Here is a 129871-nt window from a genome sequence, read left to right as displayed (position 1 = left end):
CAGTAGAAATAAAAGATAAAGAATCATAATTAGGATATTTACTGTAAAAAAGAGATTATTGAGAGGCAAAAAATCACTGATTTCTTATTGTATAGCAAATTACAATTTTTTAAATTGCAAATAATATACATTCATTGAAGGAAAGCAGAAATATAGAAAAGCAAAAAGAATAAAACCACCCCAAATCGTACCACACAAAAATATTATTTAACATTTTGATGAGTTTCATCCTTCCATATGAAATACACTATTGTATAAGCTGCTTTTAAAAGAAATTCAGGCTAGGTGCAGTGGCTCATGCTTGTAATTCCAGCACTTTGGGAAGTCAAGGTGAGCAGATCATTTGACGTCAGAAGTTTGAGACCAGCATGGCCAACAGGGTGAAACCCCGTCTCTACTAAAAATGAGAAAATTAGCCGGGTGTAGTGGTACACACTTGTAATCCCAGCTACTCAGGAAGCTGAGGCAGGAAGGAATCCCTTGAACCTGAGAGGCAGAAGCTGCAGTGAACTGAGATTGCGCCACTGCACTCTAGCCAGGGTGACAGAGATCTTGTCAGAAAGAAAGAAAGTAAGGGAGGTGGGGAAGAAAGAATGAAAGAAGGAAGGAAGGAAGGATAACAATATATCATGAATATATTTTCAGTTGATAATATATTTCTGCGTTATTTTAATGGCTATGTCTATTACTATGGAGACCATCCATGTAGTATATTTTTACAAATTTAAATCTTTAGATAATTTTGATGAGAAATTAATGAGTCAAAGGGGAATCACATCTTCATACTATATATATATATGGGTTTTTTTTGTTTTTTTTTTTTTTTTGAGACAGAGTTTCACTCTTATTGCCCAGGCTGGAGTGCAATGGTGTGATCTTGGCTCACTGCAACCTCTGCCTCCTGGGTTCAAGTGATTCTCCTGCCTCAGCCTCCCAAGTAGTTGGGATTACAGGCACATGCCACCATGCCCGGCTATTTTTGTATTTTTAGTATTGATGGGGTTTCTCCATGTTGGTCAGGCTGGTCTCAAATTCCCGACCTCAGGTGATCCGCTTGCCTTGGCTTCCCAAAGTGCTGGGTTTACAGGCATGAACTACCGCGCCCAGCTTTGTGTGTGTTTTAGTGAAGATAGGGTTTCACCATGTTGGCCTGGATGGTCTCAAAGTCCTAACCTCAGGTGATCTGCCTGCTTCAGCCTCCCAAAGTGCTGGGATTACAGGTGTGAGCCACCATGCCTGGCTGGACTGTGCATCTTAAAACAGTTACTGAGTTAACGAATAGACCAAGTTTAGAGGTCGTGCCCCTGTGCACAATAACATCTCCAAGCTGGCACCTTGGTTGAGCCTTCAAAAGTCCCTTCTATCATGCTATAAGTCATGAAGCTTCTGGTCAGTTCAGTGAGTAATAGGATCACTGTCAGGAGCTCAGCTGAGCTGGGAGAGTGAGCTGTCAGAGTAGCTGATTAAAGCAGTAAGCCAAAAATGAACGAGTGAAGACTTTAATCACTTACTGCGAGTGTAAAAAATGAGTTTAAAGCTGGAGAAAGCGCTGACTCCTGCTTCATTTCGCCCATGAATCGATGCAGTGGATGAGGGTCGGGGGATCAGCACAGACATGGGGGGGCTCTTGGGCAAAAGGCTTCAGCAGTTTTATGTAACCTGGAGTGGGGAGAGTTTGGGGTACAAAAGTCCTAGGTGCTCAGATTGGGGAAAAAGTATCTTCAAATTCTTCCTCCTCCCCCAGTAAGGAGACCTCAGTGGAGGAGGCCAAGGAGGACCTCTCCTTTAGGTCTCAGATGGTGACCCAGAGACAAAGGCACCAGGCTAGGAATGGAAATGCATGAAGAGCGTGGCTGGCCAGGGGAGCCTGAGTTCTTGACTACAACTTCCTTTAGAAACCAGAATTCACTGACTGTACACCACCAATAGTGTGGAGAGGGCAGCTTTCCCTGTGAGGCCTGACAGGTAAAGTATTTGTAATTGCTTATGGTCAGGCCTGAAAAATCACAGATAGGTGTTTAACCAAGGGGCAGATTCTCATCTCACATAGATCCCATGGCATTGTGCAGATTGCTTTGTTGTAAGGTGGGACTCTGAGTCTGAGTTGTAGGGGTTTCCATATTGGTGCATCCAACTTTCTAAACGCTGGAACACTGCTAGTAGATGAGACCTTGAAGGCAGAAAATGAAAACCCATAGAGCATGTGCTAAGTCCAGCAAAGGTGACTTGCTGCTGCAGTTTGGAAGTCCAATGTTATCAACTTGCTAAGAAGTGGGTGCTTGTTTTCCTCCAGGGATGGTGCCACACTGAGGACTTGGCATTGAGTTCTGTTGGTGGCAGATAGGACATTTGGCAGTGAGAGAAATTAGATCAGTCTCAGTAAATGGGAACTCACGTTGGGCCCATAGCCTCCATCCCTGCCACCTGCTACTTTCATGAGACTGTTGCACTAGACTTGCAGTACGTGATGACAGAGGCAGGGTGACATTGAATGGTCAAGTCATTCTGTCCACCAGAATTCCATGGTGGATATTCTCTGGTGAGTGTTCCCATATGATACTAAGATCTTTACTTTTTGTTCCTACTTCTGTAGTTCCACCCATATGATTTTTGGGCAAGCTTCCTTGCCCCTGAATTTCCAATCTTTCTCTTTCCAGGCCCCTGACTAGCCTAGTCATTCACTAATGTCCACAAATGTACGTGTGTTCGTCTTTCCTTGGGCCACTTCCCTTTCCATACAAAATACCTAACCAGAGGCACTGCCCACTGGAAGGATTTTAAGTCTTTCTAGGCCACCCTTAAATGGCTGTAGTATAATAGTAGCAGCTACTTACCAAGTCAGCCCAACCATGAGACAAACATGGACCTTTTCATCCTCTGCCAGCTGGACTCAAGGGAGCTTCCTTTGTCCCCTCTTCCTCCAACTCCAAACATGACCATAAGTTTGAGCTGAGAAAGAGAACAGACCCGACAGTGGTGATGACAGGGAATTCCGGGAGTCCTGATTATTATCCAGCTTACTTGGGTCCTTCCTACTCGTGCCTAATCCCAAGTGTGCCAACTACGATCTTTCTTGTGTGTGAGACAGAGTCTCACTCTGTCACCCAGGCTGGAGTGCAGTGGTATGATCTCTGCTCACTGTAACACCTCCTCCCAGGTTCAAGTGGTTCTCATGCCTCAGCTTCTGGAGTAGCTGGGACTACAGGTATGTGCCACCACGCCTGGCTAATTTTTTTGTATTTGTACTAGAAACAGGGTTTTGTCATGTTGGCCAGACTTGTCTCGAACTCCTGACTTCAAGTGATCTATCTACCTCGGCCTCCCAAATTGCTGGGAATACAGGCATGAGCTACTGTGCCTGGCCACCAACTACTATCTTATGATGCTTTTAGCCCTTGTAACTGGGTGAGTCTGGAAGAACTCAGCACACAATGGGAAGATCTGGCTGCACAGTCACTTGATGTCCTATAATTAAGTGCTCTATCTCTATCAGGGCCCTGTAGCCAGCCAGGGTCTCTTTTCTGAATGGTGTATAGTTCTCTGCTGCAGATGGCATAGTCTTGCTCCAGAACCTAGGAGGTCTCTGTTGTGATTCTCCTACTGGGGCCCCCTATAAACTCCACATGGCATCATTTCCTACCGTAGACACCTTTAGTAGCATAGGGTCTGCTGCTTGAACCACAGCCTGGAACTGCTTTAGAGCACTCTCCTGTGCTAGGCACAGCTCAAAACTGACAGCACTCCATGTAGATGGGTCAGAGCAGTGTTCTTTGAAGGTTTTGTTCGATAGTTATTTAGTTATTAGTTCCATGTATTCTGGACCTGGGAGTGCAAAGTAACCAATACATTATTATTATTATTATTGTAACACTTTTTGAATGTCTTACAAAAAGTGAGGCACTGTAAAATGTTATTTATTCAATAAATCTCTTTTCAATCATGATATAGCTTGGATATTTGTCCCCTCCAAATCTCACGTTGAGATGTAATTCCTATTGTAGGAGATGGGGACTAGTGGAAGGTGGATGATGGGGGCAGGTCCCTCAAGAATAACTTAGCACCATCGCCTTGGTGATAAGCAGGTTCTCACTCTGAGTTCATGTGAAGTCTGGTTAAGTGTACGGCACCTCTGCCCTCTCTCTTCCTCCCATGCAACATGCCTGCTTCCCCTTTGCCTTCCACTATGACCATCAGTTTCTTGAGGCCCTCACCAGAAGCAAATGCTGGCACCATGCTCCCTTACAGCCTGTATTAGAACCATGAACCAATTAATTCTCTTTTCTTTATAAATTACCCAGTCTCAGGTATTCCTTTATAGCAACGCAAAAATAGCCTGATACAATTCACAACACCAAACCAGCACAGTGCATTCTACAGCTATTGCTGTAGAAATGGTAGACTTTTTTTTTTTTTTCCTGAGATGCAGTTTCACTCTTGTTGCCCAGGCTGGAGTGCAATGAAATGATCTTGGCTCACCACAACCTTTGCCTCCCAGGTTCAAGCAATTCTCCTGCCTCAGCCTCCTGAGTAGCTGGGATTATGGTCATGTGCCACCATACCCGACTAATTTTGTATTTTAGTAGAGACAGAGTTTCTCTATGTTGTCAGCCTGGTCCTGAACTCCCAACCTCAGGTGATTGGCCTGCCTCAGTCTCCCAAAGTGCTGGGATTACAGGCATGAGCCACTGCTCCTGGGCAGAAAAGGTAGACTTTTAAAGACAAAGGCAAGGAATTCCAATAAGCAAATGTTCCTTTAGGATGTTCTTTTTTGGTAGGTTTCTTCAGAAACATCCAAGAAATGTTTTACATTCCTATCACCTTAAAATTAAAAAAAAAAATTTTTTTTTTAAATCCCAGAATCTTTAGCATTTCAAATGATAAATCTATATAGGCATTTTCAAAATCCATTTTGTATATGTGTTTAGCCCTACCATATTTGCTTGCCTTGTTGATTATTCTGGTGACAATAATAAGAACACAAAGGAATTTCAGAATTAGCATTTTAATGCTTCTCATAAGTAAAAAAAATCAATTGAGTCTCATTCTGAAGGAAATGTTAAATGTGCTATGTGGAGACTGGCTGATAACCAGTCAGCAGCACTAAAGCTGAGTGTGGATATCAGCTGTTTCTCTGCAAAGTGGAAATGTTAGCTCTCCCAAATTGAACCCAGTGACAGTCCAGATGCAGGAGTCTATTATGAAATAAAGCAGGTTCTAAATTACTCTAAGAAAGAAGACAACAGCTAATCTTATTTAATTCCAGAAACTTGTCTCTGATCAGCAATATCTTTTTCTTTCTTTTTTTTTTTTTTTAGAGAGAAGCTCTTATTCTGTTGCCCCAGCTGGAGTCAGCTTACTGCAGCCTCGAACTCCTGGGCTCAAGCAATCCTCCTGCCTCGGCCTCCTGAGTAGCTGAGATTACAGGCACATGCCACCATGCCCAGCTAATTTTTTTATTTTTGGTAGAGACAGGGTATTGCTATGTTGCCCAGGCTGGCCTTGAGCTCCTGACCTCAAGCGATCCTTCTGCTTCAGCCTCTCAAAGTGTTGGGGTTATAGGCATGAGCCACTGCGCCTGGCTAGCAATTTTTTTTTTTTCAAGACAGAGTCTCACCCTGTCGCTAGGCTGGAGTGCAGTGGTGTGATCTCAGCTCACTGCACCCTCCACTTACTGGGTTCAAGTGATTCTCCTGCCTCAGCCTCCCAAGTGGCTGTGACTACAGGAGCCCGCCACCACATCCAACTAATTTTTGTTTTTTTAGTAGAAAGGGGGTTTCACCATGTTGGCCAGGATGCTCTTGATCTCTTGACCTCATGATCTGCCCGCCTCGGCCTCCCAAAGTGCTCCCAAAGGCATGAGCCACTGCGCCTGGCCAGCAATTTTTAAATATGAATTGCTGCATAATCCTCTCTTCTGTGTTAGAACAGATTTATAAGAACATGCATTCTAAGATATATCTAACTAAATAAGTTAAAAAGTAGAAGAGTTAATTTGGAAATTTCTATAATAGATTTGACTAAATTAGAAAAATGAATAACTATTTTCAAGCCCAAATAATCCATCAAAATATGTAATCTACTTGTTTTTACAAGCAGATGGGAAAAAGGAAATTGGTTTAAAATGTTACTGCTTTCAGACCTCTGAATGCATATACTATTTGGATATGTACATATAGCTTTTTTGAACAGTATAATACATTATCTAGGTCAGGGTCCTGGTCAGAAAGATATGGCACACTCAAACAAAATGTGCTTGAAGAGTTATGTAAAGAAGGCAGAAAGATTTGGGAGGCTTTAAAGGAAACCAGAAAGGATTGGTGAAGTACCCTAGAGCCAGCAACCCCAGGAAGCTACTACCACCGCTAGGTCTGAATGAGCAGAGAGGGAGCAGTGAGTGGGGCCTAAGAAGCAGCTATACTTGTAGAGAGGAGGTTGTGGCTTTCAGGAGAGGAAAACAGCTATGGCCAGAATATGGTCCAGCAAAGAAGGGAAATAAACATCCTGATCTTTCTCTTCTCCCTCCATCTGTTTTGTTGGTGTTTTCCAATGACCAAACGCAGTTAGAACCCACTGGGGAAGGTGCTTGGGTGATGCAGTCCATAGAGGTTGGCCTCACAGGACACACAGCAGAGTGGAAAAGGGCAGCAAGTGGAGAACGGAAGGGGCAAACAGAGAATGCCCAGCTCATGGGAAGAGCTTTCAATTACAATGAACACATATATAGGTAGTCTTTGCTTTGGGTAGTTCTGATATGTATTTTATTTTCAGTTATCACTGTTCAGTTAAATTACATCAGTCCCCCAGTGTGGTTCAAAATTTCAGTTACCATGGTATATTAATTGTGAATAATTGCATAAAATACACTTCACTGTCACCTCTTCAGGTCACAAATTACTTTGTAAATAACAGATGCGTGTCAAAGTCACTGATCAGCTCTGCCACTTCTTTCAAAATCTATTGGTGATCAATGTACATATTATTCAGTTCATGCACAGACAGCCAAGTGTGTAGTTGTGTTGCCTCCATGTCTCCCCCTGAGGATTCCACGTGCTATTTTACAAAAATAGATATTCAAAAGAGGGCACAGTGCAGCAAAGGAACAAAATATGTTAACTCCGGAAGTGAAATTTACATCAACCATAAATGAAGTTGCAGAAGAAATAGCTGAGCCTGGGAGTGTTGACACTGCTACCTTTTGAGAAACTCCAGGTATATAGCCTTAAGAACTTACTGAAGACAAACTTATTGACATAAATGAGGAAAGCGGTTGTGATGGAAAGGATGAAGATTTCCTAGATGAAGTGACAATAGCAAAAAAACTTCACATTAAAATATTTTGAAGAGATTTCATGGTTTTGAAAGCACAACAGAAAATGTTGGAAGCTGATTTGAATTTAGGATGGAGTAGGACAATTCACCAAAGCCTGGAAGAAATGTTCACCCCAAGCTGGGTACAGTGGTGCATGCCTGTAGTTGCAGCTATTCGGGAGGCTGAGGCAGAAGACTGAGGCAGAATATTCAACAAGGCAAGCAAACATGGTGTGACTAAACTCGTGGTTTGAACTGCAGGTTGAGCCCTGGAGTTAAAGACCAGACTGAGCAACATAGGGAGACCCTGTCTCTTAAACAAACAAACAAATGAACAAGCAGTCATTCTATAGTGAAAGTTACACCACAGGAAGAAGCAAAGCATTGTTCAAACTACTCTTCATAATTTTTTTTTTTTTTACAAAGGCATAAACCACTTTAATTTATAGTACACTAAATAAATATTAGTTTCTCTATTTTTTCATTTCTCTATCTTGTTATAACCAGCAGTAAGGGAATTTTTAACATCTGACAAAGATTTTTAAAGATCTAGGACAATTGTATTTTACCCTTTGAATATTAACGCTGCTTTGCATGGCATTTTTATGGTCCCACATAAATGTGTAAAGTGAGGACTTCCTGTAATGGGCTTTTCAATGGCTCATTAACATTCCACAGTATGGATATAGCATCATTTAATCCTCTACTAGTTGACATTTAGGTTGTTTGCATTACTTTCTCTGGTATAAACAATGCTGCAATAGATATCCTTAAACACATCTTTTTGTACACCTGTATTCTTAGGATACTTTTTTAAATTAAGAGATGGGGTCTTGCTCTGTCACTGAGGCACTGAGGCTGGAATGAAGTGGTGCACTCATAGCTCACTGCAGCCCTGGGCTAAGTCCAGTCACCTGCCAGCCTCGGCAGTTACCATCCCCGCAGAGCAACCCAGCACCACTCATCTGAGGAAGCGGCTCTGTGCTACACAGCCCCAGGCTGAGGGCCCACCAGCTGCCAACCTGGGAAGGAGTGAGTGCCTACAACTTCAGCTGAGCCCTACGTGGTGACATCTTCCAGTGAGGCAAGGGCATCAGCACCTCATGCCCCTGTTTACAGGCCCCTCACCTGAGCCACTGCACCTTCTCTTGGATGAAGTGCTCGCCCAGTGGTGGGTCAGCTCCAGGAACAGGCTGTGCTGATGATGCAGGTAGTCCAAATACAGGCGGGGGTGTCTCCTTGGGAGTGGCCTTCTCCATCTGGATGCCCTCGGGCTGCTCATTGAAGGAGGTGGTGGAGCTAATCTTGGGCCTCACCTTCGGGGCTGCCTGCAGGGCCCTGTCATAGTCCTTGCCATTGACCCTGTTCCACCTACTGTGGTCCTTCTAGGGCCGGATGCTGGTGTCCGTGCAGCCAGGCCCCAAGCTGGAGTGAACATGAGGTTGTTGGCATCACAAAAATTCTCCACAGCTTTCCAGTTCTGATGGGAGGAACCCAAGGATAAACTATTGGAGATAAAGTAGGTGCACATAGCCGGGCGCGGTGGCTCAAGCCTGTAATCCCAGCACTTTGGGAGGCCGAAGCGGGTGGATCACGAGATCGAGATCCTGGTCAACATGGTGAAACCCCGTCTCTACTAAAAATACAAAAAATTAGCTGGGCATGGTGGTGTGTGCCTGTAATCCCAGCTACTCAGGAGGCTGAGGCAGGAGAATTGCCTGAACCCAGGAGGTGGAGGTTGTGGTAAGCCGAGATTGCCATTGCACTCCAGCCTGCGTAACAAGAACGAAACTCCGTCTCAAAAAAAAAAAGAAAAAAAAAAAAGGAGGTGCACATATCGTCAAACCCCACCACCAGGATGTCGTGGGTGTGGCCCTCCTCCACCAGCAGCACTCTGAATACCCCAAATTAGGGCCAGGCCTCAAGGGATGTCAGATATGAGTCATAGATTTAAAAGAGTTGGTGGGGAAGCTTTTGCCCATGCTGTTCTTACAGGGATAAAATGCACCATGGAAGCCATACATGTTAATGATGTACTTGATACCGTCACATACAGTGATGTCATCCCAGCCTTGTGGGGTTGGATGTGGATGTGGGGTTGAATGAGGATCCAGCCACCTGGATGTTGCACTGATAGGTGGTGTCCAGAATGGTGGGCACCAGGTCATCTGAGCGTTCCCGGTGACCATCAGCCATGCTAGGTGGATACAAGGAAGGGACCAGGATGTTGGGGTCCCAGGAACTGTAGGGGTGTAGAAGCTGGAGTAGAAGCTGGAGCCCAACTCATCTGGGGGACTGGGGTGGCTGCAGGGGTAGCTGGCCAAGATCTTGGGGTCCCAGTGAATGTAGTGGGCCTTCGCCGAGGGCTCTGGTATCATGAGTGGTAAGCGTGCAGGTCCGAGTGGATGCGCAGGCTCTGCCCAGAGTCCCCTTCAGGTGTTGCTCCAAGGGCGCAAGCTCCAGACCTGGGCCCAGAGCCAGGAGTGACCACTCTCGCCCACCTTCCACGGCGCCAAAACCATGTTGTTTTTTATAGTAAGATGGTCATGTTTTTCCCTGGTCGAATAACCTGCAACATAGTGAATGGACAGGTGAGTATTTGGAAGATCCTGTGCAGCTTTAGGAGCAGAAGACTCATTCCTGTAAGTGGTGGGAGAGAGAAGCAGGCCTGGGGAAGGGAAGGTTGAAGGTTTGCCTGGGTCTGATGAGCTAAATGGACAACGTTTTATGGCTGAGCCAGGGGAAGAAATGGCAGATACAGCCCATCTAGAGACAGAACATCAGGGGTTCTGCTGTACTGATGAGGTAATGTAAGATACTGTGAAAAAAATATACAATCTTGGGAACCCAAACTCACTAAGCCAAAGGAAAAGTTAAGCTTGGGAACTGAGTCACATAAACAAAAAACCTTCTTTTTGTTTCCAGATGGCAGTAACTTCACATGCTTACTTTATCTTATGCAAAACATAGATTTACTGAGCTGAGACAAATGCACAACTGACTCTCCCCCTACTCCTTTATTTTCACATGTAAAATGCAGATTCACTGAGCCCTAAGCAAAGCCTCACCAGAATGTATCCACTCGCCTCACTGCCTACCCTCCCTCCCTCCTTTTTTTCCTCTCCTGCCCCCCGCTTGCCTTTTCCCCTTTAAACATTGAAGTTCCCCAAGTCTTCTTTTAAAAAGCACAGGTCACAGATCCAAGTGTAACTGGTGTTTTGTTTCCCAGGCACATCCTCAACCTTGGCAAAATAAACCTCTAATCAGCTGAGATCTGCCTCAGTCACTTTTTGGGTTACAATGCGGTAAACAAAGGACTACTTTGACTGGTGAGTTAGCCAATCATTTGTGCAGATGTTGACATTTGGCAGAAAGTAAAAAAAAGAAAAGTTTGTATTCATCTGAGTCTATCTGACTTTTGAAAACAGATGCAGCAGATAGCAAATACAACTCAAAATTTAGAGAAAGCTTCAAGTGCCAGCCAACTGAACTGAAACAGAAATTAGGAGAATGTTGTATTTTCTACCTGACACTGCCTTTGGTGTCTAAGTCTATCACCATAGCCCAGAAGCAGAAAACTACCACCAAAAAAACCCAGGCTATTTTAATGGCCTAACATTTCCAGATCCTAACATATAGAATGGAGAAAAAAAGAAAAAAAATTAAATATTTCCAGAGATCACAGAGGCCTATGTTAAAAAATCTATTATTGGCCGGGTGCGGTGGTTCACGCCTGTAATCCCAGCACTTTGGGAGGCCGAGGCGGGTGGATCACGAGGTCAAGAGATCGAGACCATCCTGGTCAACATGGTGAAACCCTGTCTCTACTAAAATTACAAAAATTAGCTGGGCATGGTGGTGCACGCCTGTAGTCCCAGCTACTAGGGAGGCTGAGGCAGGAGAATTGCTTGAACCCAGGAGGCGGAGGTTGCAGTGAGCCGAGATCGCGCCATTGCACTCCAGCCTGGGTAACGAGCGAAACTCCGTCTCCAAAAAAACAAAAATCTATTCTTATTCACTTAAAAATATCAGTTAGGACCAGGTACGATGGTTTTTGCCTGTAATCCCAGCACTTTGGGAGGCCGAGGCGGGCAGATTACTTGAGGTCAGGAGTTTGAGACCAGCCTGGCCAACATGGTAGAACCTCATCTCTGCTAAAAATACAAAACAAAAACTAAAACAAAAACAGGCAAAGGACATGAACAGATGCTTCTCAAAATAAGACATATATACAACCAACAAGCATATGAAAAAATGCTCAATATCACTAATCATTAGAGAAATGCAAAAAAAGAACCCACAATGTGGTACCATCTCACACCAGTAAGGATGGCTATTATTAAGAAGCCAAAAAATGGCCAGGCACAGTGGCTCATGCCTGTAATCTTAGTACTTTGGGAGGCAGAGGTGGGCAGATGACAAGATCAGGAGATCGACAACATCCTGGCTAACAAGGTAAAACCTTGTCTCTACTAAAAATACAACAATTAGCCAGGTGTGATGGCATGTGCTTGTAATCCCAGCTACTCAGGAGGCTGAGGCAGGAGAATTGCTTGAACCCGGGAGGCAGAGGTGGCAGTGAGCTGAGATGGCACCATTGTACTCCAGCTTGGTGACAGAGCAAGACTCCATCTCAAAAAAAAAAAAAAAAAAAGAAAAAGAAAAAGAAAAAGAAACTAAAAAATAACAGTGCTGGTAAGGTTGTGGAGAAAGGAAATGTTTATGCACTGCTGGCAGGAATGTAAATTAGTTCAGCTACTATGGAAAGCAATTTGGAGATTTCTCAAAAAACTTAAAACAGAACTACCATTCAACCTAACAATCCTATTACTGGATATATACCAAAGGAATATAATGGTTCTACCAGAAAGACATATGCATGTATGTTCATCACAGCACTATTCACAACAGTAAAGACATGGAATCAACCTAAATGGCCATCAACAGTGGACTGGATAAAGAAAATGTGGTACATATACCATGGAATACTATGCAACAATAAAAAAGAATGAAATAATGTTTTTTCCAACATGATGGAGCTGGAGGTCATTATGTTAAGCAAATTAATGCAGAAACAGAAAACCAAATCCTGCATGTTCTTACTTAAAAGTGGGTGCTAAACATTTAGAACACATGGACACAAAGAAGGGGCAACAGACACCAGGGCCTACTTGAGGGTCAGGGATGAGGCCTGAAAAACTACAAACACCTACTCCAGAAAAAGAGAGAGAGAAAAAAACCAAAAACCAAAAACTGCCTATGTATATTACCTGGGTGATGAAATAATTTGTACTCCAAAACCCCCTCAAAATGTACTTTACCCATGTAACAAACTGGTACGTGTACCCCTGAACCTAAAATAAAAGTTGGAAACAGAAAACCAAAAACAAAATTCATGTTGAAACTTAATCCCCATTGTGTTGGTATTAAGACATGGGGTCTTTGGGGAAGTAATTAAATCATGAGGGCTGTGCTCTCATGAATGGATTATCAACCTCATCAAAGAGTTGGAGAGTAGTTTAGACTCTTTTGATCCTCTGTTCCTTTTGCCATGTGAGGATACAAGCATTTGTCTCCTGCAGAGGATGCAGCAACAAGGCACCATCTTTGAGATGGGGTCTCTCACCAGACACTGAATTGGCATTTTGATCTTGGACTTCTCAGCCTCCAGAACTATGAGAAATAAATTCCTGTTCTTTATAAGTTGCCCAATCTACGGGATTTTGTTATAGTTGTACAAAGACAGTACACTTACATAATCCAGAAAATTTACTCTCAGTTATCTATCCAAAAGAAATACAAACATGTCTATATAAAGACTTGCAAATGAATGCTCACAGCAGCATTATTCATTATAGACTAAAAACTGGAAGCTACCGAGATATCCATTCACTGGTGAATAGATAAGCAAATTATGGAGTATCTATTCTATGGCATACTACTCAAGAAGAAACACACTATTAATGTATGCAACATGGATGAATCTCAAAAAATTATGCTTAATGAAAGAAGTTAAATACAAAAGACTACATAGTGTATTGTTCTGTTTATATAAAATTCCAGAAAAGGCAAAAACAAACCTTGGGTTGTTAGCAATGGGGACTGACTATAAAGACACACTATGAAACTTTCTGGGGCAGTGGAAATGTTCTATAGCTTGAGTATGGTGAAGGTTACCTGACTATGAAATCACCAAAATTCATAAAACTGTATACTTAAAGTGAATTTTGTTGTATACATCTGAACAAAATGAAAAAATTTAAATAAAATTATAAAATTAAATTCAGTAGTACAAACACAAATTTAAAAATTTTTTTATTTTTAGAGACAGGGTTTCGCTGTGTCACCTAGGCTAGAGTGCAGCGATACAATCATCAGTCACTGTACCTTGAATGCCTGGGCACTAGTCATCCTCCTGTCTCAGCTTTCCATGTAGTTAGGTCTACAAGCATGTGCCACCACACTGGCTGATTTTTATTTTTATTTTTTTTATTTTTTATTTTTTTTGAGACGGAGTTTCGCTCTTGTTACCCAGGCTGGAGTGCAATGGCGCGATCTCGGCTCACCGCAACCTCCACCTCCTGGGTTCAGGCGATTCTCCTACCTCAGCCTCCTGAGTAGCTGGGATTACAGGCACGCGCCACCATGCCCAGCTAATTTTTAGTATTTTTAGTAGAGACGGGGTTTCACCATGTTGACCAGGATGGTCTCGATCTCTTGACCTCGTGATCCACCCGCCTCGGCCTCCCAAAGTGCTGGGATTATAGGCTTGAGCCACTGCGCCCGGCCTGATTTTTATTTTTTATTGTCTAGATGAGGTCTTGCTATGTTGACCATGCCCAGCTGCATAAACAAAATAATACTAGTGATCAAACAGTATTTATTCCAGAAAAACAGTATCAGGGATTTCTATTTCTACAGTCCACTATATCCAAACAACAATGAAAAAAATCGCAGCAAATACTGAAAAGTATTTGACAAATTCAAAATTTATTCATAACAGAAACTGAACAAATGAAATCTTCATTAACCTGATAAAAGATATTAAAAACCTACAGTCCGGGCGAAGAGGCTCATGCCTATAATCCCAGCACTTTGGGAGGCTGAGGCAGGCGGATTTCTTGAGCCCAGGAATTTGAGACCAGACTGGGTAACATACATCTTTTTTGTCTCTACAAAAATATACAACTGTAATCCCAGCACTTTGCGAGGCCAAGGCGGGTGGACCACGAGGTCAAGAGATCGAGACCATCCTGGTCAACATGGTGAAACCCCGTCTCTACGGGCATGGTGGTGCATGCCTGTAATCCCAGCTACTCAGGAGGCTGAGGCAGGAGAATTGCCTGAACCCAGGAGGCGGAGGTTGCAGTGAGCGGAGATCGCGCCATTGCATTCCAGCCTGGGTAACATGAGTGAAACTCCGTCTCAAAAAAAAAAAAAAAAAAAAGAAAGAAAGAAAGAAAGAAAAAAAAAATATATATAAAATTAGCTGGGTGTGGTGGCATACACCTGTAGTCGCAGTTGCTTGGGAGGCTGAGGTGGGAGGATTGCTTGAACCTGGGTGGTTGAGACTGCAGTGAGCTGAGACTGCACCACTGTACTCCAGCCTGGGGAAGACAGCAAGGCCCTGTCTCAAAAACAAAAAAACAAAACAAAAACAAAAACCACCTACAGAAATTATCACACTTAATCTCAAGACTTTAGTATTCAAATAAAAACAATACAAGCCTGCCTCCATCACTGCTGTTATTCAACATTCTACTGAAGAAACAACCTAACTAATGCAATCAGCAAACACCAAGAATGAGATAGAAAAAGACTAAACTCTTATTTGCCTCACATTATTCTACACTCTTTAATTCCCACAATAGTGTCATGATGTAGGATTATGCAAATGAGGAAACTTGAGGATAAGCAACTTACCCAAGGTTATGGTATTAACAAGTAACGTAAGCAGCAAAACTGGAATCTGAACCTGGGCAGTGTGGCTAACAGAATCCATACTTTTTACTGTTATGCTATCCTTTCTCACACCTCTCCACCTACCTTGAAAACACAGGAGACTCAATACAAACTATTAGAAACTAGTAAGAGATCAAGAATACTGCTGCAGAAAAAAATGCAATATATAAAAATTGGTAACTGATAGTGCTATCTTCATAACAATTTAAAAATGTTACAGAAAAGGAGATGCCATTCCTGCTAGCAAGCAAAAGGGGCTCACTGCCCAATGCCCTAAGCCAATATTATGCACTGGGTTTTTGAGAAAAGCTTATTACAAGTGACTTAAAAGGAGACAGGAGTCCAGCTCAAATTGCTCTCTCTGTGCTGGTGGTTAAGGCAGTAATTTTATCCTTTAGGGGATGGATTCTGGGATTACTAGGTGATTGGTGTAAGAGGTCTGGAAAGTTCTTCGGCACGTGTAGTTATCTCTTTATGCCTCTTTATGGGTCATCCCATGTGCAAATCTGAAGATAGTATAAAATATGTGGTGGAATTTTAGGGTGTGACATCAACAAGCTTGCTGTGTATACTCTAGTTAGCCACATTGGTTTTAACTGATTGTAGACAGTTTTGTTATCTGTGGGAAGTAGAAAAGTTCCTTTTTAAAGTTTTCTTTCTTGTTAAAGAATAAGTGTGCTAATAATTTTGTTGAGCCCTATCCTATGAAGCTGTTAAGACATGCCATGCTTACAGGCACGTAGTACATTCTATGTCCTTGAACTTTAACCAAGATATCTGTGCTGGACGTGCTCACAGGCATTTCCCACCTCTCCATTGCTTTTACCTGTTTAGAAAAGTTTTAAGTTGTTAGCCAATCGGGTTTTAGTTTAGATTGTAAGGTCTGGCTCAGCCAAAGGAGATCAGTCACAGCAGTAACAACCCCAAATGCATAAGGAATACATTTGTGGGTATTCCTTATGTTCTTTGTACTCATTGCACAATGGCTTACTGGGAGTACCCTTCCTGCAGCCCAGGAAGTAAAAAATTGTGTTGCTGAAAGATCCTTTGTCTCAGTGATAATTTTTCTTTCCAGCACCGAGCATCTATTTCCAACTTTTCTTATCTGTCATCCTCCACACGCAAGAATTTTTGTACTCAATTTCTTTTTTAACTCCTTGGGGCATGGTTTCATTCCCAATAGAAAAAAACACTGTAAGGTGTTCTAACACAAACTAAAAAATTAAAAGCAGTTTTGATAAGCTAATGTTAAATAAAATTACAGTAAACAAAATGTCTATATTGTGATTGAATTTATGGAGAAACATTTATTTCTGGGTTGAAACTGAAAAAAATACACAAGAAGTACTATAGGCTGGGTGTGGTGGCTCATGCCTGTAATCCCAAGACTCTGGGGTGGTGGAGGCGGTGGGGTGGGTAGAGGCAGGTGGATCACTGGAGCCCAGGAGTTCCAGACCAGCCTGGGCAACATGATGACTACACGTCTCTACTAAACATACAAAAGGTTAGCTGGGTGTGGTGGTGCATGCCTGTAGTCCCAGCTACTTAGGAGGCTGAGGTAGACTGCTTGAGCCCAGGAGGTGGAGGATACAGTGAGTTGAGATCCTGCCCCTGCATTCCTGCCTGGGCAACAGTGTGAGTTCTTTTAAATTTTGTTACACTGAATGTTTCATTTTCAAGAGTATTCATTAAATCCTGTCCACAGAAAATACTAAGGTACCTCACCAATTTCTCCCCTCTCACCACATGAAGAGCAGATCCTTGGCAAGGCTGTTCTGACTCAGCTACAGTATCTTCAGATCTGCAAAGGACAAGGATGTAGAGCCAAATGGAAAGATATATGGCTCCAGCATTAACAGTACTGAATTCTTTGATAATTTTGAGAATAAAATGCTGATGGGAGTAAACAGTAACATCACATGAAAAGGAAAAAACTTTTAAAGATATAAAGTAATACCAATGTATTTTACTACAATTAAACAATAATACCAATAAATGTAGAGATACACCATGTTCATCCATCAAAAGACTAAGGAGAGGGAAATTCCAAGTCTTTTCAAATTATTCTATAAATTTAAGATAATTCCAATGAAAATCTTAAGACTTACATATCAAATAAATCTGCAAAACAATATTAGACACAGAAACATATTTAGCAAAAATATAAAAACATAAAAAAGATATTGAATTCACATAATAGTTACCTGTAACAGAATATCTATGAAGCCTTAACTATGTCCACAATTTCTTTTCCTTTTCGTAAAATTTTTCTCTTTAAAAAATAAAATAAGGGATGGGCACAATGCCTCACATCTGTAATCCCAGCACTTTGGGAGGCCGAGGCGGGTGGATCACGAGGTCAAGAGATCGAGACCATCCTGGTCAACATGGTGAAACCCCATCTCTACTAAAAATACAAAAAAATCAGCTGGGCATGGTGGTGTGTGCCTGTAATCCCAGCTACTCAGGAGGCTGAGGCAGGGGAATTGCCTGAACCCAGGAGGCAGAAGTTGCAGTGAGCCGAGATCGCGCCATTGCACACTCCAGCTTGGTAACAAGAGCAAAACTCCGTCCCCCACCCAAAAAAAAAAAAAAAAAAAAACAAGGTCAGGCCCAGCAGCTCACACCTGTAATCCCAATACTTTGGGATGCAAAGGCAGATGAACTGCTTGAGGCCGGAAGTTCAAGACCAGACTGGACAACATGGAGAAATCTTTTTTTTTTTGAGAAGTCTTCCTCTGTTGCCCAGGCTGGAGTGCAATGGTGTGATCTCGGCTCACTGCAACCTCCACCTCCTGGGTTTAAGCGATTCTTGAGTCTCAACCCCCCGAGTAGCTGGGATTATAGGGGCATGCCACCATACCCAGCTAATTTTTGTGTTTTTTAGTAGAGATGGGGTTTCACCATGTTGGCCAGGATGGTCTCGAACTCCTGACCTTATGATCCACCCAACTTGGCCTCCCAAAGTGCTGTTATAGGTGTGAGCCATCGCACCTGTCTGAGAAACCTTGTTTCTACCAAAAATACAAAAATTAGCCAGTCTCATAACCAGATCTCAAAATAAATATAAATTAGAAAAATATTTGAAGCAAATACGACAGTGTTAAGATTTGATAAGACTGGAAAATAAGTACAAGAATATTTTATCATGTTGTGGTCTTTTTTTTTTTGAGATGGACCCTCACTCTGTCACCAGGGTGGAGTGCAGTGGCGCGATCTTGGCTCACTGCAACCTCTACCCACCGGGTTCAAGCGATTCTCCTTCCTTAGCCTCTGAGTACCTGGGACTACAGGCGCTCGCCACCACACCCAGCTATTTTTTTTTTTTTTTTGTATTTTTAGTAGAGATGGGGTTTCACCATGTTGGCCTAGGATGGTCTTGATCTACTGACCTGGTGATCTGTCCACCTTGGCCTCCCAAAGTGCTGGGATTACAGGCATGAGCCACTGTGCCTGGCCTTTATCACGTTCTAATTTGGTCAGCATCTTTGAAATATTTCACAATAAAAAAGATTGTATCATTCTAAGACTTTACAAACCATTTATTTTGAAACAAGCCCTAATTATATGAAATTGAGAAGAACAGCTCTAGGGCCAATATTATTACACTATTTCAGGGCCTCGCAATTACACCCTAATGGATTTTATTCTTGTTGTGGATTAAATTATTAAATATTTTTGGGGTGCCTACTATATTTAAGGTATTCTGGTAGAATATGAAAGAAAAATATAAGAACTGAATCGTTACTTTCAAAGACTGCATAATCTAGATGGTAAAGTAAACACTCCCATTAACTTTCAAAAACAATGAACAGATGTTTGTGGTCCCAGGGTAACTTCCCACCTTTCTGACCCTCCTATTTTTCTGCATATTATTTATTCTCTTCCTGTACAAAAATATCTGTGTTATATTTTGTTCCTGCCTAATATTTGTGGTTAATGTAAAATTAACATTAGCATCAACATTTGTAATAATTTAGAAAAAAAGTGTTTGTAATCATAATTCTTACACAGAAATTTCTTTTTGATGGATAAATTGGGACTGTATTTTAGTGATGTTCACTAAATATCAGTACCAGTTCCAGTTAAAAATGAAACAAAATTCTGCAATATATTTTAACCCATGTGAAATGAACTCTGTTAACTTATCCAAGCTGTCAGCTTTAAGAGCTCTATCCCTATGCCCACCAAAACCTCTGTCTTGAAATGAATACATGTTAAGAACATACTGGTCTTCATTTATTTATATAAACCAGTTATATATTTTTTCTTTCCCCAATTTATAAATGCCTAGCAGTTATAAAATCAGATGGCCACAAAGTTACACAAAAACAAACTATAATTAGCTTTAAAATTTTATTGAAATTCAATTTTAGAATTTAACAATTTAATACAATTATTACACTGAATACTTTCTAACCAGCATTTTCGCCTGCTTTACATAATTTCTAGGCTTAACTTTTAAGAACTGCTATTTTCTCGCTAATTTTCCATGATATGCCAATTACACATTCATTAAAATTTCAGATACTATCTGAATTATTCTTATCTCAATGTCAGAATTTAAAAATAAGTTCAAATACTGAAAATCTAAGACATTAACACTAGGGTCCTTGTAATATAAAGAAAAAAAATCGTACAATCTTAACTGTTTAAAACTCTTGTTAACATTTACTGCAGTAACAGAATATGAATTTTTAACATAACCATATGAATTTCTCAAGTATTTCCTACTGATGCATGTCTGAAGTTATAAAAATCTCTCTTTTAAAGGAATTTATACTGAATTACTCCAAAAATAACAGTGATACTTTCGGGTCTTGCAAATTCGTTCTAGTGCATATTTTAAGTACCTAAAGTACAGCCTGTGCAATAGCAGGTTACTGGAAAGAGTTAAGTGTGGCTTTCTTTCTTTTTTTGAGGCAGGGTCACGCTCTGTCATCCACACTGGAGTTCACTGGCAAAGTGTGGCTTTAAGGAGTGAGTCGTTTGGGATCACGAGGGAACATGGAGGTCTGACGAACATTATGCAATCCCAGAAACAGCATAGTAACTCGTTCCAACCCTGGGAAGACAAAAATAATCATTAATTTATTTTTTAAAATCTCTCAGGGTCTTACTAAGAACTACTAACATAAATATAATTGTTAAAGTAAATATTTTTCCCTCTTAGGAAAGAGAATGACTCCTATTATTTTGGGTTTATTGAAAATTGTTTTGAGCATTGATTCAGAAATAAAGATGCTGCTATAAATGAAAAGGACTAAGTAATATATCCTTAAGTGGTATGGAGTCTAAAAGGTGAACCACAAAAATCTATACAAATGAACAAAATCTATGATTTAAACAATAAGAAAAAACAGAAGACTTTATAAGCCTGAACGTTTCAAATGATACCAGACTCTTGATTATATAGTCTAGGCAATGAGGATGAGAGCCATAAACTTGCTTAAGCAAGTACTAGAAAATTTACTGTAATTCTATAGACATTTAACATGGTGGCCCCTACCATAAAAAGCTCTGGAGTACATTATTAAACTAAGTGTTTTGACTGTAAAAAAGAAACTGATTTTGGCATGTGGCTTAAATACTGTATTACTGAAAAAAATTAAGACCAAGTACCACCTAAGAAGCAGAGCAGAACTAGCAAATGACACTTGTATGCATATTATCTATTTCACTAAAGTTTTACAAGACTAACATATCACACAAAGAAAGGCCAAATATATAGTAATTACTTATAATTTTGAATTTTTAAAGGACTATTGTAAATACAGATAAGAGAACTTTTTATTTGGAGACAAAGTCTCCCTCTGTTGCCCAGGCTGGAGTAGAGTGATGTGATCTCTGCTCAATGCAACCTCCACCTTCTGGGGTCAACAGAGTGCCCGCTGCCATGCCTGGCTAATTTTTGTTATTTTTAGTAGAGATGCAGTTTCACCATGTTGGCCAGGCCGGTCTTGATCTCCTGACCTTAAGAGATCCACCTGCCTTGGCCTCCCATGGGATTACAGGAGTGAGCCACTGAGCCCAGCTGATAATATTTTTATTGCTATTATTTACCAATAGCAGATGGAAATCTGAGCCTTGTATTATGGTGATATAAGAATAATCTTAAAAAACTCCACCATATCCTAAATTTCTCTCAAAATATAATTATCAAAAAACAACTGATTTTGTTAACCACTCAAGTTTCCCTCTTCATAATTAAGGTTAAAATTTTACAATATCAGTCACAGAAATCTGTAAAATATTTATGCAAAATAAACATTACTGATTAAGAGGAAACAGTCCTAAATTTTTCATTAAAACTAAAACTATATATTCTGGCTGGGTGCAGTGGCTCACATCTGTGGTCCGGGGACTTTCAGAGGCTGAAGCAGGAGGACTGCTTGAGCTCACTCTCTTGTCCAGGCTGGAGCACAGTGGAGAGATTTCAGCTCACTGAAACCTCTGCTTCCTGGGCTCAAGCAATTCTCCTGCCTCAGCCTCCTGAGTAGCTGGAATTACAGGCATGCACCACTACACCCGGCTAATTTTTATATTTTTAGAAGAGATGACATTTTGCCATGTTGGACAGGCCGGTCTCGAACTCCTGACTTCAGGTGATCTGACCACCTCGGCCTCTATTTCTTTTTAAAAGAAAAAGAAAAAAAAAAAAACCCAAACACTACTATATATTCAATGTAGTAGTACAGTTTGTAGTAACAAAAGGCTGGTAACAACCTACAAGTCCATCAATAGAAAGGTGGTTAACAAGATTATGGTTCCTCCTTTTAATGGATTCTATGTAGAGATGTAAAAAGAATAAAAAAGCTCTTTAGGTATTGATAAGAAACAAGCTAAAAGATACACTGAAGTATTTCTTCTCTATCTGGGCTCATATTTTAAAAAAGATACATTAAGTAAAAAATGCAATGTACTAAATGGTTTATATATAATAGCATGCTATAATTTATAATGTGTGTCTATGTGTCTTTTCATATATGCAAAGATATCTTTGCAAAGGTAACTGAAAACTAGAAACAATGGTTTCTTGTAGGGAGGCAAATATATATACTATTCTCCTTTTCCCGTTCCAATTTAAAAAACAGTGTTAAAATACATATAACATACAATTTACCATCTGAACCATTTTTAAGTATACAGTTTACTAGTACCAAATACATTCACAGTGTTGTGCAACCATCACTATCATTCATCTCTATAACTCTTTAAAAAAAAAAATCATGTTTATATTCCTTTGGATATATACCCAGTAATGGGATTGCTTGTTCAAATGGTATTTCTGGTTCTAAATCTTTGAGGAATCGCCATACTGTCTTTCACAACGGTTGACATTTACATTACTACCAAGAGTGTAAAAGCATTCCTATTTCTCTGCAACCCTGTCAGCATCTGTTGTTTTTCCACTTTTTAAGAATTGCCATTCTGACTGGTGTGAGATGGTATCTCATTGATTTGCATTTCTCTAATGATCAGTGACATTGAGCTTTTCTTCCTATGTTTGTTGGCTGCATAAATAAATGTTTTCTTTTGAGAAGTGTCTGTTCATGTCCTTTGCCCACTTTTTAATGGAACTGTTTGTTTTGCTTTTTTTTTTTTTTTTTTTTTGAGATGGAGTTTCGCTCTTGTTACCCAGGCTGGAGTGCAATGGCGCGATCTCGGCTCACCGCAACCTCCGCCTCCTGGGTTCAGGCAATTCTCCTACCTCAGCCTCCTGAGTATCTCGGATTACAGGCATGTGCCACCATGCCCAGCTAATTTTTTGTATTTTTAGTAGAGACGGGGTTTCACTATGTTGACCAGGATGGTCTCGATCTCTCGACCTCGTGATCCACCCACCTCGGCCTCCCAAAGTGCTGGGATTACAGGCTTGAGCCACCGTGCCCAGCCCTGTTTTGCTTTTTTCTTGTACATTTGTTTAAGTTCTTTGTGGATTCTGAATATTAATGATACATGCACGTGTATGTTCACTACAGCACTATTCACAATAGCAAAGACATGGAATCAACCCAAATGCCCACCAGTGATAGACTGGATAAAGAAAATGTAGTACATATATACCATGAAAATATTATGCAGTCATAAAAAGGAACAAGATCATGTCCTTTGTAGGGACATGGATGAAGCTGGAAGCCATTATTCTCAGCAAACTAATATGGGAACAGAAAACCAAACACTGTATATTCTCACTTGTAAGTGGGAGCTGAACAATGAGAAACATGGAGGGAAAGAACACACACTGGGGCCTGTCAGGGAGGGTGGGGTAGGGGAGAGCATTAGGGAAAAGAACAATGCATGCAGGAGTTAATACCTAGGTGATGGGTTGACAGATGCAGCAAGCCACCATGGCCCACATATATCTATGTAACAAACCTGCATATCCTGCACATGTATCCTGGAACTTAAAATTAAAAACAACAACAACAAAACCCATATACAATGACCTTAACTGGTGCTATTTATTTTTAAAGTTGTGCCCAGCTTTGAGTTATAATTGACAAAAATTGTACGTATTTACAGTGTACTATGTGACACTCTGATACACTGTGAAATGATTAAATCACGTTAATTAACATATCTATCATCTTGCATACCTATTTTTTATTTTTTATGGAAAGAACATTTAAAATCTACTTTTAGCAATTTTCAAGCATACATTACCTGTAGTCACCATGTTGTACAACTGAATCTGCAGAACTTATTCATTCTAACTGAATCTTTGTATCCATTGACCAACTTCTCCCCATTCCAACAACCATTCTACTCTTTGTCTATGGTTTCAACTTTTTTTTTTTTTTTTTTTTTTTTGAGACGGAGTTTCGCTCTTGTTACCCAGGCTGGAGTGCAATGGCTCGATCTCGGCTCACCGCAACCTCCGCCTCCTGGGTTCAGGCAATTCTCCTGCCTCGGCCTCCTGAGTAGCTGGGATGACAGGCACGCGCCACCATGCCCAGCTAATTTTTTGTATTTTTAGTAGAGACGGGGTTTCACCATGTTGACCAGGATGGTCTCGATCTCTCGACCTCGTGATCCACCCGCCTCGGCCTCCCAAAGTGCTGGGATTACAGGCTTGAGCCACCGCGCCCGGCGGTTTCAACTTTTAAAAGGTACCATATATATATGAGATCACGTAGTATTTGTCTTTCTGTGCCTTATTTGCTAATCTGTTCAGCATCATGTTCTCTAGATTTATCCGCATTGCTACAAATGACAGGATTTCCTTCTTTTTTAGGGCAGAGTATTGTTTCACTGTATAGATAAAACAGGTTCCATATTCCTAATATGAACATCCAAAATGCTGCAAAATCTGAGACTTTCTGAGTGCCAACATGATACTCAAAAACACAAATGAAAAGACTAAAAATGCTCATTGAAGCATTTCAGATTTCTAGATTTGCGATGTTCAACCAGTAAGCACAATGCAAATATAAAATCTGAAACAATCCAAAATCAGACATGCTTCTGGTCCCAAGCATTTTGGATAAGGACTATTCAATCTATACTACATTTTATTTATCCATTCATCCACTGATGGACACTAAGGTCATTTCTATATCTTGGCTATTGTAAATAACATTGCATTGAAGATGAGAGTGCACAAATCTCTTCAATATACTGATTTCATTTACCTTGGTATATAAAACCAGAAATGGGATTGCTGTATCATATGGCAATTCTATTTGTAATGTTTAGAACAATGTCCATACTGTTTTTCATAATGGCTGTACCAATTTTACATTCCCATCAACTGTTTACAAACAAGGATTCCCTTTTCTCCACATCCTCACCAACAATTATACATTATCATTTTGCTAATAGCCACAGGTGTGAAGTGGTTATCTCACTGAGGTTTTAATTTATATTCCCCTAATGTTTACTGATGGTGAGCATTTTTTCATATACCTATTGGCCATTTGTACGTGGGTTTTACATTTAGGCCTTTGATCCGTTTTGAGTTAATTTTTGTATATGATGTTAGGTAAGGGTCTAATTTCAATCTTTTGCAAATGTACATCAGTTTTCTCTTTACCATCTGTTGAAAAGACTGTCCTCCTACCAATTTCAATTTGAAAATTTTGTAAGTACATATTGTATTTTCCAAAAAACTCCCAAACAGCAAACAAAAACTTCAATAAAACTATACATTCAAAATTCTTTTTAAGAGTGTTTGGTATGGACATCCAAAGATGAGTTAAATATTTACTCATTTTAAATTGCAGAGCAGGCTGGGCTTGGTGGCTCATGCCTATAATCCCAGTACTTTGGGAGGCCAAGGTAGGCAGATCATCTGAGGTTGGGAGTTTGAGACCAGCCTGACCAACATGGAGAAACACCGTCTCTACTAAAAATACAAAATTAGTGGGGCATGATGGCACATGCCTGTAATCCCAGCTACTCAGGAGGCTGAGGCAGGAGGATCACTTGAACCCGGGATGCAGAGGTTGTGAGATCGCACCACTGCATGCCAGCCTGGGCAACAAGAGCGAAACTCCATTTCAAAAAAATATTGCAGAGCAGTCCCTTATACTGTAGAAGTGTTCTTTTTTTTTTTTTTTTTTTTTTTTGAGACGGAGTTTCGCTCTTGTTACCCAGGCTGGAGGGCAATGGCGCGATCTCGGCTCACCGCAACCTCCGCCTCCTGGGTTCAGGCAATTCTCCTGCCTCAGCCTCCTGAGTAGCTGGGATTACAGGCACGCGCCAACATGCCCAGCTAATGTTTTGTATTTTTAGTAGAGACGGGGTTTCACCATGTTGACCAGGATGGTCTCGATCTCTTGACCTCGTGATCCACCCGCCTCGGCCTCCCAAAGTGCTGGGATTACAGGCTTGAGCCACTGCGCCCGACCTAGAAGTGTTCTTAAAGCCAATGAAGTGCTGCATCTCAGTAAAAACACTTAGTAGCTATTTGAGCTATTTTAAGGTAGAGCTTTAATTTGGGTTAATGTGAATGAACTCACAGTAAAAGAGAGAAAACAGGATACCCCACTTACAAGACATTTGGCTTCTAAACTCTAAGAGAAAAAAATGGCTATAACTTTATGACAATAATATTTTAAAACACACAAGTTAGCTGTCCATTTTGTTTCTTGGAAATCAAATTTTCACTTGAGTTATAATTCACTTAAAAAAATTATTGTAATTGAAATTTGCATTATACGTAGAACTTATGAGCTTATTTGTAAGCAATAACAGAATATTACCAATGCCTCCGCCAGCATGAGGAGGAGCTCCAAAGCGGAAGGAATCAATGTAAGCCTTAATTTTCTCCAAATCTACAAAAAGACACAAAACAAAACAAAATATAATTTATCTTATTTATTTAAAAAAATCACAAAAGAAATTACTGTTCAATGTAGATTTTTAAAAGACCGAGAAGTCTTTTAAATGTTTACAATGTATTATTTTCAGACTATACACTCTCCTAAATTATTTTAAGTGTTTACCAATTCCATGATGTAAAGCTCTCTCTGTTAGCAGCTGAGGATCATGTATTCTTTGAGCTCCTGACAATATTTCTTCTCCTCTCATGAACATATCGTAAGAGTTGGACTGTTTCTGCAAGAGAAAAAAACACCACTCTTCAAGTGACTACTATCCTATTTCTACTATACATATACAGAAAAAAATCTCTGCTGCATGAAGAACAAGTTCATTTTTTCCTACAATTAACAATGCAACCTTGTTTTCTAAAGTAGAATTAAACTATTGAGGGCTGAATAATAACTTTTTCTTTGTTTATATCAGTGTTTGTGCTCTCCTCCCACACCCCCAATAACAAATCAGAGCACCACATCTAATTTTTAAGAAGCAGTGCTGATCCTTATTTTACTTTATCATCTGAGATGTTTTTAAGCATGATATGATTTTGGGGTGACTTTTGGAACTTCAAGTTATCAACAGGTGTGAGTCTTTAAATTATTATTTTTACTTTAATCCTGTCTTTCAATAAGCCAGTGGTTCTCAAAGTGTGATTCTGCAACCAGTAGCTTCAGTATTACCAGAAATTTGTTAGTTGGTCTGGAGTGAGGCCTGTAAATTATCAGGCTCCCACTCCAAAGCAACTAATGAGAAATTCTAGGTGGACCCTAGCAATCTGTTTTTTAAAAAGTCCTGCAGGAGATTCTGATGCACTGTAAGGTTTAGAAACCACTGCAACGGAAAAACAATAGATGACCATAAGACATTATTTAGATTAACTCCCAGGATACAATGTGAATTCCCAGTTTAAGGTCAATGATACGATGTTTTGCTGAAGTATGCAAATCTAGTAGTACTATTTATCATTTACATAGCTGTAGGATACAGTAAATTCCTCTTCAGAGCTTTAGCTTGTTAACTTCCTTGTTCTTTGTTCTCAAACTCAACTTCCTTGTTCTCCATCCCTCCTTGTCCCTAGTTACTATAAACAACTTTCCCGCCAGTTCTAATAAAAGACTCACATCTGTTCCCTCGGTTACCTGTACCCATTCCTCCCTCTGGAACCTCATGTCTCACCACTGTAACTCACATCCCCCTTCCCTTCCTTATTTGGGGAAATATTCACAAATAGCCAATCAGGTCAGTTTAGATTGTGCAGTCTGACCCCAGCTCATGGGTGAGTGACAGAGAGGTAGGAGCTGCGTTAGAGATAAAAACCTGTTTCCTCCTTTGTCCAGGGTGCTTTTGTGATCATGATTTACTCAGGTAGTACCCTTCTGCAGAAGTAAATTGCCTTGCTGTGAAAACTTTTGCCTGAGTGCTAGTTTCACTTTGCGGTACCAAGCACGTTTCCAACATAGCCTTTCTTCTTCATAAATCTTCAGACAAATGACCAAGGAAAATGATTTTAACATAGGTTTTTAAAACTAATTTGCCAGAATATTCCTATTATTCCCATTATATAATCTGACATAGTGACAATAAAATTTCCCTTCTCCAAAATACGTTATTTAAAACCAAATTACTTACAGGATTTCTTGGGTCAGGCATGGTATAGAAAGGTCTTACAGCCAATGGATATTTATCAAGAATATAAAAATCTGTATCATACTATAAAAAGAATAAATGCAATTAAAACACATTTTTAAAAAGTAAGATGGCTAACATTTTGGTAATTACCTTTTTTATGCAAAAATTTTTGTTCTTCAAATTTACTCTATTATATTGTATACACAATGAATATCTTGCTTTTTTTTCCAAGTAACATTTTTATCCTATAGCATTTTGCCATGGTATCATAAATTCTTCCGATATCTAATTTTTAGGCACTGCTCCATCATAGTTTTATTTCATTTTATTTTTTTAAAGAGACAGGGTCTTGCTCTGTTGCTAAGGCTGGAGGGCAGTGGTGCAATTATGGCTTAAGCAGGAGCCTGGCTAATCTTTAAAATTTTTTGTAGATATGGAAGCTTGCTATGTTTGCCCAGGCTGGTCTTGAACTCCTGGCCTCAAGTGATCTCCTACCTCGGCCTTCCAAAGTGCTAGAATTACAGGCATGAGGGACTGTGCCAGGCCTATGATTTAAATATTCATTATGATGCATTTTATAATTAAAATAATTGTCTGAAATCCTTTTGGTTTTTACAGAAACTATATTATGTCTATGAATTATTTTGGGAAAATTTGATGTATTTTACAATATTAATCACGGAAAACCTAGATTATTTTCCCAACAATTTAGATTTTGGTAGTTTTCTTCAAATGAATGCTACAACTGAAAGAAATAAATGACATTAACATGAATTACAACACTTGTTTGTAAAGAATGCTTACTATGTGATCTAGATTAAAAAGACATAAATTACATTTCAACAGTTTTTGACTTTCAATATTTTTGCTAAAACTTGAGATGAGGATGTTAACAGTTGACAAACTGGAATTAGCTCCGCTGAAACAGCATTTTCAAGGTCTAAACTTAAAATGGTTTCAGAAATACCAGTTTATTCTAGTCAGTTTAACAGTTTCAAGTGCAACCAGCAGGAGGAGCTCAAGGACTTTTTCCTTCACATTATACCATTATCTTAAAATTTTTAAAAAGATCATACTAAGTTTAGCTTTTATCCTTTTTGGAGTCTTGATGAGATTGGAAAGTAGCTATTACATATGAGGCAGAGAGGACGCTCATTCATCTTAAAGTATCATGAGACAACAGGGTACACAGGAAAGATCATTTCTTTTTTTTTTTTTTTGAGATGGAGTTTCATTCTTGTTACCCAGGCTGGAGTGCAATGGCGCAATCTCGGCTCACTGTGACCTCCGCCTCCTGAGTTTAGGCAATTCTCCTGCCTCAGCCTCCTGAGTAACTGGGATTACAGGCACGCGCCACCATGCCCAGCTGATTTTTTATATTTTTAGTAGAGACAGGGTTTCACCATGTTGACCAGGATGGTCTCGATCTGTTGACCTCGTGATCTACCCGCCTCGGCCTCCCAAAGTGCTGGGATTACAGGCGTGAGCCACCGTGCCTGGCCCAGGAAAGATCATTTCTAAATAATCTCAAATAATTTGGAGGTAATTTCTAACTAATTTGACATAGGCATCACTTTTAGAGACACTTCAGAACAACTTTGTAGAAATATGAAATACTGAGTTAATCAAATCATCTGGGAGAAAGGCAGACTGTCTGAATATTTTTTTCTAAGAAAATTTTTTTTTAACATTGTCCCTCTTAGTTTTTATTTATTCCAGAATCATACTCTTCTAGGTAGCTCAATCCCCTCTGCAATTGTTCTTTAGTTTCAAGAGACATTTCAGAATTAGAGAAAGAAATCCGGCATAAACAAGAGTCCTACCTTTTCCTTTACCAAATGACCCAACAGCTTTTCATTTGGTGTACTGAAAAAGAAAAGTGAAATCAGTGTTTGAAGATCAAACGGCAACTTATAAACGTTAATAAGGAACTTCTTCTATTTGAGTTTCTCAAGTGATTACAAAATTTGTCCAAAACATGCAGTTGTCTATTCTGCTCTTTTCTTAAAAGGCAAGTACTACTGAGAATCACTTATGAGTATATCTTGGTACAGTGACTTAGTGCTTAGTAGATTTTTCTCAAATATTTAATTAAAGCCATAAACAGAATTTAGCAATTCATTGATTCAGAAATATCACAGATGAAATAATTTCCTATAATTACACATAATAAAAGTTTGCTATACCAATATGGGCTAGTCTTGACATGAAATGGTCTTCCATTTTTGGCACTCTTTATCAATGGTTTATGAAATAAAAATTAGTATTATCCAAGGTTTTAAAATAGTGTTTATACAAACGTTACATTTTTATAGTGAAGAGGTAGCTACTTTAGCTTCTATCTTACGTACGAACAGTTACTAAAATACTTGAAAAAATACTACTCAAGCTTATAGGATTTTTATTGTGCCTTAAAATGTCATCTAGCAATGCAGGCAATGTTTAAAGCATTTTTGTTGTTGTTGTTGTTAAACAAAAATAAATGGTTTGGGGTATTTTTTTGAAAAACCCTAAAAAGTGACAATAGTCCTTTTCCTCCTAAATACATATGTATTGTAATGGTTTAAAGGAATCATTCAAGGAAGGCTTGAATAAAATATAAGTAGATAGAAATGTTCAAACTTTACATGTTTTATTTATTTATTTTTTACAGAGAGGGTTTCACTCTGTCACCCAGGCTGGAGTATAGCGGCATGATCATGGGTTACTAGAGCCTTGATACTCCTGGGCATAAGTGATCCAACAGCCTCAGTCTCCAGACTAGTTGGAACTACAGGTGTGTGCCACCATGTTCAGCTAAATTTTAATTTTTTTTTGTAGAGACAGAATCTCTGTGTTGTCCAGGCTGGTCCTGAAATCCTGGCCTCAAATGATCCTCCTGCTTCAGCCTCTCAAAGTAATGGGATTACAGGAGTAAGCCACCACACCCAGCCTCAATCTTTATTAAACTACATAATTTGTTTCAAAATCTAAGTTGTATGATCTGAATTCAGGTAATACTATATATAATATAGTACATATGATACTATATAAGCAATATTGACATTTATAACTTTTGGAGATGTTAACAGTTTATACCCCGATCCCAGGTGGGGATAGATTTAGACTGCTGTCTACCCTCTCTAATACCATTAATCTGGAAAGAGAAGTAACATATTAGAAGATAAAATCACAGGCAAAATTCACAGGCAAAATTCCCTATACTCTTTAAAGAGTTACAAACATGAGGGGAAAAGAATGAAAAATGGTGTTTTAAACAAAATTGTGAAAACTCAGGCAAACTATAGTAAACATCTTTATTTCAGATCACACATTATATAAAACAGCATCATACTGTATACTAAGTTAATAAAATTTAAGCGTATCAGGGAAAAAATCATTTATTAATACTTCCATTCTCTCTTACCTTAAACCAAATTACTAAGGTTTTAAAAATCACAAAGACAACTTAGAGGATGAGTCAACAGGTGCGGCAAACCACCATGGCACATGTATGCCTATGTAACAAACTTGTATGTTCTGCACATGTATCCTGGAACTTAAAGTTAAAAAAAAAAATCACAAAGACAAACCTCAGATCGTCTTCATCCCCCATTTCGACTCCAGCTTCCCTAAGCATAGCCAATGCTTCACAATATTCTAGTCTTAGAGTTGGCTCCAAAAATTTGAATGGCTCACATGGGAACTGCTTATTCACCGTTTGAATTTCAGTCTGAAACCTATTTGCAGAATGATTTGGAGTTAATAAAATGTATGAGATAAATGTTTCTCCCACAAGAGGTCACTGTGGCAATATATAAAATCAATTTTTGAATCTGTATATATACAAGGAAAAGCATTAACAAATTATTAAAGAATGAAATTTAAATACTTAAAATATTTAACAACATTTTTCAATCTCATGTTTTTGTAACCACAGTAACATCAAAGGATTAAAAATTTTCTTTATAACTTATATCAGTTAATATGGTTAGAAACATAAAATGCCCATTTAATGAAACATTACAAAAATCTGACTTTTTAATCCTTTAACAATTCTTGTTATCATGGAAGAAGACCAAATTAAGGAATATTTCTTATCTTCCCCCATCTGTATTACACTGCATGTTCAGGACAGTGCCAATTTCTTTCACATTTTGATAATCTCTATAGTACATGCCTACCCTATATATATATAATATTATATATATATATATTATATAATATTTTATATATATATAAAATTATATATATATAATATATATATAATATATATATATATAGAAGGTACAAAACAATGTTTACTGCACTGAGTTGAATTTCTGCTATGGAAGATGATATTTTATTGAGATTTAAAAAGTCTATTTTTGGCCAGATGCAGTGGCTCATGTTTGTAATCCCAGGACTTTGGGAGGCGGAGTGGGGTGGATCACCTGAGGTCAGGAGTTTGAGACTATCCTGGCCAGCATGGCGAAACCCCGTCTCTACTAAAACTACAAAAATTGTTTGGGCATAGTCGGGACGCTGAGGCAGGAGAGTCGCTTGAATGGGAGGCGGAGGTTGCAGCGAGCTGAGATCACGCCACTGCACTTCAGCTTGGGCAACAGAGTGAGGCTCTGTCTCAAAAAAAAAAAAAGAATATATATATATATATATATATATATATATTTTTTTTTTTTTGCTGGAGTATTTATGGATTCAATGATGGCTGGGATTTGCTTCAAAATAATAGGGAATGAGGGAAATGAGTAAAACAAAATTGGCCACAGTCGACAATAATTGAGATTGGTTGAGTTCATGGGGGATCATTAGGCTACTGTACATCCTTTTGTACGTGTTTGAAATTTTTCCATCATTAACAGACTTGAAAAAAGTATGTTTATATTCTATATACAGAAAAAAGGATGTTTGTATTTTATATATAGAATTCTTTAACTAGAATTTACATTCTATTTTTTTAAATTTCTAAGACAGGGTCCCGCTCTGTTGCTCAGGCTGGAGTGCAGTGGTACAATCTTGGCTCACCACAACCTCGGCCTTCTGGCCTCCCACCTCAAGCCTCCCAAGTAGCTGGGACTAAACGCATGTGCCACTACGCCTGGCTAATTTCTTTATTACTTTTTGTAGAGATGGGGTTTCACCATGTTGCCCAGGCAGTTCTCAAACTTCTGGGCTCAAGCAATGTGCCCACCTTGACCTTCCAAAGTGTGAGGATTACAGATGTGCATCACACCCAGCCTAGAATTTATATTCTTGAAATTAAAACACTATCATTTCTTGGCTGGTCTTACAGGCTTCCAGGGGAATAATAAAGCTTAGCCATTGATTTATTCAAATCTTGATGTAAGAAGACCCTATAACTGATTTTTAAATGGCCTTTCTTTGTTTATATATCAACTCCCATTCATCATATGTTTATCAATGGTAGACATAACTAAAAATATGACTATCAATACTTTAAAATACATTTATACATGTACTTTATACACATATATATTTGGATATATATAATACATGTATGTACAATATAATACATACGCATTTGTATATGTATTTTTCTGAGAGGTAAATACTAATGATAAACATGAGAGGAACATGACACAAGCCAGATAACCTAATAAACAAGTGACACCAAAACTTAAAATTTTTAAATGACCTAAAGAACATACAAAGAAGGTTTTTATTTTCAAATTGCCACCTTAACTCTACTGAGAAAGTTCAGCAGTAATGGCATCTGAGTCTAATATATAAGTAGAGATTTGATTAATCCCAAGGACCAAAATTCATGCTTGGTCTGTTGTTATAAAAATCAAAGTGGAAATGTGAAACTCTATTATTTAATAGAGAAGGTATCAGTATTTTAAAAAAATGAATTTCTGCAACTTTCTTGAATTATGAATGTGAACAGAAAATGAGAAAAGCTTTGTGTGTTCCTTCATTGCAGTTCTATAGTATATTTTGTCTTATAAGGAAAATATTATCAGTTTTTCCATGAACCATTGAAAATTGATTAAAATAAACTATATCAAAATGTTTTAGGTAACAAAGATTTTTTAAAAAGGCTGCCTGCAATTAACTAGCCATCAAAGGTACAAAGCTGCAGAGAATGCCTGGAAATATTGGTACTCATGCTACAGTATTGTTTTTTTTTTTTTTTTGAGATGGAGTTTCACTCTTGTTACTCAGGCTGGAGTGCAATGGCGCGATCTCGGCTCACCGCAACATCCGCCTCCTGGGTTCAGGCAATTCTCCTGCCTCAGCCTCCTGAGTAGCTCGGATTACAGGCACATGCCGCCACGCCCAGCTAATTTTTTGTATTTTTAGTAGAAACGGGGTTTCACCATGTTGACCAGGATGGTCTCGATCTCTTGACCTCGTGATCCACCCGCCTCGGCCTCCCAAAGTGCTGGGATTACAGGCTTGAGCCACCGCGCCCGGCCGCTACAGTATTGTTAAATAAGTTTAGTGATTAATTTCCACATTCTTTTTTTTATATTTTTTGAGATGGAATCTTGCTCTGTTGTCCAGGTTGGAGTGCAGTGGTGTGATCTCTGCTCACTGCAACCTCTGCCTCTTGGGTTCAAGCAATTCCCCTGCCTCAGCCTCCTTCTGGTACTACAGGTGCATGCTGCCACATCCGGCTAATTTTTGTATTTTTAATAGAGACGGGGTTTTGCTATGTTGGCCAGGTTGGTCTTGAACTTCTGACCTCAAGTGATCCACCTGCCTTGGCCTCCCAAAGTGCTGGGATTATAGGTATGAGCCACCACACCCAGCCAATTTCTGCATTCTTAAACATACTCATTAACCTTGCAATGCAGTAAATAAAATTCACATTTTTGAACTCTTTTAAAATACCAATGAAACATCAAACACATCAACAAGGAATAGTAAAATTGCAGTCTTCAAATAAAATGTTAAATATGATCCTTTTTCAGTTATTAAAATGCTAGCTTAGTCTATTGTAGCTTACCTAATACTTGAAATATAGTCACAAATATAGAAAGAGAAAAAATAGACTTTCTTTTTTTTTTTTTTTTTTTTTTTTTTGAGACGGAGTTTCGCTCTTGTTACCCAGGCTGGAGTGCAATGGTGCGATCTCGGCTCACCACAACCTCCGCCTCCTGGGTTCAAGCAATTCTCCTGCCTCAGCCTCCTGAGTAGCTGGGACTACAGGCGTGCACCACCATGCCCAGCTAATTTTTTTTGTATTTTTAGTAGAGACAGGGTTTCACCATGTTGATCAGGATGGTCTCGATTTCTTTTTTTTCTTTCTTTCTTTTTTTTTTTAGATGGAGTTTTGCTCTTGTTACCCAGGCTGGAGTACAATGGCACGATCTCAGCTCACTGCAACCTCTGCCTCCTGGGTTCAGGCAATTCTCCTACCTCAGCCTCCTGAGTATCTCGGATTACAGGCATGTGCCACCATGCCCAGCTACTTTATTGTATTTTTAGTAGAGACGGGGTTTCACCATGTTGACTAGGATGGTCTCAATCTCTTGACCTCGTGATCCACCCGCCTCGGCCTCCCAAAGTGCTGGGATTATAGGCGTAAGCCACTGTGCCCGGCCAAAATAGACTTTCTTAATCAGCGTAACTTGCTTCTATTTTGTTTTCCTATTTTCTCCATGTTAAACATCATCATAAGTAAACAACTTTCAATGACCTTTAAAGGGAAGAGCTATTTGCCAGTTTAGAGGGTGTAGCTGAAGTGGACATTCTACATAATTCAATTTTCTGAACATCTAGAACACATCTAATAGTTCTGTAAACGTTAATTCATCAGATCCAAACAGGTTTAAACATCTTTTCAGTCTACTGGTTTTTTTTTTTTTTGAGATGGAGTTTCGCTCTTGTTACCCAGGCTGGAGTGCAATGGCACGATCTTGGCTCACCGCAACCTCCACCTCCTGGGTTCAGGCAAGTCTCCTGCCTCAGCCTCCCAAGTAGCTGGGATTACAGGCACGCGCCACCATGCACAGCTAATTTTTGTATTTTTAGTAGAGACGGGGTTTCACCATGTTGACCAGGATGGTCTCGACCTCTTGACCTTGTGATCTGCCCGCCTCGGCCTCCCAAAGTGCTGGGATTACAGGCTTGAGCCACGGCGCCTGGCCTGGTTTTTAATCTTTACTGAGCACTCAATGTAAATATAAATGGATTCAAGAGTTAACCATATTTGACACAGGCTTAATTTACATATTGACAGATTCAGTTGACTGAAGGAACTTTTTTATCTCTATGGTGGGTAATAATACTATTTCCACTTAATGGCTAAGGAAACTAAGGCACAGGGTTAAATAACCTGCACAAGATCCACACAGAAAAGCAGCGGTGCTGGGATTTGAACTCAGGCTATCAGGATGTTGCTGAATCCAACCTCTTAAGCATTACCCTCATACTTATTTCCCAAATAATAAACTGTTAAAAGTAACACTTTCTCTACTTCTTGAGACATTTGGGATGTCAGTGTAAAGGAAAAAACAACACAAAAAAATACAGTTGGAATGTTCACAATGTTCTAAATTTACCAGGAAAATAGAAGTTAGCTGCGGCCCCAAATGATTTGGATCCAGAAGCAGTATTTTGAGTGTGGATTTTTCCAACCAATTAAATGGATCATCTAACTGGCAAATCTTTATATATATGTCCATAGAAACTTAGTTTACATGTTTAAATTGAAGAATTTTTTTAAAAGAGCCCAAACTGATTTGAAATCAAGTCTGTCTAGGTATATAAAATACTTTTTACCTTTCTTGAAGCCCTTTAAATATTTGTACCATGGTGTCAGCAATTTCTTCCATAACTTCATGGTAATGGTAATTAAAAGCCATTTCAATGTCCAAACCAACAAACTCAGTTAGATGTCTATGGGTATTAGAGTCTTCTGCTCTGAATACTGTGAAGTTAATAAAAGAAATAAACAGCAAATACTGTTTTCAATTTTGGATAAATTGGGATTTAAATACAAAATTTTATTTAGGATTCCAGTGGTATTATTTTCATATTACAGGGCTGGAAGGATCTCTGATAAACCATCTGTTTGCACATTCTCTTGGACAGCAAGTTCATTACAAACTCCTACAGTTCATGCAATAAAAGCCACACCAAATGTAAATTAACAAGAGAGGTTCATGAGAACCCTGGGAGAATGCAAGATCCTGTATCTTCTCAGTATTTAAAAATATATTCAATTATGACCAAGATAGTGAGTTCTTCTCAATTTTATTAAAACTTGACTCAAATTAAGTCAAACTCTACAAATAAAGTAACATACAATATTTCATTTGACTACAGTAGTCATTTATAGGAATATTAGTGATGTGAAAGATGAGTTGAGCTAGAGTCAGGAAGGCTGGACAGCATGAAAAGGCACTGAGGATTTTAAGAGACATTAGCTCAGTCCAGCTCTTAATATCTTCAGTGTCTTTTCCTCCCGTTCAATCTTCCTGACTGTAGCTCAAACCATCTTTCACATCACTAATAATATTCTTATAACACATCCTTGCTCAGAAACTTACAATGGTTCCCAAATGACTACTGTAGCAAGACATAAAATGACAAAAAAACCCCTAAGACCATTATGCTTTCATAATTTAATCCTAACCTATATTTCTCACTTCTTAAAACTAACTTGTCTTATTTTTGTTTTCTTGTGTAGTCCCTGCTCTTTACTTACTCTTCTTCCTGCCTAGAATGCCATCTCTGTTGTCTATATATATTACTCTGTCTTTGAAGCACATTTCAGTTTGAATTGTCTTTTATGGTGACTCTAACAAACTGTTTTCTCTCTTTTTACACTTTACTACTTATACTATATGTTAACATCAACTTGCTGAGTGTACAGACAATCTGACTATTTGTTGTGAAAATTATTTGATTATTTCCTATGACTGTGATATGTATGCATGTCTTACTCAGTCTTGGGAGCAGGCACAATGTTGATTTCTTTGTCACTCACAGCATGGGCTGCAAATGAACAGCATCAATACCCAAACTACAGAATTTCAGGCCTCCCCCAAGATTTACTGATCAGAATATGCATTTTTTTTTTTTTTTTGAGATGTAATCTCGCTCTGTCACCCAGGCTGGAGTGCAGTGGTGCAATCTCAGCTCATGGCAATCTCTACCTCCTGGGTTCGTGCAATTCTCCTGCCTCAGCCTCCTGAGTAGCTGGGACGACAGGCACATGCCACCATGCCTGGCTAATTTTTTATATTTTAGTTAGAGATGGGGTTTCACCGTTTGCCCAGGCTGGTCTCAAACTCCTGAGCTCAGGCGATCCGCCTGCCTCGGCCTCCCAAGGTGCTGGGATTACAGGCGTGAGCCACCGAGCCCAGTCTCAGAATTTGCATTTTAACAAGATCTCCAGGTAATCTGCGTGCATATTAACATTTGAGAAGTGCTGGCTGATTCTTCTTTTATGTACGTGGTACCTAGCACAAGGTTATATATGTAGGAGGTGTTCAACAACTTGTTAATAAATTCAGAAAATTAAGACCCTTAATGATCCTGCCAGTTTCTCTATTAGCAAGTATTTAATTTTTATTAAGCTATCAAAAACATATATAAAATAACTTGGTAAGTTTTAAAGAATAAAGTAATTAAAGAATAAAGTAAAGCTGCCTTTTCACTTCTAATTAGCTTAAAAAAGAAGCTGCCACATGATCATGTGCCTGTGCTTGACTTTTAGCCAACATTTCTTAAAAACCATATTATTATAAATTTATTACAAATTAATATAATTTATTAAATATTAGATATTTGTTAGTTTCTAATGGACATCAGCATATTACCGATAGAACAGTACAAACAAAATAGTTTAACAGAATGGCTCTGGAATAAAATTGGTAGCAAATTAGACAGAGGTACAAGAGTAAGAAGTTATAAATGACAACATATATTACTTTGACCACTGCAACTACCTGTTCTTTAGTGTTGATGGGGAGCTGAAAAGAGTCCAAATGGGAGCTAATTTTTTTCTAACTGCACTCAGGTTTATTAAAATATATACTTAGGTATATTTCAGATGATGTATATTTTCAAAAAATGTATTTTCAGGACTTCTTCAAGGAGAACTACAAACCACTACTCAAGAAAATAAGAGAAGACACAGATGGAAAAACATTCCATGCTCATGGTTAGGAAGAATTAATATTGTAAAAATGGCCATACTACCCAAAGTAATTTGTATATTTAATGCTATCCTCTTCCAACTACCAATGACCTTCTTCATAGAACTGGAAAAAACCACTTTAAACTTCATATGGAACCAAAAAAGACCCCGCATAGCCAAGACAATCCTAAGCAAAAAGAACAAATCTGGTGGCATCACGCTGCCAGACTTCAAGCTATACAATAAGGCAACAGTAATGTACTGGTATCAAAACATAGACATAGACCAATGGAACTGAACAGAGGCCTCTGGAGCAACACCACACATCTACAATCATTTGATCTTTGACAAACCTGACAAAAACAAGCAATGGGGAAAGGATCCCCTGTTTAATAAATGGTGTTGGGAAAATTGGCTAGCAGCATGCAGAAAGCAGAAACTGGACCCCTTCCTGATACCTTATGCTAAAATTAACTCCAGATGGATTAAGGATTAAAATTAACTCTACATGGATTTAAACATAAGACGTAATGCCATAAAAACCCTAGAAGAAAACCTAGGCAAAACCATTCAAGACATAGGCAAACGCACAGGCTCCATGACTAAAACACCAAAAGCAATGGCAACAAAAGCCAAAATAGACAAATGGGATCTAATTAAACTCCAGAGCTTCTGCCCAGCAAAAGAAACAATCATTAGAGCGAACCAGCAACCAACAGAATGGGAAAATATCTTTGCAATCTATCCATCTGACAAGGACTAATATCCAGAATCTACAAAGAACTGAAACAGAGGTACAAGAAAAAAACAAACAAATTCATCTAAAAGTGGGCAAAGGATATGAACAGACACTTTTCAAAAGAAGACATATAGAAGCCAACAAACATATGAAAAAATGCTCATCATCATTGGTCATCAGAGAAATGCAAATCAAAACCACATTAAGATACCATCTCATGCCAGTTAGAATGGCGATCGTTAAAAAATCTGGAGACAAATGATGTTGGAGAGGATGTGGAGAAGTGGGATCACTTTTACACTGTTGGTGGGGCTGTAAATTAGTTCAACTATTGTGGAAGACAGTCTGCTGATTCCTCAAGGATCTAGAAATAGAAATTCCATTTGACCCAGCAATCCCATTCCTGGGTATATACCCAAAAGACTATAAATCGTTCTATTATAAAGACACATGCACACTCATGTTCATCGCTGCACTGTTTACAATAGCAAAGACCTGGAACCAACACAAATGCCCATCAATGATAGATTGGACAAAGAAAATGTGGCACATATACACCATGGAATACTACGCAGACATAAAAAATGATGAGTTTGTGTCCTTTGTAGGGACATGGATAAACCTGGAAACCACCATTCTCAGCAAACTGACACAAGAACAGAAAACCAAACACTCCATCTTCTCACTCATAGGCAGGTGCTGAACAACAAGAACACTTGGATACAAAGAGGGATGCATCACACACTGGGGTCCATTGCTGGGGTGCTATGGGAGAGGTAGTGGGAGGGAGAGTGGGGGAGGAATAATGTGGGGAGAAATGTCAGGTATAGGTGATAGGGGTATGGTGGTAACAAACCACCTTGCCATGAATGTAATTATGCAACAATTTTGCATGATCTGCACGTGTACCTCAGAATCTAAAGTACAATAAATAAAAAATTTTTAAAAATGACATATTCTCAAGATAAAAATTTTCTTCAGCATTCCTCTATAAGAATACATAATGCTTGTAATTGTATTCACATGAATGATGCTCAATTGTTTAAAGTACTACTGACTATACTTTTTTTTTTTTTTGGGGAAAATGTCTACCAAATATATTGTCTTTTCTACCTCAAAGTGTAGCATTTGTATAGTCAGCAGATAAAATAATTTAGGGTTTCAAAGTGTCTGTACATTATATAAGTAAAATGTGTTTCTAAAATTGTAACTACTGTACAATTTATCCACTTGGATAAAACATAACTGTCAAAATCTTACCTGGTCCAATACAGAAAACCTTCTCAAAATCAGCACAGATGCACATTTGCTTATACAGTTGTGGGGACTGAGCCAGGTATGCATTATTTTTAAAATATGACACAGTAAAAACATTGGCTCCTCCTTCACTGGCAGCTGAAATGTAAACATTTATATTATAATCAATAGTAAGCTTATCAATACAAACTTCTAGTTAAAAAGTTTACGCTCAGGTAGTTCACTTTAAGAAAAACTGGAAAATGAAGAACTGTGGCTAAATCATAGTCTATATATGTCTTCTTACATGTGATTCTAAATAGTTTATATTTAAACCAGATTTACTTCTTTGGCTATGCTTTTATTTCGCTTCTTTGGATATATATGCTTCTTTTCTGCATCAATTTCAAAACCATTAATGCCACTCTGGAGTTGTAAAATTTAAAAAAAAATGAAAAAAGATATTTTTCATCATTTTTCCTTTTTTAAAAAACTTTCCCAGGGAGCTGGAATAATCATTTTTGTAATTATCAAGAATGCAGTGTTCAATTCTGAATTTGAACCAAAATGCCATTTGTAACACACTTTCTGGTGTTAAACAAATCTAAAAAGGGTAAAATGATTAAAGATTCTCATACAAGGTAAGAATTAAGGAGATTTTTCCATCATTAATATTTACTGATTTTACAATGCAGCTTGTACAAAACAAAACTGCATACTAATTTCAAAAGAAACTTATATCATGAAAGTGGTTCCTGGTGTAACTTCTGTAACAAGAATCTCACTTTGTGTGTTAGTGCCTCACTTTACAATCATTATAAGAAAATGTACTTATTAAGGCTGGTGATACATGATTGCTGCTATATAAGATGGTCTTCAAAACAGTAGTCTCATGGCAATAAACCTGAAGGGATGCCTGGAATTCTCAAGTTAAAAATTTTATTAATATAAAACAATTCTTGGAAAGCAAATTTATTTTTAAAAATAAAGAGAAATATTTCGAAGCATACCTGAAATAATTTTAGGAGTTTGGATTTCCACAAAACCTTTGTTAATTAAAGTTTCTCGGAAGAGATGGCAGATGCCAGACTGGAGACGGAAGACTGCCTGACTAGTTGATGTCTAGAAGATAGTAATAAAATCTAATCAAATCAACATAATTAATTACTAAACACTAACTCTGTGGGCTAGGCACTGTGAAAACCTAACAATTCTTGCCTTCAACATTTTAAAATTCAAATAATTGGGGAGAAGACAAAAGGACACAAATAAATATAATACAAGGCAAAAAAGCATGCTGGACTATAATGACTACATATGATCATATAATGCTATTTCACCAGAAATGCTCAGTGAGCAGATGTTTTAATTTGTAGGAATTCCATAAAAGAAAAATATTTCTTAACAATTAGTAAAACAACTTATTTGTGAATGGTCTTACTGCTTTTTTAAAGGCAACCCATAAAGTGAGACGTACCAATGTTTGTGCAGCATATTAATGTTCTAAATAAGATGTTATTTGACAATAAATGAATAAAAAACATGTATTTAGTACTCTAACTGTCCAGCACAGTCACCTATTCTTTCTACTTTTTCTCTTTCCCTCCTTTCTTTCTCATTTCCTCCTGTTTTACTTTTAGCCTCAATTAGTTGTGATGGTGACCAGAAAGCTCTAGAGGTAATTATCTCTACTTTAGACTAACTTTTGTCCACTTCTCTGGTCAAAAGAAGTGATTTCTTATCTTTAGGTCTTGCTTATTACATTTTTTAAAAATAGCTATCCTATGGCTACGTAGGTGTTTAGTAAAGTATGTCAACTCAGACAACTAAGTTAGCTGTGAATAGTTGAGTTAGGTGAAGAAATTGTCTTCTTAGTCTTATTAAAAGAATTTCAATTACTTCTTCCATCTCAAAGGGCTCACCCCTTCTGCATTTACACAGCAGTATCCTGAGAAAACACTGTTAATGATGAAATGATTACATTTCTTTCACTTTAAAGAATGATATTTAAATAACCTTTAATTTCTGCAGATCAGATAAAAATATTCGTGTAAACTGGTCATATTCAATTAACATTATTTTGTAGTTCACATTTAAAGTTACATCAATAGTTTCTCATAAAACAATGAAAACCACTTAAAAGATCTTTATAATTTATTATTTACTTATTCATTTTCAAGATGTCTACATTTAAACTATAGAAAAAAACTTGTGGCTTTTTTCACATTATGTGGTTTAATGAAACATTTGGTTCATCCAATCAAAACAAATTGAATAATCTTATGCTTTCAAAAAACCTAGTGACCTATTTAACAAAAAGCTGTTTCACTGTTACTGACAAATGTAGACAGATGTATTTCAGTTCAGAATATGTTCTGTAAGAGGGTCACTGAATACATTTTATTGCCACTTACCTCTTAGCTAACTCAACTAAACTGCAACCTCACTGCAACCTCTGCTTCCTGGGTTCAAGTGATTCTCCTGTCTCAACCTCCTGAGTAGCTGGGATTACAGGTGCCCACCACCATGCCCAGCTAATTTATTTCTAGTAGAGACCAGGTTTCACCATTTTGGCCAGGCTGGTCTCGAACCCCTGATCCCAGGTGATCTGCCCGTCATGACCTCCCAAAGTGCTGGGATTACAGGTGTGAGCCACAATGCCTGGCCTAAACTCACTTCAACTAACCAAAATTTTACTAAACGGAAATTACACTTACGAACCGGTTGTCAAAAATTATATAATATGAATAAAAACTTCACCAATTACGTTTTTAAAAAACCGTACAGTGCCCAGATTCTTTCCTTCCTGATTGTATAAACAAGTGTGTTAATGTGTAACATTTATGGAGAAAATGGATCTGTCATATATAAGAAATATAATTTTTTTCTCATTAGTTTCTTCAAGGTACTTACTAACTGCTAGGAGGACAGGGACCTACTTGATTAGACACTGAACAGTTAATCACATGACAATTCCAAAACATCCTAATTTCCACCTAGCATTTACATACTGGAGAAAATTCTCTAGCAGATTCTAGCTTTTAAATGGTTTGAGAACCGCCAGTCACAGAGGTGAATGGGAAAATAATTAAAGAAAAAAGAATTACTAAATATAAGATGTTCTTTAAAAGTAAATAGCAAGGAAGAAAAACAAATATTTCAAAATAAATCCGCAACTATTTTGATTATGTTTCTTACTAGCAAGAATCCCTATCACTGCAAAGAGAATCATACTGTGCTAGTGAATTCAGACTAGCTATCTCTGCTGGTTAGAATAAGATAAAGAGTTAGTATTAGCATCCTGTAAACTTTCTAACTTTGCCCAGAGGAAAATACTGTTCTCAGGCCCAGGTTGGTCAGTTAATTTAGCAGAGGAAGAGTACTAAGCAGACTGCATCAGAGTCTGAGAAACTTTTGCACTTAATGCTGGGTCATCTTTCTACATTTATTCCTCCTTCAGAAAGTATTATTGTTACATGAGAGAACAATACAACATAGTTAAAATAAGAAATGGAAAGGCATTTTTTCCTCTCCTGGTCAAAGCAAGACATTTTGGGTGAAACAGATCTAAAGAGAACCAAAATCAATTTTTTATAGACTCATTTAAAAACTGTTTCCCTATTACATATTGATTACTACAATCGACTTCTACATGTGTTTAAGAATTTGATAGCTAAGGTAAAAATCAACAATGATCCAACTTGTCAGTAAGATTACAGAATGTATATAACAAAATTATGTTTAATAGGGTAATTATATATTAAACCTATTTCAAATCAAATGCTTCTAAAATATAATATATAAAGTGAATGCAATATGTTAATTTCAGCGTAATTATATAACAACCTTATTTTCAATTGAGAAGGAATGTACAAATACCTTATGTATTTATCATTATTATACTTACCCTTACCTTAAGATACATAAATGAACAGGAAAAAGGCTTTATCATTTAAGTTATAAACCATACTAATGATATTAGTTTTCTCAATGTTTAAATCTAAAAATTGTTTTGGGTCAAACAAATATTTTAGGAATACCATAATATGTGAAAAAATAGTACTTACTCCTCACTCATTCAACAAATATTTATTATATGCCTACTGGCACTGGGCTAGGTGTTAGATAATAATGGTGATTACAGAGGGCATGAGATAGAAGACAAACTAAACAGAAAATAGAAAACTAATTTTTCTATACTTAAAAAATTACTTTTAGAAAAACAAAACGGAAAACCTAGTTCTTGAACTTCAGTTTTAAAGAAGCTTGACATTCCTTATATTAAAATAGTATTTTTAAATTCTGTAGCAAATTTTCCAAAAGCATGTTTATTAAATTTAGAACACTGATAATCTGTATTACACAAAAGATCTGAAATGAGGGGAAAAACAACATTTTGCATTTGTAGAATTCCTTTCCTGAGGACCTCATAGCACTAGAAGGCAAACATTGTATCTTTTATGGAGAAGACAGACAGGTACATGGAGAGAAGTAAGGGTGCTGAGAGAAAGAATTCCAATAGAAGACAAAAATTCAAACAAACCCAAACTTTATAATGCAATCTTTAATAGTATTTAGCTCCTTACCATCCTCACAACAAATTACTTCCATGTTGTATTAGACTTGAAGCTTTTAAAATTACCTATTTAAGTTATCATCTTAACTATCACCTACTACATCTTTTGCTTCTAATGGCTGCAGATAATTCCTGTTCATTTATGGTTTATCTGGTTACAGGAACACTACTGCAAAGCTGGACTAGGGGTCAGGAAAGACAGCAGAAAAGGCAGTGGGAAAGACATTTCTAAAATGATATCTGATTTAATTCCAAAGGGAACTATCATTTTTAAAGATCAGAGTTATGTAGAACTTTTTTTTTAGACAGAGGCTCACTCTGTTGCCCAGGCTGGAATGCAGTGGCGTGATTTCAGCTCACTGCAACTTCCACCTCCCAGGTTCAAGTGATTCTCCTGACTCAGCCTCCTGAGTAGCTAGGACTACAGGCACATGCCACCATGCCTGGCTAATTATTTTGTATTTTAGTAGAGTTGGGGTTTCACCATGTTGGCCAGGCTGATATTCAACTCCTGACTTCAAGTAATCCACTTGCCTCAGCCTCCCTAAGTGCTGGGATTATAAGCATGAGCCACCATGCCTGGCCAGATTTATGTAGAATTTCTTCTTCCTTCTTTCTTTTGAGATGGAATTTCTTTCTTGTTGCCCAGGTGCGAGTGCAATGGCATGATCTCGGCTCACTGCAACCTCTGCCTCCCAGGTTCAATTCAAGCAATGCTCCTGCCTTGGCCTCCCAAGTAGCTGGGATTACGGGTGCCCGCCACTATGCCTGGCTAATTTTTGTATTTTAAGTAGAGACGGGGTTTTACTATGTTAGTCAGGCTGGTTTTGAACTCCTGACCTCAAGTAATCCACTCACTTCAGCCTCCCAAAGTGCTGGGATTACAGGCATGAGCCAGTGCACCTGGCCAGATTTATGTAGAATTTCTAATCGAACAAAAGTAATCTCTGAGAGAAAGAATCCAAACTGTCTAAAATTGCTATCATATTACTCTAACAAGGAGATTCCAGCTGTGTGTGTTCAGGTTAACTCTGTGTCAACACATTTCAACACATATACATCCATTCTAATGTATGACAAAAATGCTAGCAGATCAAGTATGTATGTCCCTATGGAGGGACCCTGTGATACAAAACAGTGCTGAGCGTCCTTAAAATATTTTTCTAACTGATGCATTTGTTCTGAGGTCAACAGTTACAACATCCCTGAGGATACCTCCCCTTGACTATTTCAGACTATCCAGATCTACTTTCAAAGAACTATAGCTGTGGTGATCAAACACCTATCATTCTCATGGCAGCCCTGAGTTCCCAATCTTATGTCCACTGCTGACACAAACCAGCATTTCTTAAACTTGTCTTCTGTGTTTTACTATCATTTCTGTCATACTGGGTACCTCCTGTACTAGTACTTAATATTTTCTTTTAAATCATGTTTTAAAACTTAGCTAATTCTAAGCAATAATATCCATGAAAACATGAATTTTATTTGCTGGTTATATTGTATAACTATTAAAATAAAAAATATTCATCTGTTTAACACCCAGAAATCACTGTGCACCTTTCACTGGTAGAGGTACCATACTTGGGAAAACACTGCAAAACCAATGAAATGTCATATAAGTTTCAAAATATTGGCGTTAAAATGATATTGTCAAGATAATCTCTTATACTACACAAGTATAAAGCTTCTCTTAAAGAGCTGAGATTTTAATTTTTAGTTTGGAAAATACATATTCAAAGTAATAAGTTAGGCAATGTGTTAGAAAATGGGCTCTTGATTAAAAAGTATCGAATTTTTCTTCGTTTCAGCGTTTTGTGGCTTTGTTAAGACAGTTTCAGGGAGATATGGCAAATAGGCTTATTTCCAGTAAGTAGAGGCTGCACTGAGTGTTGTGTGGCGACTTTAAGCTCATCAGGAATAATAGGTATGTGGTATGTTGTGACTGATTGTAGGTTTTTGCCATGAATGTAGGGTGAGAATAATCTCATGTAATTGCCCTTGACTTAAGGGGTTAACTGTCTGTCCAAGAGAAAAGAATGGTGAGGACAAAGATGATGAATTTCAAAACAAAAATATGTATATGCTAAGATGAAACCACACCATAATAGCAGATACTTTTCATTCATCAACCCACAGGGACAAAGTAGGGTTCATTAGTGACCAATAAAATAGATGCTCAGATAGCTATTTTCTTAATCCCTGATGCTGAAATATACCTAAACATTCAGGAAAAAAAGTTACAGAATGACATAGTAGGAGCTATTTGATAGTGTGATTTCAGAAGTGGCACTGAGGAAAATGTGGTATATTAGCAAACAAAGGGAACTTTAGGGAAGCCACGGGGTCTCAAGGGTTAGGTGGCCCATGAGTTGAATTGTCTATCCCCTTGGCCATGTGAAACCAAGTGGCAAAAAAGAGCTGATGATTCACCTTTAAGGATGGCTCAGTTTCTATGCTTACCTGGCAACCCAAGGGAGAACATCCCTATTAAGGAGACCTCACACTACTAGTCTTATCTCCCCAACAAAATGATGCATTCTTTGAAGGTGACCAATATATATTCCACAGTATAAGAAACCTGTAATATGAACATAATAAATATTTTGTAGACTAAATAGCTATAGTACAGGGGGTCTAGATAAAGAAATAGACTGTAATTTTGAACCAACTAAAGTAATCCATTTGTATTTGGGAAAAGTACTTAATGATCCCCAAGAGGGAAGACTAATTATTTACTCCTAGGACAATCTTCACCTATACCTAAGAGTGAGGCAAGATAAAGGGAATAATTCTGATCTAAATGGAACTCTCCTGAATAAGTTCCCAGAAAACCCTCCTTTAACAACCTGCTAACCAATGAGGATGAAGCTAATTTGCCATGCCAATATGAGTGATGTGAGTGCTACGTATGAAAAGGGTGCCAAAGACATTTTAATTCACTTTTCTAGAAATGAAAATTGCTTTAACCTTCTTGGGGGCTGGACAGTGAAGTATTTTTAATCTGGGCACCTGCCTGAAAAGTTCAGAGAGAAAACAATTCATATGAGAAAAAAGTTAGGCTATACTGGAACCAAAAGGAGGATGTATCTTGGAACATTTGTATTACAGAAGGAAAATGGTGATTTTGCCTTTTATTTCCAACTTCTTTAACCCTTGACTTTGCTGAGAGTCTATAAAAGAGCTAGTAGGGGGCTAAATTAGATTGTAGTTTATTTTTTATTTTTATTTGTCGAGACAGGATCTCACTCTGTTGTGCAGCCTGGAGTACAGTGGCACAAACACAGCTTACTCTCACCTCAACCTTCTGGACTCAAGTGATCCTCCTGCGTCAGGCTCCTGAGTAGCTGGGACCACAGATGCATGCCACCATACTTGGCTAATTTTTAATTTTTTTGAGGAGATGTGGGTCTTACCATGTTGCCCAGGCTGATTTCAAACTCCTGAGCTCAAGCATTCTTTCCACCTTGGCCTCCCAAAGTGTTGGGATTACAGGTGTGAGCCACTGCACCCAACCAAGACAGTAGTTTAGAAGTAAACTAAGGTGCTTAAAAACTTAGTTACTAATGTACACAACACATTTCCCAAAATGTAAAGTCAAAGTAGGAGTTAAACACATGAAAGCTTGCAAAGGCCAGACAAATAACATGAATGAATGAAACTAATGATATTTGCAGGGTGGGGCAGGGCAAAGCAAAAGACAGTGTAAGAAACCTGTATGTGCCCCATCTAGCATGCTAGCTTATGTGCCAGATTCTCTTCTTTTTAAGAAAAATAATTCAGATTTTAATGTGAATACCCATTTTATTAATGATGGCAATGAATCTGGACAAAACAAAACGAAACAAAACCCAAGACCAAAAACTCCTCAGGCCAAATTCTAGAGGTACAAATCAGTAATAACTTGTGTGAACAACTAGTAAGGGCAAAATACAGAATGATGTCTCGCTCCTGTGGCCAACATACATGAAAAACCTGAGGTTTATAGGTACTGTCAAGAGGACTCTTGGTTACTGCTTGCTTTTTCTATACAAATTAAAATGGAAAAGGTAACAGACAAAAAGCAAATAATTAGGAATAACATGAGTATATAATAAGGGTAGACTCACATGATAGTAGAAGAGCCAGGAAGAACTCTTAAGGTAACAAAAAATTTGAGCTTGAGGTAGAATATTTAAGTAAAAAAGGAAGATGTGGTCAAAACATTAAGAAAGAAAGATGACAATAGTTTTACTACAATAATGATGAAACCACTAAACTCTCTTTCACTTGCTACCAAACCAGAAAGGGAAACAGAAGACCCATGAGACTACTGCATAAACCACCAGAGCGAACTGCTTCCGTATTTTTAATTCTGTGCTCCAATCAAATTTAAAGGATTAAAGCATTAATTACTCACCTCCACCTGGTCGATCTAAAATGTGCATTTATTTTTTTTCATAACTTCGTAGTGATATTAACGGTTATGTTTCTACTTGCTGAATAACTTGTCTAAAAAAGGATATCACCTCGAAGCAAGATCATTTACTGGCTTCAAATTCATTTGTCATTTAAAACAAAACAAGTCAATATCCTGTTAACTAGTTTAACCATTCCTGTTGCCTGCAGTTCTTTTTAGGAAATGGTCAGTCATAAAAGTAAACTGTTTACTGTATTATCATACTTACAGTTAGGCAAATGCCAATTAGCTTTATAAGCCTGAGGCAGGTATGGTATTCCCTGCCCCTCTTGATATTGGCATAATCACTTCACTTAATAAATAAATGAGGCATACCCTAAGATCAATAACTCTGTTGTCTAATCTTGTATCCTGGTTAACAGTAGCTCTTCCTTCCTGAAAAAAAAAGAAAAAGAAAAAACACATTTTACTAACATTTTGAGGAGCACAAAAGATATTTTTAATTGAGTAAGATATGTGTATGTTAACATTATGCCCAAAAAACGGGCATCTCAAATAATGGTAGAAACACTAAGTGGGGCCAGAGAGAAGTTAGCATTAAAAGACAGACAGAAAGAAGAGAAAGAATCAAGTTATTAATGCTTTCTTTCCCTCCTCCACCCCTCAAAGCCTTGCCTCATTATTGGGATATAAGAAAGATTCACCACCCACTTCTTCATTGATTCCTGGATTTAACCTGCTAGCTCAACGCAGAATAAACAGATAAAAGCTAATGTAGAGTAGTGGTAAAAATGTGGTCTCGGGAGCAGTGAAGGTCCCTGAGACTTTCTCACTCTTAATAAGTGTATTGAGCAGTTTTCTAAAGATTCTATGATGTGTATTATCACAGCAGAATGAATGCAGAGGCAGTATGAGAATCTAGTTGTTGTCTATTAAGCCAGAAATTACAAAGAATTGTGGTTATATAAACAGAATGTCACCCATAGGACAAGGTAGTGATGCCGGAAGCTGGTCCACAGTCATATGCCCAGCTGGGCAACGTTTGCGCTGCCAGACATGGAGTAGTCGTGGCTAGCGATTGTGGTCGTAAAGCCAAATGGTCTTAAGTTGAATAGGTCGTAAGTCGATCAATACCTGTACTGCATATGCAAACATGCATGCAATGTATATATAATTTTTAATAAATATTTAAAAATTGTTTTAATCCCCAATACTGTAAATATTGATATATATAACAATAAAACAAAAGCTTTGGGATTCTCAAGTTATTTTTCAGAATGTAAAAGGCATTTTGATATCAAAAAGTTTGAGAATTGCTGATTTTAAGAGTAAATTTAAATAACAATGGAGCTCAAATCAATTCACAGGCATCCTTAGTACAAAAGTAGGGCATCAGGTTTTCAATGTTTTACAAACTAAATATACAGAGGAAACATAATATTTCATAAGTATAATTTTTACCTCTTCTCCTTCTGCCTCAGGCCGAACAGCATCATCCAGCTGCAGGGGCAGGCGGGGTTCAGCCAAACTGATCACATAAACCTGAAAGTGAGAGAATGCCAAAAATAGTAGAAAGCACACAAAGTCTGTATCTTTTGCTTAAAAAACGATCTACAGTTGACTAAAGCATGAAGCAATGTTTGCATACATCTTTAACTGAAACTACTGCTGAAATCAAACAAGGTGACACAGGTTTTTTTCAACCTGATGATTTGTTTAAAATGAGGATAGTAATATTTTTTGCCTATCTTTATGGTTATTAGAACAGTCACATAAGACAACACATATAAAAATTATTTGAAAATTCTGAGGTGTCCACCAATGAAATGAGTAATGACTGGGGTGTAGGCACTGGCTTACGGTCTAGCTATGTCAAAAAAGCTATGGTTAGGGTTGATGCTATGGCTCACACCTGTAATCCCAGCATTTGGGAGGCTGAGGTGGGTGGATCACTTGAGCCCAGGAATTCAAGACCAGTCCGAGCAACATGGACCCTATCTCTACAAAAAATACAAAAATTAGCCAGGCATGGGCACATGCCTAAAATCCCAGCTACCTGGGTGGCTGAGGCAGAAGGATCACTTGAACCTGGGAGGCAGAGGTTACAATGCGCCAAGATCGCACCACTGCACTCTGGCCTGGGTGAGACTGAGACCCTTTCTCAAGAAAACAAAAACAGGAACAAAAACGAACACAAAAACAGCTATTGTTAGGGAAATCACTTAATCTCAGAGCTTCAATTAAAATAAATCTGCTCTAAGAATCAAACAGAATATAAAAATGAATAAAAAATAAAAACCCCAAAAAACAAAACAAAACAAAAGTATCAAACAGAATAATAAACATGGAAACTCATATGAAGGAGCAATTAACATATGACTTGTTATTATTATTTTATTTATTTATTTATTTTGAGACAGAGTCCCACTCTGTCACCCAGGCTGGAGTGCAATGGCATGGTCTCAGCTCACTGCAACCTCCGTAACCCGGGTTCAAATGATTCTCCTGCCTCAGCATCCTGAGTAGCTGGGACTACAGGTGTGTGCTGCTACACCCGGCTAATTTTTGTATTTTTAGTAGAGATGGGGTTTTACTACGTTGGCCAGGCTGGTCTCGAACTCCTGACCTTGTGATCCACCCACCTTGCCCTCCCAAAGTGCTGGGATTACAGGCATGAGCCACCATGCCCGGCCGTTTCGTTATTATTGTTAACAGCACATGGCCAGTGCCATTGCCACTGCCACCATTAGGACCAAATTCAGTCCAGCTCTGCTACATTTCTCCTTTTCTCATTCTTTCTCTAAGTATCCCTTCATTGCTCTCTCTAATCAAACATATTACACACATCTCATTTCCTGCTGCTCTCCTGGTTAGGAGCTACCCTAGAGGATGTTCCTTTATGTTGTCAAAATCCTTCAATATTCACTCACGCTAATTTCACATTTTAGTGATAAAAAGCAACTGAGTCATAAAGACCGAGCTAGGATCTTTTTTTGTTTCTCTGGCCACCTTTAAAAAGCATATTACCATATTAGTTAACCCAAACTATATCTAGAAAACCTGCTAAAGCACAAAAGGGAAAAATATCTTATTTAGTTACTTCAAGAAAGGGAATTATACTCTTCCAGTTGGCAGATCAAAACTGGTATTCAGCTTAGATACTTTAAGAAATAGTATACAATACCCTAGTATTATTCTTTATTATAAAATAGAATTACTTGTCACCACTCCCTAAACCCAAATTCTAGGATTCCCTTTGACAAGTTAACAGAAACTTGATCTCCAATCTAAATTGGAGAACTGAAGAGCTACTACTTCTACTTTTATAACCAGTGGGAATTAATCATCCTCTTTACTAGACCATGAGTACTCTGACCACACAATCTTCACACAGTGCTTGGCACAACAGTATGGTGCTTGGCACAACAGTTAACAACAGTAACTCCTGGCTGAATAAATAAATAAGTGATAAAGGAAAGTCATTACTTATATAAGATTTTATTTTGTAACCAAAGCTGGAGGCATCACGCTACCTGACTTAAAATATACTGCAGGGCTACAGTAATCAAAACAGTATGGTACTGGTACCAAAACAGAGATATAGACCAATGGAACAGAACAGAGGCCTCAGAATAATGCCACACACCTATAACCATCTGGTCTTTGATAACCTGAAAAAAACAAGCAATGGGGAAAGGATTCCCTGTTTAATAAATGGTATTTGGAAAACTGGCTAGCCATATGCAGAAAGACTGGCTCCCTTCCTTACACGTCATATAAAAATTAATTCAAGATGGATTAAAGACTTAAAGGTAAGACCTAAAACCATAAATACCTTAGAAGAAAACCTAGGCGATACCATTCAGGACATAGGTACAGGCAAAGACCTTATGACTAAAACACCAAAAGCAATGGCAACAAAAGCCAAAATAGACAAATGGGATCTAATTAAACTAAAGAGCTTCTGCACAGCGAAAGAAACCATCATCAGAGTCAACAGGCAACCTACAGAATGGGAGAAAATTTTTGCAGTCTACCTATCTGACAAAGGGCTAATATCCAGAATCTACAAAGAACTTAAATTTACAGGAAAAAACAAACAACTCCATCAAAAAGTGGGAAAAGACGGAAAGATACTTCTCAAAAGAAGACATTTATGCAGCCAACAAGCATGAAAAAAAGCTCATCATCACTGGTCATTAGAGAAATGCAAATCCAAACCACATTGAGAAACCATCTCACACAAGTTAGAATGGCGATCATTAAAAAGGAGACAATGGATGCTGGAAAGGATGTTGAGAAATAGGAATGCTTTTACACTGTCAGTGGGAGTGTAAATTAATTCAACCATTGTGGAAGACAGTGTGGCAGTTCCTCAAGGATCTAGAACTAGAAATACCATTTGACCCAGCAATCCCATTACTGGGTATACACCCAAAGGATTATAAATCATTCTATTATAAAGACACATGCACAAGTTTGTTTACTGCAGCTCTGTTCACAATAGCAAAGACTTGGAACCAACCCAAATGCTCATCAATGATAGACTAGATAAAGAAAATGTGGCACATATACACCATGGAATATTGTGCAGCCATAAAAAAGGATGAGTTCATGTCCTTTGCAGGCACATGGATGAAGCTGGAAACCATCATTCTCAGCAAACTAACACAAGAACAGAAAACCAAACACATGTTCCCACTCCTAAGTGGGAGTTGTACAATGAGAACACATGGACACAGGGAGGGGAACATCACACACTGGGGTCCGTTGAGGGGTAGGGGGCTAGGGGAGGGATAGCATTAGGAGAAATATCTAATGTAGATGACAGGGTGAGGGTGATGGATGCAACCAACCACCATGGCACATGTATACCTATGTAACAAACCTGCATGATCTACACATGTACCCCAGAACTTAAAGTACTGTTTTTAAAAAAGAATTAAAAAAAAAAAGTCTACTTTGTATGTAGCACTACTTCATGCTTTGTGAAATACTTGATAATTATTTTTATTATGGCAAAATTTGTAAGCTCTTTAGGCTTAAAATTTATTATTAATATTTATTAATGTACTGCATACATCTAGATAATAGCAAAAAACAGAAATATACACACAAACACACTTTTTTTTTTTGACACAGGGTCTTGCTCTGTCACCCAGGCTAGAGTGCAGTGGCATGATCATAGCTCACTGTAACCTCCAACTCCTGAGATGAAGTGATCCTCCCACCCTGGCCTCCAGTGATCCTCTTACCCTGGCCTCCCAAAGCACTGGGATTACAGGTGTGAGTCACCACATCTGGCCAAATTTTCTTCAATCAAGTACTGAAAAAGATGTCTTACTTGGAAGATGTGGGAGTTATCTTTCTTGGTCAGCATAAATGGGTTTATCCATTTATCTCTATTCTTACTCTTTGGTCAATTTGCCTTTACTGGGTTACAAACTTCCTGCTGGGGTTGGTTCAAGATGAGACTTACACAAAGACAACAAAGTCATTTGTCAAATTAGGTCAGTAAAAATTGCAAGGTTTTCTAAGTTTTGAAGAGTTCCATCATAATCAAAATTCCAGTTAAATACAATGTTACTCTTAAATTAATAAGTACGTATGGGCCTATCTCTGAATCTGTCTGCCTGTCAGTCTCCCTGACATATATGCTCATGCACGTGCACATGGATGAGGGTGAGAAGAAGCCACGCAGTCTAAAAGACTACTCCTTAAGATAAATTTAGGGATGCATACTGTAGATACAATCTAGACCTAAATCTGAGCACTGCAGGTTCAAAGTGGCAGGGTTATTTCAATAGTACTAAGTATATGTGAATTCACTTACGTGTTTTTTTTTTTTTAAGCTGGGGTGTCACTCAGGTTGGAGTACAGTGGCATGATCTCAGCTCACTGCAATCTCTGTCTCCTGGGTTTAAGCAATTCTCTTGCCTCAGCCTCCTGAGCAGCTGGGATTACATGCACCTGCCACCATGCCTGGCTAATTTTTGTATTTTTAGTAGAGACTGGGTTTCACCATGTTGGCCAGGTTGGTCTTAACTCCTGACCTCAAGTGGCACTTACGATATTTAAGTCAATGATAATGAGCTCTTTCAGTTTTTAATCCTGAGAAAAAAACAGATAAGGGCTAAGTCTTGTTCAAAAAAAAAAAAAAAAAAAAAAGAAGCTACTGTTGGAATATAAGACCAATATGGTACTATTTCTTTTAACTTCTCTATGCTGTAAAAATAGAAACATAATGATTATGAGATGTAAGATTAAGAATTAATTAATCATCCTTTAAAAGTACATCAGAAAACTTACAGCAAGATAGGCTCATCATTATTCACACATTGGTGAGTAGTTTTTCAGATGTGTTTTATATTCTTCCCTATGTGGCTGTGGTAGACTGTTTGCAAAAACGGCTGCAATACTTCCTCTTGCTCTTGCATGTATATTCCTGTGCAATAACGTTGCCTTTCCTCCCATCAAGGGTTAGAATCTATTTTTCTACCCCTTAAATCTAAGTTTTGTTGTGTGACTTTGTCCAGTGGAATATTTAGCAGATGTGACAGACACAAGTAGATGCTTGAAAAGTGTCTGTTCTTAGGGCTTCACTCTCTTCTCTCTTGCCTTTGGGAGCCCTCCTGGTACCCGAATATCAACATATGTGGGCTAGCCTGCTGGATAAGGGGAGGCCACAGGAAAGGACGCCCCAGATTTATCAGTGAGCCCAGCCAATGTCACATGGAGCAGATGAGCTATCTCATTTGGGTGCATCACAGAATTGTAAGCAAATAAATGTTTGTTGTTTTAACTCATTAAGTAATCTTGGTGATTTGTTATATAACAAAAGCCAATTGATTCAGTAACTTCTAAAACCTCAGTATTTTACATTAATTTTAATCGGTAAGAACATATACATCTGACATGAAAAACTATTAAAACCCGAATCTATTTTTATATGCAATTTTATATTTTGAAAAAAGTTACCTTCTGAACATGTAACTCAACATCTTGCTGTGTACAGCTTCCAATTTTCTGATTCACTTTCCTCACAACACCTTCTACATCCACAATGCTCTCTTTGTTGATGCTGTCAAGAGAAAAAATTCCCAACTTTAATCATCTCATCAGAGGTGTCAGAACTTATTTGGTGTTTCAGCAGTAAAGCTGAATATGTTAAACTCTTCTTTAATACAGTAAGCCACTTGAGATAAAGCCAGTCTATTTAACCTACTTAGAATGAGCTATTATGTAGCATACCTTGTGAGATTCCTTGAAGAGATGATTTTTTAGACACCATAATTTAGTTACCACTTATAAAATACCCTGGACATAAAAGGTAATAAAACCAGTACTGAATTGGGAAAAGTAGTAAAAAGTCTTTTAATTATTTATTAAAGAACATTTCCCTCCCTATTTTTAAGATTCACTAAGATCAGCATTTCCTATAATGAGAAATACTGGCTTCAATAAATGCAATTACTGGTATGTGATGGAATTAAATAATAGAAGAAGGTCAATTGAAAAGATTTTGGAGTAATAAGAGAACATTAAGGTGCTGTTTTGCAATTAAATCCTTACTACCTTTAGATTCTGAGTATACTCTGTCACTGGATTTATAATTACTGGATTGTATACTCCCACTTAAAAGAATGCCTATATGAAGCTTGATATATATGACTATAAAATACATGCATCTCCTGGGCAGCTTACTTTTGTAACAACTTGAATTCTGAACACCAGATACTCAAATTCTAAAATACAAAATTTATAAAATAGCTTATTAAACACAATGATTAGTTTTTAATCACTAGCACATAACCAAGGAAGAAAATGTATAATCCAAAATGATGATTTCCATACAAAACGTACCAGTTTTACTTTTGTGTATATTCTTATACTGACAAAGTATGTGACAACATAGTTGATGAAAAAGGTAAGATTTAATTTTCATGGAAAAATTCTATTCATTTTGATGAGCATTTGGGTCTCTAGTAGTTGTGGTGCAATTAGACATTCCGGAAACTGAAGAGTACTTATTTTACAGAAGAGAATACCAGAATCCATTTCAATGAACACTTTTTTTTAAGGTTGAAAAAGGATCAAATGAGGATAACAGGTGAAGAGTAGTTAAGAAAGAAAATTGTTTATTTCATTTGGCTACACTGCTTAGAAATCTGTATGTCTGTTACCAACTAACTTAAAAAAAAAAAACAAAAAATCAGCATGCATATCTCTTGCACTCTTGTAAATCTGCTGCACTAGAGCTATCACCTAATACCTAGCTAAAATCTTGAGTACTGAAGAAACTCACAGCTGGTGAACTAAGACAAGGCTCTTCTGAGACTTGGAGGGATCACGAGGCTCCAGTTGACTGTTATAATGGCTTTCCAATACTTGCTATCTAGTGTCACGGAACCTAACTTCAATGTGACTGCCACCTACCAGTAAATGTGATAACTGAGTATATGATTCATGCCTGGTGAGAATTTTATTGCTTATTTCACATGTCTTCGCAAGGAAGGTTTCATCCTCTGTACTCATCAATGTACTGCTTTATCAAGCAACCTGACCTGTCCCAAGTAGAGGTCCACTCTGCCACCTTTCTTCTATGTCCCTGACCCCTTGGTTCCCTTACCTCACCTCCTTTGACTCAACTATTAGAAGGCATTTGCTGGCCCACTGGATTTTCCATTATCAGATAGTCTTCTTCAAGCCAACGCAAGTCAAACACATCTACTTTTAAGGATTGAGCGTCATACGTGTAATCTTCTAGAAATAAGGTGGAATATAGTAAAAGGTACTCTGCCCAGGGCTGGCTGTAGGTCCAACGAAAGAAAACAAAATTTCCTCTTCTTTCTTATTTAAAAGTACCTGATGACTCTTAATCCAGGACCTGAAACCTGGAACTATATCTACCTTTTAGTACTTTAATTCAGTAGTACCAAGTGCTAAAATATTACATCAGCTAGTCTAGAAAACAACTACCACTTAAAACATTGTTTCCAGTCCTAAATAACTTACAAAATAACTTCTGAAAACATAAACTATTTCTTAAGCTAGGGCCAAAGCTATTATAAATTTCTGCAATTACGAATTGTTTCACTGAATCAATGGGAAAGAAGGCAGGATTAATCAGTCATAGAGAACAGTTAACTTTTTTTTTTTACCATTCCAATCTCAGTATTTCCCCTTATTATATGTAGCTGTTAAAAACTGTAACATATTTAGGCATTAGTAAAATCATTCCATGATTTTTCAAACCTTGGGCAATTTAGCTCTATTAGCTCTTTATAGCTACATCTATTTCTATCTTATTGTAGACATGAGTAAATTCAGAAGAAAAAGCATTAAAGTCAAAAAGGTTCTATTTGTGAAAAAGGGTCAGACTATCTGAGGATTTTGAACATACATATAAAATTAAGAGTCAAAACGAGAGACGGGAATACTGCAGTACATCATTGCCAGTAGAAGAATAAAATTCTACTGATTGTAGAAAGTCTAATTATATGATTTTAACTGACATTGTATATGAAGATGTCACAATATTTAATAGCATATATGCTATGAGAGGAAAGGAGGGGAAAAGAAGGGAGGAGGAGGAGAAAGGAGAGTGAGGGTAACACTGCTAGCTTCTTTTCATTATTGGAATCCCACAATCTTCCTTCAGAAACCTCACATGCTACAGGTGACATACGACCTTCTTTTTTTTTTTTTTTTTGAGACGGAGTTTCGCTCTTGTTACCCGGGCTGGAGTGCAATGGCGCGATCTCGGCTCACCGCAACCTCCGCCTCCTGGGTTCAAGCCTCAGCCTCAGCCTCCTGAGTAGCTGGGGTTACAGGCACGTGCCACCATGCCCAGCTAATTTTTTTTTGTATTTTTAGTAGAGACGGGGTTTCACTATGTTGACCAGGATGGTCTCGATCTCTCGACCTCGGGATCCACCCGCCTCGGCCTCCCAAAGTGCTGGGATTACAGGCTTGAGCCACCGCGCCCGGCAGACATACGACCTTCTGAGAAGCAATCCAAGTGATGGCTTCAGTGTTTATGTATAAATTAACTACTGGAAAAACTCAAATTCATTCTTACTTTTTTTAGATAAAAGAAGAAAGCAGGGAAGAAAGGGTAGAAGGAAGGAAGGAAGGTAGGAAGGAAGGAAGGAAGGAAGTTAGTTTAATGCTTTTATTTCCCTCAATGTTACCCATTGAGCAAATCACACTTTGGAGAGCACTGGGGTGGAGACCAAGAATCATGAACTCTGAGAAATGGCTACTGTAGATGATTTGAAAGTCACTGATGAAGGTATCATTTCTGCATAGGAGACAGGTGAAAAAATATTTAACAGCACACAACACCAGTCAGAGGTCACCATCTTGCAAATAAATGATGGAGACATAAATGTGGAGAAAAGGCAGTTTATCTATCTCTTGTTGCTGAGTGCCAGTGTCAGGTTTTGACTCTGACAAGTCCTCTTGTGAATACAGAGAAGAATCACTGGAATGTACTTACTGCAGCATCGTCTCCTAGGCTTGTGTGACCCTCCCACCTCAGCCTCCTGAGTAGCTGGCACTACAGGCATGTGCCACCATGCCCAGCTAATTTTTGCATTTTATGTAGAGACAAGCAAACACACTTTTATTTTTATAGCTCAAATGAAAGTGATTTTAGGCCAGGTATGGTAGCTCACACCTGTAATCCCAGCACTTAGGGAGGTTGAGGTGGGTGGGTCACCTGAGGTCAGGAGTTTAAGACAAGCCTGGCCAACATAGTGAAACCGGTCTCTACTGAATATACAAAAAATTAGCCAGGTGTGGTGGTGCGCTCCTGTAGTCCCAGCTACTTCAGGGGCTGAGGCAGGAGAATTGCTTGAACCCAGGAGAGACAGAGAATGCGCCAAGCCAAGATCACACCATTTCAGAGAAAAGAAAAGAAAAGAAAAAGAAAAGAAGAAAGTTCTTCCTTCAACATCTAAATCCCTAGAGGATTGCTTCTATTATCTCTTCAGCAATTCCCTTTTATGTTCTAGTTTCTGTATGAAGTGCTTTATGTACACACTATGTCATTTGAGCTTCACAAAGGCCTACACAGTAGGTATTATCGACATTTTACAGATGAGAGAACTGAGACTCTAAAAGGTTAATTAGACTACCATCACATAGCTAGTAAGACCATTTACTAATTATTGCACTAGACAGTTCTGTTAAGACTCACAAATTAGAACCAAATTTAAGTATCTCAGAATGCATCATCAGCTCAGTCTGAAATAATACATTTTCATTCTTAGAAGCTCATGAGCTAGTGGATTGCTTTACAGTTTCTGTGAAAAAAACTGAAAATAGAAGGCCCTTTTGTAACAGTTTCCCAAATGTCCAGGAATCATACTACCTTCCCCAGTAACACTGATGTATCTTGATGTTTTGCTGTTGTTGCCAACCTTAGTACAAATTCAGCAAAATCTTTAAATAATAATTTCATATTGTTTTATACAAAGTTACATTTAGCTCAGGAGAATTAATCCCATAAACTGCCTGACAATTTCTGACACTAGATTTTAGACCTGTTTTTTTCTTAGCACATCCTTAGCATTTATCTAAATTTTCAATATGGATGTTGCAGTGGACAGGACTGAATATAGAGCTGTTTTCCCTCCAACAGATAAATACGCTGTTCCAACAAAGAGGTATAAAATGTAAGTGCAACTGTTCAAGGAATTGTAATACACAACAGTATAATGGCCTCATCTACATTCACCGACTTATCCACATGGATGCTCAAGGGGTATCCACATGCCTGCCTCCCTTTGGGTCTCAACCACAGACAATATACACTCCTACCACAGCACCTGTACCCTGCCTCTGCATGCAGCTGTTTATCTCCGTTTTCCCTCTCCCAAAATTAAATGTCTCCTAAGACACAAATGCCACACATAAATATTTGTATACTCAAGCCCAGCAGAGGACCTAGACCAGAGCACATGCTAAATACAAGTTTGTAGAAATCAATGAGACTTTTTGAGTATTATTTTGGTATTTTCCAGATCTAATAGTTAATGTAGGCTGGGCGCGGTGGCTCACGCCTGTAATTCCCATACTTTGGGAGGCCAGGGTGGGCGGATCACTTGAGGTCAGGAGTTTGAGAGCAGCCTGGCCAACATGGTGAAACACTGTCTCCACGACAAATACACACACAAAAAATTACCTGGACATGGTAGCATGTGTTTGTAGTCCCAGTTACTAGGGAGGCTGAGGCAGAGAACTGCTTGAACCTGGGAGGGAAAGGCTGCAGTGAGTCAAGATTGTGTCATTGTACTCAAGCCTGGGCAACAGAGCAAGACTCCATCTCAAAAAAAAAAAAAAGTTAACGTAGCAAACTGAAATTTTAACCTACCAACTAGTGAAACACCTATTTTAGGTGAAAGATCTAGAAAGGAAAGAAAATAAACAAACTTGTATGTAGCTAGGTGACTCATTAGAGAATGAGAAACATACTTGTGACTCATCAGCTACCAAAAAATCACTTAACCACAATGACTAATTTCATATGAAAAATAAAATATATATGTATACATATAATGGTACTAAAAAAGGCTTATTTTCAGAATCAAAATACTTCTATGTTTGGGGAGAGTGGGAAGTGTCATATAAGCACAAATAGCAATATATACATTTTAAGTTTAAAACTACTTTTCACATTAATTGCAGTCCTTTATAGTCCCGTTAACTTTAAACTTTAAAAACTCATTGCCCTCTATAACAGTCAATACAAAAAGGCCTCCAGGACTTCCTTTAAAAAAAATTGGCTTTACGACACTTAACCACAACTAACACAAACTACTCTATTAATTACTTTAAAATGGTACACATACAAAAAAAATTTTTTTAAAGAGAAAAGGGATTAACATTTCAACTCTAGGATCAACTATTAAATATTAGAAAAGATGGGAATCTAGAAACACAGGCCTGGATAGATAGGTATTGCATCTTCCTGGTTCCAGACAAATTTCATTTAAAAGCCTCAAACCATTTCAGATATATAATGAAGAACCTGTTCCTAAAACCTCTAGGGAATTAGATGTGCCAACCTTCCTATGTAATTCATTCAGTTGCTTCATTTTTATATGGATTCAGCCATTAGAAAATTGATCTTTCCAACAAATTGATTAAAATAATGTGTGAAAAGTCCTGTGGCACTTAAATCCAATTAGTGAGTCAATTTTTGGGATTACTCTATTGATGAATTAGACATTCCTAAAACAGACAATTTGAGGCAAAACAGTTGGCTCCATATTAAATTCCAATGTTTCTTTTAAGGAAAACACTCCAAAGCTAGAAACTGCTAGCAGTATCGTCTAGCCAGTAAGGCAAAAGATAAGCACTTCAGATTTAATATCTAAAGTAAATGCTAAGATCGTTATCTACTTAAGATATTAAGAGTGACTTCATATTTTGCCTTTTAAATGATTAAGAAACCCCAGCTGGAACTATCTGATTTAATATTTTTAATAGTGGAGTCCTTGCTTTTTTCCACCTGGTATATGGCCAGAGGGAATAGAGTTAAATATAGGGCTTCATGGAATTAACATATAAATACCACTATTTCTCCCACTTTTTTGTGTATGAATTCACATGCTTTCATGTCCAGTCTTTTTGAGCAGTAACATTCAAAATGGAAAAGAAACATTTTGAAAATAAACAAACAGTCCTTAGGCACTCCTCTAGCACTAAAGATAACTGCAAGCATTGTGTGTGTGTGTGTGTGTGTGTGTGTGTGTATAAAAAACATATTTTATATATTAAAAATTTAACCAACTAGTAAAACACCTATTTTCACCATAAATATCTATAGCACTAAAGATAACTGCAAGCATTATATATATACATACATATATATGAATAAGACAACTGATCTAAGACAGAACGAAAATTAAATGGAGATTAGAAATGGTCTTTTCCTCACAGACATATTTTTATCCATACTATTTTCTAAACCAAATTCTGGCAGAATGGTTAGCTGGTCCACTAACTGAGCTGCTAGCTTCCCAAAGATAATGTGTTACTAACTAAATATTCTTTTGAATTATCTCATGTTTCATTTATCCTCAAGTGTTTAAGTAAGGATTTTTGTTTTATTTAAGCAACAGAATCCACTAGAATTGGTTTACATGTTGGTGATGTGCTGTTTTTAATCATAAAGAAGGGTGGGAGAATACTAAGCAACGGAACTCACAGTGCTTTTCAAATTTTTCCTTTCTAATTATACTTAGAAACTAAGAGATAAAGAGGAATGAGATCCTGAAGAGGTCAATGAAACAACAAAAATACAGGCACAGCCCATAAACCTCTATTTTCAATATAAAGTAGAATATACACTAGCGGGCCCAGTTGAGAAACAGGAACCACATGTTATGCTATGAACACACAAGATACTCTAATCTTGTATTAGATAGGATCAGGAGCCTATGGGACAGGGGAGTTTGTATGGTGTTTGTGGGGCAAGAGAAACAAAGGGGCGAGAAACAACAGTGGATAAAGGTGCAGAGAATAGCTCCAGGAATGGAGCATAGGGCCGCATGAGGTCAGGAGGAGCCTGAAAAGACTGGGAGAGAATGTGGAGATTGATAAAAAGACTAGAAGTCTTGATGAGGTCCAACAGAAAATGAACAACCTATTGGGCTTTTTATAAACTCAAAAACCTGGAACTTCTCTTCAATCAACTTGACATAGATAAGTTTAGGAAATACTATTGGCTGCCGACCCAATGGAAAAGGAGATAGCTTCATTCCTCTTAAGTGTCCACTCTTTATTTGGCCAGTGCTATATGGAAAGATGAGCCCATCTCAGGTCCAAACAGTGGGTCATGTTTACTCTCGGTCTCTATTGGCAATTTATTCCACATTACTGGTGTCATTTCCATTTAGTTTCTCAAACCAGTCATTTTGAATTCATTATTTCCTTACCCCCACACAAACAGTAACGAAACAGGTAAGATTCATGTTTTATCCACTCATTAGCAAATACTGTTGTCACTTTTAAGAGTACAGTCGGTTTTGCTACAAAGCTTGTATTGAAAATGTGAATTTGTTCCAACACCACTGACGTATTAGGGAACAATCTGAGTATAAGGAGAATTTTGTTTTTGCCTATGCCAGATTTCATCAGTGAAATCTTGGTCAATGCAGACAACAGTACTTGGGTGCACTCAGTCATGCAGGAATATACAAAATGCACATACCTTAAACATCTACTTATAACTCATGTTTCAAGTTATACCTATCCACATCTGGTGTTAAAACTTTCCCTCTAATTTCAGACATTGTTTCTTCCACCACTTCACAATAACTTACAAACTGCCTTTCTTCTGATACCCACTTCCACAAGCAAACTGCACATTTTTGTCAAGGTAAAATGCTGTATTTATCATAGTATTTATGTATTTCTTAAACTCTCAATGAGCATTTTGCACGGTCTGTACTAAAAATACAATTAGCTTGGCGTGGTAGCAGATGCCTGCAATCCCAGCTACTTGGGAGGCTGAGGCAGGAAGATTGCTTGAACTCCGAAGAGGAGGTTGCAGTGAGCCAAGATTGCGCCACTGCACTTCAGCCTAAGTGACAAGAGCGAGACTCTGTCTCAAAAAAAAGAAAAAAAGAAAACAAAGTTCAGTTCTTGCCTTGTCAAAAAGTGTGCCATTAATGAAGTTATTTTTTTAAATTGACATATAATTGTACATTTTTATGAGGTACAGTGCAATGTCTCCATACATGTATACATTGTGTAAAAATCAAATCAGGGCATTTGGCATATCACCTCAAACTTTTATGACTTCTTTGTGCTGAGAACATCCCAAATCCTTTTTTCTAGCTGTTCTGAAATATAGAATATTGTTAACCATAGTCACCCTACTGTGCTAGAGAACACCAGAACTTACTATTCTTCCTATGTGCGACTTTGCACAGATTGACCAATTTCTCCCTCATCCCCCTCTGCCCCTACCAACTATTCTCTCTATATCTATGAGATCAACATCTTTAGCACATGAATGAGATGATACAATATTTCTCTTTCTGTGTCCAGCTTATTCCACTTAACATAATGCTCTGCAGGTTCATCTATGTTGCCACAAATGACAAGATTTCAGATTTTTATGGCTGAATGGTATTCCAGTGTGTATATATCCCACACTTCATCCATTCATCTGTTGAAGAAACTTAGGTTGAATCCGTATCTTGGCTATGGTGAATGGTGCTGCAATTAATATGGGAGTGTAGATATATATCTCTCTTTGACAAAATGACTTCATTTCCTTTGGATAATTATCCCATAATGGGATTACTGGATCATAAGATAGTTCTATTTTTAATTTCTGAATAACTGCCGTATTGTTTTCCATAGAGCCTATACTAATTTACATTCCAACCAATAGTGTATAAGAGGTTCCTGTTCTTCACATCAAGTTTTTGAGTTAAGTTATGCCATGAACCCCACTTTCTCCATAAACACCATATTTTTATTGCACAATTTTGCATAGGACAGTTATTTTTAGGAATGCATATGTCACACAGAAGAACTGATACTACATTAGTGCCACTCTACAAAAGGCTAATCTAAAAGGACATCCATACCTTAATGTCCCAAGATCTCTTCTCCCTTGCTGTTGACGGATCAATTCTAGGGAAGGATTTTAGTCGGTACACGTGACTAACAAAGAGTGTGCAATTTGATGTGTTAAGGAACAGTATTAGTTATCTAGCCAAATCCTTTCAATTTTTTCCTGCATCCACAATATTAGTAAAAGATAAATTCATATTTTAAATTCTGAGTCTGTGGTTTTATTTTCAACATCAGTAGTATATACCACACAGCTGCTTTTTAAAGTGACTTTGTCTCTTATTTTTCATGAGAGTGATACAAAGGTGCAAAATGTATTGTGTTAATGGCAGTGCTGATAAAAAAAAGCCCAAAGTTTAAGCAAAAGTAGATGCAATTAATTATTAGATCTGCCTCTAGCAGTGTTAGGTTTCATGTTTATAACTATCAAAATTTTTATTATTAAGATTATTCAGGAAAAATAACTGTTACTGACAACATGAAACTCTGGTTCCAACTCCCTGTTGCTCCTCCTTATTTTTAGAGCGTGCTTTTTAACAACAGGGTGATTCCTTAGAAGGCAGCTACTGCTTTATAGTGGAAGAGACAAACTTATTAGTGTTGCTAATGGTTAAAATTAAAGTCCTCCTTTGGAATTTTTAGCATGAATTTATCACTCACACATAAATTTAAAAAAAAAATTTTCTTTTCCTCCCCAAGTTCTTTACCTCATTTCTGTTTTCTGAAATGCCTGTTTTCAGTGGTTTGTTTTTTCGTTTTTGAGACAGAGTTTCACTCTTGTTGCCCAGGCTGGAGTGCAATGGCAAGATGTCGGCTAACCGCAATCTCCACCTCCTAGGTTCAAGCGATTCTCTTAACTCAGGAGATTCTGGGATTACAGGCATGTAGCTGGGATTATAGGAATGCGCCACTACGCCTGGCTAATTTCATATTTTTAGTAGAGACAGGGTTTCTCCATGTTGGTCAGGTTGGTCTCAAACTCCTGACCTCAGGTGATCCACCCACCTCAGCTTCCCAAAGTGCTGGGATTACAGGTGTGAGCCACTATACCTGGCTAAAAAAAAATTTTTTTTAAATTACTTTATAATTAGTTTTACTTTTAATCTATTTTTAATTTTTATTTATTTAATTATTTTTTGTAGAGACTGGGTTTTGCCATGTTGCCCAGGCTGGTCTTAAACTCTTGGGCTCAAGTGATCCTCTCATCTCAGCCTTCTAAAGTGCTGTGATTACAGGCATGAGTCACCACGCCTAACCCAGTTCTGTTTTTTAAACTTTTTTTCCCTTTAGTTTTGACTTGTAATGTCTTGGGGGGCAGTGTCAACTAACAGGCTGTATTCTAAATGGAGCCACAATGTGGGAGGGCTTTGAACTAACATCATTACACACTATTTCAGAGAGGCAGGATGACACAAGAGACTAGAGTGTCAGTCCAGAGTCTAAGATACCTTAGTCAAAACACTTAATATTTCACACCTCGATTTCCTCATCTGGGAAAAAAAAAAAAGAGAGAGAACAGAACCAACCTCCTTCTTGCCCCCAAAACAAAAAAAGACAAAAACAGTATCTATACCTGATGGGGCTCCTGTGCAAATCAGATGAGAAAACAGAAGTCTGACCCTTTGCAGCTCAGTATATAGTAGCAGTCAGCTATTACTGCTATTACTATAGGCAAACCTGTTATTTGCCCTGTACATCAAATGGGGAAGATGCTGGTGACCACTGTACTGTACCTTTTGGGTCTGGTACAGGGACTAACAGGGAAGAGGCATCCAAATAAGCATAAAAATCCATGCTAGACACTGGAAAGGTTGGCAAGATAAAGCAATGTAGTTACTATATTGAGTTTTATTGGCAAATTAAGTGTCTTAAATATTAAAATAATATTTCACATGCAGTAAGAGTCCTGTATGTATGGATGGGTTTTCCATGACCTTTCACCTCAAAAATATATGACACCTGCTATGGAGGCTGCTGAAGAGTATTCTATTATTACATAATCTATTGATAAATCCAAAATAATGACAGAAGATGGGCAGCATAACCTTTATACAAATAGTGTTTTTTACCTTTTATTATCATTCATTCTAGGTACCACAGATTTAAGTACCTTGAAGTACTTTATTATACTAGATAGTCATAATAAAGGCCTAAAATATAACAGAAATACTATATAGTGATACATTCTGATGTGTTGTTAATAGTAGGAATAAACTTGGGAGTTGGTATAGGCTGGGTGATGACCAAATTTTAATTCTAGGTAATCATCAGCTCATGTTTTTCTAAACGATTTCCATTTATTACCACCACCACCATCCAAAAAAAACCAATAATGGTGAAAGAGAGACTATGTACATTAATAGTTTTTCCATTTGCATATGTATATACCCTTATGTCAACAAAAACTATTAACATTTTTAACACAGAAACTTGACTATTAAAGGTTTTCAGCAAAACCAATAAATTTTTTAGCTTTCTGGTTGTCAGAAATAATGTCTTAACTCTTACTATACTCAATGAGAAATGTACTCACAGATCTATATAACCACCCACATTCAAGTCAATAATTTTTAAATCTTTTAAATCTTCTTTTTTTTTTTTTTTTGAGATAGAGTCTTACTCTGTCACTTAGGCTGGAGTACAGTGGCACAATCTCAGCTCACTGCAACCTCTGCTTCCCAGGTTCAAGCGATTCTCCTGCCTCAGTCTCCAGAGTAGCTGGGATTATAGGCATGCACCACCACACCCAGCTAATTTGTGTATTTTTAGTAGAGACGGGGTTTCACCATGTTGGTCAGTCTGGTCTTGAACTTCTGAGCTCTTGATCTGCCCACCTTGGGCTCCCAAAGTGCTGGGATTACAGGCGTGAACCACTACGCCTGGCTTCAAGTGAATAATTTTTACATCTTTGCAAGGGTGTAAGAAAAGATTAGTTAGAAAAGGGGCATGCCATAAAGCTGCTACATACTAGCTCTTCAAATAATGCAACAACTTAAAATGCTTTGATGTTGTAAATTAAATATACAATTCACTGACGCAAAGAAGTGCAAAATGCCCAAACACAAAAGAACCATGTATTTGCTAATTAAAACAGCATCAAAAGAACAAAAATAAAAATAAATTAGATAAGTACTTTAAAAAATAATAAAACCCCTTTTTGACAATAAAAATCTTTTTTATTTTATTTTATTTTTTAATTAGACAGGATCTCAATCTATCACCTAGGCTGGAGTGCTATGGCACAATCTTGGATCACTGAAACTTTCACCTCCCAGGCTTGAGTGATCCTCCTACTTCAGTCTCCCAGGTAGCTGAGATCACAGGCTCACGTTACCATGCCTGGCTAATTATTTTGACTTTTTTTTGTAGAGATGAGGTTTTAGGTTTTACCATATTGCCCAGTCTAGTCTTGAACTTCTGGGTTCAAGTTATCTGCCCGCCTTCGTCTCCCAAAGTGCTGGAATTATAGGTGTGAGTCACCTTGCTCAGCCATATGTTTCAATTCTAAGGTAAGTACAAGCTTTGTTTAAAGATCAAACACTTCTTTCAATTACAGTGAATTGGTACCATACTAGATCTCAGACTTGTATACATTTCCCAGGCAAGTATAAATAGCAGTGTTTGAATAAGAGTCTTAGCTCTGAAGAGTGAGGTAAGATAAGCAAACAGTAGGCCGGGCGCGGTGGCTCAAGCCTGTAATCCCAGCACTTTGGGAGGCCGAGGCGGGTGGATCACGAGGTCAAGAGATCGAGACCATCCTGGTCAACACGGTGAAACCCCATCTCTACTAAAAATCTAAAAAAAAAATTAGCTGGGCATGGTGGCGTGTGCCTGTAATCCCAGCTACCCAGGAGGCTGAGGCAGGAGAATTGCCTGAACCCAGGAGGCGGAGGTTGCGGTGAGCCGAGATCGCGCCATTGCACTCCAGCCTGGGTAACAAGAGCAAAACTCCGTCTCAAAAAAAAAAAAAAAAAAAAAAAAAAAAAAGATAAGCAAACAGTAAACAACATATAAAGTCACATGGCTGTGTCAGAAAAAAAGAGAGCTGTACAGTATTTAAAGTGGTAAAAACAAATTTTATTCAAGACTATTGCAATAGGGGGAAAGAGATATGAGCATAGAACTGGGCTCAACTTTGAATACACCATTGACATGTGGGAACTTAGAGCCAAGGATGGGAACACAGAGTCAGTGGATGGAAAATTACTAAGAGGAGCCATTATGGGTAAGGGGAGATTCTGGCTAAAGTGACCTAACAGGATTCTTGCTGTAGGCATGCGAGGGTGATGAGACATCACCTGGGGAATGGAGGAAGAGGAACATGATTAGGTATGGAGGGTGATCAGATACTGAAGGGCGGATGAGGGGGTCGTGGTTAAAGCAACTCGGCAGGATTCTTACTAAAACAACAATGCAGGCATGAACATGAAGTAAAAAAGTCAAGGCTTATTGGGGCAGAAGGTTCCTTCAAAGGAGTCTGAGTAGAGTTTAGTCAATGAGGGACTCTGTCACCAGTTAGTAGGGAACTAAGTCCCTGCATTCTCTATACCTCTATTACACCCATCTGCCCATGTGTGCTTTGCAAAAATTAAAGATTTAAATCATTCTTTAAATCATGATAACTTCGTTTTTACGCCAGAGTCTTGCTCTGTTGTCCAAACTGTACTGCAGTGGCACAACTACAGCTCATTGCAGCCTGGACCTCCTGGGCTCAGGTGATTCTCCGACCTCAGCCTCCTGAGCAGCTGCGACTACAGGCGCGTGCCGCCATGCCCTACTAATTTTTAAACTATTTTTTTTTTTTTATTTTGTAGAGATGGGGTTTTGCCATGTTGGCCAGGCTGGTCTCAAACTTCTGGGCTCAAGTGAACTTCCTGCCTTGGACTCCCAAAGTGCTGGGATTACGGGGATGAGCCACACTGGCTCAAATCAAATATGCCCAGCCGATAACTTATTTTATGAACTCATTTTTCTTCACTAAAACCCCAAGAATTTTGAGTCCAAAATAAGCTTGGTGAGAAGTATGCACTACTTAATATGGCACAGGCCAGCAGTTCTGAAACTACTGTATGGGTTCTCTTTAGTGGAACAAAAAATGTCAGCAACCCCCAGTGATGACTTAAATTAGTTCTGTCATGTTACTTAAAGACCTACAAATACTAAACTAGTTTAAGTGCTTATGCTTATAGCCCTTAACTTTAAAATTGAAATAAATTTTTAAATAAAAACAAAATTCAAATTAATAATATTAATTAGTTTTACTAAAACTAAATTGCTGACATTTGATTTACTGTATAAAGCTTGTAGCCTCAGCGCCAGTTCCCTAATTAATTTGTTTCTGTATTCTGACTTCAATATACTAGTAATACGAAGAATACCTGTTCAGTTACCTAAAACATTGACTCTGAGGTAGAGTCAGGACATTTCAGCTTCATAATTAACCAAAGTTCTGCAAACAGTAATCTAAGAATGACAATTTATTTAAATAAAGTATCAGCCAATCATTTTATAAAACTATCTTGCTTACGTGAAAGTTAAGAAATGTAGCATTGTTAATTAAAATTTGCACCAAATGAATTACCAAATATCTGAAACTTAACTGGCACTGGAAATACAAACATTTTTCCTTGCATCAAGCTGTTATACTATTAGTGATCTGCTGCTCCTATACAGACAAAAAGAGAATTTAATATATCTGCTTGAATGGTACAAGCATTTCTGAGTTCAGAATTCCCATTAATTACCAAATACTACCTGGTATTGATCAGCATGTGTCTTTATTCAAGCTACCTTCATTTGTACAGAATGTAAGTATCATTTGGCTTCAGCTGGCATGAATGCAATTGTAAATAAGATAGTAATGCCGCTAATAGAGCACTAGAATAGGATGGCAGGTTTCAGTTATAAATTGGTTTTTAAGATGATCTGGAATAATATACTCTTATATAACTTTAAGGTTATCATCAAAATGTATACTAAAACTTTTTAATATATATAATACATATATATAAATATATATAATTCTCAGCATCCTAAGAATATATATGTGGATCCCTAATAAATGAACAGAGAAACCAAACAATGAGGATAATGAAGGATGTGGGTCAAGCTAAATGGCAAAGAATGAGGATTAATGAATAAGGCCAATGCCTTTAAAATGAGAAGTGAAGTAAGAGAGGTCATTGCAGGCATGGAGTGTCCCCAATCTGAACAGTATGTACTCGGGAGTACAGGGAAATAACATTGTAGTGAGGGAACCACCAGGCAGAATATTGGAGATGGTTGGAAGTAGGAAGCCATTAAAAATTTTAGATAAACTAGCCCTGAAAATAAAACTTCTGGCAAGAGTGGACTTAAGGAGGGAGCAAAAAAGGCATGTATCATTCAATAAATATTAGTTTAACAAATGACTGGACTATCCGGCCCTAAACCAAGTAACACGGCAGAAAATATAAAGAACTAAAAGGAGACAAAAAAAATTGAAGCCAACTGTCTGTAAAAACTCATGTGGAGAAACAAACAGAAGACTTTACTTTCAAATGTTTTAGAAATTTTAATACTGCTTTAATTCTGGTGTCATATCAGAAAATTCAACTATCCTCCATGCTTAAAAACACAGAAAGTCAATTGGGAGCAATGGCTCACACCTATAATCCCAAGGCGGGTGGATCACCTGAGGTCAGGAGTTCGAGACCAACCAATATGGTGAAATCCCCAGTCTCTACTAAAAATACAAAAAATTAGCTAGGCATGGTGGTGGGTGCCTGTAATCCCAGTTACTCAGGAGGCTGAGGCAGGAGAATGGCTTGAACCTGGGTGGCAGAGGTTGCAGTGGGCTGAGACCATGCCATTGTACTCTAGCCTGGGCAACAAGAGTAAAACACCATCTCAAAATCAAAAAAAGAACCAAAATTAAAACAAACAAACAAAAAACACAAAGTTCAAGTGAACTTAAGGTTTCTGTAGTTTGGTACAACAATAATGAATATAGTTAGTGAATAACAATAATAATAACCACAGTGAATATTTATATATTTTACAACCACAGCAGGTTATAAAATTTCTTCCTTTTCATGTGTTAATAACAAAGAGGAATTTCTTTGTATTGCTATTTATGATTCAATAATAACCTTACACCTTAGATTTTTGTTTTTAGAAGTATCAGTTCACCAAATGGTGAACCTTACACCTTAGATTTTTGTTTTTAGCAGGATCCGTTCACCTAAACAAGTGATCTGAAAGATAAATGTATGAGAGTTATCTTAATTTTTGCTTTCACAAAGGAGTAGTGCATACCCATTTTAGATAAAACACAATAACAATTTTTAGGAAAAGAATTTTAAGCTGGGCGCGGTGGCTCAAGCCTGTAATCCCAGCACTTTGGGAGGCTGAGGCGGGTGGATCATGAGGTCAAGAGATCGAGACCATCCTGGTCAACATGGTGAAACCCCGTGTCTACTAAAAATACAAAAAATTAACTGAGCATGGTGGCGCGCGCCTGTAATCCCAGCTACTCAGGAGGCTGAGGCAGGAGAATTGCCTGAACCCAGGAGGCGGAGGTTGCAGTGAGCCGAGATCGCGCCATTGCACTCCAGCCTGGGTAACAAGAGCGAAACTCCGTCTCAAAAAAAAAAAAAGAATTTTAAAAGGCAAAGAAAAACCCTATATATCTTTTTCCTTAAAAAGTTTTAAAAAGTTCTTGCTGACATCTAAAAGTAGACTTCTACCAAGGATCAGGAGTTCTGAACTACCTTAGAAGTATAGTTTGACATCACACAGAAAGGACAAACTGACCCATTTGCAACATAAAATCATGTTCCTAAGAAAATTATCTTAATCAACTACAAAAACTAAAAACTCATCATTATTTTGCCAAGAGTCTTAGCCATAAGAATTTTCCTTTTTTCACAAGATAGCAAAAGCCATTAATCCACCTACTGGTAATTACTCAGGCTTGATTCCTTAACATACTTGTGCCAAAAGTGTAATAGTTATCTACGTACCACATGTTGAGCCTATTGTATAAAATTGACTCCATTCACTTACATACAACAGTGAAAAGGTTTATAATTTACAACATGTCAACCTTTTTCCACATATTGCTACTTTATCATATAAAGTCCATTTTTTAAAGGGACTAAAAATAGCTACAAAATCAAGTAACAATTTAGTTGTTAAGCCTGAACTGCCTCTAGATCTTTATGGAGTTTCACTTCAGGAATTACAAAATCCAGGCTAAATTATCTATATTATTCCCTTGCCTAAAAGAAAGATCACCCATGTCATCTCATTTGAATGAAAGCCTTTAATTTATTAAAATAATGATACAAAGGTGTTCTTTAATTTTATGAGGGCATTAGTGAACTAAGTTCTGTTTGGTAGGCATTTGAAAGTAGCTCTTTTGGCTATCAAGCTATGATTGACATCTGATATACTCAATTACTGTTACTTAGTCAAGTCCCAGGAGTTTCTGAGAGGATCTGAAATACTAACTTATTTATGGAGTATTTTAATGTGTCTGCTTCTAAATACATCATATGGATTAACTGCCCACTTGTCAGTAGAATGCTTCTCACTGAACATTATGGGTAAGTGGGATTTTCAAAAGACTTTTCCACTGGAAGCTTTAGGAATGTAACCCTGAGGTTATAATGCAGTTTTATGGAAAAAAAAATTTATATTCCTATATGTAACTGTCAGCTTCATGTAACAGTTTTCAGAACCAAATTATTGTACAAAAGACAATAACTATAAAAGTTGTTTGTTATTTTGAGGTTGACTCTTTTCCAGTATTTTTCAGTACATTTAATAGAATTTAGCATCTATGTCTGTGGCTTCCAGGGCCATCTTTTTTCTTTTTATAGAAGGCTCTCTGTGCAGATAAAATTTCTAGGGACCAAGGTCATTTATGTTTGACTACATAGGAGACACACTGACCTTAAAAGGCTAGATGACAAATGCACACACTCTCACTAACTAGGAAACAAAACAAGCAAACTGAATTACCAGAAGACACAAGTAGAAGATAAGTGGCTGTCTCTGGGCAGCAGGAGAGGGAGATGGGGAAAGGTGGGGCTACCGTGCTAGTGGTACTAAAATACCACTGATTTCATCAATGAATTGATATTAATTCATGGCACTGAAGTTTTTAAACCCCAGTGCAGGTATTACTATGATGTAATAAAACTGAATTTGATAAATAAATATCTAAACCAAAACCAGCTGCTGAGCATCCATTATATGTAAAACATTGTGCTAGAGGGTCAGGGAGGGCTGAAAGCTAAATTAGGATATTAAATTAGAAAATCTGTAAGTCTCTTTCCAATTCCAAAACTCACAATTCCATCTATATTAACCCATCTATGAAAGCATGTATCTAAAGAGAAAAAATTTTTTAAATGAATAGAAAAAATATATCATTTACTCTGATGGAATTCTTTCTTTTAAAAAAATATGCCTATGAAATTACTTTATTACTTAAAACATAAAGACCATCCATTTTCCCATGTTTTCTGAGATCACCATCATGGAAATAAAATTTGCCACTGCACTCCAGCCCAGCGACAGAGCAAGTCTCTGTCTTAAAAAAAAAAAAAAAAAAAAAAAAGAAAGATGAAATTGAGAAAAACATGAAACAAAACTAGAGACATTACCAACTACCAAGTAAAACTACTCTCATCACTTTAGAGCCACTGCATGCACAACCACACTTCTATCTCTATATCTGCCTCCTGCAAGCCGAACAAAACAATGTGCTGCTTCTACAGGGAAACTCTGGGCCAGACAGCCCAGACTTGTACAGGAGGAAAAAGCAAGTTTTACCTTTTTTCTCCTAAACCCTTTTGGTGTCAAAGCTGAAAGTTTTAACATATTTGTTTTACTTCTTTCTGGAGGAAACCATTTGCCAAAATATATTCTTTTGTTTTATATACTTTTATTTTTCAGTTAGAAAACTTGTTGCTCAATATGCAAATCTCAAACTGGGGGAGGGAGGGAAGGAGGAAATGAAGCCCAACAAACACAACAAAATAAAGTTGCTCTGCTATGTTAAAGCTGCCAGGCTTTTTGTTACTCCACTTGAAAGTAAATGTGACTTGTCTGTAGAGAGTGCTGCTTCAGCAGTTCCAAATGAATTTCAAGCCTGTGCTCCATATTTTCTCTTTTGTAAGTTTAATGTATTCAGCAACACTGAACTGACAATTTAAATAACTACATTTTTAAACAAACGAAGCATTGATGTTAATATATGAAAATGGTCCAAACCCCTGGGAGTCTTGGTTCCCACCATTGTTTATTCTGACAACAGGATATAATTGCTTACTTACTTGGCAGCAAATTTAACCATCTGCTTGCTTGCATGGTCTCCCACTGCCACAAGAGCCTGGACATTAAACTGCTGCTGACGTAGGACTAAGAAGCACTGTTTCCCTGAAAAAATGGCAGAAAGAGCACAAGTGTATTAAGGACATGCAATTTCAGGTTTTACAAAGAAGGAAAATGCTCTCTATTGTAAAACTGGGCCAAAATTTATCATATTCATCAGGCACACACACACATGTGTACCCTTATCCATTTGGCTCCCACAGCCAAAATACTCATACTCAATTGACACAACCCTTAAAGCAACTCAAGTTCCTACAATGAGTTACAAGAAATGCTTTTAACTTGTTTATTATAAGAACACATGCAAATAACCAGTTTCAAAAAAACTTCTATATTAAGAAAATTATTTTGTCATTGCATTGATTCATTAAACAAATTTCAAGTAACTTGAGATCACTTTCAACATTCACTCAACAGAATATTCTACATGCAAAGGTATTGCACTACCATGGAAGTTTCAATAATGCAACCACAAAAGTGCTAATACAGTGCTTAAAAAGAATGATGCAAACATTCTACGGGGGTGGTCCATCTACAGTTTCTTCCTACCAAAGTGCATTCTAAAGAGCATTTAGATTGATGGGCTAGTGCCTTCCATGTTCTACGTTCTTCATTTTTCCTTTATCATCTTCCAAGTCCTTCATATTTTATAGTAGTCTCGTATTTTTTTTTCACTCCAAATAACTTACATTGCCTATAAAAGATCATTCCCTTTAAGCCCTACAACCAGTTTTATTTTTACGTATCCTGGGCCTCTTGATTCCTCCTCCTTTTATCAAGAACTGTCTGTCATTCCTTACTCTTAACCTTTTGAAAAACATTATTCATAATGTATTTCAGTTATTATGTATCCTGGTGACATCCCCTTTCCTTCAAAGCAGATCCTTCTTAATTCTCCGATCAAATTCTGGGAAAATTACTTCCTCATAAAAATGGGGTTAATCTCTCCAAGACCACTTTTCACATCAGATTGTCTTGTAAAACATCACAAGAGGATTTTGTTTTTTAAACTGAGCATTATCTTTTACATTTAGAATGGGCCTTAATTTAAAAAAAGAAAAAGGAAAGCAAAAATGCAAGCAGACTTACACTTACTACTTTCAACATAGAGTATTTTGAAATGCAAATCAGGTAGCAATCACAACTTTAAAAAGGTTGCAAACAAAGTGTCAACACAGACATAATCTATTGACTTTGGAGTCATATATGATTGGCAGGTTTTTAACCACTAAAAAACACTCTAATTTTCCCTTTTCCTTTGGAGGATGATCCAGTCACAAAGCAAAATCCTAAAAAGTAAAGTTGTATTAACTAAACAAATTCAAAGGAATACTGGATGGACAAAGGTTACTACCACAGAGAAACTTGCAGATGAATAAAAATAACATTTCCCTAGGAACTACTATTGAAACCACAGCCACATATTACTCCACTTAGAAAATAATGTTACTGTGAAATGGACGGTAATGTGCACACAACAGTGCTAGGCTAAGCCATAATGTAGTCAGAGCATATTAGCTACTCTAATAGTACAGACAGAAGCAGCATCGGCCTAGCTGCCTCACAAAGCTGTCCAGTGATGAATTTCAGTGCTACACAAAGACCCTGGACAAAGCATGGAGAACTCGAAAGGACATACAAAGGGTGAGCACAGGAAAAGTCTATAGGTCAGCACTAGGGGGTAACAATTAGTGTAAGTGTCTGGGAGAAAAGAGTAAAGGCTTTGAAACCAAAAGGCCTGGTATCATATCCTACTACTTCCTATGAAGGGACCTGTGGGAAAATTATTAAACCACTTTATATCTGTTCTTCATCTGTAAAATGGAGACGGTAATAGTCATGGGGTTTTCTCCCATATTTTATAGTATGTTTAAAGTTGAGACACAGCCTAACTCATGTTAACTATTAACAACTTTTATTTTTTTGAGATGGAGTTTCACTCTTGTCGTCCAGACTGGAGTGCAATGGCGTGATCTCGACTTACTGTAACCTCTGCCTCCCGGGTTCAAGCTATTCTCCTGCCTCAGCTTCCTGCATAGCTGGGATTATATGTGCATGCCACCAGGCCTGGCTAATTTTTGTATTTTTGGTACAGATGGGGGTTTCACCATGTTGGCCTGGTTGGTCTCGAACTTCTGACCTCAGGTGATCCACAGCCTCCCGAAGTGCTGGGATTACAGGCGTGAGCCATTACGCCTAGCCTACTAATGACTATTACTGGTTACACCACTACCACTGACTACTCTTTGCACAATTGACTATCATTCCTATTTCACAGCAGAATGACTATATACAAAAACTATGCAGGGTGTTGGGAACACAAACGTAAATATTTGTTAGAAAATCACGATAGACTTTACATAAGGAAAAAGTGATAAAACCATATATAACATGTAATCCCAATTTTGTTAGTATAATTAAGTATATTAAGATTGATCATATAGAGGAAAAAACTCATCAAAATGTGGCTACCAATGAATGGCGAAATTACAGGAAATTATTCTGTCCCTGTATTTTTCTATATTTTCTGAACTTTCTACAATAAATATGCACTATTTTTCTTTTTTTGAGATGGAGTTTCACTCTGTTGCCAGACTGGAGTGCAGTGGCATGATCTTGGCTAACTGCAATCTCCAACTACCTGGTTCAAGCGATTCTCCTGCCTCAGCCTCCAGAGTAGCTGGGATTACAGACATGCGCCACCACACCAGCTAATTTTTGTATGTTTAGTAGAGACTGCATTTCATCCATTGGGCAGGATGGTCTCAATCTCCTGGCCTTATGATCTGCCTGCCTCGGCCTCCCAAAGTGCTGGGATTACAAGTGTGAGCCACCCCCACCCAGCCCATAAGCACTATTTTTCTAATCAGAATAAATTTTTTTAAGAGAACTATACACCAGAGGTAGGTACGGAAGAAAGGTAAGGTCTGAAAGGAAATTTTGGCCAAATTCAAAAGTAAACACAAGCAATAAGGAGAACCTGGGAAGTTCTAGGTGGCTAAACAAAGGAGTATAAATGCACCTCTTAAGATTTGCATGCCTGCTAGAGAAAAGAAATGAAGTAAATGGTTGTAAGTAAAGTGAAGGCCAGGCGCGGTGGCTCACACCTGTAATCCCAGCACTTTGGGAGATCGAGGTGAGCAGATCACTTGAGGTCAGGAGTTCGAGACCAGACTGGCCAACATGGTGAAACCCTATCTCTACTAAAAATACAAAAATTAGCCAGGTGTGTTGGCGGGTACCTGTCATCCCAAGTACTTGGGAGGCTGAGGCAGGAGAATCACTTGAACTCAGGACGCAGAGGTTGCAGTGAGCCGAGATCGTGCCACTGCACTCAACTGGGTAATAGAGCAAGACTCCATCTCAAAAAAAAAAAAAAAGTGAAGAATGTTCTTATGAGATGTAATTGTAAAAATTAATTTTTTCTTATTAAAAAAAGGCAACAGATGGGGGAAGAAGGCAATAAAGTAGTGAGACCAGTCTATGAGCATATTATTTTATAAAAACCTATACGGTATGTAAAAGTATGCCAGTACAAAAATAACCAGATCAATGGAACGTAAGAAAAACCTAAAATAGACCCTATTAGATAAAGGAGATTCTAATTCTGAACAATTCAGGAGATTACAAAATTTTTAAAAAACCCAATAAATACAAAAACCGAGTAAAAAATGGAACTGAATATTAAACTATACCATGGAAGGAAGGAAAACTTTCTAAGTTTAAGAATGAAAGAACATCTATATACAAAAATAAAGGAACAATAACACTGAGAAAAAATATGTGCTGAATGGCATATAATCTATATAAGTTAATATTTTAATATATAAGGATCTTAAAGATTTATGAGAAAAGAACATTGAGATCCCAATAATGGGCAATAGACCAAAACAGATAATCTGAAGGAAAAAGAAGAAAACTATAGCAAGTAAATACAGTATAAGGAAAAAACAATGTTATGGTAATGAAAGTAATGCAAGTTGAAGCAAACAACGACATTATTTACCTCTCAAATAAGCAAAGATTAAAAAAATACAAAATATAAAATACAATATTAATTACTCAATGCTTGGGAGAATTAAAACCGTAAAACTGTTCCTTTGTAACTTGCTGAAGGCAGGATAAACCTGTATAATGCTTCTGAAGAAAAATTTGGCAATGAGCATTAAAAGGCTTAAAAATGTTATCTTTGACTCAACAAATACATTTCTTAGAATGTATGTTAAGGAAATTGAAACAGAACTACTTATGACTAATGCTATGGTCCCCAAGTTTTCTATGTTCAAAGCACTTTCAAATACAAGAACCTTGATGGTCCACTTACATGAATTTTTAAAGGACTCAAACAAACAAAAAATCAGTACCGGCTTCCAGGTAAACTGAACTGTCCACTCAGACTACTTCTCTATAAAGTACTCTTGAGACCAAGTTCTTGTCATGTATTAGGAAACAAAATTGTTCTTTCTTTGGCTCTGGTTGGTGACACACTGTGCTGCATGATTAGCTAAGTCCAACATTTTACAAGGCACTACCTTCCGCACGCTGAGAGATAAATAGGAGCCGTGTGTACATGATCCCTTTTGTACAAATTTAAAAAACAGCAATATGGTCATGTCTGTAAAAAGTTCTCCTTCAAAAGTTAGTATGTGAGCTTCAGAGGGCAGATTAATCAACTGCTAAATATTATTCATCTTTCTTCTTAGAATTTTTCCAACACAAAAAACAGTTTATAGAAAACAAAGTCAGTGTTCAAAACAGCTGAATGACCTATCTTTTGATATTTGATTTGTTTTTGTTTTGTTTTCTTGAGACAGAGTCTTGCTCTATTGCCCAGGCTGGAGAGTAATGGCACAATCTCAGCTCACTGCAACTTCCACTCCTGGCTTCAAGTGATTCTCCTGCCTCAGACTCCTGGGTATCTGGGATTACAAGCACGTACCACCATACCTAACTAATTTTTGTATTTTTAGTAGAGATGAGGTTTTGCCTTGTTGGCCAGAATGGTTTCAAACTCCTGACCTCAAGTGATTCATGTGCCTCAGCCTCCCAAAGTGTTGGGATCACAGGCCTGGTCTATCTTTCGATATTTTAAATTTTAGTTCTTAACACTTAAAACTTTGTGTTGCATTTTGATTAAGTTTTTAGAAGAAGCAGTTTATTTCTTAAATTTATATGGATGTACTCTTTTAGAAAAACATAAAGTTAGAAATTTTTTATCGTGTAATCTTTATTTCTGAGCTAAAGAACAAACACGTAGGTAGTTAGGACAGAAAGTTTATTCTCAGCTCCATTATGGTGAGTGAAGTGGGCCTTCATGGGAGAACCAGGTTATCAAAGATGTAAGGCAACCCTACGTTTTCATCTCTTCCTGCTGACTTTAAGCTTGCTAAGCCCTCTAGATTCATTATTTAGATAATGTACCTTAACTTTCTAATACCCAACATTAACATTTTCCTTCATCATTTGTATTAATCAACTAGGGTTTAAAACAACAAAGACCTAAACATTCTAAAGCATTTTCCATTTATTATTTCCCCTGAAATATTCTTGCACAGATATAAGTTGACATTATTTTGGAAGTATACGTAAGTTTTTAGGAAGAATAGTGTCGAAAGAATTATTTTGTGCCAGTGCCTTCCACATGGTATGTGTAAAATCTGAAAGGAACAACAGACACTCCCATTACTCTTTCAATAAGTAGACTTAAGCTCATATGCTTCCATGCTTGAAAGAAACTAATTTAAGCATATCATTAAGGTAAGACATTTCTCCTTGCTCCTATTTAAAACACTCCACTTTAGCGTTGTTACATATAAACCTACTATAAAAAATCTGATTTTCATTTAAAACAATGTCTGAAACACTGCCCTTAAGGAAAAAATATACAGGCTTTTTTTTTTTTTTTTTTTTTTTTAATATGAAGAGACTCTTATTTTTGCATTACAGGATTCTAATTGTCATACTTTTGACAGTATGATTTTGACACTTCCATTTCCTTATTCACAGTTTCAGAGCTTTGCTCTACTGGAAATTGCCACTATGGGTTGTTCCTTCAAGCCCAGCTTTAATATGTTACTACTCCTGGGGTTAACGCACACAAATGATCCCAAGTGAGTTACACCACTGTACTCCAGCCTGGGCGACAGAGCGAGACTACGTCTCAAAAAAATAAATGAAGAGAATAAACATTGGCAGAAATAAAAAACACTGACAATCATTACTGACAAGTGTCTCCGTACATTTTCTGTTGCTTATAACAGAATATCTGAAATTGGGTAATTTATAAGAAAACAAAATTTATTTTTTAAAGTTCTGGAAGGTGGCAAGTCCAAAGTTGAGGGGACACAACTTCTAAGTACCTTTTTGCTGAGAAGCTGAGTATGCTAGTTTAGTCTCTCCTTCTCTTACAAAACCACTAATGCCACTCCTGTGATAACCCATTCATGGGGGTAGAGCCCTCAAGACCCAATCACCTCTTAAAGGCGTCACCTTTCAACAATGGCACTCTGGGGATTAAGCTTTTTTTTTTTTTTGGAGACAGAGTCTCACTCTGTCGCCCAAGCTAGAGTGCAGTGGTGTGATCTTGGCTCACTGCAACCTTTGCCTCCCGGGTTCAAGTGATTCACGCCTCAGCCTCCTGGGTAGCTAGGACTACAGATGAGCATCACAATGCCCAGCTATTTTTTGTATTTTTAGTAGAGACAGGGTTCACCATATTGGCCAGGCTGTTCTTGAACTCCTGGGTTCAAGTGATCTGCCTGTCTCAGCCTCTCAAGGTGATGGGATTACAGGTGTGAGCCACCATGCCTGACTGGGATTAAGTTTCAATATGAGTTTTGCAAGGGACAAACAATGAAACCATGGCAGCAAGGATGTGGAGAAAGTGGTACTGTGACATACTTGTGGGAGTATAATTGAGTACAACCTCTTGGGAGGATAATCTGGTATTAGAAATTTTAAAAATGCATATACATGCCCTTAACCCAGCAATTTCATTTCTAGATACCCATCTTGGAGAAATACTACCTCATGAAGATCTATAACAAGTATCATGGAAGCGTTTCCAAGAAACACTATTAATTATTTTAAAAAGTTGAAAAATAATATGTAAAGTATAACAAGACATACTAAACATACACACACCCAAAATAAAACAAACTCTGTGTGTGTGCATACATGCATTACAAAGATCTAGAAAGACACTGAACAAATTAAGAATGAATAATAAAGAAAAAGAATAAATAGAAAAGGTTGGGGCAGAGGATAGGTAGTATAAAAGAAAAAAGGGAATATCATTTCTATATTCTTTTAAAGATTCATGTGAAAGTATTAATGTATTACTTGACTAACTTACATAAATATTATAACTTAAAAAAAGAATAAAATTTTCCAGTTAAAAATGAAAACCAGATTATAGATGCAAAATTCTGCAAAAGTAAATAAGTTAAACTAGCACTATACTGAACAAAAAAACACCCGCACTTTTGCCAAATTGAATTTATTCAAAGAATCTAAAAATGCTTCAATGTTATAAAATACATTATTGTAAATCACTACAATTACAAAAAATTGATTGTTATTTATAGCAGTTATGTTCTATAAAGTTGCCACAATACTGAACTAGAGCATACTGAATCATTGCTTCTGAGGAAAATTTAGGGTTAGGTTCCTTCACATTTTTGGCCACGATAATTTTGCCAACTGATTAATAGATAACCTTCTTTTGTGTGTGTTTCTGTTTAAAGATACCTTAATATATATTGTTGAGTCATTAACACTTAACTCATGGCCAAGGGCACTGTAACTCATGCCTAAACAAAGCGTATCTAAACACAAGTAGTTTCTCCTTAAGGGACAGCACAGTCTTCTTGTGCTTATGGACACTCGACACATTTCAGAAGCATACTTAGGGGCCATTTTAAAATGCAAAAATGCAAGCTGGGCTCAGTGGTGCATGACTATAGTTCCAGCTACTTGGGGGGCTGAGGCATGAGGACTGCATGAGGCCAAGAGTTGGAGGCTGCAGTGCACTACAATCACACCTGTGAATAACCACTATACTCTAGCCTGAGCAACACAGTGAGACCATGCCTAAAAAAACAAAAGAGCTCATTAAGCATCTTCTTGGACCACAACGGACTAACACTACAAATCAATAATGAGAAATGCTAGAAACTATATAAATACATGGAAATTAAAGAATATGCTCTGGGATGACCAGTGGGGTCAATGAAGAAATTAAAGGAATAAAAAAGTTTCTTGAAACAAAATAATACAAACAACATGCCAAAGCATATGTGATATAGTGAAGGCGGTACTAAGAGGAAAATTTATAGCTGTAAGTATCTACCTAAAAAAAAGAAAAAAGAAAAACATCAAATAACCTAATGATGTCTCTTAAAGAACTAGGAAAGCAAGTATGGAAAGCAAGTATAAACCAAACCCAAAATTAGTAGAATAATAAAGATCATGGCAGAAATAAATGAGTTTGAAATGAAGGAAATAATATAAAAGATCAATGAAACAAAAAGTTGGTTTTTAAAAAAGATAAATGAAACTGACAAGCTTTTAGCCAGACTAAGGAAAAAAAGACCCAGATAAATAAAATCAGAGATGAAAAAGGAGACATTACAACCAATACCATAGAAATTCAAAAGATTAGTGGCTAATATCAGCAACTATATGCCAATAAGTTGGAAAATCTAGAAGAAATGGACACATTTCTGGACACATACAACCTACAAAGATTGAACCACAAAGAAATCCAAAACCTGAGCAGACCAGTAACAAGTAACAAGATTAAAGCTGTAATAAAATGTCTCCCAATAAAGAAAAGCCCAGGACATGATGGCTTTACTGCTGAATTCTACTAAATATTTAAAGGACTCACACCAACCCTACTCAAACTGTCCCAAAAAATAGAGGAGGAGAAAATACTTCCAAACTCATTCTAAGAGGTCAGTATTACCCTCGCACCAAAGACACATCAAAAAAGAAAACTACAGACCTGTATCTCTGATGAATACTGATGCAAAAGTCCTCAACAAAACACTAGCGAACCAAATTCAACAATACATTAAAAAGATAATTTATTATGACCAAGTGGGATTTATCTTAGGAATGCAAGGACGTTCAACATATACAAATCAATCAATCAAATACATCATATCAACAGAATGAAGGACAAAAACTATATGATCATTTCCAATTGATGCTGAAAAAGCAGTTGATAAAGTTCAAACTCCCAAAAACGGGATATAGAAGGAATATATCTTAACATAATAAAAGTAATATATGACAGACACACAGCTAGTATTGTACTGAATGGGGAAAAACTAAAATCCTTTCCTCTTAGATCTGGAACACGACAAGTATGCTCACTTTCACTTTCCTATGTTATTCAACATAGGACTAGAAATTTTAGCTAGAGCAATCAGATAAGAGAAAGAAATAAAAGGCATCCAAATTGGAAAGGAAGAAGTCAAATTATCCTTTTTTGTGGATGATATGATCTCATATTTGGAAAAATTCCAGCAAAATCTATCAGAACTGATAAATTCAGTAACCAGTAAAGTTGCAAGATACAAAATCAACATATAAACATCAGTAGCATTTCTATATGCCAACAGTGAACAAAGTGAAAAAGAAATCAAAAAAGTAATCACATTTACAATAACCACAAATAAAATTAAATACCTAGGAATTAACTTAACCAAAGAAGTGGAAGATCTCTGAAAACTATAGAACACTATTGAAAGAAACTGAAGAGGACATACAAAAAATGGAAAGATATTCCATGTTCATGGATTAGAAGAAGCAATATTGTTAAAATGTCTATATTACTCAAAGTAATCTACATTTTTTTTTTTTTTGAAATGGAGTTTCGCTCTTGTTACCCAGGCTGGAGTGAAATGGCACGATCTCGGCTCACCGCAACCTCCGCTTCCTGGGTTCAGGCAATTCTCCTGCTTCAGCCTCCTGAGTAGCTGGGATTATAGGCATGCGCCACCATGCCCAGCTAATTTTTTGTATTTCTAGTAGAGATGGGGTTTTACCGTGTTGACCAGGATGGTCTCCATCTCTTGACCTCGTGATCCACCCACCTCGGCCTCCCAAAGTGCTGAGATTACAGGCTTGAGCCACCGTGCCCGGCCAATAATCTACATATTTAATGCAATCCCTATCAAAATGCCAATGACATTCTCCACAGAAATAGAAAAAAAAAAAAAAATCCTAAAATTTATATGGAATCACAAAAGACCCAGAATAGCCAAAGCTATGTTGAGCAAAAAGAACAAAACTGGAGGAATCACACTACTTAACTTCAAATTACGCTACAGAGCTATAGTAACCAAAACAACATGGTACCGGAATAAAAATAGACACATAGACCAATGGAACAGAACAGAGAATCCAGAAACGGATCCATACATCTATAGTAAACTCGTTTTTGACAAAGGTGCCAAGAATATACATTGGGGAAAAGACAGTCTCTTCAATAAATGGTGCTGGGAAAACTGGATATCCATTTATAAAAGACTGAAACTTGATCCCATCTCTCATCTCTCACCATATATAAAAATCAAATCACAATGAATTGACAACTTAAATCTAAGGCTTCAAACTATGGCACTACTACAAGAAAACATTGGGGAAACTCTCTGCGACACTGACGTGGGCAAAAATTTCTTGAGTAATACCCCACAAGCACAGGCAATCAAAGTAAAAATGGACAAATGAGATCACATCAAGTTAAAAATCTTCTGCACAGTAAAGGTAACAATCAACAAAGCAAAGAGACAACCCACATAATGGGAGAAAGTATTTATAAACTATCCATCTGACAAGGTATTTCTAACCAGAATATATAAGGAGTTAAACCAACTCTACAGGAAAAAAAATCTGGTAATACAATTTTAAAATGGGCAAAAGATTTAAATAGACATTTCTCAAAAGAAGACATACAAATGGCAAACAGGCATAAGAAAAAGTGCTCCTCATCACTGATCTTCAGAGGAATGCAGATCAAAACTGCAATGAGGCATCATCTCACTCCAGTAAGGCCTATATCAAAAAGTCAAACAAATAACAAATGCTGGTGAGGATGTAGAGGAAAGAGAACCCTTGTACATTGTTGGTGGGAATGTAAATTAGTGCAATCACTATGTAGAACAGTTTGGAGGTTCCTCAAAAAACTAAAAAGCGCTACCACATAATCCAGCAATCCCACTGGTGGGTATATACAAAAAGAAGGGAAACCAGTATATCAAACTGATATACTGAGAGGTACCTGCACTCTCATGTTTACTGCAGCCTGTTCACAATAGCCAAGATTTGGCAGCTACCTAAGTATACATCAACAGATGCATGGATAAAGAAAATGTGGTACATATACACAATGGAGTACTGTTCAGCCATAAAAAAGAATGAGATCCTGTCATCTGCAGCAACATGGATGGAACTGGAGGTTGTATTAAGTGAAATAAGCCAGGCACAGAAAGACAAAAATAGCATTTTTTCACTTATTTGTGGTATCTAAAAATCAAAACAATTGAACTCATGGAGACAGACGACAGAAAGTTACCAGAGGCTGGGAAGTGTAATAGGGGTTGAAGATGGGGAGTCATGGAGATATTAATAGGTACCAAAAACAGCAGAAGAGGGGGACTATAGCCAATAATAATTGTACATCTAAAAATAACTAAAATAATGGCTGGGTGTAATGGCTCACGCCTGTAATCCTAACACTTTGGGAGGCTGAGGTGGGTGCACCACTTGAGCTCACGAGTTTGAGACCAGCCTGGGCAACATGGCCAAACCCCGTCTTTACCAAAAAAAAAAAAAAAAAAAATTAGCTGGGTGTGGTGATGTGCCTGTAGTACCAGCTACTCAGGAGGCTGTGAGAGGATGGCTTGAGCCCAGGAGGCAGAGCTGCACTGAGTTGAGATTGCACAGCTGCACTCCAGCCTGGGTCACAGAGCCAGACCTTGTCTCGAAAAATAAATGAAATTTAAACAATAAAAATGACTAAAAGGATATAACTGGATTGTATATAACACGAAGAATAAATGCTTGAGGGGATGAATACCCAATTTTCCATGATGTGATTATATTACACATTGCATGCCTGTTTCAAAATATCTCAGGTACCCCAGCAATACATACACTTATATAACCACAAAAAAATTTTTAAAGTCTCTTTTTAAAAGGCAGAAATGTGGCATTAAATAGACTGTGAAAAGGACACTTGTTTACAGTATAAGAGCTGAAACAAGAAGGTAGAGCCTTACAGTGTTTGACTTTAATTGGGAATGTCTGTACTGGATGATGTAAATATTCTGCCACTCTGCAAATGTACAGGTCTTGCATGACGGAGAATGACCACAAAGTACTGTAAGCATTCATGTTGGGGTTATAAATACACTTTAACCAGTAGACGAATTTGCAAATATGCAATCCAAGAATAATGAGGATCAACTACATTAAATTTTTTTTAATTATACAGAAAATTTCCAATTAACGCAAAAGCAGAGTGAATAGTATAATGAACCGCTCTACATAAACATTACATAACACAATTATATTTTGAAGGGAAGAAATGCTAGAAAAAGGGCTGATAAAATTCAACACCTTCTCTTGCCAAACAGAAAACCTGGATGAGAAAAAGAACTACTTTTAATCTACTTTTTAAATTTTGCCATTTATTTCCTAATGACATTTTATGTAGAACCCTTAAGTCAAAATAACTCATTTAGAACTTGAATTTCTGCTCTTTCAAAAATTCATTGTGTGACTTCCTGAAGTACTAGAGAAGCTACTAGCATTGCAAAAACAAACGACTAGAAATGAGACACAAACATTTGAAAGAAAAGGACACAGTAATCATTTGTAATGCCTCTCTTCCCCTAAAAAAACTGAAACGCAAACAGACTTGGAGAAAAGTATTTGTTTTGCACAATAAAAATACAAACAGAGCAAAAACAATACACAAAAGAAGTTCAAAATAGTTAACATACCAGAAAAAGAAGTTTAATCTAACCAATGAGTGAAACACAAATTAAAGCAACAATGGATAAACCTGAACTTTACACAAATGGAAAAATATACATATGAATAATACAGCCATACTATGAAATACTATGAAGCCATTTTTTAAAAATGATGTAGCAGGACTATACATACAGACATGAAAAGATGTCCAAAAGAAAAAGTGTAGGTTATAAAATAATACAGAGTATTATAAACATTTTAGTTCAAACACACATATACACACACATGCAACCTCCAGCTTCCCCATAAAAACAAATCTGAGGCTGTACTCCAGCTTGGGTGACAGAGCAAGATCCTGACTCAAAAAAGTCTCCATCTCTACTAAAAATACAAAAATTAACTGGATGTGGTGGCAAGTGCCTGTAATCCCAGCTACTTGGGAGGCTGAGGCACAAAAATCGCTTCAAACCAGGAGGCAGAGGTTGCAATGAGCTAACATCGCCTCACTGCATTCCAGCCGCAGTGACGTGAAACTGTCTCAAACAAACCAAAATCCCACAAATCTGTAAAGAAGGATTACAGTCAGTTTTCCACTTTATCCGTTATTTAATTCTATAATGATCGAGTATTTCATGAAAAATGGTTATTTTTATAATCCAGAACAAAATTTTCTATTTTCAAATAAAAAATATTGCAAAACATCATGTAGCGCTACATAAAACACTGGCATAGAGTATGAACTCATTTTTGTAAAAGAAAGTGTCAATTTTTGTTTAAAGCAATTTCTATCATTTTAAGCTTCTACAGTGTCTTTTTATTCCCCTGGGAGTGGAACAACAAGTGAATTACATTTTCTGCTTTACTCTTTAGTTTTTGTGCTGTTTGAGTTTTAAAATATTGCCTGTGCATTCGTTTTCAATTAAAAGGAAAAAGGTTATTTCTATTTAGTCGCTCCAAAATTCCAGCTACCCATACTTATTTTTTGAGACAGAATAACAGATAGTTAATACACAAATAAAAAGTGCTGTAAAATTCCTAAATTAAAAGCTCTTAAGAAGGTTTTAAAGCTTTCAGTCTGTTCATAAAATTGACATTCATAAACTCTCCCTATCCGTCCACCATTAGCACACATCATCAATAAAGTCCTTACACCTGCAATTTGTTTCAGGTTTTGATGCAAGAGGCACTATCAATGAAGAGACTACAACAATTTTTCATAAATGGAAAAAATACCCACTAGCAGATGGTATAGGAAGAACATTCTCAAATCCGAAAATCTGCAATGTTTTGAAATCCCCAACTTTTTGAGTGCCGACATGACCCTCAAAAAAAAAAAAAAAAAAAAAAAAAAAAAAGCTCATTGGAGCATTTTGGATTTCAGAATTGGGATGCTCAGCCAGTAATGCAAATATTCCAAAATCCAAAAAAATAATAATAATCCCAAATCAAAAACACTTCTAGTCTCAAGTATTCTGGATAAGGGATACTCAACCTGTATACTTTTTCACTTATGTGATGCTTCATATTTACGTGCTGCCCATTAGAGTGAGCTACTGGACAAGTATAAGATCCAGAAGACAGGCCGAGCGTGGTGGCTCAAGCCTGTAATCCCAGCACTTTGGGAGGCCGAGGCGGGGTGGATCACGAGGTCGAGAGATCGAGACCATCCTGGTCAACATGGTGAAACGCCGTCTCTACTAAAAATACAAAAAATTAGCTGGGCATGGTGGCACGTGCCTGTAATCTCAGCTACTCAGGAGGCTGAGGCAGGAGAATTGCCTGAACCCAGGAGGCGGAGGTTGCGGTGAGCTGAGATTGCGCCATTGCACTCCAGCCTGGGTAACAAGAGCGAAACTCCGTCTCAAAAAAAAAAAAAAAAAAAAGACCCAGAAGACAATGCTCTACATGTGTATAAAACACCTATTTTATTCATCTGTTATTCGGTAGGGTTATTATGTGTTGTATACCAAACAAAGCAAGAAAATAAGCAGTAGTATCTTCAGAGCTGACAACTAAGAAATAAGATACATAAAACACTAAAATGGAAGGCGAGTAACTGTCATGTTCATTAACATGACTCAATTATCAAAGGCTTACACTGCATCAAGCATAGAGCTAAATACTTTATAAATATTACTATATAACATCTTATAAGCTAGGTATTAATATACACTTATTTTAAGAGAAGACACTGAGGATTGGAAAGGTTATGCAATTTGCCTAGAGTAATAGATTGTAAGCACAAATCCAGGATTCAAACACAGATCTGTCTTACTCAAAAGGTCTTATTCATAACCACTGGGAGTATCACTCATGTGTTTTAAATGTTGAGAAGAGATATAGCTTACTTGTAGCACACATTCTATCTTTTAATTTGCTAAATTACTATGTTTAAGAAACAAAGTGCCCAATTTGGATGGAACAAAGGCTCCCAGTTTAACGGGAGAAAGATGAGTAAATGAAGGACTATAATACAATGTGACTGACTATTGGCAGAATAAATGGCCCAACCTTTCAAGAAGGCAAATCAATATTATTCGAAAATTTAAAACTCCATCAGTACTCTTCTCCAAGTCCATCAGTATTCATCTGTTTAGGGGAAGCATACTGAAAAAATAGACAAACTCTTAACAATGGTGGCCCTGAGAATGAAATGTATGTATAAAGTGCTGGAACTTTAAAAATAATGGGCATGTATTAATTCTACAATAAAAAATATAAAACACAATTAAGAAATGCTATATTCACTGGGCACAGTGGCTTGCACCTGCAATCCCAGTACTTTGGAAGGCTGAGGTGGGAGGGCCACCTGAGGTCAGGAGTTCAAGACTAGCCTGGCCAACATGGTAAAACCCTGTCTCTACTAAAACTACAGAAACCCGGCATGGTTGGCACATGCCTGTAATCCCAGCTACTTGGGAGGCTAAGACAGGAGAATCGCTTGAACCCAGGATGCAGAGGTTGCAGTGAGCCAAGATTGTGCCACAGCACTCTAGCCTGAGTGACAGAGCAAGACTCCATCTCACACACACACAAAAAAAAAAAGAAAGAAAAGAAACACTATATTATGGTACATATTAAATACTACAGAAGCAAAGTAGAATTTTAAAAATAATGGGCATGTATTAATTCTACAATAAAAAATATTATAAAACACAATGCTATATCATGGGGCATATTAAATACCAGAGAAGCAAAGAACTCTGCTAAAGAGACAGGTATCTTTCAAAGCTGCTGGCTTCTGTTTGTATCCACCAATTACTATGAGACTTTGGGTAAGTAGCTTCATTCTGAACCTATTTCCTCATTTATAAAGTGGAATAGGAATGCTTGTTCTCAGCTGGGCGCTGTGACTCATGCCTGTAATCCCAACACTTTGGGAGGCCGAGGTGGGAGGATCACTTGAGGTCAGGAGTATGAGACCAGCCTGGTCAACATAGTAAAACCTCGTCTCTACTAAAAAAAGTACCCAAAATTAGCCAGATGGAGTAGCGGGTATCTATAATCCCAGCTACTCAAGAGGCTGAGAGAGGAGAATTACTTGAACCTGGGAGGCGGAGGTTGTAGTGAGCGAAATTGTGCCACCAAACTCCAGCCTGGGCAACAAAAGCAAAACCTCTGGAAAGAAAAAAAAAAAGGAATGCTTGTTCTGCCTACTTCACAAACTTGCAGGGATGAGCAAATGTGAAAAAGTGTGAAAGTATAAAGTTATAAACTAATGTGTCAACTGATATTTTTAGACAATTCTGAACACTACAATAGATCAATTTTCTATAAGAAACAGGGGCCTGTCTAAATGATCCTAATGTTTCTCCTCTATTGTTAAGGCTAAATTTTTAGCATCGTCCAAAAAAACTTTCTACAATGAGTATATTCTGTATTTGTGCTATGTGTCCAAAATCGGAGCTGCTAGCCACATGTGGTCATTAAGCTCTTGAAATACCGCTAGTGTGATGGAGTTACCGAATTTAAAAGTAAATAGCTGCATGTTGTCAGTGGTTACTGTACTGAATTGCCCCGTCTTATCTTTTGTCCACTTCTCTCCTCATCTAGATAATTACAAATATAAAAATATTAACAAATTAAAGTTTCTCAAAAACACTCTTCACTTAAATAATTAAAACTTTACTCTTGGTTTTTTCCTTTTTTTTTTTCCCTTAGCTACTCCTTCTCCAGCTGAAAATAATTAAACTTTAGAGCAATGCTAGAAAAGCAGCTTGAAGTCTTAGATTTCATCAGAGTCTTTAGGGTCAAATTATTTGTAAGGATGTCTTATAAGAACCTAAAATTGATTAACCATGGGTTAATACTTTACAGTGACTTTTAAAAATGAAAACAGTTACATGCTTTTTTTTTTTTTTTAAAGATTTACTTTGGTCTGTGAGGAACATGTAAGACAAAAAATTCAGAGACTTTAACACAAGAGCTTCAATAATTAAATCAATCCTACCTTTAGCTCTGGTTGTATGAACTCTTGCACGCACCCAAACAACTTCATCAGCTTTTTGTACTGTCAAGTCTCTAATCCGAACCAAAACTTGCTCTGCAATAATAGTAAACAATTTTTATACAGTAAAAGAATTTTTAAATTCAGAATTTACAAAAAGATCATAATTATTTCTGATAGCTAGCATAAGTACTTGGAACCATCTTGAATAATTCTCAGTCTTTGACAACAATGTCCTCTCTATCATGTTCCATATGCAATTTGCCTCAAGTTCTGTGAATTGTGCTTTCTAAACATATTTCTAAAATCCGTTCAATTCTCTACCATCTTTACTGCCACCATACCAAACCAAGCTATTATCTCCTACCTAAACTACAGCAATAGTTCCTAACTGCAATCCCTGTGTCCCCTTGTAATTCAATCTCCTTTGAAGTCAGAGAGTTTCAAAATGCAAATCTGAATACTTCAATGACTCATAAAACCAAACATAGCCTATCCTGCCTAGGATATGGAACTTTTGCTTGCCTGCTCTGGTACATAAGTCAACTAGTCTCTGCCAAGTCTGGAGAATCACAGTATCTTATTCCCCAGGACACAGTGACTCTGAGTTAATCAAAATCTTTCTCTGGGACTAAATATACAGATGCTGGGAATGAAGCTCTCTTTTCTGGGATTGCTGCTACATGTTTGCAGGATTCGAGAAGGAAGCCTATATCTTAAAGGAAACAGAGCCTAAAGATGGAGAGAGAAAGGCCTGTAGATGCTTCCTGAGCCCCAAGATCCAATCATGCTTGATGTCATCTCATACATTTTCCTATGAAGCCTTTTGGCTATAAGCAAGCCCTAACTATTATGTTCCTAATACTAAACAAAATACTACATTCATCTAGAGTTCCCTAAACAGGAAAACAGCTATAGAACAACTACTATGTAAAGATGCATATATGATGCAACATTCAACAATCATTTTTGCTACTCTTCTAAATTCAATTATTTGATTAGAGAAAAAAATTTAAGTATTAGTTAAATACAATAATAGACATGACATTACAGTATCAAGAATACCTTGAGACATATAATAAAGTCAAATTATAAATACTGTATGTCCTACCTAATTTGTCTAAATGTATTCATAATTTGCCTATTAAAGAAAAGATGCAGCTGCAGAGAGAATCTGATTTACAGGAGAATAAATACCATGGTTCTCATAGCCAAAAGCAAAGAGAATAAAGAGGAATTTTAAAGCCACTGGCATCATAAGAGGATTTCTGGAAAACACTGCCAACAGACTTTATGTGTTAAGCCAAATTCCAAGTCTGCTGTGTAAACTCAGGCAAAAGAGAGCGTGAAACAGGAAAGACAGGCAAATTGGTAGAAGATTTTAAAATGCAGATTTGGAAAATGCCAAGGCTGAAAAGCAATGGCTAACTAAGCAATCAAAACTCAAAACCACGCTGCCATGTGTGTACCTATGCAACAATCTTGCATGTTCTCCACATGTACCCCAAAACCTAAAATGTAAAAACAAACAAACAAACCTCAAAACCAAACAAAACAGAAAAGCATAAATCTAACAGATGTGATAATTGGGATAATTTTAGAAGCACTTGGAAAAGAAAAAGGGTATTGGCTCTTCTTTCCTCTGGTGGCACAATTAATTAGCATAGGGTTCTCAACCTTTAATACACCTGAACATACTTGAAGCCCATGCCATTCTCTCACCAGTATGATTGGCTAATAGGCAACCAGCAGTGGTAGTAGGATTTCAGTTTGAAAACTGTACTTTTAAGAGTCATGGGCATTAGATGGATTAATGTGGAGAAACGGAAGCAGATGAGAAAGGAAACCACCTTAAGCAAAGTATTGGGATTTTTGCAGAAGTAAAACCAAAGGTAGAATTTTGTTAAATTACTATAACCATATTACATACATAGGTTATCTTGCTCTCTAGGTGGGGAAAATTTTTTTTTTTTTTTTTTTTGAGACAGAGTTTCCCTCTTGTTACCCAGGCTGGAGTGCAATAGTGCGATCTCGGCTCACCGCAACCTCCGCCTCCTGGGTTCAGGCAATTCTCCTGCCTCAGCCTCCTGAGTAGCTGGGATTACAGGCATGCACCACCATGCCCAGCTATTTTTTTATATTTTTAGTAGAGACGGGGTTTCACCATGTTGACCAAGGTGGCCTCGATCTCTTGACCTCGTGATCCACCCGCCTCGGCCTCCCAAAGTGCTGGGATTACAGGCGTGAGCCACCGCGCCCGGCTAGGTGGGGAAAATTGTAAGTGAAGAAGACAATAGTTTATGGATTTGCCAGCCAAAGAGGAACAGCAATTATGTTAATAGCTGCTTTGGGCCTATGTTAAAGACCGAAACTCCAGTTACAACTCAAGGAAGCACAGTTGAGAGACACCTAACCTGAAAACAAAGTCTCAAGCGTCATCTCCTGCTTGCCCTGGCAGGGGAATATCATCCCCTACACTCTGCTATTCATAGTCTATTTTATGTAGGTTGAGCATTCCTAACCCGAGATGCTCCCAAATCCAAAACTTTTTGAGTGCTGACATGATGTTCAAAGGAAATGTTCATTGGAGGATTTTGCATTTTCAGATTAGGGATGCTCAAGTGGTAAACAAAATCAAATATTCCAAAATTCCCCCTCCCCCAAAAATTAATAAATAAAGTCCAAAACACTTTTGTAATCTCAAACATTTTGGATAAGGGATACTCAACCTATACTCAATTATTTTATTTCACCTTTAAGTTTTGGAAATGATTTATTTTTAGCAAACAATTTTGGTCTTTTTTTTTTTTTTTGGTTTTTTCTTCAGCCTGGGCAGCAGACAGGGTCTTACTCTGCTGCCCAGGCTGAAGTCCAGTGGTGTGATCATGGCTCACTGCAGCCTTGACCTCTCAGGCTCAAGAGATTCTCCCACATCAGCCTCCTGAGTAGCTGAGACAAGAGATGTGTGCCACCATGCCTAGCTAATTTTTTTATTTTCCGTAGAGATGGGGTCTCACTATGTGTCCCAGGCTAGTTTCAAACTCCTGGGCTCAAGTGGTCCTCCCACCTCAGCCTCTCAATTTTGGTCTTTTACTGTATACTTTTTCAACAAGGTTGGGAAAAGTGATTTTGTAACCATGTGGTTAATCAAATATAACAATAAAATTAACCTAGAGGTGTTTTATTTCCCAAGCATACTATTCATAGGAAGTAGAGCTTCCATTGGGTAAAAATGTAAAGGTCTGCAATTACTGCAGCAAAGAGTGAGAGACATAATCTGAAGTGTCTACAAACAGGAAAAAGACTGTCAAATAGTTGAGTAAGATAAATCTGTTGAAACTACATACATAAAATAGAAGTAAAAGAAAAGCAAACATTTACAAATAAAAAATCGACAGGTCTGAGAGAAACAGCATGAGTCAGGTCAATTTCAAAGTAATATAGAGCTGGAAGCGGTGGCTCACACTGTAATCCTAGCACTTTGGGAGACCAAGGTTGGTGGATTGCCTGAGCTCAGGAGTTAGAGACCAACCTGGGAAACATGGTGAAACCCCATCTCTACTAAAACACAAAAAATCAGCCAAGTGTGGCAGTGTGCACCTGTAGTCCCAGCTGCTCAGGAAGCTGAGGCAGGAGAATTGCTTGAATCCAGCAGGTAGAGGTTGCAGTGAGCCAAGATGATACCACTGCACTCCAGTCTGGGAGACAGAGTGAGCCTCTATCTCCAAAAAAAAAGAAAGAAAAAAGAAAGAAAGAAAGATAAAGATGCCAACACACACTAACAAAAAAGAGTGGTTATGAGAAAAGACAGACTGGGGTCTAAGAATAATACTTTCATTCCCAGACACTCATGCTAAGAAGGAGCAGGGGTGGAGACTTTAAAACTCAAACGATAGTACTGCCAAAAGAGCAGAGAAGATAGAAAGACCCATGGACACTAGGATCAGATGGCCTTCTGTTCTAATCCCCAGTCTGGCAGATTCTGTGTAAGTCAAGTTTCTTATCTTTCAATTTTGGTTCCTCAGTTTTTAAGGATACTGTAGAGAATAAGTGAGAATATAAATGTTTGGGAAGAGTCAAGTAGAATAGGAATAAATAATAGCTGAAAACAGAGAAGTAAAGTTGTAGGGGTTGGGGGAAGTAAAAGAGATAGCTTTATTAAAGCATGCAAAAAGGCAACATGTGATGAAGGCAATTATTATTAACCACTCTCTATCTCCTAGACAGCAGTTAAATCTTACCTAATCATTTAGGAATATCTAAAAAATAGAATATACCACTTAAAACATACCATTTAACCTACAATACTTACAACTTTTTTTTCTTTTCTAGAGTCAGAACCCTAAACTGACCATGTTTACACAGGGTTATGACATCTACTTAAATTATTTACATCATTTAAGCGTTTCAGAATTATGCCTTCAGAGTTATGCCAACCTTACTTAAAACTTCATGAAGAGCTTTGCTGGAATTAGAAAGCAACAAAGCTTTATTTATTGCCACATAGCTACTAACCTGGTTTTTCTTGTGATTGTATCATTGAAGATATTCCATATCTCTCTTTAGCATAATCCTACAAAAAATATTTTGCATCATGACTTTTAATGTAAATACTAAGAGCACAATAAACACAAATAATAGAATACAAAAATGAATTTAACCTTCAGGATCATTTTATTAATTCAGAAAGTCAGTAGTTTCATAAAGTGGAAATCTGTCATTCATTTACATATGTACTCTACAGAAAACAGAAAAGCACTCAGTTTCTGGTTAGTTTGTTTTGAAAATCACCACTCCTAGATGGATTTACCATACTTAATAGCACTCTCAGATAAAATTTACACATATGTACAACACATCTTAACTACCTTCTTCAAAAAGATGAAACTACTTCAAAGCAGGGACATAAATTCCCTCTGTGAAGGGAGTAGGATGAAGTACCACAGTTTTATTAACTTCCTATTACAGGAAGAAATGTTCAAAGAGAACCAGCGTTTTGGGTAAGCTTTCTGAGCACCAGATGTCCACAGTTTTTAGAAACTGGAGATGCTGGGTATAAGCTAACTACAACTTTCCTTTTGTAAAACATCATCAAAAAATTCACCAGCTTCCTGTTTCTAAAAACCAACTTCAGGATACCAGGTTACAGAGGTCTAACACTGACAATATAATAATGTCAAATTTCTTGTTACTGATTAGAGTTAGGAACAGGAAACAGGAGACCTAGAATCTAGTCTGGTAACAAAACATTAAATAGATAAGTGGCCTTTATTTCAATCTTACTTTGCCTCTAAAATAATCTCTTAAGATTATCCCAGCTATAAAATGACTTAACTCTGCCACAGTGTTTACCTTATATCTAGACCTATACTATTTGTAAGGGTACACTCATAGTTTATGTAATTAAGAATACACAAAAATAATTGCCCTAGATTTTTACAAGGTAACTTAAGATCTGTAGGAAACAATTATGTTTCTGTCACTTGACAGCTACCTGTTGGAATCCTTAGATCTGGAAGATGCTGGATTTTGTGTTTACACCAAAATAAACCAGACATGTTTAAGTTGCTTACTGAACAATTTAAAGAAAAAGATAACCACCCCCTCCCAACCAGAGTAGAGAGATACAGTCACACAATGAAGCCTGAGGGTAGCAGCAGATTAAATTGTGTGAAGACAAAAAAGTTGCCATCCATTCAAATCAGTACTATTAATATTTCGGTGACTCTCATTAAGTATTCTGAGATGACCTATTTCTCATGTTGCTTACCACAAATTCAGAATTCCTCATAGAAAAATTAGGAGCAAGGCAGAAATTAAGGCTTAACACTACTACAGCATACATAACTTGTAGGATGGTTTCAAACTTTGATTTCTGAAAAGCACCGAAGGATCACTGGGTGTTATGAATTATCCATGTGATTTGGGGTCACTTCACCTCGAATACACTCTCAGCAACTCCTGTTACCTACCTTCCTGGGTCACTGAGAGGGAGAAAGTAAATAAAAATGACATGTGTTCCTTAAAGCTGTCACATGGGAAATGGTCATTAAACATATTGGCAGATGGTTTTGCTAAGTACTGTCATTACTCGCCAAAGCATTAGAACAGGAGGGCTGAATACATATCGACTACTAGCGCTTATTAAAATTTTCCCGGGGATTGTGCATTACGTGCAGGACGTGCCTAACTCAGGCTCAAGTGTGATGCCGCGCTCCTACTTCCGGGGCGGCTGGTGCTTCCCGTCCTCCCCACCCCGGGGACACGCTTCTAGCAGGCCGAACTCCCTGGTGACCCCGCGGGAAACGCGGTCCGGAGGGGTCTGGCCCAGCTGCTGGGGCGAGGGCTCTGGGCGCCCGGACCCCAGGCCCGTGGCCTGAGGAGAACGTGCCGACAGGGACCTCGAGGGCCCCGCTCCCCCTCCTCCCTCCCTCAGCGCGGCCCGGCCCAGGGGTCTGTCATCCCGGGCCCGGGAAAGGAGGAAACCCACTTCGGCCGCGTCCATGATCTCCCGCGGCTTCTCCTGACTCTTGCGGCTGGCGCTGGCGCTGGGCATCGGGACACGGAACTGGGCAGTGGACACCACCCTCCCTCGCAGGCTTCCGTAGGGCAGGCCAAAGGGGCTTCTCCCGCCCTCCCAGTCTCCGCCCTCCCAACCCTCGGGTCTCAGCACACGCGCTTGGACTCCGCGTGGAGGGGCGGCTCCGGAAAAATCGCGAGAGCTGAGGCTACCTCGAGATCCCGGAGCGCCGGCGGCCGCGCGCGGGGTCTCCTCCCTCTCTTGCCCCGCCCCTGCGGGAGTTTTCCCAGAGTTGGAGGGAATTCCCGGGAATTCGCGGTAGTTTCGCGGGATTGGCTTTGGAGGCGGGGTCGTAGGCCAGGGCGAGTGTAAGCTCTTTTCAGCTTAGTCCTTGGGACTTCTGCTCGGTTCTCTTAACAGCCCTTTCAACTCCGCTCTTCTGTAACCGCAGACTCGTCACTAAAACACGCACCCAAGCGCGGGCCTCGGTTTCTCCTCTCTTGGACTTTCCCGCCTTCTTTCTCCCCCCGGGCGGGGGAGAGGAGGAGGCCTCTTCGCAATCTGTTGCTTTGCGTGTTGGGACTCAGGAGTGCAGTTGGCTTGCCAAGGCAGCATGGGGTACCAGTCCCTGGATCAGTGAGACGTAAATACAGTTGCAACGGCAACAACAAACCCTCACAATTGCACTGATTGCCTGGATCTTTTGCAGTGATAGGGACAGTGTGTAGTGTTTGGCCATTGGATGAATATCCCCAAGTTAGGCATTTAAAAAAAAAAAAAAAGTTTTTTTTTTTTTTTAACTGTCATCAGTTTTGAATTAAAATTGAAAATAATTTGGAGATTTGGTTAATGTTTCACCTGCCAGACTCCGTCGTTTCAGCTGACTTGTAGCGCCTTAGTCTGGAACAAAGTGTTAAGGAGTGCACGTAGGTCCCAGCGCAAGTGAAAGGTCCCTGGAGGTTCCCTCATGCAGCAGTGAGAAGACAGCCGTGATCTTTGCTCACCTGTACCTTACTGTCTAATTGCAGGTGGCATGAAATTTTATTCCCTACTTAATTGATCAAAGATTATTTACAAACATCTACTTTGTGCCAGGCATTATATCAGGTGCTGGCAATAAAAAGTTAAGTCCTAATTCCTATTCTTAATGTTACACAGGGACCTAGGCTGATAGATGTGCCGTCTTGATACATGCGTCCATGATTAGAGTCAAGAAGAGAAATTAGCTCTTAAAGTGGCTGCCTGGATGTGACACATTTCACATTCTGCCCCTAGTTCATTGGCCAAAACAAGTCACATGGCCATTCCTGAGTTCATGGGGGCAGGAAAATTTACTCATTCCTTGGGGAGCAACACGGAATATTCCTGATCAATATCACATTCCATTAAAAAAGGCATTCCATTATACTCATGGGATTCAAACACAGAAGGGGATCTGTGAAGTTGCTTCATCCTGGAATTTTGTTTTAAAGCTTTGATTGCTTCAATCAGATGTAGTCTTTTTTTTTTTTTTTTTTTTTTTTTTGAGAGGGAGTTTCGCTCCTGTTACCCAGGCTGGAGTGCAATGGCGCGATCTCGGCTCACCGCAACCTCCGCCCCCTGGGTTCAGGCAATTCTCCTGCCTCAGCCTCCTGAGTAGCTGGGATTACAGGCACGTGCCACCATGCCCAGCTAATTTTTTGTATTTTTAGTAGAGACGGGGTTTCACTATGTTGACCAGGATGGTCTCGATCTCTTGACCTCGTGATCCACCCGCCTCGGCCTCCCAAAGTGCTGGGATTACAGGCTTGAGCCACCGCGCCCGGCCCAGATGTAGTCTTAATGTATGGACTGATTATCAGAAATCTGAATACAAATTGCATCTGTTACCCCTTTGGTAGGGTAGTGATCTTACCTCTCCTTCTGTTATTGAGGCTGTCCATGCACTTCTTTCTTACTTTGGCCCCGTTGCTTTGATAAAAATATTCTTATTTAGTCCTGGAGTAAGACTGTAAATATATATTCTTGTTTCTGGCCCTCTTTCCTGATGGTGATAGAAAAGAAGCATTTGCCAGATCAATGGCCACATATCATGTGCCTGAGGTCTTAAGAATCCGCTGTAGTAAAGGTGCTACAGCTACAACTGAGGCTATGACTTGGTTGATCTTGCAGTAGTCTACTGTCAATTTCCTGAATATGCCTGTTTTTTTCAGGAACCACACTGGTGTCAATGGGAATGTGTTATAGACTACCATCAGGTCTTTAAGGGTTGCACTGATCACTATTCCTCTTGGGGGACATGTTGTTTATGATTTACTATCCTAGTTGGGAGCTGGGAAAGTGGTTTTTAGATATTTTCTCTTAGCTTTATTCAGTATGGTAGCCTTATTCCACAGACCAAGGAATAGGGGAACAGCTCTGCCATGGCACGTTGGCTGCTTTGCAGAATCCACATAAGCCATGTAGGCAGAGGGCTTGAACTGTAGCTAACTTGAATCTTGGAAAAACACCTTGTGATCTTACTGGAACCTGAGAGGATGGAAGGCTATCTCCCACTCACTTCCCTATCTCCCTAAGAGGCTGTTATGGGATGGTTTCTTACTACCTCCCAGGTTCTGATGAGGTATGTGACTTCTTACCACCTTCCCTCAAGGGAAATGCAGAATACAAAAACATATATAATGTCTTCTCATTTTACTGCTTAGCTGGAGTCTAGAAGTGGCTCTTCAGCAACAGAGCGTCCCACTACTCATGTTGTAGTCATTTGGTGCCTTTTGTTTCAGTGATGTCCTTATTGGTATATGGGACAAGAATCACAGGGAGCTGACACTTTTGGCCTTTTCTCTGTCTTCTCTTTTTTTTAATTTAATTTTTTTTTTTTTTTGAGATGGAGTCTCTCTTTGTCTCCCAGGCTGGAATAAATAGGCATGACCTTGGCAACCTCCTCTACCTCCCAAGTTCAAGTGATTCTCCTGCCTCAGCCTCCTGAGTGGCTGGGGTCACAGGCACCCACCACCATGCTAGGCTAGTTTTCATAATTTTAGTAGAGACATGGTTTCACCATGTTGCTCAGGCTCAAAGTGCTGGGATTACAGTTGTGAGCCACCTGGCCTGGCCCCCCCTTTTTTTTTGGAGCAGGATCCCACTCTGTTGCCTAGGTTGGAGTGCAGCAGTACAATCAAGGCTCACTGCATCGCCGAACTCCCGGGCTCAAGGGATCCTCCCACTTCATAGCTGAGACTACAGGTGTGCACCACTATGGCCAGCTAATTTTTGTATATTTTGTAGAGATGGAGTTTCACTGTGTTGCCCAGGCTGGGGGCTTATTCTTGTTTTCACTCTCTATGTCAGTAACAAACTGTCTAAATCTAAAAGCAGCTTGTTACAGCTTTATTGATGGAATCAGTCAGGTCTTGACCTTTCCTTGCTTGTCCTGTGTGTTCCTGTTTTGACAGCAATCAGTGTGGGACTCTGCCAACTTCCAATATGATGTCCATCCCAAACTATACATTTAGGAGCAGGAAAATGACTTTTCATTAGGCCCCTGGACCCATGGACCCATTTCATTCTAGGTGTTGCTGTTAAGATGGTTGAAGCACCATTGTGATTTTTAAATTTTTAATTTTTTTTTCGAGACTGGGTTATGAGACTAGCTAATTTTCTTTTGTTTTTTTTTTAGTAGAGATGGGTTTTCCCCATGTTGCCCAGGCTGATCTTGAGCTCTGGGCCTCAAGTGATCCACCTGCCTAGGCTTCCCAAAATGCTGGGATTGTAGGTGTGAGCCACTGTGCCCTGCCACCATTGTCCTTTGTATGTGGTTCTTTTCCCCCTGGAAAAGAAAGAAGCTCACAGAACATTTGCTAAGTAGGCTACATGGGTCATTCTTTGTTCTAACATTCAGGAGTTTCATAATATTTATCAGTCTGTGGGTTTAAATTCATCATTATGCTGGACAGTCCACGGGCCATTTCATCTGGAAGCTCATTAGTCCTGGGAGGTGAGGTTGCAGTTTTAAATATGGTGGTCAGGGTAGGCTTCATTGAGAAAATTACATTTGAAAATTTGAAGGCACTGAGAGATATGCCTGTATACATAGTTGGGGGAAGAGCATTCCAGGCAAGAGGACAGCTAGTGTAAAGGCTTTAAGATGGAAGGAGCAAGGCCAATGTTCTCTACCTCCGGTGACATCTTTAAGGCTTCTGAAGTGTGTAAGATTCGTTCTCTATCCTGAATGACTCTAGTTTGCCAAGCTTTTTAAAAAATTGTGACCAAAAATACCTAAAAATTATCCTTCTAACCTTTTTGAAGTCTACAGTTCAGTAATGTTAACTATATTCACATTGTTGTATAATAAATCTCTAGAAATTGTTCATCTTGCAAAACTGAAATCCTGCACCATGGAGCAACAGCTTGGCATTTCCCTTTCCCTAAGTCCCAGGCAAAAAACAGTCCACTTTCTATTTTCATGATTTTGACTACTTTAGATATCTCAGGTAACTGGAATCATATAGTATTTGTCCTGTTATAAATTGCCAGGCTTTTTGAGTTCTTGTATTGCAAATTCATTCTGGCTCCAGCCTCACCGTCATGTTGAATTTAGCTATTACTTCTCTCATGCCTGCATGTAATCCAAATCTTAACACCCCTATTTACCAGGTGAATCAGGTGGGATGCCTTTGGCTGTGAATAAGAGAAACCCTGACTCAGACCGTTTCAAACTGTAATGTATTGCTCAACCAATAGGAAGTTGGGGAAAAGGGGGAGTCCAGGTTTGGTTGATCCATGCATTCAGCAATGTCCTCATGGCCTGAGCAGTTCTTTCCTTCTTTCAGCTCTGAAGGCTTGATCCTCAAGTTGGTAGCAAGACAGCTACAGCAAGTTCAGGCATCCAACCAGTCGTGACGGTATCAGGGAAGGAGACAGACCTCGTACCTTTTGGTGCCTCTCCCTTAAACATAGAAACCGTTCCTCAAAATTTCTGCAGCTAGCATTCCTTCACATCCGATTGGCCAGAATTGGATCTCATGCCTGTGTTCAAACCAGTTGTTGGTAAGGGAAATGGGATAAATAGGCAATCAAGCCTACCCCAGCATTTTGGTGGTCGGTTGGGAGCGTTGCCTCCACTGGAGCACATGCATACCTGGGAGAGGGGTGGACACCTAAATAAAACCAGATCCTGTTAGGAAGGAGGAAGGATAAGAATGGATGCTGAGTAGATAGCCAGCTGTGTCCACTACATTAGCTGTGTGATTTGAAGAGAGTCATTTGACATCTTGGATCCTCGATTGTCTCAAGAAAGTAAGAGTAATGGTGTTTTTCTCATATAAGGATTAAAAGACATAATAATTGAAAGAGAAAACAGTCCAAGGCACCTACTGCTGCTGATTTCAGTGGTTCTCAAATTCTGGTCCCTGGACCAGCATGTCAACATCAGCATCACCTGGTGTTATAGACTGAAGGCATAGTCCCACCTGTACCTCCCCAGCTCATATGTTGGAGCCCCCCATTACCTCAAAAGGTGACTGTGTTTGGAGATAGAGTCTTAAAAGAGGTAATTAAATTAGAACAAAGTAATTGGGGTAAGCCCTAATCCAATATGATGGGTGTCCATAGAAAAGGGAAATAGGACACAGACACATACAGACGAGGGAAGGCTGTGTGAAGGCACGGGGAGAAAAGGACCATTTACAAGCCAAGAAGAGAGGCCTCAGAAAAAAATTAACCCTGCCAATATCTTGAGCTCAGATTTTTAGCCTCTGGAACTGTGAGAAAATAAATTCTGTTATTTAAACCATCCAGTATATGGTACTTTGTTATAGCAGTCTGAACAAATGAATACACCTGGGAACTTGTTAGAAATGTAGTCTCTGGCCCTATCCCAGACCTACTGAATCAGAAACTCTCAGCAAACTATGTTTTAAAAGCCTGATAGGTGATTGTTATGGGCAGGGCTGGCCTAGTTGTTAAGGATATAGGAACCTGCCTAGCCTAGGTTCACATCCTGACTCTACCACTTACTAGCTATGTGATTTGTAGGTAGTTTTAAAAACTTTTCTGTGTTTCAACTCCCTCATCTGTAAAATGGGGATAATTTTAGTCCCTACCTCTTAGGTTGCTATGGTGATAAATAGGTCCATCTAGATCGAATTTAGAACAGCACCTGGTGTGTAGTTAATGCTCAACAATTGTGAGCTACTGTTGAGATACATAACATGTATATGGTGAATCTGCATCTCACTTGAAATGGTTGAGTTTGGAGAAACGGATAGCCAAGCTTATTGGAATTATTTGTTAAGTGAGGACCTGAGAACTCCCTTAACTTCCTTGAGTGAAGTTGAATACTCCACCTATTTTGGCTGCTTGACACTCTTTTTTCTTACTTCCTGGTTTATGTTTGTGATGTGGGAAATGTAAATTGTGCCAAGTTCTTTGGAGTTTATGCAAATAATACATGGCACACATTGTTATGTTGCGCTTCATCCTCTGTGAAGGCCTTTTGTCATCAACTTTATATCCTGTTCCCATGAGAACTTTACCTTTTTCTCCTCTTCTTATTCTGTTCTTGATGGATTGTCTAGTTTCTCACTTGGACAACTTATCCTCTTTCCCTGACAGCCTATTTAAAACCACCTTCTATTAAAAACGGTTTTCCATCAAGGCATCTAGATAGTCATTTCCCTTGTTTTTCATTTACCTTTTATCTGAGACGATTCCAATGGTTTTACAGTACGCAGCTGCCACTAGATACTAATGACATTTTTCACTGAGCCCAGCCTTGTTTCTGTATATTTGATTGTCTTCAGTATTTTATGTGAGTTGTAAACACACTGAGTAGAAACAACTCAATAAATGACAAACAGTAAAATGAATACTAAAAAGTTATAGTCTCATAAAATGAGAGCAAGTGGGGCCCCTCTCCCAAATAGAAGTAAGCCAGGGACATCAGGATGTTATGAAAATGCTGGATGGCTGCTACTTTCCCTTAATATAGTCTTTCATTCCCAAACTTGTTTTTTTAATTCTGCCCTGCAATATGCAATTCTCTTTCCTTCTACTCACCTTCTCAATCACTCTAGGAAACACAACCATTCATTTATCGCTGAGTCCTGAAATCTTGTTGCCATTTCTTATTGCTTTCTCTTCTCCCCACCATTCAGAAATCTAGCAAAATCTTTCAGCTTTTCCCTTTTTTAACATTTCCATCTCTAATGAATCTTAAAGACCAGAGCTTTTGTGATTGTGGAGAACTGGAACATTAAAGTTAAATCATAATTCATTTGGTGAGATTATCTCCAGTTTTATTTTGTAAATCCATGTATGACTGCAGCCATATCTAGAAATTTTATAAAGGATGTTAACCCCCAACCCCAATAAATTATAATGTAAAATACAAATATAGAGTATATCACACTGTGAAAAGAATTCCACATGTACAAGGAGGTGGGGGAAAATCAAACTCTCAGCAATAGCAATTTCAAGACTCTCCTGGGGCTGTTGTCTGACTCTTCCTATTCATCACTCAGCCTCCTTTTTATGGTTTTCCGCTTTGCTCACTTTAACACAGTACCCTTCAGTTTTCACTATAAGTGCAGCATTGTCACTATCAGGGAGTATGTGGTTTTATCATCTACCTTTTAAGGAAAAGTTTTTACTTTAGAAAGGTACCTTACTGATAGTTATTTTCTCCAACCTAATTTTTTTTTCTATTTTAATTTATGGTTCTAATTTTATTTATTTATTGATTTATTTTGAGACAGAGTTTCACCTGGTCTTGCCAAGTCCCAAACTTGTTGTTGGGAGAGAGAGTGCAATGGCACAATCTCGGCTCACTGCAGCCTCTGCCTCATGGGTTCAAGTGATTCTCCTGTCTCAGCCTCCCGAGTTGCTGGGACTACAGGTGTGTGCCACCACACCTGGCTGATTTTGTGTTTTTAGTAGAGATGGGGTTTCACCATGTTGGCCAGGCTGGTCTTGAACTCCTAACCTCAGGTGATCCACCCACCTCAGCATCCCAAAGTGCTGGGATTATAGGCATGAACCACTGTGCTGGGCCTCAATGTGATTAGACCTCACGGAACTATTTTTAATATTCTGAAGAATGATCTTATTTAAGTCACATATAAACAAATTGTGCTAAATTAAAAACATTTAGTTCCATTTACTTCTTCATTTTAGTAGGTAACTTTGTGATCCAAACTCAGATTGGTCTTCCTGTTTGGGTCACTCAATCCAAACCTTGTTAGGAAAATCTGGTTCCTCGCTCTTCCTGTAGCTGTGGTGGATTGTGTTTCCAAAGATGGCTGCAACAATATCTCTCATTCCATATGTTCTTTTGCAATGTGACTGTGCCACTCCCTCATCAAGAAGTAGTCTAGATTCACTCCCTTTGAATCTAGACTGGCTTGTGACCTATTTTGACCAACAGGATGTAATCTCCAAGGCTGGACCTTAAGAAGTCTTCAGCTTCTGCCTTTCTGTCTTAGTGTGTTCTTTCTTGGAACTATCTTCCAAGCTGTGAAGAAGTTCCAGAGCCATATGACAAGACCTGATGGAGGATAACTGAGGACTTTGGCCAACAACCCCAGCTGAGCTCCCAGTTGGAATGTGAATGAGGCCATTTTGGGTGTTCCAGCCCATTAGAGCCCTAGCCAATGCTCTATAAACTAGAACTGCCTGCCCAACCCACAGAATCATAAGGAATAATAAACCGCTGTTGTTTTAAGCCAGTACATGGGGAGGTGATTTGTAATGCAGCGATGCCTGACTGAAACACTGAGGCTCCTTTGCTCAGCTTGGTTTTGAGGCCTTGCACCATGTTCACCTGCTCACCTCATCACCCTCAAACCTCTGCAGGGAAATACCATTTACTTTCTGGGTTTTCACAATCCTTTTAGCTCTATAGACAAAGTAGTTCACTCATCAGTGACTATGAAAGTGGGCAAATAATGATCACAATACTAATTAACACTTTTTTAATGCTTTTAAGTGTAATATATTTATTAATATATTTAATTTTTAGAACAACTTTTTGGCCAAGAAGGGATCCATTTCCAGTGCTTTCCAAAGCAGCATTCTCTTTGTCTTAAGTCAGGGAAGGCCTTAAAATTACTTTCAGCAGAAGAATATTTAAAAGAATGTTTCTGTTTAGGGTTTTTCAGTCTCAACAATTTTTAGAACAACTTTTTTGGGCTAGGAACTATTATTATTTCCATTTTACAGATGAAAAAACTAAGGCACAGAGAGGTAAAGTAACTTGTAAAACAGTAAGTGGGTTGAATCACCATCAGAACCCAAGTATCAGACTGTAGAGCCACATGCTTAGCTACTGTGATGGCCTGCCTCCCATAAATAATGTCTCAAGCTTATTTTATTTTTTTAAAAAAACCTTTTTGAGTCAAGATCTTGCTTTGTCACACAAGCTGGAGTGCAGTGGTATGATCATGGCTCTCTATAACCTCAAACTCCTGGACTCAGAAGATCCTCCTGCCTTGGCCTCCCAAAGTGCTGGGATTATACAGGTGAGCCACCATGCCCAGCCCTACTTCAGTTAAGAAAATCCTTTAAGGCTTTGATTGCCTCCCTCATTTATTCTAGGTTCCAGGCTGTGTACCGTGCTAGCAGTTACATTTAGAAAAGTCTAATGTTAGAAAAGTCTAAATTGACTATTCCTACATCCACAGTTCAGGGTAGGATAGAATGTTTGCCTGGTTTTCCCAGGTTTCTCATCCCTGTGTGGCTACCGCAGAGGGCAGCAGAGTGACAGGCTGAGGGTGCAGAGAGGGCAGAGAAGCAGAACCGATGGAGGGCCCCAGGCAGGGCAGGGGTGGGCGGAGCTATCTACACATCTGAGCCTTGAGAGCTAGGCGGGAGCTCAGCCCCAGTTCTCTCACCAACCACCCACTGACAGAGAAGGCAGCTTCTTCTAATAGCAAGGGCCATGGCTGCCAAAACTGTGCCATCTGACTCGAAGGGGAGGAAAGTCTCCGTGCCTGCTACGCAATTGCAATCGCAGCCTTCAGGCAAGTTCCCCAGTACCACTGCCTTCAGATCCCTCCTGGGCGGACATCCTGGGGCTGTCACTGCAAAGCATGTGATTTTGCTTCAAGAAGCCCTTGTAGTTCTCCTGCTTCCTATTTGCTTGATAACAGACCCAAGAACTCTAAAGGAAAAATTAAAAGCTAATTATAAAATTCAGTAGGCCTGCATTCTTATGTTATATTAAGAACAAGACCTTTGGAGACAGACAACCCTGGGTCAGAGTTCCATCTCTGCTACTTCATTACTGTGTGGCTTTGGGAAACCTGTTTTCTTCTCAGATCCTCAATGTCTTTGGCTGTAGAATGGGTTAGTAATATTTACCTTGTGTGCTTGTTGTGAGCAATAAGTAATCCTATACTCAAAACCCTTGGCCTCATATATACACCAAGCAACCATCAAGGTAGCTATTAATTACAAATGTAGAATATACTGTAGGTTTATGGGACCATTAACATACCATGGAGTCTTAGCATGTAAGCTGCAAGGGGTAAAACTGGTGTTTCATGCTCTGCTGTACAATGTTTGTTGAGGAAAAAAGACAACCACTGTGATCTACTTTAGAAAAATGCTATCTTTTAATTGCTTATCTTTTTACTTTCTTATTTTAGTTTTGTCCTTTAAATGCTTTGGAGCATTTAATAGCTCTTTTGCTTTCAACTTCTATACATTTACAACTTCTGTAAATTTAAAAAGTGTCTAAATCTTGATCAAATGCTCTTAATCTGAGGCTTATGGGTTTCCAGGGGTCCATGAACTTTTTGAAATTGTATGCAACATTGTTGGTGTCTACACATATGTGCATTAGTGAGTGGAAATTATCCATAATTGTCAACAGACTCTCAAAGGATTCTGTGGTTGGATAAAAGATGGAAGAATCCTTGGACAAAAGGCAGAAAAATCCTAAACAGAAACACTCTTTTAAATCTTCTTCTACTGAAAGTAATTTGAAGGCTTTCCCTGACTTAAAGCAAAGTGGATGCTGCTTTGGAAAACCCTGGAAATATGGATTCTGTCTTTCTCAGCCAAGGACTGGCCTCTTTTCTCCAGTGTATCCCTAATAGAGTGGTGAGGCTGGCTTTTCCCACCAGTACAGGTAACGCAGTGAAGCTAGGACCACATGGACGAAGAGGTATTGTCCGTCTCTAATTACAGCTAACGAAGACCCAGGCCTAACCTCAGCGGCACCTTCTGTCTCTGGTAAGTCACTTAAGGAGTAGACCTATAATTAGGATTTGCTACCTGAAACATAATTCTCAGGATTATGAATCTCTAAATTATGTCCCCAGAGACATGCCTGAGACAAAGCCCTAAGGGCTGTTGGCCATAAGAGGGTGTGTGTGGTATTCTTCATTCAGTGGGGATTTATAAATGAGGATGATATCACTCAGAAGGGGCAGGTGTCCAAGAGGCCCTTTTGACTTCTGTAAAAGGGCCTAACAGCCTGTGAACTGAACTCCACAATCTATTCCTCCGGCACAGAATCTGTGCAAAGCAGGAATGGCCATATCAGCGCATTTGGGGATTTATAAGCAGCTTCTTTTTTTTTTTTGAGTTGGAGATTCGCTCTTGTTGCCCAGGCTGGAGTGCAATGGTGCCATCTCAGCTCACCACAACCTCTGCCTCCTGGGTTCAAGTGATTCTCCTGCCTCAGCCTCCCAAGTAGCTAGGATTACAGGCATGTACCACCACGCCTGGCTAATTTTGTATTTTTTGTAGATACAGGATTTCTCCATGTTGGTCAGGCTGGTCTTGAACTCCTGACTTCAGGTAATCTCCCCTTCTTGGCCTTCCAAAGTGCTGGGATTACAGGTGTGAGCCATTGTGCATGGCCTAAAGCCATTGTGCATGGCCCAAAGAATTATCTGTGGATAATTCTTTTATCCACAGATCTCCTCCCCATATTGTAAGGAGGATTCAGCTCATTGATTTCACTTTATTTTAAAAGAAAATAATTATTGATGTGTAAAGTAAATGAAAACACAATCAAGGGGGAGTGTAATTGAAAGTAATTTAAGAGTTCAATGATTGATGTCTATTTTTCAATTATTATGACATCTCTTTATTAACAAGAAATTCATAAATTAAGGAGTATGCAATATAAGCCTTGTAGAATATATTAGGGGAACATTTTTGATCCATGCAAATAAACTGAGATAGACTGGGTGCACCTGTTCCTAGTCATGACCCAGGAATAGGTGAAACTTGGGCTCAGGATGACGTCTGTTGGTGTCAGTACAACAACAATGAAAACAAAGTTGGCAGTGGGGTGGGGAAGTGTTTTGCGGGCAGGAACCACCATCTGCAGCCAGCTCCCAGCACGACTGTGTTCAGATGCCCATCAACCAGGAAAGGGAGTCTAAGGCTTCCAGATGATTTTCCCCTTTCACAAAACCGTTGTAAAATAAAATACAAATCCTTCCTGAATGTTCCTAGCTTTTCTTCCTTTCGGAAGTTTTCAGTCAATGGGAAACAAAGCCTTATTCAAAGGATTAAAGCCATAGTCATTCTATTGTTTGGGGCTTCAATAATGTGGCTTTCCTTCCACAGACAGAATTTTCAATGCACAAATCACCTAAAAAACAGGAAATTTTGGGGAAACGTGCTTATGATAACAAACAAGGGATCTATCGTGTGGTATAGCGGTATAGAAGTTTATACAAAGAGGCATCCGATTTTAAGGTTTTTTTTTTTTTTTTTTTTTTTTTTTTTTTAACTGTTCTGGGCTTCTGGCTGCATTCTAGGAAGATCATTCCTTAAAAGAAAAAGCCATAAGGCTTATAAGGTAAGACTCCTCAGTCCCCATCCCAATCCCCAGAAGAGTATGGAGGAAGGAAAGCAGACTCTGGCTATATTTTTATGGCTGCGCTCCAGGCAGTACTGCAGAGGCAACAGGCCGGCTCTGAAATGCCCTCTTCCCCCTGCCATCCTCAGGCCTGCGTTTCCAACTTACCCCATCCAAGTCCTGGGCCCTTACTTGGGAGAGGGAGGATGAAGGGGCAGCAGCATTGTTTAACAGAAATAGAGAATGTTCGAGAAGGCAGTGGCAGGCTGTAGCCATAGAGAGCCATGGAAGATTAAAGAGGTTGTGGAAATAGTCATTTATTTTGCAGGCAGTTCTGGTGCGGTTTAGCACTAAACTGTGAGCAGACACTCACTTTGGAAACCTCTGCAGCCACTTCTAAGTAAACTACCAAGAGAATTATTTTATTTAGCTTCCTCATTTCAGTGACAATCTTTTAATCCTTTGAGCTGCATGCTGAAAAGAACATTATAGATCCTCTTGAAAAATAATTTTTAGTGTCCACGGTTCCCCAACCTGATGATTTTTTCCTTGGTCTCTATCTTCCCCCATTCCCCTTAACTTTTCCCTGATTGCAGGAAGACAGAGTCTATTTGTTTCCTAGCATCTTTTTCCATGGCTCTTGATACTGAAAGTGTGATGTGGATTCCAGCAGCAGGAACAGCAGCATCTTGCTTGTGAGAAACGCAGAATATCAGGCACCATCCTATGACTATTGAATCAGAATTAGCATTTTAACAAGATCCTTGGCAATTTGCATGCATATTAGTTTGTGAAGGGCTGATCTGTACAGATCTGCTTTATAGACCTGACTCATAACCTACACTCCCCAAAGCCTGCAAGATCCCACATTTCTGGCCCTGTATTCTCCTCCAGTCTCATCCATGTCACTCTGCCTCTCATTCACTAGTTCCAGCCCCACTAGACTTTCTCATTCTGGCCTTCAAGGCTTTGTACTTGCTGTTCCCTCTGCCTGGAGGGCTCTTGCCTCATCTAGTATGGCTGACTCTTTTATTTCAGCTTAACTGTTACTTCTGGCCCGGCATGGTGGCTCACGCTTGTAATCCCAGCACTCTGGGAGGCTGAGGCGGGCAGATCACTTCAGCTCAAGAGTTTGAGACCAGCCTGGGCAACGTGGCAAAATCCCATCTCTACAAAAAATACAAAAATTAGCCAGGTGTGGTGTCACACACCTGTGGTCCCAGCTATTCAGGAGGCTTGAGTCTAGGAGGCTGGTTGCAGTGAGTTGAGATTGCACCAGGGTACTCTAGTAGCGTGGGCGACAGAGTGAGACATTTTATCAAAAAAAAAAAAAAAAAAGTTACATCTTTTGAGGATGCCTCCCTGATCCCTCTATATGAAGAACCACCCCCCACCACACACAACTCAGCTACTCTATATCCCATTACCCTGTTTTATAGTTTTATGGCACTTACTGTTATCTGAAGTTATTTTATTCATTCATTTTTGAGTCTGTTTTATTCAGGGTTGTGTATTCAGTGTTCAGAGCAGTTCCTAGCACATCAGAGGTGCTGAATTAATGTTTATTGGATAAATGAATACAGTTTTGGGAATCATGAACATTGAGAACCTAGGCCTAGACAATTCTAAGGTAAAATCTGGTAAAACCTTCTGAACCAACCTGACAGCTTTCAGTTGATTGACTTAAGACCAGTGCTTTTGGGTGACCAGATGAGAATATCAAAGCCTGGTTACCTCAGCAGTAGCATCAATATCTCTTAGGAACTTGATAGAAAGGCAAATTATTGAGTGTCATCACAGATCTACCGAATCAGAGATCTTGGCAATAGGGTTCAGCAATCTATGTTTTAAGGAGATTTCCAGGTAATTCTGATGCACTGCCCCACACATTCTGACATCTTACCAGTGTGGAGAACCCACAGTGTTCAAAGCCCATTTACATATATCACTGTTGTTCTGGACTTCTTCACAGCCCTGAGAATAGGCACGGCAGGTGGCATGACTTCCCGTTTACGGATGAAGAAATTGAGCCCTAAGAAATGATTCTATTTGTCTTGGTCATACTTGTTTTATCGGAATCATTTGGAATGCTTGTTAAAACTGTAGATACCTGGGCTATACCCCAGATCTACTGAATTAGAATCACTGGGGCTGGGGCTCTGGAATCTAGATTAAAAAAAGAAAAAGAAAAGCTCCCGACAACATTCTAAAGCTTTTAAAAGTTTGAGAACCAGTTGCAACAGGAAACAGTGGAATAGATATCAGAACTGATAGCTCCTCATTCCTAAGGTGCGCTCTTAAGAGAGTCTTGAGAAGAGTAAGTACTGATAAAGAATGATACTAAAGAGTACCATTAGTGAAAATAGTTAAACTAAACTCGCAGTAATTCTTCCACCTTTATTAGACCCTAATCCTACTTACTACTGTTGTAAACCAGGGAGAATCAAACTCCATGACATGACATGGACTGTTTCTTTGTATATGATTTAGTCATGTATAGAATCAACTAAATGGACATCAACTAAGGTGTGGCAGGATTTCCTGGTTAGTTTGTGATACAGGATTTTTATTGATTATTAAAAAAATTTCTTTTGAGACAGGGTCTCACTCTGTTGCCCAGGCTGGAGTGCAGTGGCACTATCTTGGCTCACTGCATCCTTGCCCTTGGGGGGCGATCTTCCCACCTCAGACTCCCTAGTAGTTGGAACTACAGGAGTGCAGCATCATACCAGGCTATTTTTTTTTTCTTTTGTTTTTTTTTAGAGATGGAGTTTTACTCTTGTTGCCCAGGCTGGAGTGCAATGGTGAGATCTTGGCTCACTGCAATCTCTGCCTCTTGGGTTCAAGCCATTCTCCTGCCTCAGCCTCCTGAGTAGCTAGGATTACAGGCGTGCACCACCATGCTTGGCTAATTTTTCTATTTGTAGTAGAGACGGGGTTTCACCATGTTGCCCAGGCTGGTCTCGAACTCCTGACCTCAGGTGATCCACTCAACCTCCTAAAGTGCTAGGATTACAGGTGTGAGCTACCGTGCCTGGCCCTGACTAATTTTTTAAAAACATTTTTTTTGTAGGGACCAAGTCTTGCCATGTTGCCCAGGCTCGTCTCGAACTTCTGGCCAAAGGGGTCTACTTGCTTTGGCCTCCCAAAGTGCTGGGATTACAGGTGTGAGCCACTGTGCCTGGCCTAAAAACAATAACTTTAAAAAAATATTTCTCCAAGTGGGCAAGTAACTCACAAATCTCTTCTCCTGCCCTAGCTCCCCCAGCTCCAGGCCTATACATTGGACTGCATATGGAACAGTTCTCTTCTAGATGTCCTGCAGGGATCTTCATCTCGGTATGTCCAAATTCATTACTTTCTTTCCCAACCCATCCATTATTCCTCCTGGCTACACTCTATCAGCTAATGACTATATATATCAACTACTGTGTGATCTTAGCCAGGAATCTAGGCCAGTCTCTGGATTCCTTCCATCCTCTGTCTGTATAGCTAAACAGTCCTTTCATTTTACTCCTTAGATTGCTCTCAAATCCCCTCTTCTTCCTTTATCTCTGCTCAGCTATAGCTCAAGCCCTCATCATCTCTTGCTTGGGCTGCCATGATGGCTTCCAAAGTGGTTCCTTTGTTGATGCTTCTAGTTGACCTCATTTCTCCTCTTCCTTCCTTTCAGCTCTATGCTTCATTGCTATAAAACTGCTTTCACTTTCTTTAAAAAGAGTTTTCCATTTTAATTTCTGAGACACATGACACATCTACATCAATGTTAAGTCTATGAAAGTTTCTATTACCTTCACAAGGCAGAAAGGACCTTTCCTTCCCAGCAGTGAAAAAAATCAAAAGAAGAGAGCTTCAGGGAATTCACTTGCTACCCAGCAGAAGCTTCAATTTCTAACAAAACTGTGAGGTTTCAAATAATGAAGGGGAACTTCACCCAAAGATGGCACCCAGGAACATTATTTTCCTTCAACTTTCCCTTGAAATATTCAACAACTTTCTTTCTTTCCTTTTTTTTAAGACATGGTCTTACTCTGTTGCCTAGGCTGGAGTGCAGTGGCATGATCTCGACTCAAGGCAATCTCTGCCTCCTGGGTTCAAGTGATCCTCCTGCCTCAGCCTCCCTAGTAGCTGGGACTACAGGTGTGCACCACCATGCCTAGCTAATTTTTGTAGTTTAGTAGAGACAGCATTTCACCATGTTGGTCAGGCTGGTCTCAAACTCCTGACCTCAGGTGATCTGCCTGCCTAGGCCTCTGAAAGTGCTGGGATTATAGGTGTTGAGCTGCCGCGCCCAGCCTCAACGGCTTTCTATTTCCCATTAGGATTACCTCCATTTCGGGCTCTTTTTGAGGGAGAAGGCAGCACCCTCACTCCCAGTCTAAAGCTGCTTTCCCTTCTTCATGATGTTTTCTGCTTCCATGCCTTTTCACATGCCGTGTCTGTTTTATTGATTTTCCTTTTCCCATCTCCTGTGTATGGCAAACTCCCACTTGTTTTTCATGATTCTGCTCAAGTGTTCTTTCCTGTATGAAGCCCAAGTTGTCTACATGGAGAGACATCTGGCCAGTGCCCACCCCCCCCCCCCATTCCAGCCATCCCAGTTCAGGCACCAGACATGTGGGTGACGAAGCTATCCTAGATACCCAGCCTTAGCTACCATCTGACTGCAACCACACAGCTCCCCCCAAGTAAGAACTGCCTGGAGGAGCCCAGTATTATTCTCTCTTGCAGAACCATAGCAGAGAATAATAAATTGTTGTTTGAAGCCACTCTGTTTTGTGGTGGTTTGTTAGGCAGCAATAGGCAACTAGAACACCATAGTGGTTTCTTTTTTTAAGAAAATAACTCGATATTCATAAACAGAGCTTTCTAAGCTGCTTTTATTATTTCTCCCTTTATATGAGCACATTCTGCAACATAAGGAGATTTCTATCTCAGCCCTGAACTAGATTTATGACCCTGATCAAGTCTTTTTATAATAATGTCACAGAACTTTACTTGCTTCAATTCTAACATGAAGGATTGAACTAGTGAATCACTAAGGTCTATTCTAGTTCCATAATTGTGGCATTCCCTTCAAACTATTAGGGAAAAATGGACTTCTTGATTAAGTTTTAACTTGCAGTAAAGTTTTATGGGCACGAGAGTTTTCAGTGGGGTAGTGGATGCCAGGAAAGTGCTGAGTCAGCACAGTGCTGTCTGACAGCCAGGAACAAAAATGAGTCAGGAGCAATCATAAATTTAATCCTTTAGCTCCTTCTTCCTGCAAAATTCAGAAGATGATTTATCTGTAACAAAAGACTTGAAAGAGGATTCTCACTTTTTCCCTTAAAATTTGTTACTCAAGTCTGTAGGTAACTTCAGGATTTTTGGTAGAAGACTTAGATTTGCATAGTTGACTCAGTCTCCGGAAGATCCCTATACTCAAATGCTAAGTTTAGGGCAAGTGAACTGAGTGATTCCTAGAGGAAATAAACTCTCGCCTGAGAACAACAGCTGAAGTAAAATCCCATAAGCCAGGAAAACAGCCACACAATTACAGTAACAGGTGGTCAGTTTCAAAACAAATTTCAAGGTCTGACTCGTCTGGCACCTGCTCTAGAACCACAGACAGCAGTTTGACACTGTCTGAGTCCAAGTTAGGTCATCCCTGCCACGCCGTAAGGAAGATTATCTACCTTTATTAGCAGAGCTAAGTCATGGTAGGTTAGAGGACTGCTTCTCTGTGGTAGTAACCCCTGTGGTTCCCTATCTGAGAAGAGGAAATAAGAGAGTATTTGGGAACTGGACAGGACCTTGCAGATTAACCATTAGGTTGGTGCAAAAGTAACTGTGGTTTTTGCCCTTAAAAGTAATGGCAAAGTGAAGCCTAGAGGAGCTAAGCAGAGATTTGCTCAGAGTCACATGACCTGTAGAAGCAGAACATCCCACCCCCATTTTATTGTGAAAAAATCTAAACACAAAGCAAAGTGGAAAGGATTTTTACAAGGCACAGCTGTATACTCATTTCCTGGATTCTACTGTTAACATTTAATTAAACTCATTTATTTTCTAACTATCCCTCTATCTATCCTTCTAGCACCTTATTTCCTGGACTCCTTTCAAAGTGAATTGCAGACACCTGTACTCCTTCCCCTAAAGCAGCATAGTGTTTTATCATCATTTAATTCCTCAATTTTACAGACATTTTGGCACCAGAAAAAATTACAAGAAATCATTTGGCCGGGTGTGGTGGCTGCTCATATGTGTAATCCCAGCACTTTGGAAGGCTGTGATGATGGGTAGATCACCTGAGGTTGGGAGTTCGGGACTAGCCTGACCAACATGGAGAAACCCCATCTCTTCCAAAAAATACAAAAAATTTTAGCTGGGCCTGGTGGCGCATGCCCTTAATCCCAGATACTCAGGGGCTGAGGCAGGAGAATTGCTTGAACCCAGGAGGTGGAGTTTGCAGTGAACCGAGATTGCACCATTGCACTCCATCAAGCCTGGGCAATAAGAGCAATACTCCATCTCAAAAAAAAAAAAAAAAAAAAAGAAAGAAAAAAAAATCAATGGACCCTCAAAATGTAAATTAGGCTTGGCTAGCCTGAAAGAGAACCCAATTTCCTGAGGTCCTAACTTTATGGTACTTGAGGATTCTTACTAAGAGCGAATTCCAGAGATTACAGAAATACTAGTCAATATACATCCATGCTGACGTTGTTCCCTCCTCCTGGAATCCTGTGCTTTCCCCTTCCTGCTCCACCTGTTGAAATCCTCTCTTCATTTCTCCATTCCTTACAGATGATTATCCACTGTTATACATGTATTGTTTTAAGGAAAAAGGTTATTTAAGAAGCCTGAACTGTCACCTCCTTCTCAATCTCTTTCCTAAACACTGAGTTTTAATCTTTCTCATTTGAATGCCCATAAACTTTCATTGCTGCTTTTCCTCCCTCATTCTACCTTGTTGCAGTTTAATGTTTATTTATTTATCACTGCTACTGCTCCTCCTCCTAATAATACTTATGGTTAATTTGTAAGGGACTATATCTTAAGACTTACTATGTATCTTCTGCAGTTCTTTGCATAAAGTCAACGTTGAAGGACAAGCACCTTCCAATTTCAAAGCAGCAAAATTATGTTCGGGTAGTTTTCTGAAAGCGAGATCTTAACCACCTGTAATCAGAATCCCATGAAGAGCTTGTTTAGTGTACAGATTTCTGGATTGTCCACCCTCAGAAATATTCATTCCAGAGTTCATGTCCTTTGCAGAGACATGGATGAAGCTAGAAGCCATCATTCTCAGGAAACTAACATGGGAACAGAAAACCAAACATCTCATGTTCTCACTCATACGTGGGAATTGGACAATTAGAACACATGGATACAGGGAGGGGAACATCACACACTGGAACCTGTCAGGGGTGGGAGGCAAGGGAGGGAGAGCATTAGGATAAATACCTAATGCATGTGGGGCTTAAAACCTAGGTGACAGTTCGATGGGTGCAGCAAACCACTATGGCACATGAATGCTATGTAACAAACCTGCACATTCAGCACATGTATCCCAGAACTTAAACTAAAATAAAAAAATAGTAATAATAAAAGAAATGCTCATTCAGAAGTTTTGGAATGGGGGTCCAGAAGGTGCATGCAGCCTTAACAATTACCTCTGGTGATTTTGACACAGGTAGTACAGCAGCCAAACTTGGAGAGATTTGTTCACAGGTCTGTATCACCAACCTTACTTTCTGTTAGGCCTTCAATCACTTTTGTTTTTTTTTTTGAGACGGGGTCTTGCTCTGTCACCTAGGCTGGAGTGCAGTGGCATGATCTTGGCTCACTGCAACTTCCATGTCCTGGGTTCAAGTGATCCTCCCTGCCTCAGCCTCCTGAGTAGCAGGGACCACAGACGTGCTCCATTAGGCCTGGCTAATTTTTTTATTTTTTGTCAAGACGGGGTTTCTCCATGTTGCCTAGGCTGGTCTTGAACTCCTGAGTTCAAGCAATCCACCTGCCTCAGCTTCCCAAAGTGCTGGGATTACAGGTGTGAGCCACTGCACTTGGCCCTTGAATCACTTTTAAACCAGCAACCCTACTCTGTCTGTCCCTTGAATGGATCGGATAAAGGTGTGGCAAAAAAGCCTCCTGTCATGGTGGGGTGTGACAGTCACGGCATCACCCCTTCACCACATCATGTGCTGCCAGTCACCACTTCTGCTGTTGCCACCAACCCCCGCGTTTCCCTTTGTCACTTCCCCCTTGCCACCACCAACGGCCACTGTCCCTCTGCTCCTCACCCTCCATGGCTGAGTCAGATCTAGCGTTGGGCACTTGAGGAAGAAGCCACTGTGGAAGACGGGATGAGGGTGTTCCCATTCTACATTCACAAGCCCACAGCTGGGAGCAAAAGCACACCTGCTTCTGTCCCTGGCTTCGTAAGAAGCTGCAAACCTGGCTAGAAAGTTGGGTCTGTGGTTTGAGGTTCCTGCTGCCTTTGATTTTACAATGAGTGGAAAGTGAGGTTGAGTAACAGGTCTCTTGCCCAAGTATTAAGGGCCACCGGCAATGAAGGCAGGAGCTGATGACATGCAGTTTGTTCCCCCTCTAGGACAAGTATCTCTGTATAGGGAAGGCCGACATGGCCATCTCCACTGTTTGGTCTTAGTGGAGTATCTTATATAAACTGAAATTTGTTTTTTGTTTTCAGGTGCTAAAAGGATAATATCAAGAAAAACTATCGGTAGAGGCGGTGACTTATGCCTGTAATCCCAGCACTTGAAGCCAGGAGTTCAAGACCAGCCTGGGAAACAAAGCAAGACCCTGTGTCTAAAAAAATTTTTTTTAATTAGCTGGGCATGGTGGCACATGCCTGTAGTTCCAGCTACTCAGCTACTCGGGAGACTGAGGTGGGCGGTTAGCTTGAGCCCAGAAGTTTGAAGCTGCAGTGAGCTATAATTGCACGACTGCACTCCAGCCTGAGTGACAGAATGAGACCCTGTCTCTTTAAAAGAAAAAAGAAAAACTATGGTTCAGAGTGTTGTTTCATAAAACATAATCTACTTTATGTTTTGAATTAAATATAACTTGAAATCACTTTCTCTAAGACATTGCCAGCGTTGCCATTTTCAGTTCAACATAGATTTGTCTATTGCAGTGGTTCCCAAACTTTAGGAGGCATCAGAGTCATCTGGAGGGCTTGTTAAAACACAAATTTATAGATGTCACCAACAGTGTCTAATTCTCTTTCTCTCACTCTCCCTTTTTTTTCTTTTTTCTTTTTTTTTTTTTTTTTTTTAAGACAGAGTCTTGCTCTGTTGCCCAGGCTGGAGTGCAGTGGTGCGATCTTAGCTTACTGCAACCTCCACCTCCTTGGTTCGAATGTTTCTGCGTCAGCCTCCCAAGTAGTTGGGATTACAGGTGTGTCACCACACCTGGCTAATTTTTTTTTGAGATGGAGTCTCACTCTGTCACCAAGCTGGAGTGCAGTGGCACAATCTTGGCTCACCACAACCTCCAACTCCCTGGTTCAATCGATTCTCCTGCCTCAGCCTCCCTAATAGTTGGGATTACAGGCATGTGCCACCACGCCCAGCTAATTTTTGTAGTTTTAGTAGAGACAAGGTTTCACCATGTTGGCCAGGCTGGTCTCTATCTCCTGACCTCGTTATTTGCCCACCTTGGCCTCCCAAAATGTTGGGATTACAGGCCTGAGCCACCACACCCGGCCCTAATTTTTGTATTTTAGTAGAGATGGGATTTCGCCATGTTGGCCAGATTGGTCTTGAGTGCCTGACCTCGAGTGGTCTGTCTGTCTCGGCCTCCCAGAGTGCTGGGATTACAGGTGTGAGCCACCATGCCTGGCCTATTTCTGATTCTCTAGGTCTGGAAAGGGGACCAATAATTTTCACTTCTAACAAGTGGCAAGATGCTGCTGCTGCTGCTGCTGGTCCAGGGACCACACTTTGAGAAGAGTGGCTCTTACTGGGCCATTTACTACACTGCCTGCCTGCCTTATTGTGTCACCATACAGCCGTGCTTCTCAGCCCTAGCTATTCATTAGAATTACCTGTGAAGCTTTTAAAACAAGATTTGGGTGGAATGCTCAGACCCTGCCTTAGACCCAATTAAGTCTGTAGCTTTGAGGATGAGGCCTGGGTATTTTTCAGAAAGATCCCCAGGTGATTCTAATGGATACCGAGGGCTGAGAACCACAGGCATATAGCAAACTCTGGCCCTATTCTACGTTACATATGATTCTCATTTGACAAATACATATTGACCACCTAATATATGTCTTGGTAAATGATAAAGTATGTAAGAAATGGTCCCTGACCTCAAGCAGAGATACATCACCTGTCCAAATATTTAAACAAAAAGCTGGTGTGTGGGGTTTGTGCCAATTAGAGGACTAAACCGTTACTGAAAACAGAGGTCTGGATGATTCAGGGTAAATCGATGCTGCACTTGATCCTCACATTGTTTGAGATAAGTTTTGTATGCCTCTGCCACACATGAAACATATTCCTTTGGTGGGGGAAATTGCTCATTTATTGGTTCATTGAGGATGTTCCAACGGATTCACCATGGTAGGTATGATTGAACCATGGAAATGACGGAACATTAAATCAATAGCTAGTCAGCTGGTGACTATTCCTTGGCTAAGTATGCTATTAAGGGTCTGTTTCAGAAGTCCCTGTGCTCAACAGAGGTGAACCTTTCCAGTGGAGAAATACAACATGAATTACGTTTAGAATATTCTTCAATCTGGAGTTTTAAATAAACAGTCCTTAGATATGTATAAAAATCTGAAATTATTTTTGAATCAAAGGGAAAAAACAACTGGTTCCAAAAACCAAACCATATTTAGCTTAAAAAGGTGTTGTTATTTGCATCCACTAGAATACAATATAATTTAATGATTCAATGACAGCTGGCCCGTGAAGGGGAGAGTTTCTAGAAAGGAGGAAATACCCTCTTTGGATGTTACTTAGGTATTAGGGTATTATTTAATTCATTGTGTTATTTAATTTGGTTATATCTTTTTTTTTTTTTTTTTGAGATTTTGTTTTCATGTTGAGGGGAGTTTTTCCTAGAATAAGAAATCCCGATGACAACAAAAAAATCATTGTTTTTAAGAGAAGGAGATAAATGCTTTTTAAACTGTTATATTTATTTACATTTGAAAAATGCTGGAGGCATCATGGTAGCTTTGCAGGGGATCACATGAATATGTCAACGTTGCTCTCAAAAAACTTATCACTTTGTAGTAGGGAAAGAGAATTGCCTATTCCAAACAAAATATGATATGATATGTGCCTTTAGAGAGGAATAAATTTTAATGAGGCTTCAAAGAGCTGGAAGACCAGGTCAAGGTTCAAAGAGCCTAAGATAAGGCTCAGAACTGGGGTTCTGGTACAATGCGTTACAGCATGGCCAATTTTCAAAGGCCAGCTGTTCTCAGTCAAACGAAGACCAAAGCGGAGGGCAGGTGCAATCAATGGGAAAATAAGGCCACCCTCTCCTATTTTCCCATAGATGCAGTTTCAGGATCAATAGTTTTACAATCTCATTTCAGGAAGCAAAATTAAAATGAATCTGAAGCATTCTTTGTAGTTCATTTCATACTAATAAAATCCAACCTAAAGGATTTTATATATTGGCTCTATAGCCATGAATATTTGATTAAGGTGTTTAGCCTGGTTAGTAATCAAAGAAATGAAAATTAGGATAAAAATTCAATCATTGTTTTTGGTCTATTAAATTGGTAAAGACTTAAAACGGCCACCAAGCTTTGGGGAGGTTAGGAGTGACAGGCTCTCTCCTATCTGTGAAATATTCCCTGGTTCACCATGGCTGGAGAACAATCCACATCCTTAGCTCATCAAGCCTCCTTCTAAGAATGTATTTCAGAGGAGTAGTACGGATCTATGCAAAAACTGTGTACAAAATTATTCCTCAGAGCTTTGCTTATTATTGGGAAGAATGAGTAAAGAAATAAATGCCCAGCCAGACACAGTGGCTCATGCCTGTAATTCCAGCACTTTGGGAGGCCAAGGTGGGTGGATCACCTGAAGTCAGGAGTTCGAGACCAGCCTGACCAACATGGTGAAACCCCGTCTCTACTAAAAATGCAAAAATTAGCTGGGCTTGGTGGCAGGCACCTGTAATCCCAGCTACTTCAGAGGCTGAGGCAGGAGAATCGCTTGAACCTGGGAGGCAGAGGTTGCAGTAAGCTGAGACTGCATCATTGCACTCCAGCCTGGGCAAGAATGAGCAAAACTGTATCTAAAAAAAGAAAAAGAAAGAAAGAAATGCCCAAAAATAGGTGAATAAATTTGAAAGGTGTTATGCGTTGGGCGTGGTGGCTCATGCCTGTAATCCCAGCACTTTGGGAGGCTGAGGTGGGCAGATCATTTGAGGTCAGGAGTTCGAGACCAGCCCGGCCAACATGGAGAAACCCTGTCTCTACTAAAAATACAATATTAGCTGGGTGTGGTGGCACATGCCTGTAATCCCAGCTACTCAGGAGGCTGAGGTAGGAGAATCACTTGAATCCGGGAGGCGGAAGTTGCAGTGAGCTGAGCTTGCACCATTGCACCCCAGTCTGGGCAACAAGAGCAAAACTCTATCTCAAAAAAAAAAAAAGAAAAAAAAATATGCTAGGAAGGGAATAGTAGTGGTCCCCTATGCCTAGAAATCATGCCTAGTGGCTTAGAAAAAAATTCTCCAAGTGTTTTAGGTAAGTTAGTATTAATAATTCTACCCAAGGCCAATCCCCTCCCCTCTACTTCCTCCTGTTCAGAAATTCTGTGCTCCTGCCAAATAGGACCACTTGGTATTTGTGTCCTGAACTGACCCTGTCCACTTTTTTGCCTCTCTGCCTTTGCTCTGCTTTCCCACTGTCTCAATGGCTTTCCTTAATCTCTGAGGTCTCACCGCTTCAAGACCCAGTTTTGCAAGCCACCTTACATGTTATGATGATTATGATGTTCCCCTTCCTCACCCAGCCAGAAGGATTTACTTCCCTCTCTGTGTGTTCATAGCAATTTGTTCATGTTCTATTCTTCTCATTCTCTGTCCTGTGTTAGAATTATTGAAATATATGTATATGTGTGTGTGTGTATACATGCATACACATATATATATATATATTTTTTTTTCTATTAGATTTTGAATGACTTGAGGGCAGAGGCCAATCTTGTCCAGATTTATACCCCCCAGAGTTATAACGCATGCTGGGAAATGATTGTTGACTGAATGAATAAGTGAGTGAGTGAATGCAAAAGTGCACTTGGAGCCAAATGCTCATATTCTCTGCAGACATGGAATGAACTTGACAAGTGCTAAAGATGCTCTTTGGTTTTTGTGTGGCATGAGACCTCAGGTGGAAACCTCTCATCTGAGCCATGGAGAGGAGACTAGGAAAGACCAAGACTGAGAGGGGACACCAGGATGGTAAACCAAACTGCAGTCTTCCCCACTCTCAACCCCTGTTATACCAATACTTAACAGAAGAGGGATACATTGGAATTTTTACCAAGGGAGAACTGATGAAGACTTTGCAATGAGGCAAGCGCTTATGGTAATTTATCAGTTGTTTTACTGTCTCAATGACAGCACATTTGTCCACAAAACGAAGAGAGAAGGACTCTCCATATAATTGAGGGGCAAAATAAAAATAAAAACAAAGTGTTCTTAGCAGAGAAAAAGGAGTTTGAAAGCGTTTTAATGACGTACATTGATTTCTGCCCTCCCAGATTTAATATACAGTAAAAACTTTATGTTGATGGTGCAAATGCCTTGACACTGTCGATGAGGAAGTTAAGCTGAACAGCTGAACTACTGTTCAGAATAGTCAAGCCTAAGTGTTGCTAAGGCATTTTCTGTTTCCACTGAGTACGCCTCATGGCTACATGTCCTATTACACTTTGCAATACACCTGCTGGCTTTCTAGGCCCTTCAGGAAATGTCTTTACTTCCTGAAGAATGCAACAAACAACCCAAAACACCATCACAGCCAGCCAGCTGACACCAAACTGTGAACTGTGTTCCCCTCTCCGACAGGGTTAGGTACTAGAGTGATTAATATTTGTAGATTGTGCTATGGCTAAGTTCAAAAAAGAAATTCATATATATATATATATATATATATATAGACACACACACACACATACATGTAGAGTCTACATACTATGAATTTTTCTGTGTATGTATGTCTGTATGAATTCTTATATGTATATATATAATATCAGGGAAGGGGGGATCATTACTTTTTTTTTTGAAAGTTTCCTTGAGTAATAAAATTAAACCTCACTGATGTGAATATTTTTTGCAGTAAACAATAACAAAAACTACTTTTCACCAAGGTTCCTCTCCTTCTGCCAAGTAGCATTGATTTACAGACTCAACATGTGAGTGAATGGGAAGTACTGTATTTCCAGACATGGGTAATGAATAACTTCTGAGGGCTTGAACTTTTCTCCGTTCCCACAGACAGTATCCACACAGCGGTGCTCTTGCCCTGAAAGGAAGGATTTGCCCCGGTTTGGAAGGAAGTGGAATAAATAGAACTGGAAATGACAAGGTCACCTTTAATATCATATGACCTGCCTCTTAACAAGCTTCACAATTGCTTTGTTTCTTCCTCCTCCCGTGCTATAAACAGGCTCAGGCCAAGCAAACTCTTGGAGCACACACAGTGTGGGAGGAAGCTCTCAGAGCAGCAAGGAAGGAGAGGCTGCAGGCTCAACAGGGCCCATCAGGCACACCAGGGTTACAATTGTGTTACAGTGTGGTGGCCAGAAGGGAAAATGCTTGTTTTTCAAGGAAGGAACTATATTGTCCCAAATTCCTGTGCATAAAATATAGGACAAACAATATTTAATTGGAGCATGTGGAATAGATGCAATATTTGCCTTTCACTTGGCTTTTCCCTACTCTAAGTAGTATCACATGGTGGCTACATAAAGACAATAAAGTTATTTTAAAACCCTTCTCCTTAGGACCCTGTTTGGTTGGTATTCCAAACACACAGAGCAAGCTCTTCACTGGCATTCTGTTTGACAGAAAGATTTTTCTTTCTTTCCAGGCTCCTTCAGGCACATTCCACTGGGCTTCCCTCTACCTCCCACTCTGCTGTTTCCTAGCCCTTCTTTTCGACCTTCCCTGTTGAAGAGAGGGAGGACCAGCCAGGAGGTGCAGAAAGGGCATTAACAAGGTTTGGATGACAAAGGGTTAGGTAACAGATAGTTCTGAAATTTCAATTCCCTGGCTTTCAGGAATTCTTAGCCCAAAATATAAATCATCTTGGAAGATCTTTTGGGAACAGCACTGTCATTAAAAAGCAAGCAAGCAAGCAAAGAAACAAACACCACCAGGTTGGGCCTGGTGGCTCACACCTGTAATCTCAGCACTTTGGGAGGCCAAGGTGAGAGAATTACAAGAGCCCAGGAGTTTGAGACCAGTCTAGGTGATAAGGCAAGACTCATCTCTACAAAAAACAAAAATTAGCTTGGCATGATGGCACGTACCTGCAGTCCCAGCTACTCAGGAGATGGAGGCAGGAGGATTGCTTCAGCCCAGAGCTAGGGGCTGCAGTGAGCCATGGATGCCTCTGGATTCCAGCCTGGGTGACAGAGCAAGACCTTGGTGAAAAAAAAAAAAAAAAAAAAAAAAAAAAAAGCCCTGTCTTTACTAAAAATACAAAAAGTAGCTGGGTATGGTGGCACATACCTGTAATCCCAGGTACTTGGGAGGCTGAGTGATGAGAATCGCTTGAGCCCAGGAGATGGAGGTTGTAGTGAGCTGAGAGTGAACCACTGCATGCCAGCTTGGGGAACAGAATGAGACTCTGTCTGGAAGAAAAAAAAAAAAAAA

General features: G+C 38.8%; 1 protein-coding gene, 1 long non-coding RNA gene and 1 pseudogene across 3 annotated transcripts; 1 reads left to right on the top strand and 2 right to left on the bottom strand.

Annotated features, from left to right (window-relative positions):
* Nucleotides 1-6218: 6218 nt before the first annotated feature.
* LOC141584696 (glycoprotein endo-alpha-1,2-mannosidase-like protein pseudogene) lies at nucleotides 6219-11114 on the bottom strand (annotated as a pseudogene).
* A 7680-nt stretch (nucleotides 11115-18794) lies between these two features.
* Nucleotides 18795-101403, bottom strand: DARS1 (aspartyl-tRNA synthetase 1). Its single transcript, XM_003922004.4, has 16 exons — nucleotides 101179-101403; nucleotides 99204-99261; nucleotides 94692-94784; nucleotides 77194-77296; nucleotides 57248-57350; nucleotides 51731-51811; nucleotides 50645-50704; nucleotides 42305-42416; nucleotides 41319-41453; nucleotides 36955-37102; nucleotides 31797-31943; nucleotides 30048-30090; nucleotides 28225-28305; nucleotides 26721-26832; nucleotides 26478-26549; nucleotides 18795-20335 (listed from the first exon to the last, which is right to left on the bottom strand). Exons 1-16 carry the CDS (start codon nucleotides 101242-101244, stop codon nucleotides 20244-20246), a joined length of 1506 nt encoding a protein of 501 aa, XP_003922053.1. The 5' UTR covers nucleotides 101245-101403; the 3' UTR covers nucleotides 18795-20243.
* A 9677-nt stretch (nucleotides 101404-111080) lies between these two features.
* LOC141584617 (uncharacterized) lies at nucleotides 111081-126041 on the top strand. 2 transcript variants are annotated; one of them, XR_012517776.1, is made up of 4 exons: nucleotides 111081-112422; nucleotides 113967-114007; nucleotides 117267-117346; nucleotides 121071-126041. It is a non-coding gene; the product is annotated as an uncharacterized LOC141584617 (long non-coding RNA). The 2 variants fall into 2 exon arrangements; XR_012517777.1 differs by lacking the exon at nucleotides 113967-114007.
* The last annotated feature ends 3830 nt before the right edge of the window (nucleotides 126042-129871 follow it).

The sequence above is a fragment of the Saimiri boliviensis genome, chromosome 5 (assembly GCF_048565385.1).
Source record: "Saimiri boliviensis isolate mSaiBol1 chromosome 5, mSaiBol1.pri, whole genome shotgun sequence".
In the NCBI taxonomy this organism is placed as follows: domain Eukaryota; kingdom Metazoa; phylum Chordata; class Mammalia; order Primates; family Cebidae; genus Saimiri; species Saimiri boliviensis.
Note: the sequence above shows the minus strand (reverse complement) of the source record. Positions and strands in the feature narration are given on the sequence as shown.

Excerpts from the sequence above, each read along its gene's own strand:
- DARS1 (XM_003922004.4), bottom strand. The coding sequence starts at position 101,244 with ATGCCCAGCGCCAGCGCCAGCCGCAAGAGTCAGGAGAAGCCGCGGGAG. Across the intron at positions 51,812-57,247 it reads TTGAGTTACATGTTCAGAAG|GTTTATGTGATCAGTTTGGC; the intron begins GTAACTTTTTTC and ends TCTCACTTTCAG. Across the intron at positions 31,944-36,954 it reads TTTAAAGGGCTTCAAGAAAG|GTTTCAGACTGAAATTCAAA; the intron begins GTAAAAAGTATT and ends TTCTGCAAATAG.